The sequence below is a fragment of the Rhinopithecus roxellana genome, chromosome 3 (assembly GCF_007565055.1).
Source record: "Rhinopithecus roxellana isolate Shanxi Qingling chromosome 3, ASM756505v1, whole genome shotgun sequence".
NCBI lineage: Eukaryota > Metazoa > Chordata > Mammalia > Primates > Cercopithecidae > Rhinopithecus > Rhinopithecus roxellana.
The window spans coordinates 41,154,668-41,267,666 of NC_044551.1; the positions used below are offsets into that span (position 1 = coordinate 41,154,668).

The window sequence follows — 112,999 nt, forward strand, 5'->3', positions numbered from 1 at the left end:
CCAGATGGCAGCTGATCTGCCAGCTATAGGGGCCAGAGCCAGGGGGCAGCCTGTCCAAGCTGGGCCCTGCCAGTGGAGTCCTGGGCTCTGGTAACCCATTTCCCAAGGGCCAAGAGATAGCCCCACACCTGGATGGAGGGCCAGTGCTCTGGACTCCATCTTTCTCAGGAGGAAGTAGAGGTTCCACTGGGGAGACCTCCTGCAAGCTCTTCCAGGACTCGAACTCAGGTCCTCTAACTGCAGGGAGTGCTGTGCGGCCCTTGGCCCAGTAGCCATTGTCCTCTGTCCCATGGCTCTCTGCTTCACTCTCCCCTGCAAGGAGTGCCTCCTGTGCGGGAGAACTCATTGACAGTGCTGCTCCCTGATCCCTGACGTCCCCACTTCTTCATGTAGGCCCAGCCTTACTTACTGCAATGAATAAACCCAGTCCCCCTCCACCCAGACCCTCAGCAGAACCATTTCTCTCTTGGTCCACTTTCTACCAATTCTGCCCCCCACGCTCACTGCACTTAGTGGGACAGGCCCCGTGGGGATCCTTTGGATGGCACGCTTTCTGTGGTACCTGCCCAGGCCCTGCAGGACCTTGAGGCACTTGGGTATATGTGTGTGAGCACGTGTGTGGGCTGTGGAAGGTGGGATTTGAGTTGGCTGTCACAATGCCACTGGGGCTACAATCACCCATGGAGGAACCCAGCCCTGGTCGCTTTTCATCCCTTCTGTCTCCATGGGGCACTGCCTGTGTTCACATGCCAATCCCTATTCTGGCATGTCAGGGCTGCATTCAGCAACTTCCAGGGCTCCCACCCCTGGCCACCAGCCCATAGCATGCAGGCCTGCTCTCGAATGCCACACGCGTGTTGCAGATGGGGGCACACGTGCTGCCTCGTGTCTGCCTTGGCCCTGGGGAGTGGGGAGTTTGGCAGGAACAATCCCCCTGATGCAATCATCGGCTCATTCTCTCACCACCACAGAGGCATGGCTTGCTCCTCAGTGCCCGCCACCACCGGGCACAGCTGCTAGCCCGTCGGGCTCAGGGGAGGTGGTGAATTAGCAGTCATGCCTTCTCAGCAGAGTGGCTATTACCCTCAGGAAGGTGGGGGGTGCCTGTCCGAGGCAGTGCCCACACCGCTGAGCTGGGCTCTAGAAGGCTCAGAGGAGTATGTGTGTGCTCATGTGTAGGACTTTCAGAGGGAGCTTCTTCCTCTTCTCCCTCCTCTTCCTCTCTCTTCCACCTCTCCAGCCATCTCTCCACTATTGGGATCCTGCAGCCCTTGACTTGCTCATCCCCCAGGACCGCATGCACAGTGCAAGACAGCAGGGGAGGGAGAGAAGAGTGACAGAAAGAGAGGGAGATGGAAGCCAGAAAGGAAGTAAAAAGGATGAGAAAGAGAACTGAGAAGGAAGGATGCAAAGGAAGGAAGAGGAAAAATGAGGGAGAGGGGAAGGCAAGAGGAGAGAAGAAAGAAGAGTTGAAAGGAGCGATGGAAGTAGGGAAGAAAGAGGTGACGGGAGCGGGGCTGTGCTGGTCCTGCTCCCAGCAGCCACAGAGGCTGCCCCCATGGTCCACATCACAGACAGAGAGAGAGGTGGCCATCTTCCTGCCTCCATTCCTTCACGCCTTCCTCTGAGGGACCCGATGCCAGGGCCTTCCCCACGTGCTCTGCTCACTTCTAAGCATGCTCCATTTCATCAGTGGGAATGGGGAGAGGAAACGGGTCAGGCCAGCATCCAGCTACACAGGACTGCCCCAGTTCAGAACATTAGATTTCCATTAATACAGCCTCATAGTCTCACAGCATAGTTGCTTTTTGTTTTACTGTGAACTTTTAAAACAGTATCATCATTCCTTTGGCACCCGATGAGCTAGAGAGCCTTGTGGTTCCTCTCCTTCCAGCTCTAGTTCTTTGTTCTACAGAAATTGCTGCAAACTAGGCTTAGACAAGGTGATTTCCAAACCACGAGCTAAACTCTAGCGCAGACTAAGGGAACAGTGCCCTGAAGTACCGGGACTCAAGATGATGGTGTGTGCTTCTGTGATTCAGGGAGAGGTGTGTGAGGGGAGAGGACTTTTGAGTTTCTCGATAGTAATTTCCCATTTATTGAGCATTTATAGCGTCAGCCGCTGTGCTTGTCTCATTTAATGTACAGAACAGCCTGGAGGTAGGGAATATTATTGACCCAATTATGCAGATGAAGACACAGAGGCACAGAGAAGTTAGGATATTCATCCAAAATTACATAGCCTGTACGTCGTGGAGTCACCCTAACTACTAAGCAACACTGCCTCTCCTGTCCCTGTGCAATGGCAGGTGGCCTCAGTGGTCACTAAGGGCTCTTGCAGCACTTTCTTGTATGGAAGCCATCCCCTCCTGGGGGATCAGGCTAGAGGGTATGGGGCAGGAGGGTGGCAGTGCAGCCCTCCCTCACCTCCCCACATAGTCCTGTAGCTTGGCCACCATGTTCTGTGCCCTGCCTGCTGCCCACCGGCTGTGCGGCCCCCGGGCCCAGGCCTCTCTTCTCTGCCTCTGAATTGCAACGTTGGCGGCTGAAGTGGAAAGCATATTGTGTGCAGAAACAAAACTGAGTGGTTTTCCCTTTTTCCGAAGGTGGTAATGGTGCAATTAGTGGCTAAGCCATTACCCCCCTCCTCCCTTGCTCGCTTCCCCTCTTCCCCTCTTCTGCCCTCCCTTTCCTCTCCTGGGAATGGTGGCTGAATAGGAGAGCTCACCCTTCGTTCTCCCCCAAACCCCACTCCCAGCAAGAGGGGCAGAACTGGGGGGATTATCCGGATGTCTCCAGGGGGCCCCTGGAAGTAGGGTAGTGAGTCAGGGGCTTCGTGGGATTGGAGAATACCAACAAGCAGATAACATGTCCTACAAGTGAGAGGACTAGCAAGGCGATGTGGAGGTTCAGAAGGTGTGGGCTAGAGAATCCCTGAGGGTCTGGATGCCTGGATCCTTTTAGCCAACCCATGCTCACCGGGGGCAGGTGCTGGCACAAAGCCTCTGGCCATCAAGCTGCGAAATGGGCCAAGGACCCTTTTTCCTGAGTGGAGAGGGGAAGGGCTATGTAGGGTCTGAGATTCCAAGTCCAAGATAGAGTGATGGGGTGGTCACGGGCCTGCTTTAAACCTTCATTTTCCTCCCTGGAGCCTAGAAAGAGGCCTCCTGTTTACATGGTTCCCAAAGGCCTTCACAGCCCTTAGCCCACTCCATCTCCACAGCCTTCCTCTGCAGGGCATCTTCGTTCCCCTGTTGTGTAGAAAAGGAGCTGGAGACTCAGAGAGGGTGAGTGACTTGCCCATGATCACTCAGCTAATAAATGTCCAAAGTCCGGGCACGGTGCCTCACACCTGTAATCCTAGTACTTTGAGAGGCTGAGGCGGGTGGATTGCCTGAGCTCAGGAGTTTGAGACCAGCCTGGACAACATGGTGAAACCCCATCTGTACTAAAATACAAAAAATTAGCCAGGCGTGGTGGTGTGCGCCTGTTGTCCTAGCTACTCGGGAGGCTGAGGCAGGAGAATTGCTTGAACCCAGGAAATGGAGGTTTCAGTGAGCCGAGATTGTGCCACTGCACTCCAGCCTGGGCGATAGAGCAAGACTCTGCCTCCAAAATAAATAAATAAAGAATAACTAAAATAAAATAAAATAAAATAAAAATAAATGTCCAAGAATGAGAGCTCAAACTTACATCCTTAATCTTAAACTCCAGTCCCTTTTCTTCTTAACTCCAAGACCTCGGAGTAAGATCTTGTGACTGTAGGTATGGCTGATGCCCTGAAGAGTTGAAGTTGGCAGGGAAGGTGCCCACAAAATTTTGGAATGAAGATTTCACGGCAGGTCTCTGGCCAGTGGCCTATCCCAGGTAAGCCATACCATGCTTACCTCCACACAGTCCCCTCTTGCCTTTTTTTTTTTTTTTTTTTTACCTTGACTGGAAGCACAAGCAGAAACTGGGACATGAGCCCAGGAGACCAGATTACCATGGTCCCCTTGGGGGCATGGGGTTGGGGAGAGGTTGCAGAGGAGGGCTCTGGAGGGGAGCATACTGTCACAGCTGTGAGAGGTGGGGATGAGCAGGCAGTCAGGGCTGTTCCTTCCAGAATCCTGGGGTGTCCTCTGCACTTCTCCGCCAAACTAGAGCACTAGTGTAATGGACAAGGTGGTAAAAGAGCTGAAAGAGCAGGAGCATAACAAGAAAGACAGAGTCAGAAGGAAAAAAAAAAAAAAATACAGAGAGCAACAGAGAGACAGTTGCAGACACTACAGTGATCCACAGAGGGAGAGCCATCCCTGTGAATTAGCCATCGTTTCCCTGTAAACCTTAGAACCCAGCTGTTGCCAGGGCAACCGGGCAATACCTGTCTCTCTAGAGATGAAGTTGCCAGGGTAACTGCATCCTGTCATTCTTTCCTGGGGACCATCCGGAATGCGGCACCCACTGGCTGTTACCATGGCAACTGCCTTTTTGCCCCACTTAATCCCATCCCGTCTGCTACAAGGGCCCCACAGTTGGAGGTGGGGGAGGTGGGAAGAGAAAATATCACTTGTGGACAAAGTTTGTTCTATTCTACCTCCTTCAGCCCCTTCTTGGGTCCATCACCCCAGGGGTGCTGGGTCCATCCCACCCCCAAGCCCACACAGGCTTGCAGTATTGTGTACGGTATGGTCAGGGCGTCCGAGAGCAGGTTTCGCAGTGGAAGGCAGGCAGGTGTTGGGGAGGCAGTTACCGGGGCAACGGGAACAGGGCGTTTAGGAGGTGGTTGCCATGGGGACCTGGATGCTGACGAAGGCTCGCGAGGCTGTGAGCAGCCACAGTGCCCTGCTCAGAAGCCCCGGGCTCATCAGTCAAGCCAGTTCTCTGTTTGCACTCGGCAGCACGGGCAGGCAAGTGGCCCCTAGGTTCGGGAGCAGAGCCGCAGCGCCCCAGTCCTGGTCCCCCAGTCCCAAGCCTCACCTGCCTGCCCAGTGCCAGGATGGCCACCATCACCTGCACCCGCTTCACGGAAGAGTACCAGCTCTTCGAGGAATTGGGCAAGTGAGTTGTGCCTCAGGGAGTCCTGGAGGGCATGGGGGGCAGGGAGGTCAGGGTCTCGAGCCGTGTGTGTGCCTGCAGTGCTTGGGGAGCATTCCTGTGTACACAGATGAAGGCAGGCTGCATGGGTTTGGGGGCACCTGCCTGTGCACAGAGCATCCAGAGTCGGGCGTGGGCATGTTTGTGGGTGCACAGACGTGCCAAGCTAGCCAGGTGAGTGTGTATGTAGGGATGAAGGGTTAACAGTGTATGCCAGTGTACACGCATACACATACGCACACACATGCACACAAGTACACACAACTTGGATACACACAGATTCTTAGAGACTTAGGGTTAAAAAGGGATTTTCCTAGTCAGCTGGGTCCAAAACTGGAATTCCTTCTCTAGTTTTGCCTGAGGTGGCCATCTGCCCTCCACTTAGATACCTCCAGTGACAGAGAATTCACCAGCTCCCGGTAGTTCTTCCTGACTTTAGACACCTACAGCGACTGTACAGAGTGGCCAACTTCTCCCTCCCCACCTTCCCCTTCTCAGCTCCTGCCAGGAGTGAGGGCATCAGTACAGTAGGGGTTAATATTTGAGCATGGCAGGCTTCCTGGGTGTTGGGAGGTGGGGAGGGGCAATCAGGAAAGCTGCAGCGGGGGCACCACTGTTTCAGGGGCTGGGGTATGAAGGGCGCAGTGGCTCTGCACAAGCAAAGTTGCCCAGCCCAGAGCTCATTTTCTGCCCTGATGACTGCTGTGTAGAGAAGGATGGGAGGGTGAGGAAAGAGGGGAGCCCCTTGTGGGTGACCCAGTAGGGTGTGGAGTGTCAGGGAGGGATTCCTGGATGTCCCCAGCTGGGTTTCTGGAGGATCCTGGGATGGGTCAAGATGCCTCTTTGGAGGCAGAGTTTGCCTTGTGGGCAAAGGAGCACTGATGCCCTGGTTGGTTTCTGCTGTGGCAGCAGGAGCACGGGGCAGGGGCCCTGGAGGGAGGTGTGTGCTGGTGTGAGTTCTGAATGTGTGTGTACTAGTGTGCATTTTAAGGAGGAGTGATGTGTGTGGCTGTAAAAGGGCTTTTGAGGGGAATTGATTGTGACACTGGAGTACGCTGGTGTGCCCTGCAAGAGCATGCAAGCATTCATGCATGTGCACTAGGAAAAGGTGCTTCATGTGTAAGGCCTGAAAATGCAAGTGTGCCTGGCAAGGGTGCATGGGTGTGAGTATCACAGGAGTGCCATTGGCTGGGTTGAATGAGAACAAGGGTGTGGACATGACTCATTATATGTGCACATGTATGGCAGGTTAGAACTGTGTACACATAGGAAGGCATGTGTGTGAGGTCTAGGGGTGTGTGAGGAGGCTCATGTGAGATGTGGACACAATGGTGTTCCTGGGAGGTCATGATATGCACATCTATGTGAAGGCTGGGGTCATGCACACAGGATGATGTACGTGTGTGTGCACACGCACGTGTGTGCGTGTGTGAGGCCTGGGCTCACAGGCCTATGTGGGAGTATGGGTGTTATAGGCATGTGTGAGCTCATGCTGGTGTCTGCATATGTGTGGGAGGTGGCCCTGTGACTGTATACAGGAAGGCTGCTTGCACACACACACACACACACACACAGACAAACACACGCTATCCTACAGGCATGCACCGCCTCCCTTGAGCACACACACACCCATGTGTACGTGTGTTCACTCTTATCTGCAGACTTTCGGCTTTTCTGAATGTGCTTTTGTTGCGGGTAGGGGCAGGAACATAATGTTTGGGACTGCTCTGGAGGACTGAGGCTATCTACAAACTTGTGCAGGGACCCCTCTCCAGGTGTTTTCCAGTGCTCGCCTAGAACCCAAGAATTCCCTGATTAGCCGTGAAGCTGCCTTTCAGGGAGTGACCAAGACTGGGTTCTGGCAGGACTGCGTCATGAGTACAGTGAGATGGAGTTGAGATGTGACTCAAGTGCTCAAAGTGAAAATAAAAGTGATGTTTTGCCCCAAGAGGAGATGGATATCATTAAGACTGGGTTTTGTGGGGGCGACTTGGCAGAGAGACCCTTTGTGAGCCTTCACAGAGAATTTCAGGGACAAGGGAGCCATGGTGTGGCCATGGCAGGAAAACTGAGGGGAGCAGGCATGGCTAGGCCTTGTTTAATCAATTTCAGACTTCTTCCTTCCAGAACCATCAGACTGCTCTTAACCTTTTTTAGGTCACATATTCCTCCAGGAATCTGATGAAAGTCTAAATCTACATTCCCCGGAAAAACGCACAAACGTACGAAATGTTGCATGCAATGTCAGGAGCTTGCAGGACATCGGGAAGACTGTGTATGAGCCTAAGTTTGCAGAAGCTTGTATCAGAGACAAGGGGATAAAGTGGACTGATTCCGCACCCATGATGTCTGTGTTAAAAAGGCCAGAGCACATCACTGAGGAGCCTGGGGCTCCTGCTCTGCACGGCAGCGTCAGTCTGAGCATCCAGTGGTGCAGGGAGGGGCAGTGCCCTGCATGGCCATTAGGGACATAGGCTCTGTCCCTCACCACCCATAGCTCTGTGACACCAGGCAGGCAATGCTACCTCTTTACCCCCACCTGTAGTCTGGAGATAAAAAGGGCTGCGAGGATTCAGTAAGATGGTGCATGTAGAGATGCAGCCTTGAGCCTGGTGCACGATGGGCCCCCAGTGCCAATTGCTACCGGGGAGACTGTTGTTCTGAAAGGCTGGGCAAGGCTGAAAGTGAGGAACGGAATCTGCTTGTACCTTTTGTCTGGAGTTGGCCCATCCGGGGCTGGGAGGAGGTTGACCAAACCGTGCTTCCTCTGTGGCTGGCCTCTTCTGTGGGAGGAAGCCATGAGGGTACCTGCAGGGCCCATCCTTCAACTGATGACCCACAGTTCCTGCCAGCTGGGACACTGCAGTCACCACCCAAAAGCTAAGCCCCCGTTCCAGAACCCACTTCAGATCACTAGCAGGGTGGCTGGAAGAGGCAGCCAGGTTGGCCCTAAAAGGGCACGTGGGAGCCTTTGGGTCTCCTTCTTCAAGGCGTTGGGCTGCCCAACTGGAGAGGAGGGCAAGTCCCTCCAGAGAGCTTCTGGCATCCTGCCCAGTGAGGTCTTGCTCAGGACTGCAGGCCTTTGAGGAGTCCGGGTAGGGCTGGCTATGGATGTGAGAGGAGCTGCTCTTCTCCAGCCCTGGTGGGCAGCCCTCTGGGAACCCGTGACCGGGGCCAGGGCCCTGGGCAAGGCTTCTGGAGCCTCTTGATGCTACTCGACTGCAGGTTCCACTGAAGCATATGAATTCAGATGAGTCAAGAACTTGATTCCGGTCTCCTAGAAGGTTGGGGTGGGGCTGTCTCTTGGGATCCAGAGATGAGCTCATCCCTCTTCCTTTGACCCAATCCTCTTCTCTCCTGAGGATGGGAGAAATAAAAGCCCAGACCCTAGCGGCACCAAAGCTTGCAGGACGCATGCTGCACCAGCTCCAGGGTTCAGTGTGGACTGAAGTGGGCAGGCCAGAGCTCCCAGCATACACAGCCTTCTCCAAAGACCTCTCTGAGAAAGGGAAGAATTCTGGTTATTGGGCAAAGGGGTTGCTACGGATGCACCAGAGGGCCCAGGGAAGGGGTCACGTTCAAGGAAGTAGAAAACGAGCCTTTTCCAGCTATTGGCATTCTCCAGGCTTCTGATCCTACCCCCAGGAGAGGTTAGAAAGGCAGGAAGTTGCCCTGCAGCCTGTGTCATCATTGGGCTGTATAGGAAGAGTCTCCAAAGGAGATTTCACTTGAGAGAGGGAGAGAGATGGAGGAAGAGAGACTGGAGAGAGAGCTTAGCCTACTCTCTTCTCTCTAGAAACAGAGATCTGAAATTGACCCAAGGCAGAGCTGGGGTCAGAGAAGGAGTTGCAAAGGCTGCAGTTGGCCAGCATGGTTGACAGGGAGGAGAGGGCAGCTTCCTTGACCTAAGCTCCTTCTCACCTGGGTTGCTCCACGGGTGGCAGTGTGGCCCAGAGGCAACTCCCTACACTGAGGTCCTGGGGCCTGGGTGCTCAAGTCCTCTCATGGGACCCAGGCTCTAACATCTGTAGAATGTGCTTAGCAATCCTGCCTTTCCCAGGCAGAGCTGTTGGATGGACAATGTCATGCTGGAGAGAGGACACTGGGCATCCATGCACCCAAAGACTGGGGGCCGTGCTTTTCTTCCACCTTTTACGCCCTCTCCTATCCACAGCACTTCGGGGCCAGCAAGGCTCTTTATCCATGAGCTCATCTCTGAAGGAGGCAGGCAGGGCTTACTCATCCAACTTACAGATGAGGAGACCACAGCTTGAGGAGGTGGAGAGACTGGCTCAGGGGATTGTGTCCAGGTCTCCAGCACCCAGCATATGGGGGGAAGACTGCTGAGAGGGATCATGACTGGTGCCGTATCTGGGGATCATCCTCCGTCTTGTCCACTAACAAGGGAAGAGAAGTGGCCCTGTGGGCAGGGGAACTCTGATGTTGCTGATTTTCCAATCATGATTCTGCCTCTAATTTACTGGGCCATCCTGGGTGAATCACTTGCCGTCTGTGTGCCTCGGCTTTACCATCTGTAAAATGGGGATCATAATACCTCTGGAGATGCCTGCAGTGCCCCATTAGAGATGCCACTCTCTGTAACCTCCCTCTGTGGAGGGCACTCATGGGAAATTGCAGACCTCCAGAACATCAGAATTGTAAGGACCATGGAGATGCTCTGCTCATTGCATAGATGGTGCTTGGCTTGGTCTCTGGGAGTCAACATTCAGAGAGAAGTGGTTTGTCCAAGGCCACAGGAAAGACAGGGCCCAGGCTAGGGGACTAGATGATGTGCAGGGACCAGAGGCCAAAGGACAGGAAATTGAGGGTCAAGACCTCAAGGAAAGGGTGGCAGGAACAGGGAAGGGACGAGCTTTCCTCCCTGTCCTCCAAGCCATCAGAGCGGCAGGCACGCACATGTTCTGGTGCACGCCGCAGCCCTCCGCCCCCGCGCAGCCGCCCCCACACAGGCTGAGACACACTGACACTCTGCTGAGCCTCCCTCCCTCCCTCCCTTCCTCCCCACCTCCCTCCACAAGCACACAGTGACACCACTGCCAGCATACCCTGCAGTCTGGGCCGTGACCCTCTCTGTGGGGTGAGGGCAGAGCTTTGGAGTGCAACACTCGCATCCTGTTGCCGATGCATGCGTGCTCACACACACATGTGCGTCTTCACACAGCTCATGGGAGCACACACATGCACATGGACACACACACACACACTGGCTGTGATAGGGCATAGAGCACGAGTCCGTCTCCCAGTGCAGGGATAGCAAGATGGTGCTAGCTGGGCTTCTGGGCTTTCTCTGACTTTGTCTGTCTGCTTGTCTTTTTCTGTGTTCTTCTCTCCATCTCTCTGGTTTCACTCTGTCTCTGTCTCTCTGCCTCTGCCTCTGTCTCTGTCTCTGCCCTCTTTGCTGCAGTCCCCTTTCCGCATGTGAACCACCTGTGGCGCTCTCTTGGAGCTTCTCTCTGGCACTGTAGGAAGCCTCCCACCCCAGGCAACCTGCTGAGTGCAGGTATAGCCCGACCGGCTGAGACCAAGCCGAGGTCCTCCAGGTCCTCGTGCGGCATGGCTGTCTACCACGGTGTCAGGTGGGACTGTAAGGCCAGTGAGACGTTTTGTGCTGGAGAAGGTTGAGAGCCTTGGTGTCTTGGGGTCATATAAAAAGAGGAACACATCTGGGATCCTTGCATCCTTTCAACAGGTATTTCCTGAGCACGTACTCTGTTCCCAGTCCTAGGTTGAGCCCAGCATGCACCACATGCAAGACTTAGGTAGTCTCTGCCCTCGCGGGGCTCACAATCCAGTGCAAAGCCAACATTAATTAAATCACTTCAGAAATCATTATTTAAATGCAACTGGGTAAGGGCTTTGGCCACATACATGGAATTGTGAGCTGCAAAGAGACTTCAATTAGTTGGGATGAGGGAGGTATCAGGGAAAGTTCCCTGAAGCGATGACATTAGGGAGCTAGAGGCTAAATAAGAGTTACCCAGAGGTTAGCTGGATGCAGTGGTGCATGCCTGTAGTTCCAGCTACTCGGGAGGCTGAGGTGGGAGGATTGCTTGAGCCCAGGAGTCTGAGGATGCAATGAGCTATGGTCATGCCACTGCACTCCAGCCTGGGTGATAGAGACCTTGTCTCTATAAAAGAGAGAGAAAGTAAGAGAGAGGAAGAAGAGTTACCAGAGGGAAGAGGGTGAAAGAGTGTTCCTGAGAGAGGGAACAACTCAGACAGAAGCTCTGAGGTATGTATTTCAGTGGAGCATGTCAGCCCTAGGGGGATCTGGGGTCCCACTCTTCTCTGGCCCATTCAGCCTGACCCCAATTTCCAGATGTTGGGTCCTAGCAGGACTATTAAAAACCTGTAGATTGTCTGGAAGGGGGGCCAGGCAGGGTGGTGAAGGTCTGGAGGCTGAATCAAGTGAGAGAACGCCAAGGAACTGAGGGACTTTGGCAGACAGAAGAGACCCCTCAGGGACTATGTCTCTCCCTTCCCCAACCCCCGTGTCTGCAGAGATGTCCTGGGGCCTGAGAGGCCCTAGAGGCAGAGCTGCCGACTATGTAGAGTAAGGGAGGTAGCTTTTAGCTCCACAGAAGGAAGACATTCCAATGGTCAGAACTGCTCCTGCATCCCACAGCTGGCTGCGGCCTCAGGAGCTAGTGCTCTGGCAGCAGAGATGTGAAAATTCCCACTCTCATCCACGGCCTTACCTTCCTTGCAGGCCTCCTGCCCTAGGTCCCTGCCCTCGTCTGGGGAGATGCTTTGCTGAAAGAATGAAGTGGGAGATGGTTTAGAGCCAGGGTACCCTCAATTCAATTCAGTATATCGGAGGGAAGAGGGCTCCGTTGTCTTACAGATGGCAAGCTAAGGCCCAGAGAGGACGAGGCCCTTGCCCATGGTCACACAAGCTAGTGACACATGAGAACTGGACACTCCAGTGTCTGTCCACTCCAGTGCTTGGCCGTCCTATCCCTGGAGGCCTCTCTCTCTCTCTGATGCTTGGGCCTCTGAAAACCTTCATGGTATATACTCTGGACAGGGCCAGGCCATCAAAGACTGAGGAGAAAGTCACCCTTTGGCATATCCCCTGCTTTGCTGGGCTCTGGCCCTGCCTTTAAGCACTGTAAAGAGAAAATAGAATATTTTTCTATTTTTCTTTTTGTGACCCATTCGAAAAAACCCTTGCGCAGCCAAAACAAGGAATATGTTGGAACTTCTGTTGGTTCAATGTTCCCTGCAGCAAACAGATTCTTCCGGATCCCAGCCCTTCTGTGTCCCCCACAAGACTTCTGCTGGTTTGGTGTTTGGGGGCGGGGGGCAGTGCGGGACAGCTCAAGCACACTGCGTCCCTGCAGCATGTTTTAGAGTCTGGGAGTGGGTGGCTGCAGCCGCAGGCGGTTGAGAGGATGGGAGAGGTGTGGTTTCAGTAATAGGTCCTAGGATTTTCTGGCTGTATAATGCTTTGTTCTGTGGAGTTCTGCTCACAGAGCTGGGAAGAAGTGGGGAGAGTCAAGCAAAGGGGATAGTGATCTAGTCACCATTTGAGAAGCTGCATAGCTGTGTTTTGTTTGCTTATTATTAAGAAAAGGTACTAATGCCCAAATGGGAAAGAAAGAAAAAGAAAGAAAGAGAAGGCTTAAAAATTACTTATCAACAGTTGATTTCACAGATGGGTAAGCTGAGGCCTAAAAGCTTCTTATTGTTTCTGAATAAAACTGACCCCAGCTTTTTAACTGTTTTAGGAATCCAGAGTCCTCAGAGAATCTCAAATAAGCTGTGGGTACTCTCCCCCTCCCAAAATGCCCACTCACTGCAACATGTAGAATGCTGTTATTTTCCACAGTTCCTCCTACTCCAAAGTCCGACTGTGGGCCTCAAGGTCGGACCCCCTCTAATCTGAGAGTACCGGGTATTGGAAAAAGCAATGGACTATGAATCAGCAGTCCTGGGTTCAAGGTCTTGGCCCCAGTTTCTTCAGCTTTGGAATAGGAGGGGGTGGACTTCAAAAGTAAGACATTGTGGGCTATACAAAGTTCTGATGGAGCCACATGTGGCCCACACTCTAGCCCAGTGCATGGTGCTGCCTCTGTGGCCCACCCCAGCTCTTTCCCTTCCCCCAGGCATTCTAACCTGTCTATTCTGGGTTCCACATCCTGGGTGATCAAATCAGCCAGCCTGGGCTATGTGTTACTGACCACCAAAGGGTTTTGGATGCAGATTCTCTCACAGATAACAGATCTATCTGCATTTGACCAGGAATTTTCTGAAATCACCCCCAGCTCATCTCAGAGAAGTGAAATGCTTAAGTATCTTAACCAAGAGTGGGGAAATTTTGGGGAAGAGGCTGGGCTTTGATTATGAGGTGCCTGCCATGTAGCATCTAGGCAAGATAATGAGTAGCTAAAAATACGGGGCTAGAGTTCCGAAGACGGGGGGGACTCTGGATGTGGATTTCAGTTTTGGGTGATGGTCAATGGCTTTAATTATTTGGGAAGTCATGGACTCCTTTGCAGAGCTGATGACTATGCATCCTTTGCCCAGAACAATGCACAGACACAGAATCATTTTAATACAGTTTTAAGTGGGTTCACAAATGTCCAGAGCCTCCCCAGAGATCACAGTTAATGGCCCCCGGTAGAAGGGATGGGCGGGAGTGGTAAGAGGGTGGGTGGAAAGAGGCCGGGAGCAGCAATACTGAGGGAAGGTGGGGCAGCGAAGGCATTTTCAGTGATTGGGGAGACCAGGAGAGCACGGCGACCCAGAAACAAAAGGAAGGGTGAGCTCAAAGCTATTTTCAGTGAGGCCAAATGCTACCTGGGGTGGGGTAGGCAAGGTGCATTAGGCTCCAGTGGGGACTGCAAGGGGTAGTGGTGAGGGTGGGAGGAGGCATGGGTGGGCGAACCTGGCGCAGGCATTTCTTTCATGGAGCCCCGGGGGCGGCAGCCAGATTGTGGTGGGTTCATGGAGTGTGGGAGGTGGGAAGAGGAGGCGGCGGATGTCGGACATTTGTTCTGGAAGTTTGGCAGCAAAGAAGAAGGGAGGAAGGAAACAGCCCAGGCTGCTGGGTCGAGAGAAGGGTTCCTGGTTGTTTTGTTTTATTTGAGGAGGTTGTTTTATTTTTCTGGAAGGAGGGAGACCTCAGCATATTTGAGGAAACAGTCAATGAAGAGCAGACACTAAAGACTACCATAAGGGGCCCAGACAATCAGACCCCCATGGAGCCCAGAGTGGAGGGAAGTGTTTGGTGAGTGCTGTCCCCAGAAGGCCGCAATAGATAATAAGTGTTCCTGTTTGCTGAGACTCACAGGTGTAACGTGGCTCTGAGTGGTTTGGGGTGAAGGTGAAGAGGCTTCCTTTAGAGAAAGTGGCAGCAACCAGTCGTGGGCAGCAGAGACCCCTCACAAACGTCCCCAGGAAGAAGCGGGGCTGGTCCCATCTTTCGAATGAGGAAACTGAGGCCCAGAAGAGTAAGCAAGCTGGTAGCCAAGCTGAGTGAGGGCTCAGGTCTTCTGGCTCCCCATCTAGTGCTCCTGGAGCTGCACTTGACTGCCATGTCAACTCTTCCTGCTGTTTCAGGCCAGAGAGGGCGGTGGGCCCCTGTGGGCTGGCAGCCAGCTACGCCCAGGACACCTTGCCTGCCAGGCAGCTGGAAAGCAATTTCCCAGCGTGAATCTTCCTTTTCACAGCCCATTAGCACGTTCCCACATTCTCAGCCACGCGCACCGGACTCACTGTCACTGTGCCCTCTCTGTCTGTCTGCCGGAGGGGGGCCTCCCTGCCTGCCCACACTCCTTCTCGTCCACTCTCGGGGCAGGCTATTCAGCCCTGGTGAGCTGCCCCTTCCCCACCTCGCTATGGCTCCCACACACCTCCACCTTGGCTTGCTTCTTCCCCGAGTTTGGCAAACAATGTCCATTTTGTTTCTGATGATGCCAGCTGTCCTCCTCCCTTTGTGGATAATGATGCCTACACAAGGCATTGTTCCTTGAGCATTTACTATACCCCAGGGACTCTGCCAAACTCATTGCCTGCCTTATTATCTCATTGAATCCTTGAAACAACTGCATAGGGTTGGTACTGTTGCTGTCCATATTTTGCAGTAGAGAGGAAACAGGCTTACTGAGGTGAAGTAGCTTGCTAGGAAGTAGCTGACCCACTATGTGAACTCTGCTTGGTCTGATTCAGGAGTGCCTGCTCTTCTCTATGTAGAACCGTGCTCTCCAATGTGGCAGTCATTAGCCACATATAGTTATTTAGATTAAATAAAATAAGAAATTTGGTGCTCAGTTCCGCTGGTCCCATTTCAAGTGCTCTGTAGAATCTGTGGCTGGTGGCTGCTGCAGTGGACAGCTCAGAGTGTGTGCATCATCACAGGAAGTTCTATTGGATGGCACTGGTATGAGCTGAAAAGCTACTGCGTTCCTGAGCCTCATCCCTACCCTAGCCTCCACATTGCAGATGAAGAGACTGTGGCCCTCACTGGGGCCGGTTCTTGCCTAAGTCCTCCCAGCAGGGCTGAGGGCTGAGATTTGGTTCCTCCAGTGTCTGCCTGTCTGTCTGTCCCCCACACACCCTTCCCTGCCTACATTCTGTGACCCTCTGGCTCACATGGATACACGCTTCATACCTAGGGTGATATACATGTGCTTTGTCACACCTACAGCCTCACAGCATCACACTCTTAGGGGCTAGACCAGGTTGCCCATACATGCCTATGGCCAGACACCCACCCCTTGCACCCAGGAACACTTCCCCCACCCCTCCTCCTTTGCACCCAGGGGCATTCCCCTACACCTCTCGAGGAATTCAGAAACACTTTCACAGGCACTTCCAGGACTGCCCATGGCCATCTGCCACAGCCCTCACACCCAGGCCTCATCTCTTCCTCTTGGGACTCTTGGCCATCGCCTCCCACCCCGCCCTCCCAACCTTGGCCTCCTTGCCTCTCCTGCCCTGTCCTGTTCCCAAGTTCCTGCCCACCTGCCCATCTGCTGGCTGCCTGCTCAGCTCAGGGCCACAAGAGGAGTGGGCTGGCTCTTCTGTTTGCCAGGGTTTCTGGGCTGTGGCCACTTGTTCATGCAGGACAAGAATACAGAAACATGTTTTTTTTTTTTTTTTTTTTCTTTTTTAAACAGAAGATAAAAAAGGGAGGAGGTTAGGGCTGCCGACTCACTGCCCTCATTCTCATTTTGGCTATGACTTTCCTCTGATCCCTACCGCCATGGCAGGTAGGGTTGGAGCCTGGGGGTGCCTAGGTAGCAGCCCAGCCCCTTTTCTCGCCTCATTTGCCCCCCTTCTCCCCAAACCATGTCCCATGTGCTTGGTACTGTGTCAAGTGTTTTGCACCAGTTACCTCACTTAATCTCCCCGACAGACCCAGGAGGTAGAGGCTGTTATTACCCTCTAACAGGAAGACGCAGAAAGGTGATGTGTCAAGTTCAGCATCACACAGTTGGGGGTGAGCTAGGATTGGACTACGAGTCTTTGTGACCCCAGAGCCTCTGCTCTTGAGGACCACATTCTCCTGTCGTGGTTGAGTCAGAAGAAAAAGTGCAAGGGACCTGGATTCTCCTCACAGCCTCAATTAGGAACATGCCTGCTCACTTGAGGCCTCGGTTTCCTGATCTGTTAAATGGGAGAGCAGAATTCCAACTCCACAGGATTGCTGTGAGGGTCAAAACGGTGCTTAGTGGTGAATGTACATTTGAAGGAAAGAAGACTTCTGGGCTTGTGAGGGGCTGTTGCCTTCCGGATCACCAGCTCTAAGCTTGTTTTGAGAAACTCCTCCCTCTGAGCATCTGATAAAAGCTATGCACCCTTACCTCCCTCCAAAAAATGCACTTGCTTACACTTGGATGTACAGGTGTCCTTCAAGGGGCTCAGGGTCCCCGCACTACCCCATCTATGGCATGGACTCCTGGTGAGGAGCCTCTAATTTACACAAAAGCTTGGTGCTGTTCGGAAGAGGAACTTCAGCAAGTATGGCTTCTCTTGTTTTATAGACATAGCTCTTACGGCCTTGGCTCACTGAGCCAGAGCCCAGTCTCATGGGGCCTGTCAGGCCTCCCTGAGCAGAGCCCTCGCTGGCCCCTATCAGTGCAGATTTCCAAGGGAGACAGGATACCCAGCAGGACTTCCCCGGAAGGCGCTGGGCAGTGCTGGGCTGCCTGAGAAAAAATCACCCACAGACAGAGTTAAAATGAAATTACAAATTCCCTGGGCCTACACCCAGAGGTGCTGATTTAGGAGGTCTGGGTGGGACCTCGGAATCTGCTTATTTTTTCTTTTGAGACAGAGTCTTGCTGTGTCACCCAGGCTGGAGTGCAGCGATGCTATCTCAGCTCACTACAATCTCCAACTCCGGCACTTAAGTGATCCTCCTACATCAGCCTCCTGAGTAGCTGGGAACACAGACATGCACCACCATGCCCAGCAGTAGAGACGGAGTTTCGCCATGTTGCCCAGGCTGGTCTCAAACTCCTGGGCTCAAGTGATTCTCCCGCTTTGGCCTCCCAAAGTGCCGGGATTGCAGGCATGAGCCACCATGCCCGGCCAGAATCTGTTTTTTCAAAGATCCTTCAGGGAATTCTCAGGCAGCCAGTTTGATAATCATTGATCTAAGGTCTTTACCTAGAATGGAGTTTTGCCTCTCTAATAGAGAAATTACACTCATCCCTCCCTCCTGCTGTACAACCATCCCTTCCTCAATTCCTCCATCCACCCACACATATTAATTGAGCTATAGCTCTGGACCAAGCTTTGTCAGGTGCTGATGAGCAGGACGAGACCCAGCTCCTGCACCCTGGAGTTCACAGCCTTCCCTGCTTCCTGCCCTTCTCTTCCTGGAGTTCTCAGAACCTTGCCCAGATGTGGCTACTTTAAGCTTTTTTCTCATAGGGCTTTTGAGAATCATGGCCCCCAGCTAGAGGGGGACCTAAAGGTCTTTGAGGTCCATCCCCATCCCTGGGTAGGGCGGGCATGTTTGAGAGACCAGTTGTCCCCCATCTTCCTTAGATGCCTGTTCCTATTCCTAACACCCCATCTGAAAATTTCCTCTCCTGTCTCACTCCATTTTCTCTCACTCTTGCTGAAATCCACCTCCTTCTCCTGCAAGTCATACTCATGGAGGCTCTATTGGCATTAGACACTGGGTATTAAAGCACTGGGGACAGAGGAAGAAAGTGAAAGTCCTGGCCCTCAGGAACTCACTGTCAGGGTGGGAGAAATAAGCTGGTGGAGGAGCCACCACCAGTCTGAGTTAGATGGGGGTGTAGAGTTGTGATATTATGATATCATAAGAAATCTAGAAATATGTAGTTGGTCATTATCCCTGGTTCTTGGCGCAGAGCTCCCCAAACCCTTGTAATTTTCTAAGCGATAGAGGTACTAACAGCATCTTTTGTTCTAGTATTTGGTCTTAGAACCCAGTTCCTGACTCAAAGCTCCCAACTGCCTTGGAATTTCCTGGGTGATGAGAGCATCTTTTGTTCTAATGAGGCAGCTTTGGGTGGGTACCTGTGTGGGAACTGGTCACAGAAAAACCAAACCATGGCCAGAAGCTTAGAGCTTTCAGCCCCTCCCTGCATTCTCAGGGAGGGGAGAGGGGTTGGGGATTGAGTTAATAAACGATCATGCGTAGTGATGAGACCTCCATAAAGGTCTCTTAAGTACAGAGCTTGGAGACCTTCCGGGTTGGTGAACACATCCACATGCCCCGAGGGTGACACACCCCAACTCCATGGGGACAAAAGTTCCTGTGTTCAAGATCCTTCCAGACCTTGCTCTGTGCCCCTCTTCATCTAGCTGTTTATCTGTACCCTTTATCATAACCTCTGTTGTAAACACACACACACACATGCACAACTGGTAAATGTAAGTAAGCATTTTCCTGAGTTTTGTGAGCCATGATAGAAAATTCTAAAAGGAGGAGGTTGTGGGATCCCCTGGTCACCAGCCAGGTTGGACAGAATTGTGGGTAACCTGAGGACCCACTATTTGTGATTGGTATCTGAAGCAAGGCGATCGTCTTGTAGGTTTTAGCCCTTAGCTTGTGGGGTCTGCACTAACTCTAGGTAGTTTCATAACTGAATTATAGGATACCCAACTGGTGTCCAGAGAATAAGTTGCTGTGAAAAAAAAAAAAAAAAAAAAAAAAAACCCTTTATAGCTGGTGGCCAGAAGTGTTGTGGGAATGATGGAAGAAAAATGAATTTTTTCTAAGCAGGGGTGCTCTGGAAGCATGGAATAGGGGCCGCACAGCAGGGGAGAGTCTCAGGGAGGGGACTGTGGTCTTGCTGCTTTCTTCCTGGTACCATATGGACAGGCTGCGTGCCCCAAGGAGGAGCCACAGCTGTGCGAGGCCCTCTGCATGCCCATGAATTCTGGCCCCCTTTAGCTTTCCTACAAGGTTATATTTCTTGGTCTCTAGTCCGTATCCTGGCTCCTTCCTCCTCATCCTTCTTTACAGTTTCCCAGCCACTCATTTCCTGCTGCCTAGACATGAAGCCAGTGATACCATGCTCAGGGCTGTGTGCAGAGCAGGCATCTGTGCTAGCCTGCAGGCTTCTTCAGTGCCTGCCAGCATCTTCCTCTGCCTTGTCAGCCTCATCTTTTTGTGGGCTTGGAGCTGCCCATAAGCTTGGGATGGGGCATCCAAGTTTGGAGGATGTGATGTGTGCAGCCATGTCAAAAACCTGGGCATGGCCCAGCCTGCCAGGAAGTGGAAGGCTTACTTGGTGTGGAAGTCACACACCCAAGAGTGCTAACATCTGAGTTCTAGACACAGCTCTGCCTATTATGAACCATTTGACCTTGAGCAATCTACACTGGAACTCAAAGTCTTGAGGAATCATAATCTGCATTTTAACAAGGTACCTGGGTGACTTCCCTGGACATTTAGATTTGGGAAGCCTGCCCAGGAGACTCTCTTCTTCCATTAGCATGGGGTTAGGGTGCTATAGTGGTGACCACGGTCAGTATCGGGCCCTTTAGGAGTCTCCTCTGTATATGAAGGGATTGGAGAGCATGGCCTTTGTGGCAAAGAGAGCAAAATGGCATCTAGACTCCAGATCTAGCCCTTAGACAAGTTTTGTTTGGCCTAATACCATCCTCAAATTCTTTTGGAATAGGTGCCAGTATTTAAAAATTGGGAAATTTCTCATCAATATCTAGTTTTGTAGCTTTTCCTGAAAAATCAAATGAGGTAGGAAATGGGCCACATTCTACGTGGTGACAATGTTTTCCCCTGTGAGGTGGAAAACTCACAGACCTTGCCCCAAGTTCTCTTATAATTACTAATAGTTTGAGGATAAAATCCCAAGAGTCTCTTAAAACATGAAAAGATGCTCAGCTTCACTCTTAATATGACAATTACAAATTGAATTACAGCAAATTGCCATTTTCCACCTGTCTCTTTAGCAGACATAAAAAGTTTGATAATACACTGTGTTGACAAGGGCAAAGAAAACTGGCACCCTTGCATTCTAGTGGGAAGGTGAGTTGGTACAATCTTTAATATGGACAATCTCTTATTATCCATTGAAATCAGCAAACAACACCTACCCCTTGACCAGATAACATAAGTTCTGGAAATGTATCCCACACAGACACATGCATACATAGGATATATAATTCTAATGCACACACGCACGGCTAGTCATTGTAGCATTGTTTGTAATGGCTATAGATTGAAACTAATCTGAGTGCCCATCGGTAGGGGACTGGCTGAATAAAGGATCAGATAGCCATACAATTACATACTAAGTAACAAGGAACTCTTATGTTATGATACGGAAGGAGGATCTCTAAAAATATATTATTCACTGAAAAAAGGAAGGTGGAGAACAGTATACAATGTCCAGTACCATTAGTGTGTGGGACACCGTCTGTGGAAAGAGACTCAAGGACATAGTAACAGTGGTAATCTCTGGGAAGGGGACCTCAGACGCTGTAGTACAGGGGCGAGAGGGAGTCATTTTACTACCTATACCTTTATATCTTTTGAACTTTGAACCATGTCCATGTTTACCTACTGAAAGAATAAAACACTAAAAACTTTCAGAGACCTGGATTCTGCAGTTCTAACACTACATGATTCTAATGTTTTACAGCGTGGTGAGCCCAACTTTGATGACGTTGGCAGGCTCCTCTCACTTGAGGCCAAGCTTCTCATCTTCTGCTTCTGGGTCCATCTTCTGGGTCTCTCTGGCCTCGCTCTGTCCCTGAGTTGGGCCACAGAAGCCCCTGTGAGCTTGAGCAGCGCTGATGAAGGGCTTTCTTCTAGCGTAGGGCAGCGACGTGAACTCCAACATCTCCTAGGGACACAGCCCTTGGGTGTTCCCTCACTCTCTCCACCTTCTCTGTCCTCCTAGGGGAGCTTTCTCCGTGGTGCGAAGGTGTGTGAAGGTGCTGGCTGGCCAGGAGTATGCTGCCAAGATCATCAACACCAAGAAGCTGTCAGCCAGAGGTAGGTGCCTGATCTCTACCCTGCCCACCCTCCAGGGCTCTCCTCTCTCCCCTTACCTGTACTGCTTGGTTTAGACCAGGACCCAGGGCCGAGCCCATGGGTGATACTTATGGCAGGGGTGGGGGCTGCTCTTCCTGGGGGTGTCATGAGAACAGACCTTCCCTTTTTCCTTCTTTTCATTTTTTCGAGGCTGGAGACAACAGCCTCACCCAGACAGGCCAAGCTCTGTGCCTCACAGGTGAGGACTGAGACACCAGATGGGCCCTCCTTTCCCTGCTCTTCTGCCACTCACTGTCACTTCTCCCCTCCAGACCTCTACCCTTGCCATTCCCTCTGCCTGAACGCCATCTCCTGGCTCCTTTCATGAATGGCTGTTTCTCAGCCTTCAGGTCTCAGCTTAAGGTCACATCCTTTGAGAGGTTTTCCTGACCCCCCAATCTAACGAGGCCTCCTCCATTTTCTCTCTCTCTCTCTTTTTTTTTTTCTTTCTGAGATGGAGTTTCACTCTTGTCACCCAGGCTGGAGTGCAGTGGTGCGATCTTGGCTCACTGCAACCTCCTCCTCCTGGGTTCAAGCGATTCTCCTGCCTCAGCCTCCCGACTAGCTGGGATTACAAGCGCCCAGCACCACGCCTGGCTAATTTTTTTTCTTTGTATTTTTAGTAGCGATGGGGTTTCACCATGTTGGCCAGGCTGGTCTCGAACTCTTGACCTCAGATGATCTGTCCACCTTGGCCTCCCAAAGTGCTGGGATTACATGCGTGAGCCATCACGCCCGACCTATTTTCTCTCTCTTATTACTGTTTATTTCCTTTATGGCTTTCCCTGACCTAGACTCATCCTGTTTACTGATAAGGCCCCTTGTTTAATACCCACCTCCCTTTTTGGGCTGTAGACTTCAAGAGTGTGGGCTACTCTGCACCCAGCACCTAGGACAGCACCTGCCACTCAGAGAGGGGCCAGTGAACTCCAAGTGCGCTTGGCTTCAGCTATGCCACTCTTGGGTCCTCCAGAGAGTGGGTCTGGGATATTATCTGAGTTTTGGAAAAGATGCCCAGATAACTCTAATTTGCAGATGAGTTTGAGAACCATGGCCCTAAGACCTTAGAAGCAGGCCTGGGCCAGTGACATCAGCATCCCCAGCAGCTTGTTAGAAAAGCAAAGCCTAGAGCCCCACACCAGACTTGAAGAATCTGAATCTGCATTTTAACAAGATACCTGGGTGATTGTGGACATTAAAATTTGGGAAGCCTGCCCAGGAGATGAGCTTCTTGCCATTACTGTGTGTTTGAGACAGTGATGGTGGTAACCACGGTTCGTGTGTTGGAAAGGGTTATCTTCAAAGATGCCAGTCCCCACCCTGAATGAAATGGTGTATATGCTTTCCTTGGGACCGCCTGGTGGTGGAGAGAATTCTGTTGGGTGAGGTGGGGGCAGGTGTGAGCTGTACAATCCATGGTTTGTGCAGTGCGGGAGATGTTGTGTGAGAGGCTGGCAGAGTGTCCAGGTGTTTGACAGGCACAGCTGTGTGGGGCCAGGGGCCAGCAGGTGCAGGTTCGTGGCCGTCCTCACAGTGGCTGGTACAGGAGGCTCATGCTGCTCCCAGCAGGCCTCCCAGCAGGCCTCATGTTGGACTGTGTGTTGCTGCCTTTCTTCCCTGGCTTAGTGTTGCTGGGAGCTCAGCACTTTCTTCCAGTTACCGACCTCCCCCCATGTCTTGCAGGTCAAAGAGGATCAGCAGAGGGGGTGGCTGGGGGTAGAGTGAGGGTCTCTGAAGGGCCAGAAGCCCCACGTGGTACACAGTCAGTGTGAAAAGTCCAAGCTTGTGAAAGGCTGGGAGCTAGAGACAGGGCAGGCAGGAATGCCGGCAGGAGTGTTGCCTCATGGCCAGAAGCCTGGATTGGCCTTGTCATTGCTGTGTGACTAGCAGCAGTCTGGTGTCCTCTCTGTGCATTGGGTGTTGAGGAACCAAGGGAGATGTCCCAATCCCTGAGATACAACAGGGACGGGGGTGACGGGTTGAGGTTGCCCCAACGGGAGAGAGGGTCAGGCACCAAGGTCGTCCCTGGATGCTGGGATCTCAGGTTAGTTCACCACACTCTCGGGGCACATCCACACACACACTTGCATGTTGACCAAAAGAGACAGATGTGTATGGGTGAGTGGAAGGGTCATGGCTCCTGTTTTGGAAAGTGACTAAGCACTCCTGGGACAGTGCAGACCCTGGGCTATGCCAGACAGCCACTTCCCAAGCCGCCTCTCTTTGGCAACTTGTTGAGTCCTTGACCTCTTCGAAGGAAGGTGGCTGGGCCTAGGTGAGTGTAGAGGGTGGGGGTGGGGAGGTTATCAGGAAACCTTCCGGAAAAGTCTGCCAACTGCCAGCTGCTTTCCTTCCCAGCGGGAGAGGAGGAGCAGAGCTTCTTTTAGCATGATTCTTTGTTTGCCACTCATGGTGCCTCGGGGGCGGGGAGGGGGGGTTAATGCTGAATATTTGGCAACACACTCTAAGCATCTCCTGCTGGTGCTCCTGGGTGACTTCCGGCAGCACCCAGCAGGGGCTGTGCCCACCCTCCCAGGAGCTGTGGCTTTCTTTTTGCCCACCCCGCCCAGCCTCTTCTAGCAAGTGGTTCCCAAACCCACGATATATTTGTGTATGTATTTTTAATCTAGTCGTTTAAAACATGTTCATAGTATAAACAAACCAAAGAAACCATGAAGAAATGAAGTGAAAAGTAAAAATTTTGCCTGTTCCAATCCCTGCCAAATACCTTTGGTAGTTTTTTAAAAAACACAGCTGCCTGAGTTCCACCCATGAGTGGTGGATTCAGTAGGTGGGGCCCAAGCCCCCGCATTAAAAAAATCCTGTCATCAGTAACAGTAGCTATTAACACCGACCTAATACAATAACATAGGCTCAGTGCTAACCCCCACTAGGTGCTGTATAGCCTCCTAGCTCATCCTCCCCACGGCACACACAGAGGTAGCATTCTAAGGGCACATTGGGCACATGCATGAGGCTGGTACAGCCGGAGGTGACTGGCCTGGGCACTGTGACCTCCACAGGCCCTACTCTCTAGCTCGAGCATGAGGGGGTCACTTCCTCGGCTCCTCCGTGACCAGTCTCGGAGCACCAGGTGGGGAGCATGACGAGCTCATCCAGCCTGCACTATAGTGTCATTCAGGTCCCTGCAAGGAAGCCTCTGAGGGGACGGCAAGACGTGCTTCCCATCTCTCCTGTCCTTCTCCCCACCCCTTGCCTGGCACTCTTAGTCCTTGGGATGATTGCTCTAGCTCCCAGGATCGGGCTGTCCTATGCAGGGAGCAGGTACTTCCTGTTCCCAGACTTGAGGTCTCTTTTCTCTCCTGGCTTGTGTGCCTCTTGCTGGAATCTCAGGCCACCTGCCTGCTGGAGTCCACTCCCCTCTGGAGGCAGAGCCCTGCCCATTTGTATGATTGCAGGTCCTTCCAGGCCTGCTCTGTCCTGCCCCACCCTGCTGGGTCTGTCTGGCCCCAGGGACCTCACTCCAGAATGTCCATCCACCTCTGCCTGCTGGGCTCTGCTGAGCCTTGCTGTGCTCTTAGCCCCCGCACCTTGGAGGTGACCCAACCATCTGGGGAGGAAGTAAAAAGGTTCCCAAGATATTATTATGGGCATTGGGGAAGCTCCCCAGGTCCGCAGGCAGGAGGCTGAAGATTTCTAGCTTCCCTCAGAGCTCTCACCATCATGGGACTCTGCTGAGATGATGGATCGATTCATCAATTAATTAATTATTAGAATGGGGCTGGGTTCAGTGGCTCACGTCTTTAATCCCAGCACTTTGGGAGGCCAAGGTGGGAGGATCACTTGAGGCCAGGAGTTCAAGACTAGCCTGGGCAATATGGTGAGACCCCCGTCTCTTTTAAAAATATAAAAAATTAGCCAGGCGTGGTGGCAGGCGCCTGTAGTCCCAGCTACTCAAGAGGGAAGCTGAGGAGTGAGAATCATCTGAGCCCAGGAAGTGGAGGCTGCAGTGAGCCGTGATCCTGCCACTGTGCTCTAACCTGGGTGATGAGAGTGAAACTGTGTCTCAAAAAAAATTATTAGAATGGGAAGCAATATAGTATAAGTAGCTATGTACATGGATTGAAATCTCAGCTCTGCCGCTTGTTTGCTATGGGATCTTGGACAGGCTGCTTAGCAGCTCTACACTACGCCCTGGGAACGTGGCAGTGACCAACAGAAAAGGTCTTGCTCTCATTGTGCCCGTTTTCTAGGGAGTGAGACTGAAAATAACATTAAACACATACGTCAGCTGGGTAGCTTCAGGTAGTGACAAGTGTTAACCAAGAAAATAAGACAGTGTATGGGGAGGTGATGCAGCAGGAGGGACACACTTAGAAAAGGCAGCCAGGGAATCTCTCCAAGGAGGTGATATTGTGCCGGGGCCTGCCTGATGAGAAGACCCAGGGAAGAGCTTTCTAGGCAGAAGGCACAGCAGGTGCAGAGGCCCTGAGGTGGGAAGGAGCTTGGTGTGTCAGGGCAGAGAGGAGGCCAGTGTGGCTGGAGCTTCCTGGCCAAGGTTAGGCCAGACCCAGGGAGGAGTTTGGATTGTGCTCTAAGTACATTGGGAAGCTGTTGGAGAGTTGGAAGCCAAGAAGTGACAGGATTTAATTGATGTTTTAAAAAGAGCTCCTTGGCGGGGCCGGGTATGGTAATCCCAGCACTTTGGGAGGGTGAGGCAGGCAGATCACAAGGTCAGGAGTTCAAGACCAGCTTGGCCAGGCCAGCATGGTGAAACCCCGTCTCTACTAAAAATACAAAAAATTAGCCTGGCATGGTGGCATGCGCCTGTACTCCCTGCTACTTGGCAGGCAGAGATTGCAGTGAGCCAAGATCGAGCCACTGCACTCCAGTCTGGGCGACAGAGTGAGACCCTGTTTCAAAAAAAAAAAGAAAAAAAAAAGAGCTCCTTGGCTGAGGGGAGGAGTGGTGGGGAAGGTGCAGGGGTAGAGGCCTCAGAGCTCTGAGTTTTCAGGTGATTTTGGTGAGTGATTTTGATAAAGGGACTATTCCTTTGTCAACAGGCCTCAGTTTCTCCATCTATATAACAGAGCACGGCCTCGGAGGTCAAAAGAAACATGGTCCCCACATGTCACATGTCCTGAGGTTCTCTGTATATTAGAAAATGAAAACACTGCAAACAGAGTTACCAGAACTATTGTATAATGTGTATGTTTACACTCAGTAGGATGAACACTTTCAACAGTGACAATGCAGGTTAATTGTACTATGCATATGATGATGATAAGACTTATAAAATCAGTTCCTAGCATTTCCATCAGTGAGGTCTGGTAACCAGACACAAGTTTAAAGTTGCATGGCCAGCGTTTTCTTCTTTCTTTTTTTTTTTTTTTGAGATGGAGTCTCGTTCTGTCGCCCAGGCTGGAGTGCAGTGGCGAGATCTCGGCTCACTGCAAGCTCTGCCTCCCGGGCTCACACCATTCTCCTGCCTCAGCCTCCCGAGTAGCTGGGACTACAGGTGCCCGCCTCCTCGCCCGGCTAGTTTTTTTTTTTTTGTAGTTTTTAGTAGAGACAGGGTTTCACCGTGTTACCCAGGATGGTCTTGATCTCCTGACCTCGTGATCTGCCCGTCTCGGCCTCCCAAAGTGCTGGGATTACAGGCTTGAGCCACTGCGCCCGGCCACGTTTTCTTCTTTCAATCTTGTCAATGTTCTCTGCTCCTGGGTAACCTCACAGGGAGAAACAGCAAAATTCCAGATTTGGGGCTCCTGCTTCCTGAATGTATAGCCTAGGCCAGAAGCCTCCTTCCCCCTCTGACAGGCCTGATCGTGACCTGCCTGAGTTCTGGTTCTGCTGCGGGTAGGATATGGGGGTAGGGCATGGGATGTGGAGCAGGGGGAGGGCCCTGCCTGGTCAGCTCTGGATGGGCATCCCCTCCTGTGCCCAGGAGTCAGCCTCCCCTCCCCTGGAGGATATGAAAGGAGCCCATGGAGGGAGGGGGAATCAAGGGATGCCCCCCAACCTGGCCCCACCTCCTCGTCCCTAGCTTGCAGCCAGTCTTCAGCTGGGGAGTTGAGCCATGGAAACGGAATTGGACTTAATTGCTTTGCTGGTGGAAAAGCCACCTTTCAGTATTGATTTTGGCTTCTGCAGCCCTTGGAGAACAGCCAGTGATTGCTCTCGTGAAGGGGGCAGGGGAAAGGGGAGCAGGATTCCTGGGGACAAGGGCTGGAACTTTCTCCATTCTCACCACGCCCCCATCCACATACCTGCCCACTCTGAGAGGGCCATGCAGGGCCAAGGTTCTAGTGTTGGCTTGGCGTCTGAGTGTTGGCATGAGTTTCTTTCTGTGGGTCTTCATTTTTCTATTTGAGAATTGGGGGCAAGTGAAGGTAGTGGTTATGAGCTGGGGCATGGAGAATAGTATAGCCCAGGATTGAAAGCCCAGCTCTGGAGTCTGACTGTCTGGGTACAAATCATGGCTCCACCGCTCACTGCAGGATTGACTTTGGGCAGGTACTTAACCTCTCTGAAGCTCTATCTCCTCTGGAAAGGCAGAAAAATGATAGTAACTTCCTCAAGGATTGTATGAGGACTTGAAAGGCATATAAAGCCCTCTGCACAGTGCTGGGCACAGAGTTTTTAAAAAGGGGTTTCTTTGCATTGGGAGTTATACCTGATATAAATGATGAATTGATGGGTGCTGACGAGTTGATGGGTGCAGCACACCAACATGGCACAAGTATACGTGTGTAACAAACCTGCACGTTATGCACATGTACCCTAGAACTTAAAGTATAATAAAAAAAAAAAAGAATTTTTTTTTAAAAAAGGGGGGTTTCTTTTTACGGTTTTGTTTGTTAAATTAAGGCGTTAACTACCAAATTGTGAAAAAAGCACCAAAATGGAAAATAGGAAATGCATTTTCAGTTCTAGCTCTGCCACCACAGAGGCTTCAGCTTGTTCAGGCTGCAGTTTCCTTGTCTATAAAATGGGGAGAGTGATGTCTCCAGCCCAGGATTGTTTAGGGGCATGGAGTAGGGTCATGTGTCCCACTGTTCCCAGCAGCTGGAGAATCAGAAGCCACAGTGGCAGATCCCGAGCAAGGCCTTTCTCCTGGGTGTGTGGAGAGTCCCAGGAGACTCGCACAGCAGTCCAGAAGGCAGGTGGGAGAGCTCTGGGTGGGCCCCCGCAGATTATTTGGGGCTCTTTGTGTCCCTGGTCCCAGAGTCTCCTGAAAGGGAGGTGGCTTCTGGGAATTAACACAGCCCTCTGGAAGAATAGTCAGTCACTCCCTTAGAAAGACATTCATTCAATCATTTATTCTTTCATTTGGTTATTTCTTTTCTCTTCTTTTTTTTTTATTTTTTTGAGACAAAGTCTCGCTCTGTCGCCTAGGCTGGAGTACAGTGGCATGATCTCAGCTCACTCCAAACTCCACCTTCAAGCAATTCTCCTGCCTCAGCCTCCTGAGCAGCTGGGATTACAGGCACCTGCCATCACACCCAGCTAATTTTTGTATTTTTAGTAGAGACGGGGTTTCACCATGTTGCCCAGGCTGGTCTCGAACTCCTGAGCTCAAGTGAGCCACCTGCCTCGGCCTCTCAACGTGTTGGGATTATAGGCGTGAGCCACCGCACCCAGCTTCATTCAGTTATTTCTTGAGGACCTAGTACGTGCCAGGTATTTGGGTAGATGTCAGGGGTACAACAGAGACCAAGTCCCTGCCCTCAAGGAACTAGATATCCATGAGACTGAGTGCGTCATGCTGTTCAGGGGCTCTGAAAGCACAGAGGATGGGCCCCTGCCTGCTGCCAGGGGCCTGAGACTAAGGATTGGTAGGAGTGAGTGATGGCCAATGAACGGCAGGTGGGAGGTAGAGGAAGTGTTTCAAGCTGAGAGGACTGCATGTGCAATTCTCTCCTGAAGTGAGAGGGCCCAGCAGGGCCTGCTTGTAGAGGTGAAGTCAGCCATTTAGTCTGGCCAGAGTATAGGGCCTGAGGAACAGGCCTGGAGGAGTCTTAGAGAAACCTCACATTTTAGAGCCGTGAAAAGGGAGGCCAGAGAGGGTGAGGGATGTGCTTTAGTCACTGCAACCCAGGCCTCTTCCTCTTTCCACTGCACCCCATGGTCTTCCTGGAGAACTCAGAGGCCCTGGCCAGAAGGTGAGCTTTCCCAGCCCCCAGGGGCTGCCCTGGGAGGTGGAGATAGTACGAGGCTTTGAGGAGCGGGAGATGGAGGGTGGTGGTTCCTCCTTCACCCGGGACTCACCTGAGTCTCTGTGTTTCAGACCATCAGAAGCTGGAGCGTGAAGCCCGCATATGCCGCCTGCTGAAGCACCCCAACATTGGTGAGCCTTGCGGGATGAGAGGGGCGCGGGGGGCCAGGCCCTGCTCCCCTGCCCACTCTGGCATGTGGGTGTTTGCGGGCTGGGTGGAGAGCAGCTGCTCTCTTCTCTGGGGATGGAGGCAGCAGAGATGGGAAAGGGGGCGTCTTTAATGGTTTCCACATTCCTCAGAGCCAGCTTGTTTCGGGGGAAGGTGAAGAAAGGCCCTTCCTCCCATCCCACACTGCCGGCAGCCTCCTTCAGAAAAGCTGTTTCAGGAAAACTTCTAAAGCTCTGGGAGAGATGAAAATAGGCCAGGGGGAAACGCTTGGCCTTGACCGCTGTGGCCCTTTCCCCAAACCCACCCTCATGCTGATTCAGCCTGGCACAGTGGCCCTGCCCTCCTCCCTCAACCTGGCACCTGCCTGCCTACAGGGGCAAGCTCCAACTCAGGCCCTGGCCCGCAGGCCGGGCACGGGCTGTGTGGAGAGGCTGGGCCATGGCAGGCTGGGACAGAGCCAGGGTAGCAGAACCCGTGGGGATGGGCTCTGAAACAACACCTCACTGCCTGGCCCCCTTCTTCAGCCCTTGTGCAATTGGGGGCTGATCCCTGCCTATCAGGGTCCTGAGTCATGAGGGCAGGAAGTGTGGCTTTGAGAGCTAATTCTGTCAGGGAATTGCTCTGGGACCTTGGGCAGGAGCACTGTCCTCTCTGAATCACTTTCCCCCATCCTCATGAAGGAAGGGCTGTCTGGACCAGCGTCTTGGGCACCTTGTGAAAAGGTAGACTCAGATTCACTGGGCCTGGTGTAGGGCCGGGATTTTGCAGTTCTAACATGCTCTGAGGAGGTGCCAAGCCTGCTGACTCATAGACCACACTGAGGAGCAGGGCCTAGGTGATCGCTAAGGACTCTTCTGACTCTGACAGCCACCACGCCTTCTCACAAGGCAGGGAAGCCTCTCTCCGTGCCCAGGGCCCCAAGGGTTAACTCTCCTGCCAGGGAGAAGCATCTCCATCTGCTATTTATACCCGGAAGGCACCTCCCCTTCCCTGAACAAACAGCAGCCAGAGGCTCCAGGACCAGCATCAGAGAGACAGCCTGCGGCTGGCAGGGAGCAGCCCTGGTTCAACCCTGGTCCCTGACCTACTAATGTCCTGTGGCAGCCCCTGCCCATTCCAGGCCCCCAGCCCCCGAGCCGTGTGATGGAGCGGGTTAGGAGTGATCTCTGACTGTAAGATCTTATGATCCTTACAGAGGCTACCAGCTCCGGTGGAAGGAGGGGAGTGTGTGTGTGTGACAGTGTGTGGAGTGTGTGAGTGAATGTGTGTGTGCATGAGTGTGTGAGTGAATGTGTGCATGTGAGTGTATGTGTGTATGTGACTGTGTGTGAGTGTGTGTATGTGACAGTGTTGGAGTGTGTGTGAATGTGTGTGAAGGCGTGTGAGTGTGTGTATGTGACAGTGTTGGATTGTGTGTGAATGCCGTGTACGTGTGTGTGAATGTAAGTGTGTGAAGGTGTGTATGTCTGTGTAAGTGTGTGTGCGTGAATGTGTGTATGTGAGTGTGAGTGTATGTGAGTGTGTGGAGTGTGTGCACGTGGGTGTGTGTGTGAATGTGTGTATGTGAGTCTGTGTAAATGTGTGTGTGAATGTGTGTGTGAATTCATGTGTGTGAATTCATGTATGTGAGTGTGAATGTGTGTGTGAGTGTGTGAATGTGTGTGCGTGTGTTGCTGCACAACTGCAGCTGTCTCAGGTCAACACTGCCTCCTCATGTTTGCACCTCCCTCTCCCTCTCATTCCCAGCTATAAAATGGGAAGCAGTAGGTTATGGCTTTGGAGAGTGTGTGTGAATGTGTGCATGTGAGTGTATGTGTGTATGTGACTGCGTGTGACTGCCAGCAGTAGGTTATGGCTTTGGAGATGACGGACTACAGTTGAAATCCTGGGTTTGCTGCTTCATTGCTGTGTGACCCTGGACATGTTGCTCAACCACTTTGAAGCTCAGTTTTGTCTGGAAAATGGAACTGATACCTATCTCATAGGATTGTGATGATTAAATAGACCATAGCATGATAACAGTCATTATCATTAAGCTGCCCCCCTTTTCCCCAGTCAACCCTTCCCTCAGAACAACCTTGCCTGAAGATATCCTCTTGCCTGAAACTCCATATGATTGTCTTTCCTCGGGGCCATCAGGATTTTTAGTGGTCACTGGAGGCACTATATATAACATGGTGGTTAGGAGAATGGGGTTTGCAGTCAGACACCAAGTTTCAATCTCAGCTCTGCCGTTAACTAAGTGTTTGAGCTTGGGCAGACTGTGAAGCTCTTAGCCTCAGTATCCTCCTCTGTGAAGTGGGGATAATCACAGCACCCACCTTATAGGACTATTGGGAGGGTAAAATGAGATAGTGCAAGTAAAACACTTGGCACAAAACCTAGCATGTGGTAAATGCTCAGAAATGGTAGCTATCATTATCATCATCATTACTGAGTCATTTACTCCTTCCTTCATTCACCTGATGTCAGGTGCATCGTAGACCCACCCCATGCCAAGGTCTCTGCTAGGCACTCAGAATGTGCAGGAGAAGTGAGGATGGGGGATGGGAGTGGGGGTGGTGGCTGATGCACAGGCAGGGCTGGAAAGCAGAGCTGAGCAGCCAGCACAGGAAGACCCCAGAGGAGCTTTGAGCTGCTATCAGGGCTGGAAGGTTCCTTGGGGGGTGCACTTTCCTGATCCTCCAAGCATCTTCCTTCAAAATTGTAATCTTCCCAAAGACGTGCAAAGGGGTACAGATGTGGCCTCAAAACCCGAAAGGTGAGTTTGTCCCTAGAGAAGCTGGACTGAGTCCTGTTCAGCCTGCTTGGCCAATCTGGACAAGGTTACTACTGGTCACTGCTTCTGTGTGGCCACTGCCCAGTCCCCAGGGGACCAAGTCAGTGAGGTCCCTGGCTCAGCACAGGTCAGTCCAACTGTGTTGCGCACAAAGCCTCCCAGATCCTTCTTGGGAGAGGTCAGTAACCTGCTGTTTGTGCCATCACCACCTGCAGATGAGGGAGACGCCAGAAGGCCACCCCAAGGCACAGGGGACTTGGACTGTGCTAGGCACAACCTGAAAGTTTAGTAGGTGATTTGTGGTGGGGAAGGGAAGCATGGTAGGTCAGTGATGAAGATGACAATATCTCCATTTATTGAACTCTTCCTAGTGCCAGGTACTGTGCTAAGTGGTTTACATTAATGACCACAGCAGTCCAATGGTATTAGCACTACTGTTTGGAAGGGAGGCTCAGAGAGGTTAAGTCATTTGCCCATAGCTACATAGCTTGTAAGAAGTGGATCTGGGAGACGAACTCAGCAAGTCTGACTCCAGAGCCCTTGTTCCTAGTCCTTCTATTTAGCTTCCCAAGTGGATATCACAAATGTGGTGTCAGGGGGACACAAAAATAAGGGAACAAGTACTGTTCTTCAACCTCCAAGAAAAAAATGCACTGTTGGAAAATCACAGGCATGCCAGAAGTGCATGAATCAAGCTTCACAAATAAAAAGCTAGGTTACAGATTTGTTTGTTCTATGACAATATTTTAAACAGTCAAAAGTGACAGAATGACTCAATGGGTGCAGACACGTCAGTCACTCCACCGGGAGGCAGGACCGTGATGATAGCCTATGGCCCTTGAATTTTGGGTTCTGGCTGAGTCGTTCCTCAGGCAGCCTCCACTGATGGGAAGGGAGGCTTTGTGTGTGAAAACAGCCCTGAAACAAGAAATCCTGTCTCCTGGCCTCTGAGGTGTGCCTCGACCTCAGGGACTGAAGCCAACTCTAGTGTCATCACGTGTGTGGTGCACTGCAAAAGTAGGGGCTGAATTCCAACCATTGTGCCCCTTACCATCAACACAAAGGCACCATCTGAGTGAGAGTCAGGTCTGGAGAAAACCTCCCTCAATTCTGTCAATTTCCCTGAGACCCGAGGACATTCTCTAAAGGGGCTGAGGCCCCGGGTCAGAGGGTAGATCTGGGACCCCAGTCTTTTTGGGCTCCTTCCAAAGCCTATTGCCGTGATTCTAAAAGCCCTTTCTGAGATGATTCTGGCTGTAGCTTGGCTTCTCAGAGCTTCTTACACTCAGGAAAGGGAAGTTAGAGACCATGGCCCACCAGAAAGAATAGGAGAGGGTTCACTTCCCAGAGGGCATGTGGAGGAAGACAGGGAGAGGGAAGAGTCTTTTGCAAAACTTTACCTTGATACACTAACAATACAAGTTTATTGCAGATAAATGAGAAGACAAATACTTTTTAAAGTATCTCCAATAACCTCACATCTAGAATTAACATTTAATGATATGTGCTACCATATGATATATGATATATGTGCCTTCTCAAATACTGTATACTTACATATATCATCTTAGGTCAGGTTCCCTGGAAGCAGAGCCTGAGTCAGGGATTCAGGTGCTGTTAGCATCCCACACTCCAGCACGTGGGGTTTGGATGCACCAACTTACCAAAGGGGTTCTGGGCAGGGCCCGGGTATAGAATTGCCAGATTCTACACACCAAAAATACAGTTAAATACACATTTATGCTTTTGTTTTGTTTTGTTTTGAGACGGAGTCTCACCCTGTCACCTAGGCTGGAGTGCAGTGGCATGATCCCGACTCACTGCAAGCTCCACCTCCTGGGTTCATGCCATTCTCCTGCCTCAGCCTCCTGAGCCTGCCCACCACCATGCCCAGCTAATTTTGTTTTGTATTTTTAGTAGAGACAGAGTTTCACTGTGTTAGCCAGGATGGTCTCGATCTCCTGACCTCATGATCCGCCCGCCTCAGCCTCCCAAAGTGCTGGGATTACAGTCGTGAACCACCACGCCTGGCCAATACACATGTATACTTTAAAAATTAAGCCTGTGTTTACTTTGAAATGTACTAAAAATTAAATAAATCAATGGACAGAGGAGTGGATAGAAACGTAGTAACAAGTATAGGAAAACATTAATGATAGAACCTAGGTAGTAGGCATCTAGGCGTTCACTTACTTGTATGTTTGAATTTTATTTATTTATTTATTTATCTATTTATTTATTTATTTATTTATTTATTTTTTGAGATGGTGCCTTACTCTGACGCCCAGGCTGGAGTGCAGTGGCGTGATCTCAGCTTACTGCAACCTCCATCTCCCAGGTTCAAGCAATTCTCCTGCCTCAGCCTCCCAAGTAGCTGGGACTACAGGCGTCTGCCACCACACCCAGCTAATTTTTGTATTTTTAATAGAGACAATGTTTTGCCATGTTGGCCATGCTGGTCTCAAACTCCTGACCTCAGGTGATCTGCCTGCCTTGGCCTCCCAAAGTGCTGGGATTACAGGCGTGAGCCACTGCGCCTGCCTGAATTTTTTATAATAAAATGTTGAAAGGAATTAAAGCAGAATTACATGTGCCTTTAAGATTTAAGATTTTGCTTTAGAATATATTTAAAACATCTTTTAGTTATTATTTATAAATATGTGTCATCATTAAAGAATGTTTTAAATTTTCATTTTATTATTATTATATATTATTATTATTATTATTATTATTATTATTATTATTTTGAGACATTCTCACTCTATTACCCAGGCTGGAATGCAGTGGGGCAATCTTGGCTCACTGCAACCTCCGCCTCCTGGGCTCAAACAACCCTCCCACCTTAGCTTCCCAAGTAGTTGGGACGACAAGTGCCTGCCACCATGCCCAACTAATTTTTGTATTGTTTGTAGAGATGTTTCTAGAGGTGTTTCGTCATGTTGCCCAGATTGGTCTTGAATTCCTGAGCTCAAGTGATCCACCCGCCTCGGCCTCCCATAGTGCTGGGATTACAGGGTGAGCCACTGCACCTGGCCTAAATTTTTATTTTTTTTATTTTATCTTATTTTATTTTAGTTTTTATTTTTTTGAGACAGAGTCTTGCTTTGTTGCTCAGGCTGGAGTGCAGTGGCACGATCTCGGCTCTCTGCAACCTCCGCCTCCTGGGCTCAAGCAATTCTTCTGCCTCAGCGTCTGGCGTAGCTGGGATTATAAGTGTGCGCCACCACGCCCAGCTAATTTTTTTATTGTATTTTTAGTAGAGACGGCGTTTCACCATGTTGCCCAGGCTGGTCTCAAACTCCTGACCTCAGGTGATCCACCTGCTTCGGCCTCCCAAAGTGCTGGGATTACAGGTGTGAGCCACTGCTCCCAGCCTAAATTTTCATTTTAATCTGTGCCCCTTCCCTCTCCATCTCTGGAGCCCATCCACCTCTCCCTACAGGCACCAGCTCTGGGGTATCTGATGCCTGCCTCTCTCCAAACTTCATGTGCAATTATGAGAGCCATAAACAATTCAGGGGACTCAATGTTGAGTCAGAAATATATGCACCTGGCAAACATTCAGATGGCACTAGGATTCATAGTGAAAAGTGAGTCTCCTCTCATGACCCAGCTCCCCCAATTCCCCTCCCCAGAGGTGCCCCCAGTGCCTGCTTCTCTGTATTCTTCCAGAGAGACGTATGCCATATATAAACTTAAATACATCCTTTAAAAAAGTACTACGCATACTGTTTTGCACTTGGCTTTTTCACCAAGCAACATAATTTGGAGATGACTCTGAACGAATAGATACATAACTGCCGCATTATTTTAGCAGCTGTGCCATTTTCCATTGTGCGGATGAATCGTCATTCACCGAGCCAGCACGCCCCTGCATGGACATTTTTAGGCTGCGGTGCGGGGAAGGATGTGAGCCCTGTCTTGTGAGAACTTGCTCTTGACTGACAGGATGCGGTCCCAGAGTCAGCTCCAGGACTCAGGCCCTTCCTTCTAATAGCTCAGGGGTGCATGCTGGGAGCCCTGGGCTCCTGGGAGCTTTGCCTCTGTTCTGGGTAAATGGGGTGTGAAGAGATGACAGCTCCTCAGCATGCCAGAACACAGGGACCCTGTCACTCCTGCCTCTGGCCTCCGTGCTCCATTATCTCCTCAGACTTGGGAGCAGAGCAGGATATTAGCTCAGGCAGCACTGAGTGAGCACCAACTGCATGCCTCCTGGAACTCTCATAACAAACCTGCAAGTCCAGGGGTTTCATTTTCATTGTCCAGGCAAGGAAAGAGAGGCTCAGAAAGGCCTAGCAACTTGCCTGAAGTCACACTGGCTAGTAAGTGGCAGACATTGGAGCCACAGGCTTTCCATGACTTAGGCCTGCCCAGCAACTAAAGAGGGTTTCGGAGAGGGGAGGGCACTAAATTCTGACCTAAACAGGCATTTTTCGTGTTTAAGCCCAGCTCCCTTTCAGTAATGCCCGAGGTCTATTCGGACTCAATGCAGTGAGCCCTTGTTCGATGGCACTTGTCAAAGCACCTGGCACCTGGTGTGTACTCAGTGACTGTCTGGGAGTGTGGGGTGTTGGATATACAGGGGAGGGGAGAGAGGGAGGGCGGGCCTGGGCAGCAGTGTGTCCCGCTGTAACCAACTGCCTCGCACCGCCCACAGTCCGACTCCATGACAGCATCTCAGAGGAAGGACACCACTACCTGATCTTCGACCTGTGAGTTTGGCCCCGCCCTGGGATGTGCCAAGGATGTCGGGGCAGCCTAATCAGGGATGGCCTCACTGGCCCTCTTGGGATGAATTCCCTCTTGTGGTCCAGAGTTTCCCCAAATGTGGTGGGCCTGCCACCCAAGCAGTGCAAGCTGACTTTCCTAAAACACCAACAAACACTTTTAGCTTTCATCCCATGTTTATTTTTGCTTCTCTTCTATTTGTGGCCAGTGATGCTGGTTTTCCATTTTCAGTGGCAATATAAAGTTTCCTTCTGGAATATGCTTAATTTTTTTTTTTGAAGAGTGTTGATTCAAAGAGAAGCGATAATGAAATGTTAGGCCACAGTAGTTCCTGGTATGGCAATGAAAATTAGTGATGGGGCCAGTCTCATCGATAAAAAATAGCCCTTGAGATATTAATCATGGGGGAGGCCATAGGCTTCCTAATGAGCCTAGTGATGTGCTCTGAGTGTCCCTAACCTCTGGACTCCAACCTGGGTTAGGTGGGGAAGAAGGGCCAGGGATGGAGGAGGAGAGAGGACTGGAGTCAATGGAAGGGTGCTCTGGAAGACTGGAAGGGGATTGCAGCAGGGGACACCCCAGTGACCCTGGGGCCCCCCCTTTTGTGGCTGAGGTCCTGAGGTCCCTGGTCCCCATCCTTAGCTTCCTGGAGACTCCTCCACCTGTTGCCTCTATTGGAGAGTGATTCCGTGCCTGTCTCCCCAGGGTCACTGGTGGGGAACTGTTTGAAGATATCGTGGCCCGGGAGTATTACAGTGAGGCGGATGCCAGGTGAGTATCAGCTGCTGCCTGGCAATGGCACCTGGGGACAGGGCACTCTTGCCTGCTGTCAGCTTCCCAGGGGAGGCCTGTGCTCACACCACCGTGACCCCTTCCTCTCTCTCTCCCTAGTCACTGTATCCAGCAGATCCTGGAGGCTGTGCTGCACTGCCACCAGATGGGGGTGGTGCACCGGGACCTGAAGGTGAGCAACCCAGCGTGGGTGTGGCTCACCCTGGGAGCCCCTCTCTCCTCTGCATGTCCCTATTCCTGCAGAGCCGGACATGATCAGAATCCCTTTAATTTCTCTGTGTTAGGCTGGAAGATGGGGTGGGCGAGATTATTTTTGCTACTGTTCAGATGAGGAAACTGAGCTCAGGAAGGTAGAGCATCTGTGTTTGGCCCCCTGCTCTTCCAACTCCCAGCCCACGTGCTTTGTGCCAGGATGGGTGAGCTGCAGTTACGCTGTCATGATTGGCTATAGTGGGTGAGGAGGAAGGCAGGCTGGGTCCAAATCTCAACCAGGCCACCTTCTAGCCATGCAGCCTTTAGTAGCATGACCTTCCTGAACCTCAGATTCTTTACAATGGGGGTTGCCATAGCAACCTCTGCAAAGGGTTGGTGAGGATGTGAAATGAGATAGCACAGGGCCTGGTATACAGATACATTATTAGTCTTGTTCCTGCATCTCTGGCAGGCCAGGGGAGAAGAAAACCCAGACTCTAGTCCCATGCAGTTCTCCTTCCTTTTACCTGAAGGAGGTTGCAGAGTCTAGGACTGGCACCAGCTGCATGGTCTTGCCCCTTCAGCAGGGATTTCATGGATCTCCGCTACTGAGCTTCATGGTATCAGTGGCTGGTAGTTCATATTGTCTCCATTTTGCAGAGCAGGAAACTAAGGCCTAAAGAGTTCAAGCAATTTGCCCAAGAACATGCAGTTCAATTGTCCTGAGCTAGGGTGGGGGATCTCTGGCCTTCTAACCCCAGATCCTGTGACCTTGGGAGTCTGGTGCCAAAAGACCACTCTATCCAGCTCCTACTTCCTCAGCAACCCCTTCTAGGGTGACCCTGCCAGAGGTCCATCAAACCTCTGCTTTTTGTTCTTCAGTGACGGCAAGCTCACTTCCCATGGGGTATCCCCTTGCACCACTAGGGGACGCTGTTCCCTGCTGGAGAGGCTTTGCCCTGAACCTCAGTTCTCAGTTTAGAACCACACAGAGACCAAACCTCCAGCTTGGAAGAGCCCTAGAGGAATTCCAGCAGCTTTGTTGTAGCTGCTAAGTCCTCTGCAGGGTGTACCCACCCCTGCCACAGTCCCCCTGGAATGTGATTTCCAGGCCATCCTCATCCTGGGCACCCTCCCTGGGCATGCTTCCACTGGTCTGGGTCCCTCTTTGGGGCACAGTGCTCTGAAGAGAGCCCCTGCCCCTCTCTGACTGTCTTGGGCAGGCCATGGCTTCTCTCCTGAGCCCTAGGCAAGCTCCCTGTGGCTCAGTCTAGATGAGACACGTGTGCATTCGAAGAGGGTCTCCAGCCAGACTGCAGGGCGGCTCTCCCAGAGGGCCTGTTCCCATTATAGCTGCAGCCCCTGCACTGGAGGAGGAAGGAGGAGAGGCAGCCCAAATTTAGGCCACTCTGGATACAATAATTAGTGACACATTCATCAAATCAGGGCAGGACAGCTACGGAGACCCAGGACATGTTAGGAACATTGTCCCCAGAGGACAAAGGAGGCCTTTGAGCCAGGCGGAGGGAGCTATATTTGTTTGGGTCCAGCCTAGCTTTAGACAGGGAAAGGTCAGAGGTGGGGCCCTTCAGAAGTCCCACTGGGAAGGGGATCAGAGGAGGACTCAAAACCAACAGTCTTCAGAGACTCTGAGCCCCTCCGCAAGCAGAAAATAGGAGTACTAACATTTACCAAACACTTACCGCAGGCCACAGCGAAGTGCTTACACAGATTATCTCAGTTAATCCATGCACCACCTCATAAGGTAGGCATTTTTCTCAGAGGAAACTAAAGCTCAGAGAAGTGAAATAATTTGTCCACATGTCATGGCATAGAGGTGGGCAGCACTGGGATAAGAAACTGGGACTATCTAAATCAGCCCACAGTGTTAGCGCCCCCTCCATCCTGAGTCCCACGGTGAAGGGACCAGCAGGAAGTGGAAGAATTCTGGAGGCTGAGCCAGTGCAAAGTGGCAGCCTCAATGCCCCAGAGGCCAGGTGTGGGAACTTCCCAAGTCAGCCGCTGCCCCCATGTATAAGCCTTATCATCTTTCAGCCTAGAGCAGTTAAGTTAGAGTCAGACTTTGCCTCGATTCTGGCTCTATCCCTTCCCAGCTGCATGATCTTGGCCAAGTCACATAACCTCTCTGAGCTTCAGTTTTCTCATCTTCGTATACATGACAAATACTGATTAAGTGCCTGCTGTGTGGCCCCCCAACCTAGGTGCTGGTGATACAGTGGTGAGCAGGACAGATAAGGAACTCACATTCCCCAGGGCTGACAGATGATGAACAAGCACATAGACAGATGGGGAAAATCATTGCAAATAGTGATGAGATCTATGAAGGTAACAACAGGAGCAAAGACAGAGGATGCCTGAGGCCTTCCCCTCTAGATAGAGTAACCGTTGGAGGGCCTCCTCCATGGGGTGACATGAGACTAAGGGCTGGACAAAGCAGAGGGGCCAGCCTTGTGAAGCTTGGGGGAAAAATTAGAGGAGGAAAACAGGGAACGCAAAGGCCCTGAGGTGGAAACAAGATGGACTGTTTCACGGGGCGTAAGAAGGCCACTGTGGAAAATGTAGGTAATAATACCTACCTGAAAGGGTCATTGAGATGATACATAAGATGATACATGCAGAACATTTAACCAGAGGCTGGCATATAGTAGGGGCACAATCAATGCTGCTGCTGCTACTGCTTCCTTATTGTGGTGGTGACAGTACTACCCCGCTCTCACCTCAGCCCGGCCCCAGACCCTGAAGTGGGGAGGGAAGAGTGGCCGATGGAGAAAGAGCCTTTCTGTTGTAGCGGATGGAGGTCTTGCCATAGGGTAGTCCCCTCTCGTGGACTGAGACTCAGGAACCCGAGGCGGGGCTGGAGATGAGAGCAGGGGCCCCGGAGGGCCGGGCTGTTCTTCCTGTGAGCCCAGGCCCCCAGAAGTGAGGCTCTGAATCTGCTGACTGTCTCTTGGCGCTTTCCTCCCCTTCCTCCCTCTTCTCTGGTCCTGACAAGCCTGAGAATCTGTTGCTGGCCTCCAAGCTCAAGGGTGCCGCAGTGAAGCTGGCAGACTTTGGCCTGGCCATAGAGGTGGAGGGGGAGCAGCAGGCATGGTTTGGTAAGTGGGGTGGGCTGGCAGGAGTGTTGGGGGTCAGCACCCATTTGTGTTGACACATCAGCCTCTGGGAACCCCCTGCCTGAGTGGGTATGGCTGGAGATGCTGTTGGGCCAGCCAGGGCTGGTAGAGCAGAGGCCCTGCCCCACCTAGCCTCTGAGCCAGTGGGCAGCACCCATCTGTGTCCCCAGGGCCCAGGCATGGGAACCTACGGGCTTCCACAGGGCTCCCTGGGGCCCCCTCTCTCCTTTCCTGTCACTCCCCTCTGCCATCTCTCCTCCCCAAAGGGCTCCCTGTGGTTGAAGGCCTTAGGGAACTTTCCACAGAGCTGCCCTAATAGTCTAGGTGCTTAAGATTATTATCCTGATTTTAAAGATGAGGAAAAAAGCAGCAGGAAACTTGCAGAAGGTCAAGAAAGTTTAAAAGGGATAGACCAGGACTTAACTCAGACGATCCAGCCTGCTTTGTGATTTTGGTATAACTGGGCCTCTTTCAGCTACCTGGGAGTACTTTTTAGTGGACAATATTGAGACACGGTTAAGAACCAGAGTTCTGGGTTCAAATCCAGACTGTGCTACTTATAAGGTATGTGACTTTGGCTAAGTCACTTCACCTCTCTGTGCCTTCATTCCTCATCTGTAAAATGGGGATAATAATTGTATGTTTCTCAGGAGTCATGTCAGGATTAAATGTGATCAGGCATATGACGAGCTCAGCCCAATGCTTAGCATATACACTCAGTAACTTGTAACTATTCTTAAAATTACTTGTTAGAATACCTTGGGTGTCCATTATTTCAATTGACCCTCTCAACAACACTGGGAGGCACTTAAGAGAGAAATCTCTAATCCTTCATTTGACAGATGAGGAAATAAGGACTAGAAGATAAAGAGACTTACCCAAGGGGCAAAGTCAGTTAGGACAGGCCTCCCGATGTCCCATGACCAACTTCAACAAGGGTTGCAGAGTGGGCCAGGGTTTAGCTCTCAGCCTGGGGCTGACATGGCAGGTGCATTTCATCTTGAAGCCACCAGCAATGGATCGCTAGTGGCTCCTGGAAGAGTGGTGCTGAGAAGCTTATGATCCTGAGTCAGGACTCAGTAGGAAGAAGCTCTGTGACTGATTACCACTGGCTCTGAAGTAGGAAGTGGTGACAGGTGTGCTAGGTAGTTGTCGGTCTGATCTAGAGGCTTTGCTGGCTCATCAGGCTTATGTCTTGGGCCGACTGGGGTTGCACAATACAAGCCCAAGTGTACCTGAGGGACAGGGGCTGTTTTCCCCAGCTCCAGAACAACCCTCATCCCCTCTTCCAGCAGGATCTTGCTCTAGGTTACTTACGAGACAACCTCTGTGTATGTGTCTGCCTGTCTGTGTGTCTGGGAGCAGGGTTTGCAGGGACTCCTGGATACCTCTCCCCAGAAGTGCTGCGGAAGGACCCATACGGGAAGCCTGTGGACCTGTGGGCTTGTGGTGAGTTCATCCTAAGGCCCTTTAGTGCCCCTGGCTGCACCCTGGCCTCTGGGGCCCCCTCTCTCCTTTCCCATCACTCCCCTCCCCCTATGTCTCCTCCCCATCGCGGGCTGAAGGTTCTCTGGTCCTCTCTCCAGGGGTCATCCTGTACATCCTGCTGGTTGGGTACCCCCCATTCTGGGATGAGGACCAGCACCGCCTGTACCAGCAGATCAAAGCTGGCGCCTATGATGTGAGTGTCGCTCCTCTCTTTAGCCCCCATCATCCTCTGGTGCCCTTCCAGTGAAAGCCAGCGCCAAGCCACTCTCTAGTTCTGGTGCAGGGGTGAACCCCAGGGGAGCGTGAAGACTGAGCAGGGCCAGGTGGTTACCATGCTGTGCCTAGTGATTGGAGATTTATCCTGTGGGGCCCCAGAAGGCAAGAAGCAGCACCAAATGGAGTGAGGAGTGGGGGAGAGGCAGCCTCCCAAGCCAGGGTTTCTCTCTTTCTCTCTCATATATACAAGTAATAATAGCTAACAATTCTATAGCACTCTTCTGAATGTTTTACACATATTATTACGTTTAATCCTCACACCAATCTATGCCATAGGTACTGTTACTATTCCCATTTTACATATAGAGAAGCTGAGCTACAGAGAGGTCAAGTAACTGCCCAAATCACATAGCTAAGAAATGGTAGAGGTGGGATTTGAACCTAGGCAGTCTGGCTCTACCATCCATGCTTCTAACTACCAAGCTATATTGCTTTTATGCAGATAGCTGTTAAGCTCTGTGCTGTATGTTTTATATTGTATTTAGTTCTCATAACATCTCTAGAGATAGCTCAAGGGGTCCTGTGACTTACCCGGGTGACACAACCCAGGAGGCAGAGCCAGGACTTGAACCCAGGCCTTTTGATTCTGAAGTCTGGGCTAAAGCCACTGGCCGGCTGCTCTCCAAATAAGGCACAGTCTCAGAATGATGGATGGACGGAGGCCTCCTTTCCCTCCGCTGTGCTCTGATTGGTACGGGGCCAGGGGGCCCTGCCCCTCCCCTGTAGTGAGGAGCCCCAACTCCTCCTGGTGTGGATGTCCGAGTGGATGGGCAGTAGGACCCCTGCCTGCTCCCCTGCCAGTCAGGGGCTGGGGGATCGCAGGGGTGGCCTGGGGCAGGCTGGGCAAACCTGGCCTCTCTGCCCCTTCCAGTTCCCATCACCAGAATGGGACACCGTCACCCCGGAAGCCAAGGATCTGATCAATAAGATGCTGACCATTAACCCATCCAAACGCATCACAGCTGCCGAAGCCCTTAAGCACCCCTGGATCTCGGTGAGCCTCCCTCAGCAGGACCTCTCCCAGGAGCCCCTCCAGACCTCATGGTCCAGGCCCCTACAGAGTTCTGGCCCTGCCCCTGGCCCATGGGGCCGAGAGGGCTTAATCCAAGAGACTGCCCCTACTGTGGTTCTCAGGGGTAATGTGGAAACGAGGAGTGAATATTCTGGGTTGACATACAACTGACTGTGCTACTGGCATTGTATGTCTGGTGCCAGGATGCTAAACACCCTGAAACATCGCCTAGAGCAATGAATTGTTCTCCCCAAGATGTCAACCACACCTCCATTAAGACGCCCTGCTGAGTGGTATCCTTGGGTGGGCCTGTCTTCCAGCCTGCCTTCCACTCACAGCCCTCTCCCCTACTTCCTCCAGCACCGCTCCACCGTGGCATCCTGCATGCACAGACAGGAGACCGTGGACTGCCTGAAGAAGTTCAATGCCAGGAGGAAACTGAAGGTAACAGGTCCTTACCCTCCACAGTCCTGGCCATGGGACTAACTCTGCCTGGGTCTCCACAGAGGCCAGGAGACTCGCTCACTAGTTCTTTCTTTCACTGATTCAATAAGCATTTATTGAACACCTGCTGCATGCTGGACAGCAGGCTGGGCTTGGGGAGTGAGCGGTAAGTGACTGAGCCCTTGCTCTAGTGGAGAGGACAGACAAGTTCCTGGGGCGTTACGGGGCAGTGGTGAGTTCTGTGCCTGGGTAAGCCTCAAGGTGGTGGGAGAATGCAGCAGGACAATGGTATTCTGGGTCTGGAGCCAGGGGCGATTAAGCTGAGACCTTGGAGGAAAAGCAGGTATTAGCCAAGTTAGAGTCAGAATGGGAACGTGTGGCCAGTTGCGGTGGCTCACGCCTGTAATCCCAACACTTTGGGAGGCCGAGGTGGACAGATCATCTGAGGTCAGGAGTTCGAGACCAGACTGGCCAATGTGGTGAAACCCCGTCTCTGCTTAAAATACAAAAATTAGCCAGGTATGGTGGTGCATGCCTGTAATCCTAGCTACTCAGGAGGCTGAGGAAGGAGAATCACTTGAACCTGGGAGGCGGAGGTTGCAGTGAGCGAGATCGTGCCACGGCACTCCAGCCTGGGTAACAGAGCGAGACTCCATCTCAAAAAAAAAAAAAAAAAGAAAAAGAAAAAAAAGAAAGGGAACATGTTCCAGACAGAGGGAACAGCCTGTGCAGAAGTTTGGAAGTGCGGCTGACCCCTTAGGGGCACCACAAGTGGTTCAGAGTGGCTGGGGAGAGCTTCGGGGGTGAGACGAGACTGAACATGAGACCCTCATGGGGGAGGGGCCCCAGCTGCCAAGTATTGTGGAGGAATGGCTGAGGCACTCAGATAGGTGGCCCTGATGAAGCTCAGTGGGACCCAGGTGGGCCCAGAGCTTCACATTCTTGCAGGTTCTGTGTGTTCTCAGGGTGGTGACAGCTCCTGGCCTGGCCTTTGCCAGGCACTGAGGGGCCCCTGGCCAGGGGAACAGAGGAGTCATCAGCACACTGGGGATGATGAGGGAAGAGGTGGAGGCCCCAGCTCTTGTGGAATGTCCTTACCTGCCGCTCCCAGGCCTGGAGTGGAGGTTCAGGATGGGGACACAGACCAAGGGGTGGTGGCCAGCATGATGCCAGGAGAACTGAGTCCCATCCCCATCCTGCAGTGGAAGCTGTGTCACAGAGGAAGTCTCAAAATATCAGAATCAGGGAATCTTAACATCAAGCAGTGGGATTCAGATGGTGTCAAGTCAGGTCTGAATCAGATGGCTCTGGAACCAAAGGGGCCATTGGCCCCCAGGCTGCTTATTGATGGAAGAGGCTTTCTCCACATTGAGGGTCCTCCTGGGATTCTCTGAGCTCAGGGGACATGGAGGGATGAGCTAGTCCTGGAGCAAGATGCTCTCAGCATGGGGCAGAGGGCCAAGAGGTGGGGACACGAGGTCTACTGTTGTTGCCCAAGCAAGAAAAGTCCATCGTCTTTAGCAGCCTCTGCTGGTAGGTGTCCCTCAAGTTAAGTACATCAGCTTGGGCTGGGCCAAGGGGTCCATTAATATCTGCCCCTAGGGCAGCCTTGTCCTAGGAGCTGTACTGGCTAAAGCCTAGCTCACCCCGACTTCTCCAGGGGGCGAGGGATGGGCTCTGGGCTGGGTTTGGGGTTGGGACAAATGGAGGGGCTGGGCAGAGGCTTTGGCTTGCTCTCTGAATGCAGTACCTGCCTCTCCTTCCCCATGGCCCTCCCGTCTCTCTGTCCCTCCTTCACTCCAGCCTCCTCTCCTACTGCCTTCTTCTTATCTCTTGCAGGGAGCCATTCTCACCACGATGCTGGCCACCAGGAACTTCTCTGGTAGGTGGCAGGACCTTGGGGTCCCCAGTAAGCCCTGCACCAGTTCGTTGGGGGCACTGTCCAGTCAGATATTTGGGTGCCCCCAGGTCACTGGGCCTGGGGAGAGGGAGTTGCAGAGGACTCTGTGACTAAGGGCTTAGCTCATCTGCCCTGGCCTGTGCCCAGAAGTGAAGAGAGGTCAAACGTTAGCAAGCCCAGGGCCTACCAGGGCTGGTTAGAGATTTAGTCTGGCTCCCCACTCCTACAGCAGTGCTGGGGTTCTCAGGCCGGACTGCCTAGAGGGGAAGGCTTCCGATTGCAGGGGGCTGAGGTCTAGGTGGGATGGAGCCAGGTCCAGGGAGTAACAATATTGCCCACCATGATTGGAGCCCTGTGCTACGCAGTCCCGTGCTTCCACTCAGGTGGCCTGCATGACAAGGTAGCAGAGGGGATGCTTGGGGTGTTGCCATCCCTATTTTTGGGATGAGGAAGCAGAAGCTCAGGAAGGTGAGCTCTGACTTGTCCCAGGTCGCACGGCTAGAGAGGCAGAGCCTGCATTCAGCACAGGTTTGACCAACCCCAGAGCAAGTGCCCTTAACTGGGCTGGGTCACCAGGGAGTCGAGGGCAGGAGCGTCCCAGGCCCTTGGCCAAACGGGGCTGGTTAAGGCAGGGAGTGCCCAATCACCTGAGGCATGTGGCTTCACAGAGAGAAGGGGAAGGGATTATTGTCAGGGTTTAGCAAGAAGCTCCTCTTGGCACATCAGAGAGAGCTGGGGCCAGTGCCCGCCAGAGGCTTCCTTCTGGGGGAGCGCAGGCCGCTGGCAGGCAGCAGAGCAGATATAGATAGCAGATAGAGTAAAGCTCACCCGAGGGGCCCTCTGACTGGGGCTGGGGCCAGCCGAGAAAGCTGCTGCAGATTTGTGGCCAGCACCACAGCAAGAGGGCCGCTCTGAGAAGGGGGCAACCGACTGCATTGAGTGGGTCCACCTGCCCATGTAACCAGTTGGGAGAAGTGAGACCCAGAGGTGGGCAGATACTAGAACTTCTGACTGGGCTTTTCCCACCTCATTAAACTGCCTTCCCACCCTCTCCCTGGACAAGGATCCTGCCATGCCGTAAACTGAAAGATGAGCTACCTAGACAGAGTCTTTTTTTAACAACTGAAGCACCCTAGAGAACTCTAGTCCTGAGCTCACAAAATGGCGGCCTGTGAGCTGGATTGAATCTCTTAATATGCTTTGTGGAAGTAGAGGTGTTTTTAAAAATTTTTCAAATGAGTTTCTAACACTTAAAAATTAGGAAATTTCATAGAAAACCCCAGATTGCTCTCGTCTCTTGAAAAGTAGATGCTGTGGCCTCACTGGACCCACAATCCTGTGACAGTAGGCTGGAGCTGAGAGGGGCGTCCACCTTGAGGCTCGAGGAGAAAGCACTCCCCCTGCCCCACTGCACATCCTAGTCCAACCCCCCAAAGCCTGTGGCGAATGGACAACCATTCCTGTCAGCTTCGGGATCCAGAGGTGGCCCCTGCCTTGGTTTGCAAGTAGGGAGCTTGGAATGAGAACCTTGACGGGATCAGAGGTGGAAATGTGGGGGTAACTGGGAAGGTAACCTGCCATGAGCCCCATGCCTCAGAGCCCCTGAGGCATCAGTGGCTCGTGTGACTGTCCTCCTAACTCCCCGTCTCAAGGCCACCAGGAGAAGTCTTATCATGGCTACCATTTCCTGAGCATGTACGGCATATGTGCCAAGTGCTGTGCTAAGTACTTCGCAGATACCTTGTTGCATTTAAGGTATTTGCTTAAGTCTGAAGCAGCTGGATGCCTGTGGGCAGGGCTGGACATTCAGGCCATTTCCTGGCTGATGCCTACTTCCAGGGCTCTGGCCAGGAAGTGAGGAGGGAGGTAAGGGGAAATGACAGCAGGGGAGGCCCCCAGAGAGCTGTTGCTCTGCTTGTCCCGGCCACCCGGGCCATAGCCAGAGCCAGCATGGGGCTCTGGAGTCTGAGGCTGGGGAGGTCTATATGGCCGGAGGAGAGAGGCAGGGGATAGGTGCTTTAGCAGGGTGGGCCCCAGTGGGGGCATCTGCTTCTTGTCACCCGTAAGACGCAGCCTGCAGCTGTCCAGAGTGAGTAGGCAGGGCTGACACATGACCTCCGCAGCAGCATGGGGCTAAAATTAGAGAGGGCCAGGGCCGGGAGGGCGTGTCCAGCCTGGGGCCAGGCAGCCAGGCCTGGGGTTGGCCACCGTCAGCACGGTGGTGACGGGAATTCAGAGGGAATCCCCGGGCTGAAACAGCAGCCCACAGTCCTGGGACGTGTTGGACACCTCCCTCAACCCATGAAGCCAGAGGGTTACGCTTGAGATTGCTGAGAAGGCGGGGAACCCAGGCCCACCCAGCGGGCGACTGGCAGTCCCTGGGCTGCCAAGGAGGAAGGAGGAGAAAGAGGAGGAGGCCTCCCCCAGTATCACTGGGCCGGCTCTGCTCCCTGCGGTCTGCCCTCCGGCTGCCTGTGGATGCTGCTCTTCCTCGCCCTGTGGGCCCTGGTGCCCTGCCTGGTGTTGTTAACCCTCTACTTTTTCTCCTCCACAGGAGGGAAGAGTGGGGGAAACAAGAAGAGTGATGGTGTGAAGGTAAGCCCCTCCAGGAGCCTGGCAGGGCTTGGCTCTGGCAGCGTTTCTGCCAACAGAGACCGGCTTTCAGGCCTGGAGAAAGACCTGGGCCTTGCTGATGGTGTCCTGGGCAGACGTGGGCCACGTTCATGGCCAGGCTGTCTCCAGACCCAAAAGCTGGGCTTCAGTGCCCACCGTCACGCCGTGACTGTTGGGGGCAGATGGGAGAAGGGGGACTGGAGGAGGGTGGAAGTGACAGTTGTGCTGGGCTGGAGCATACACAAGGAAAGGGGCAGGTCAGAAGGAGATTTCTGTGGTTCTCCAGGGCTGGAGAGCTGGTGTGCAAGAGAGGGTGCAAGGAGATGACAGAAATGGTCATGAGGGGTGACCTCCGTCCTGCCTATGTGTGGGCTGGATCGGGCCCCTGCCCCCCGTACAGCTTAGTCCCACCCAGAAAGCTCGTGGAGGATGGACAGTCATTCCTCCAGGCTTTGGGTTCCAAGGTGCCCCCTCCCGCCAAGGCCTACTGGTGCTGGTTCAGTGCCAGAATCCCCTCCCGGCTCCAAGGGCCTGCCCTGTCCCACCCCTAGAGCCCGAGTTACCCTGCGGTCCCTCCACAACCTGCGGTCCTCCTTCCCGTCTCTTCTCTCTTCTCCCTCTGCTCTCTGGGGCCTGGTCCCCTGCTCTCTGCAGTTCCCTCCTCCTCTGCCACTCAATCTTATCCTCTCTTGAGACCCTGCCTTTTTCTGGGCTTAGAGCCCTACCTGGCTAGGGCCCCAGGGCTGGGGTATGCCCGGGACATTGGAAGGTGTGGGATGCTGTATGAATACAGCCAGGTGTGCTGGTGGCTTGATGGCTTTGTTTAAAGAAGCATTTATGGTCTCTGGCCGCTGGTTTTGGTCTGTCAAGGTTGCATGGGAGGGAGTCTGGGCTAGATGTCCGAGGCCAGGATTGGGTCTCCCCTCTGCCCTTAGCCTTCTCCTCCCAGTTTGAGTTTTCCCATAAGTACAATGAGTGGGGTGTGAATTTGATGATCATTTCCAAGATTGCAGCTTTAAAAACAAACAAAAGAGGCAAGGAAATCCTATCCAATTATTCTCCCTTCTCATCTTGGGTGCTAGAGAAATGCATAATTATTTGGTTATTAGTCCAAGACAGTGGTTTTCAAATTGAACTCTTTAGATCCCATAGGTACTGACTGGGGAGGCACCTCTGGCAGTACATGGAGTGCAGTGGGATGTGGAAGGTGCCAGGTTTACATGGTTCTGGGCTTCTCATACCCACTTCAACCAGAACTTGACCATGGTGAAAAGAGCCCTTGGGCTTGCCTGCAGCTAGACCTTGACTGGGTATTTACATTTCCTGAGCCTGTGCTTCTTCATTCATGCAATGAGGTTAAAAGAGGTCTCCACCTCCTAAGGCTATTGGTGAGGATTAACTAATACAATGCGCGTTGAGAGCTTAGCATGGTGCTGGTGTGCAATACACACTCGTGAGATGCTAGGCACTATTATCTTTCCTCTATTTTATGTATTAGACTTTTGGGTAAGATTTCTCTTGAAAACAAAGTTTTCTCAAGAATATTTGAAAACCACAGATCTAAAGTCAACTTAATTTATAAAGTTAATAGGCACTCATTCCAAATCCTGTAATGGAATCTGGCATTGAATTTTGGCTTGCCTGCTGTTTTGGGTTAACCCTGAGCCAACTCCCCACCCCTCCGTGTGTAGGGGTAACGGAGGGATGTGCAGTGTGGGAGCTGCCAGCTTTGGAACAGCTGCGGCCCTCTCTGACCCCTGTGTGGAGATACTGAGCTAGGGGTGCTGGGTCCCCTGGGGAAAGCAGACTCCCTGGCCCTGATTTGGGGGATGTGGGGACAGAGAACACAGACACTGGTGGGTTAAGGAGGTAGAGCGAGAAGCTGCCCTGGTCTACTTGGCTCTTGGATGTGGCCTTGGTAGAGGCTGGGCAAGGGGTCAGGAGAGGCCTCCATCAGGCTGGTTCTTGGGAAGAAATGCTAATTAGCTCTTTTAGGGCAAGGCCAGGAAGCAGAAGCTGTCAGATGGCAAGGACAGCTCATAGCATGGTGGGGCTCTGCAGGCCACTGCAGGCTTTCCAGTGGGCACAGCTGGACAAAGCATCACTGCTTCCTGTAGTGCAGGACAGACTTCTCAGGGTGGCCTGGGTGTGGAAGAAGAGGAGCTCGAAGGCCACTCCTGGCCCAACCATCTCTTTGTACTTCAGCCTCCTTCACTCCCTTGGATGGAGGAGGGAAGAAGTCCTATTGGAAGATGAGAATAACCTGGGGGCCTGGCCCAGGATTTGGGGAACCTGGCCTGCCATGTCTTGCTCCTGGAAGGAGTGTGGGGAGAACAGCAGAGCTGGGGGTCCAGGTGCATTTTCAGTATGATTGAAACTGGATGGCAAGTCAAGAAGCCATGGGTTTGAGTCTGGGCCCTACCGTTCTCCCCCTAGGGGACCCAGGCCAGCAATTCTGTTGCCTGTTCCAGGGGAGCACAGCAGTTCTTTGCAGGGGGCTGGTGAGAGGGTCACAGCAGAAGGGCCTGGTGGAGCCACATCACAGGCTCCTTTAACTGTCTCACCTTCAGCCCAGTGGGGAGGCACACGTTCCTCCTACCGCTGGGTGGCTGGAGACAAACCCCATTTCATCCAGGGCTTAACTGAAGAGGCAGTGATTGGCTCCAGCACTGCAGGAATGGCAGAGATATGATGCTATATTGTACTTTATGGGCCTTGAAGGGCTTTTCAAGGCGAATTTTGACTGTACTGTTTCTATCATCCTTGCTAACCTTGGAACCATGCTTCCACATGTGGTTCTAAGAGATGTGATTTCTACTTTTGGTGAAAGAAGGAGATTTCTACTTTCAGTGAAAGTCCCTTTAAATCGAACTAAAGTGCTGATCAATGCGAGATTATTAGCATCATCGTTTGTGATTCAGGGAAGTAAAGCCTTTCTATCACCAAGAAGCAACGTCCCCCTCCTGGCCACCCCTAGGCCTGGACTTCTAGGAGGAGGGCCGACTGCTCACTCCCCTCAGCCCCACTCACTGCCCCTGTTGGTGTCCCATTGTGCATCGTGACTTCTCTCCCCATGTCCCATCCTGTCACTGTGCGTCCGATTCTGATGCAGTCTCTGCTCTGTGTTTCCTCCTCGTGTCCCGCCTGGAAAATCCTGGCCCCTGCGCGGCTCCTCAGGTTTCTGCTGACAGCTGAGCTGTGTGGGACCTGGCCTCTTCCCCATTCTGTGCCTGGCCTGGCTCCAGCCAGGGAAGGAGGACAACCAGGAGAGAGGGGAGGGGAGTAGAGGAAAGAGGGGAAGAAGGAAGAGAGAGAGGAGGAGGAGAGGAGAAGGAAGAGGAAGGGAGAGGAGAAGACAGAAAGAAGAGAGAGGGGAAGGGAGGGGAGGAGAGGAGAGGAGAGAAAAGAGGAAAAGAAGGAAGAGAGGAAGAAGGAGGAGTTGAGGAGAGGGAAGAGGAAGGGAGAGGAGAAGAGAGGAAGAAAAGAGGAAGGAGGAGAGGGGAGGGGAGTAGAGGAGAGGACAGGAGAAGAGAGGAGAGGAAGAGGAGAAGAAGGAAGAGAGGAAGGAGGCGGAGGAGAGGAGAGGGAAGAGGAGGGGAAAGAAGAGAGGAGAAAAGAGGGAGGAGGAGAGGAGATGAGAGGAGAGGAAGGAAGAGAAGAAGGAGGAGAGGGGAGAGTCAGGGAGCAGAGTAAAAGAGAGAGGAGTGGAGAAGAAGAGAAGAGAGGAAGAAAAGAGGAAGGAGGAGAGAGGGAAGGAGAGAGGGGAAGAGAGGAAGAAAAGAGGAAGGAGGAGAGGAAAGAGAGGAGGGAGGAGAGGGGAAGGGAGGGGAAGAGATGAGGGGCTGACTGTAGGCTGCTGACTGTGGAAACCACACCATCCAGCCCAGCTGGGGAAAATGCAGGGTCTGTGAGCATTTATGCCCCTGTGAGCACATGGGCATTGGAAGTGCCCAGTGAGCCACCCTGTCCCCTCTGTGGAGGCCCCGGATGGAAGGCACAGGGCCTTGAGTTCCTGGCAGGCAGAGGCTCACTGGATCTTAGAGTCAGAAACCCAGAATTAGACCTGAGACCCTCAAGGCATATCCAGCTCCTCCCATGGCAAAGGCCTACCCTGTGGGCTCCTCGAGTCCCTTTGCAGCAGGCAGAGGGGCCTCCTGACCTCTCCAGTGTAAGGGCATCTAGGATAGGATGAGCCTTTGGAGAGGGGTCTGACTATGGGTGCCTGGAGATCTGGACAGAAGAAAGAGTCTGAATGCAGGGCCTGGGTTCTAGCCTCAGCTCTGCTAGTGGGTTGCCACGAGGCCTTGGGCAGGCCACTGCACCTCTCTGGGCCTCAGTGTCTCATCTGTGCAATGCAAGGGTCAGTCTTCACCTACCACCTTCTGTGAATGGGAGTCTTTAAGACTCCTGGCTTGGAGAGCTGAGGGAAGGAGAAGGTAATTTACATTTGTTCCCCTCTCCCTCTCTTGGTTCCACAGCCAATATAGGGGGTGCTACAAATCCCCAAAATGCTAGTGTAGGCTGAATGGCAGGGTCAAAAGACTCAAGTTCTAGACCCAGCTCCACTTCTGGCTGAGCCTCAGTTTCTCCATCAGCATAAAGGTATGGAATAGGCCAGCCACTGGGAGGTTGTGAATGCAAGCTGGATTTCAAAGGCTACTTAGAGGACTGGCTCCCATGCTTGGCCCTGCACGCTTTGGCATCACCTGCAGATATTGTTTCAAATGGAGATGCTCAGGCCGCACCCCAAACATAGTTATCAAACTCCTCAGAGGGGACCTGGTTCTGTTTATTGTAACAAGTTTCCCAAGTGACTGTGACGGTCAATTGGGAATGAGGTCCTCCTAGCCGAGATGCACGGGGAGCCTAGGAGAAGACATTGGGCCTCACCTCCAGGCCTGAGCACCCTTTGTCTTTCAAGAGCACTGGAATCTGGAGGCCTCCAGTGACTGGCATCCAGAGCCAGGATTGGCTTTTGCCATCAGAGTTAGGCAGGGTGGGTAGCCCTGGTCCCAGGGAGGCTTGGCCATGAGCTTGGCTGTTAGATTGCTAGACCCAGACAGTGTGCATGAGGACCCAGAGCTTCAGGCTGAGGACTGGCCCTGCCAGGTCAACTGTTGCTGGTGGCCTTGACTCCTTGACTCCTTGTCCCGATGCCAAGCCGACAAAGGACTACAGAGGATGACCCCGAGGCCCATCCTCCTCCCAAACCTCACCTGTCGTTCCTCTGCTCCCTGCCGTTTTCACGCTGTGTCTTTTCCTGTCCCATCTCTTCTCCTTGTTTTTCCAGAAAAGAAAGTCCAGTTCCAGCGTTCAGTTAATGGTGAGTGTCTGCCGTCTCCTAACGCCGGTAAATGCTGGGCCTCGAACCCTTTGCTCCTGCCTCCCTCCTGCAGGCTGCACTGGGAACCTGGGGCGGGGAGAGGGTGCTCAGGGCGTGCTTGGTACGTGTGCCTTGTGTGACAATATGTGTGTTGTGTGTGTGTGTTGTTTGCGTGTTTCTGTTGACACCTCCAACTCCACGGCCCAGACCAGCAGGCTGACAGCAGACCTGAGACCCTCCTCGGGTAGGAAGGTGGATCTGAACCCAATCCTATGTCCAGCCCTTGGCTTCTCGCTTCTCCCTGCCCCTCTGCTCTAGACTCATCTCAGGCTTGGTTTGTGCCAATCGCGGCGAGGGTGGGGCTTGGTTTGGCCAAAGTAGTAGGTGCCACGGAGGCCCCTCTTGAGCTGGTGTAAGGCTACCAGGCCCGCCGGTGGTAGGGGAGCCACCAGCCCTGCCTCTGTCTAGGGTCCAGTGGTGGAATGGTGGCCCACCTCCCTCTTCTGGTTCCATTGCTGTCTCACTCAGTCGTGTGGTTTTTCTCCCCTCTGAAGAGCCCACTCTCTCACACTGGGCCTCCCTCTCTCTCTCTTCCTCCCCTGCCAGTGTGTGTTCCTCCCCACTCTGCGGCCGCCATGGTGTCTCTCTGCTCCTCCACACCCCTTCTTCACCTCCTCGAGCAGAAAGGACCCAGCATTCCCCTCAGCTCTTCCAGAAAGGCCAGGGTTCTCCTTGCAGCCATCCCTTTCCCCCACCCCAGCCCCCGGCCACCTGCTCAGCTGGGCCCTCCCCGTATTGAGGCTGAAGAATCTGACAGGGTTTTCAGGACAGCATCTGGAAGGCAGAGCCTGTGAGGCTCACAGAAACCAGCCGCGTCACCAGGCAGCCAGGGCCTGGCCGTGCCTCGTCCCGCTGCCAGGCAGGCCTCACCATCTCCTGTATTCTCTTTGGCAGGAATCCTCAGAGAGCACCAACACCACCATCGAGGATGAAGACACCAAAGGTAGGGAGGGGCCTTCAGTGTGGGGACCCCTTAGACTTCCTGGAACCAGCTGGACAGACCCCCTTTTCCTGACAGCTCCCATGTGCCAACCTCGTTTCTTGCTCGTCTACAGAGAGCTTCACTCTGGTGCCTTATAAACTGGGCACACCGGGAGGCACCATTCCCATGGGGTGTACTAGAACTACTGCTGGTGCGTAGATAGGTTTTCTTATTTTATCTATTTATTTTTTTATTTTTTGAGATGGCGTCTTGCTCTGTCGCCCAGGCTGGCGTGCAGTGGCGCGATCTCAGCTCACTGCAACCTCTGCCTCCTGGGTTCAAGCGATCCTCCTGCCTCAGCTTTCCAAGTAGCTGGATGACAGATGCCCACCACCACACCTGGCTAATTTTTTGTATTTTTAGTACAGATGGGGTTTCACCATGTTGGCCAGACTGGTCTCAAACTCCTGACCCCAGGTGATCTGCCCACCTTGACCTCCCAAAGTGCTAGGATTACAGGCATGAGCCGCTGCACCCGGCGGGTTTTCTTATTTTAGAGGATATATATTATATGTGTATTAGAGAAAAATTTAACATATTCAAGTCATAAGTGTTTGGTAATGGTATACATGTTCCTTTTGCAATAAGTGTTTTTGAGTTTCCTTTACTATTATTACTATTATTACTTCATTATTATATATTACCATTATTATTACTATTATTACTTCATTATTATATATTACCATTATTATTACTATTATTACTTCATTATTATATATTACCATTATTATTACTATTATTACTTCATTATTATATATTACCATTATTATTACTATTATTACTAGCATTATTATATATTACCATTATTATTACTATTATTACTTCATATTATTATTACCATTTATACTATCTTACTTCATTATTATATATTACCATAGTATTACTATTTACTTACTTCATTAGTATATATTACCATGATATTACTATTATTACTACTTCATATTATATAGTACCATTATTATTACGATTATTACTTCATATTATATATTACCATTATTATTACTATTATTACTTCATTATTATATATTACCATTATTATTACTATTATTACTTCATTATTATTGCTATTAATAACAATAAAATTATTATTATTATTTTAAAACATGAAGTAATAATAATAAAGGAAAGGAGAGCAAAAATCCAGAAAGCTCCAGTGGCTGCAGTATGGGAAACACTGCATAAGACCCACCAAAGATGCCAGCGCCACTGAAGCTAGTGGTCGGCAGTCCTCAAAAGCTCTCAGGTGGGGGAAGTAAAGTGTCAGGTAACTGACTGGATTGTGAGCAAGAACAAAACAAAAATAGTAATAAGTGCTGCCATTTATGGAATGCTTGCCGTGCACTAACCCCGGTCTCAGCACCTTATCTGGACTGACTTCCTGGAGCGTCACAATAGCCCATGAAGTAGGTGTTGCCATGAACTTCATTCTACAGCTGAGGAAACAGAGGACAGAGAGGCCGGGTACGTTGGCCTGTACTCTGTTGTCCTGTGGCTCGCAAAGGATGGGGCTAGGATTTGAACTCAGGCAGTCGGATTCTAGAGCTTGGCTGGTAACCACCACTCTGAAGGCCTTGGTGCTGGAAAGTGCCCTTGGAGCTTGGAGGAAGGGGCAGGGATTGCTGACTTCTGCCCTGGGGACACCAAATCCTCCAGGTGTTAGCAGCCAGCCCTCCTCCTTCCCCAGGACAGGGAGCTCAGTGGTTCACACACTCAGGTGTGTAGCAGAGAGGCCTGGTGGTGTTGGTAGTGGGGGAGTCTCTGAAATATGAAAAAAGGCCATTGACCTGGAGGGAACTCAGCAGTACCAGTTTAGATATTTTGCCTTAGAATTCAGAGATGGGAAAAAGAGCACTGTATTATGTAGGAAACATTTTTGTATAATTGTGATTCAGGCTTTAAGGCAGTTTTGACACACCACATACCACGGCTGCCTCCTGACACTGCCAGGATGCCTGGAAGATGAGCCCCGCCCTGTGTGTGTCCCTTGCTGGTCATTCCCAACTTGGGGGGTTGTGGATACTCTGTCACCACAACCTGGCCCTAGAGCAAATTCATCTTCTGTGATTGCACCAGGGACAACTTGTAAAAATACATTATCTTGAACTACTCAGGAGGCTGAGGCAGGAGGATCGCTTGAGGCCAGGAGTTTAAGGCTGCAGTGACCTATGATGGTGTCTGTGAATAGCCACTATACTCCAGCCTGGGCAACATAGCAAGACCCTGTCTCTTTAAAAAAATGAATGAATGAATGAGAAAATACACTGTCTTGAAGAATTCCCTGGTAGGGTCAAGTCAGCCTTCTAGTTTCACAAAAGTCCAGTGTTCTAACCACATTCCCAGCCCTGCCCCTGTGAATTTTGACTCCAGGGGTGTGTGGCAGGCCAAGAAATGGTGCTTCTAAGCCGTTCCCCTTATTTAAGGCTAGCTGTCCAATGATAAGAGTTGAGCCCTGGGATGTTGAGGAGACTGGATAGATATAGCCACATAATCCTGGCCTCAGCAATAGGCAGGGACTGTGGAGGTAGTCTGGCTCTGTCTTCTCCACTGGAGTCCATTCGCTGAATGACCTCAGACAACTTGCTCAACCTCTCTGAGCTTCAGTTTCCTTAACAGTAAAGAGGTGATGAAAATAGTACCCACCTTCATTGCTGTGCAGATGAAATGAGAAGATGCATATGAGGTGCACATATGTGTCTGGCCCAGAGAAACTGTTTAATAAATCTCAATTTCTTTTTTCAAACTGTAGTTCGTGGTTGAATGATAGGAAGCCAGGTGACATTTTCTTGGAGCACCAATTTTACTCAAAGATTATTTTAAGACAAATTTACATGTTAGAGAAATATTTGGAATAGAATACAACATTTGTATGTAATATTAATGTAAATTAGGAGCCATCAAAGATGTTTTTCTCTTGGGGTAATGGCTTTGGGCTGCATCCCTGAGGTCTCACATTTGCAGTCATTATCCTCTGCTTTGGAGGATCGGGATGGGGCAATTTGCAAATCTGAATTTTGGCTCACTTTCCAGATTTCCCCCTTTTCCAGAGTGAAATCTGAGGCCTAGCGAGGAGAAAGGGCACATATGGTTTATTAATGGGAGGACTGAGACCCTGTTTCCTGCCTCAGTTTTCCCACATGTAAAAAACCCCAGAAGCCATGTCTGATGGAAGAAATGCTCAACCAGGAGCTTCTCCCTGTGTTTGACAGGAAAGAGGAGTCCGTGTGCCTCCCCCAGCCTCTCCCGGCCTCAGAGAAAGTTTCCAGAGAACCGTTTTCTGGTGTTAATTTGTTAAGTCTTCTTACTAAGTGAGAATAACAGCTGGTGGGGTGGACTCTGACCTGACATTAAAGTTAATTAGAAATGTCATCCTCCAGGGAACATAGTCCCCTGAGGAGAGAAAGAGACATTAATATTTCAAAGCCCCTCTGGCTCACTGCACAGGCCTCTTGCCCTCTGAGCTGCATGGGGCTCTGCTTCCTCCCCATTCCCCCATCCCTCCAGATTCGCTCCATGAAAAATTAATTTCCTCTCCAACTAAAGAGCTACCTCTGCCTCGGGCAGAGGCATTCTGGGAAATATCAGTCAGGAATGCTGATCCCATCTCAGTCTTAGCATGCTGTATGATCTTGAGAGAGTGTCTTAACCTATCTGGGGTCTGGGCTTTCCCATCTGTAGGGGAGCATTCCCAGATTGTCTGGGTGAACAGCTGGCAGAGGAGAAAGGCCAGTGGTTGCTACTAAGTAGCTGCTGAATGAACACAGCAGTGGGGCTGCTGAGGGCATGGTAGAGGCCCAGAATCAGAGTGGACTTCTCCAGATGTAAGAAACACCAGGCCCCCAGATCTTCTGTCCCACAGAACAAAGCTAGGGAGATTCCTGCCCACTAGGCTTTATTGTTGGTAACTTGGTGTCCTGAGTAGCTGGAGACACAGCCAAGTCAGGCACTGTCTCAGGCTACATTAATAGAGGTATAATATACGGAACGGGGGGAGGGGATAGAGAGTGCTACCCCGGACCTGAGAGTCTGCATTATTCAGGCCACACCTGAGATTGTGTGCGCATACTCAGAGAGGTATCTAGACAGCTCCAGGACTCTCAAGGATTAAATGGCCAGCTTGAGTTAGTACCACATCCTGGAGGCCTTCAGCTCTGAGAAGACTGGGCATAGAGGCTAGGGAAGCATGTGTTCACTTCAGGGTCCCAGAAGGCGGAAAGAAGACAAGAACTGTATCTAGGGGGTTTTAGAAGGACAGATTTCAACTTGAAAGGAGAAGGAAGTGAAAATAGCCAGATCTGTCCAACAGTGTGGCCAGCTTCCTGGCAGGCCACAAGCCCTGGGTTCCAACCAGAGCCACACCCCCTCATGCCAGGCTGCTGGGAAACATCCCTGCCCCAGCTAGAGACTCCAGGATGTCCTCAGGAGGAAGTTCCAATTCAGAGATTCCCAGATGATAATAACCACACTCATTTCCCAAGGGCCGGGCACTGCGCTAACTTCTTTACATAATGCAGCATCCTTTACATAAGTGCTTGATCTAAAGGACTCGGAGCAGCAGCTGGCTGTCTGTGAGGACCAGGTACATGTTAGCTATTTCTATTGACATATTCTTAACTCAATCCTTAGAACAACTCTACAAGGTAAGTACTATTAGTATCTTCATTATACGTATAGAGAAACTGAGGTACTGGATGGTCCCTTGCCCAAGGGAACAGCTATTAAGTAAGTGGCAGAGCCAGAATCCAAACCCAGGGAGTCTGGCTCCAGAATCCATGCCCTCAGCCACTGTGCTAGATTCTCTGAGATGGCAGTGAGAAGCAACCCTCAGGAAACAGGCATTGAGCACAAGCTTGTGGAACGGTGAGCCAGAAGTGTCTTAAAGTCCATGCAGAGAAGGCAAGGAGAGTGACTCAGGTCCCATGTTGGGAGCACGTGGGTTTGCTCTGGTTGTCACCCCTGATTCCATGTGGGAATGGCAAGAAAGAGGTAGCTCTGGACCACGCCCAGTGACTCACACCTGTAATCCCAGCACTTTGAGGGCGAGGCGGGCGGATCACCTGAGGTCAGGAGTTCGTGACCAGGCTGGCCAACATGATGAAACCTCATCTCCACTACAAATACAAAAATTAGCTGGGCGTGGTGGTGCATGCCTGTAATCCCAGCCACTCGGGAGGCTGAGGCAGGAGAATCGCTTGAACCCACGAGGGGGAGGTTGCAGTGAGCTGTGACTGCACCACTGCATTCCTGCCTGGGTAATGCAGAGAGACCCTGTCTCAAAAAAAAAAAAAAAAAAAAAAAAAAAAAAAAAAAAGAGGTGGCTCTGGCTGGGCTAGGCTTCTTCCCATCCTCAATCTCCAGCTTCTGGGAAGGAGGGCACAGGTGATCAGGAAGCCAGGTTCTGGATGTCCTAGGGACAGTGGCTACCAGGCAACTTGGGCAAGTCCAAGAGGCAGGACGAAGATAGCAGTCCAGACTCTGATTTGGTCCCATTCACTCCATTCATTCACTCAACACGTATGTATTGAGTGCTGCCTCTGCCCTGGCCCCAGGCAAGTCCCCAGAGAGAGAGGTGCAGCAACACCCGTGTGACCCAGTGGCACTCATGGTCTAAAAATGGACTCATTCCCAGCCCAGGTGATTCTGACTGGAGCCAGGAGAGAAAAGGGAATTAGCTGTTCACGGTGGTGACTGACATGGAATGATCACTGCTACATCTACCATGTGCCAAGGACGGTGCTGGGTGTGGTGTGGGAGAATGTGATGGGCTTTGGAGCTGCAAACTCTAATTAGGGTCCCAGTCCCACCGAAGCTAATTATTTAGCTTCTTTCACCTTCAGATTGCTCATCTGTGATGTGGAAGTGAAGTTGTGCTGTGAGGCTCTGGAACGTGGTAGACTAAGCACATAGCACATGGCCTGGTACACTCATTCATTCATTCAGTGATAAAGACCTGTGGAGGCCAAGCCTGTTCCAGGCTCCAGGACGCAGTGAGCAAGGGATGTCACAGCCCAGCCCCCTTGAGCTCATCTATGAGTTGGGGCATAGATAAGCATTGGAGCAAAACAATTGCATGAGGTTGGTGTTATGACAGGCAGTGAGCTGGGGCCTCAGGGGCCTGTGGAAAAGGCCCTGGGCCAGGAGTCAGGCTCTCCACCTGGTATGTGCTATGTCCTTGAGCAAATGACACCCCCCTCACTGGGCCTCAGTTTCCCTAAAGTTTGATAAGGAGGCTCTGCCCTCCAAGGGTTCTTCTAGCCTGGATGTTCTATGATTCTGTGTCCTCTGGGCCTGAGGTGAGCTCCTGTGTGGGGTGGCGTGGCATGAGCAACTGGTGAGGACAGGGCTGGTGAGGGCCTCTGCTAGACTTGGGCTCCCTCCCAGGCTCCCAGATTGAGAAATGCTGAGGCCAGACCTGAGCTTGCATCCAGGCAATGTGTTCATCTATTTGCCTGAGACAGCTCCAGTGGTCCAAAGAGCTGGCCAGGTTTAAAGCCAAGCTTAAGCCTGTGGAAGGAGGGAAAGGGGCCTGCCTCTGGGAGACTGAGCAAGGCTTCTGTTAGGCTCTGCCGGAAGCCAGGACATCTGGCTTCAAATTCTTCTATCACTGAGGCTCAGTTACCTCATATGTGAAGTGGGGGAAAGCTGACCTTGCCTACCTCCCAGGGTATTAGTGAAGAGCAGAGAGGCAACCCCTGGCAGGGGCCTAGGGAGACAGGACATGGTCGCACTTATGAGGTGCACCCACTATGTGCCAGGCTTTGGCCAATGCTTCATGTACATCACATCACCCCACCCTCATAACAACCCTCGGAGAAGACTATCATCTCCATTTGACAGACCAGCAAACCACCTTGTGGCCCACAGTTGCACAGCTTGAGGACCTGGACAGTCATTTAGATGAACATCTGTCTAAGCTGAAGCCTGCATTCTGTCCACTATGTATTTGGCTCTGAATGAATGAGAGGTGGTGGCATCCTCATTTTACAGATGGGAAAACTGAGGCTCAGAAAATCACACACCTAATAAGACTGCCATCTAACTCCACCAGAAAGACCAGCTGTTTGTGGTGTTTCTGTGGCGGACAGGGGAGGGCCAGGTCTCAGCAAATGGGATTCATTATGCCTAGAAAGTTCTGGGCAGCTCAGTGCCTAACTCCTGTCGGCACCCAAATATAGCAAGAAGCTCATTGAGGCTCAAGAGATGCGTATACCCTAAGATTTTTCTTAGAGGTCCTGGTTTTGGCCATAAGAAAGCCCCTGGCTCATGGCTATCAGTGACAGTGCCACAGATGATCCTGTTTTGATTTACATGGCAAAGCAAAGGTGGTAGGAATAAGTATTTGGGAGCCAAGACCTGGATTTACATCAGGCGTAGAGTCAGCATGTCCACCATGTATTAGAGGCAAAGACCACCAACAGAGACACTGGCTCTGGCCTTTCACACCTTTTTTTTTTTTGCCTTTCTGGGCCTCAGTTTCTTCTGTGGAATGGGGGTGATGATGCCTATCCCCCAGCAGCAATGTGAGGATAAATGAGATCATCTGCATGAGGTCTTCAGGTCCCAGCACAGGGTCTGGCACATGATAAGGACTCAAGAAATGGTAGTTGGTGCTTCATTACCATCACTATTATTATTACTATTTCTGTGTCCCCTTCTGCCTTACAGTGCGGAAACAGGAAATTATAAAAGTGACAGAGCAGCTGATTGAAGCCATAAGCAATGGAGATTTTGAGTCCTACACGTGAGTCAGCTGGGCTCATTCTGCATGTCCTGCCTGGATCGTTGTTCAGGGGGTACCAATGGCTAACTTTGGGGGTCCTCGTCTCCGATCCTCATCCACTCACTTTGCATGTGCTGAGAATCAGGCTGAACTCATATTTCTATTTTGCATCTGGACTTGATGCTTATACTGAGCTTTCTGTTCACAACACTTCCCTATATGTCAGTCCTCCTCCTCCTATCCTTCCTCCTCCTCACATCTTGTTCCCTGGGAGGAACTCCAACAAAACTCCTTTGCTTCCCCAAGGAAAGAGGGGGTGGACAGCATCACAGCATGGGCTTCCTCAGGAGATGAGCTGGGAAGGTGGAAAGGGAGGCACATTCCCCTCATTCCTGCCCAGTAGATCTGAGTGCTTACCCGAGACTCCCTTGGACCTCTGACCTCAGATGGGCAGGAGCAGGCAGGATCCACAGGGCGTGTTCCTTCAGTGAGCAGGCGTGATCAGAAGTAATTCTAAGCAGAATATGAGCTCCTCTGAGAAATAAGGCAGCTTGCACAAAAATAACATAAAATGAGGCATCCCAAACACACCTGGACTCGCCTTTGGAAGGGCAGCTGTGTGTGCAGGGGCTGAGCTGGAGCACCCTGTGCTGCTCACTCACACCTTTCCTGGCCTGGCCCGGCCCGGAAACAAACTTCACTTGGGCCCTCAGCTGGCCCCAGGGAGAGTAAATATTTTGGGCTTAGTCCTTAATATTTTGGCCAATGCTGACAAGGCCTGGGCCTGGAGACCAGACATAAGCTTTTTGGAGGACAAAGACTGCCAACCAAGGCAGAGTTATTTTTGCCTGTTGGGTTAAAGTGAGTTGGGCATAACCTGGCTGGGGTTTGCTCTTTGGGTAGCCTGTTCCTGGTTTCCAGTGTGCCCAGAGCTGAAGTTTGCCTCTCAAAGGCTTGGCAGACCAGGTGCATTCTTTTTTTTTTTTTTTTTTTTTTTTTTTTTGAGATGGAGTCTCGCTGTGTCACCCAGGCTATAGTGCAGTGGTGTGATCTCAGCTCACTGCAACCTCCGTCTCCCGGGTTCAAGCGATTCTCCTGCCGCAGCCTCCTGAGTAGCTGGGATTACAGGTGCATGCCACCACGCCCAGCTAATTTTTGTATTTTTAGTAGAGATGGGGTTTCACCATGTTGGTCAGGCTGGTCTCAAACTCCTGACCTCATGTACCACCCACCTCAGCCTCCCAAAGTGCTGGGATTACAGGCGTGAGCCACCACGGCGGCCTGCCAGGTGCATTCTAACTGTGGGAGAGTTTTCAGTGGCAGCAGGTGGCAAAGCCCCCTAGAAGGTCACTGGCTCCCTCTGGAAGAACAAGTGGCTTAGAAGATGCATGTGTGGAACTGAGGGTGATGTGTACATATGTGTATGCATGCACTTGTACACATGTGTACACATTTGAGGCTGTGCACAAGGAGGGTGCGCAGGTGCGTGTGGATGTATATACCTGAGTGTTGCATAAAAGCATGGAAATAGGCTGTTAAGCTGGTCTTGCAGCCAGTTCTAGAAAGAATGGACTTGGAATGTATCATGCCAGTGGCTCTGAAAGCACATAGCCAGGGAGTGAAGGAAAGACAGGTGGCCCCTGTGGTCCCCAAGCTCCTCAGTGGCACTTCTGGGCATCCTGGGGAACCCCTCCCACCTATGTGATGTCACTTCCTCTGACATCTGCAGCCTGCTCTAGGTTCTGACCCCTTGCCATGACCTCTGGGGTCCAGGATGCCCTGCGTAACCTTGAACATGTTCCTTCATCTCTCTGAGCCTCAGTTTCCCCATATGTACAATGGAGTTGGGGCAGATGACCTCCAAGTCCCTTCACTCTAGGAGGCAGGAACATCCAGGTGCCTCCAGAGTTGGGGCTTCTTCAGTGGGGGCGCTCAGTCTCCCACATGTCCAGACCCCCACTCTTGGGGAATTCTGGAGCTGAAAGGGTCCTGAGCATCCTGTTTGGTCCAAGCACAGTCCCCCAGCCCCTGGCTTAGGCCATCTAGAGAATTTGGGGTAATGAGTAGAGAAGCAAGTTGTCTGGGGTCACCCAAACAGGACAGAGCAGGGACAGTGCACCCTGCAAATGCTTTCTCCAGCTCAGACGGTGCTGGGCCTGACACCTTCTCCTGGGTGTCTCCAATTCTACCCTGGGTTGGGAGCTTTGCTTGTCCTGGGACATTTCCTGTCCCTGACTTCATTGCTATTGTCACAGGGGTCCATGTTATACCACAAAAGATCCCACAGACCTGGAGATGGGAAAGACAGCTTGTTCCCTTCCCCTGCCTAGCTGTCAGGGTCTCCCAGAAGACTAGGACCTGGAAGGGAACAACAGCTGAAAATACACAGCCTCTGTCATGCCCTGTGCTTCTCCTCCGAGATATTACCTCATCTAATGCTATTTTTCTCATCTTACAGAAGAGGAAACTGAGGCTCACAGCCAAGGCTGCTGTTAACAATAGGGTACCTTTGTTCAAATGAGCAAAACTCGCCCCTTCCAGGTATATACCTGGCTTGATGAGCAGAAGTCACTTTTATGGGAAGGAAAAGGCAGTGTCCCCCATCCCGACCCCACAGGAAGACAAATGAGAAAAAGCCCCCTCTGGATCCACTGTCCTGAACCAGGGAGTGCAATTTGGAGAGTAGAGAGCAAGCTGAATTTCCTCCCCACCAGCACCTTTAGTGCACCACACAGCCCTGCACACCATCCATGGTGCTCTTGCTTAAAGGGGCTAAGCCACTTGCTTGGGGTCGCATAGCCATTGGCAGAGCCAGGGCCTGAACCCAGGCTTCTGGGATCTAGATGGCACCAACCCGTCAGTGATATCACATACTTTATAGCTTGCAAGCCCCTTCCCATCCACTAACTTCAATGATCCTGTGAGGTGGGTGCAATCATTCCTATTTCACAGGCTCACCCTCCAAGGGTCCAGTGAGAAGCCGCCCCAGCCCCTCTTTCCTCTGGCTTCTTTCCCCCAGGAAGATGTGCGACCCTGGCATGACAGCCTTCGAACCTGAGGCCCTGGGGAACCTGGTTGAGGGCCTGGACTTCCATCGATTCTATTTTGAAAACCGTGAGCAATTCCTTCTCTCTGTGGTGCCTGTTGTCTGCTCTCGTTCCGTGTCCTGCCGGATGGCACAGCAGGGTGACGGGCAGGGCCCCAGGGGCGGCTCAGGAGCCAGCGAAGAGGAAGCTCCCGTGTGGACTGGGGTTGGTACCCTCTTGGTTCCCTCTCCTAACCCTGGCCCATTGACTACCAGCTGCCCCTCCTGTGGTTGAAGATGGGGCAGGCGAGGTCCCAGAGACCAGGGACATACAGGACAAGCCCTCCCAGACCTCTCCTGCCCATGACCCTGGGAGGAGCCTGGGGAGGGCTTTGATTCCCATATTATAGATAAGGAAGCCTTCCCACTGGCACACACACCCGAGTTACAGTTATCTTGATGCCTGGGGCCATCCCAGCTGCCCAGCTGGTCACAAGCTGGCTGGTGGGTTGTTATACAAGTACCCTCTGTGGGTGGGCAGTTTGGGAAAGAGGTGAGGACAGAGAGCTCACACTGCTGTGCACCTGCCTGTTTGTCTAGGTCTCTGTCCTGCATGTCTGTCCTTCCTGGGCCTCTCCTTTGCAGGAGAGACCTTGGCAGCTTTGCAACCAGGAGCATCAGAGGGTTGAGGCTGGGCCTGACCCAGGGTGCTTTCTGCCTGTGTCTGTGTTCCCCTAGGCCAGGGATCAGAAGTCAAAAGGCACACAGGTTAGAATCATGCAGCTTAGGACAGGGAGGAAGGACCTAAGAAGTGGTATATCTAGGGTGCCCCAAAGTCAAGGGCATGTACCACTGAGGCTACACAGTGATTTCAGGTATATGTGGGCACCACTTAAAACAGCATTAGTTTACACAGTGAGAGAACTCTTCCCTTCTTAATTCTCTTTCAATACTCTGGCTCCATCGGGGGAAAGGCTCTGCTGGGTGCCAGCCTGTCTTCAACACCTCTCTGCCACTTTGTAATTTCCCTCTTTATCAAAGAGAAAGCAAATCTCAGGCTCAGATCTCTTTCAGGCAGGAGAATGGTACAAGGATTATGTAACTTTCTTTCATTTTCACAGGCCTTCTTATTAGAACTTTATTCATTGTACTGATTGTTCATTAATGATTATGTCAATAAGTTTTATTTTAAAATACATCTATAGCTGGGTGCAGTGGCTCACGCATGTAATCCCAGCATGGTGGGAGGCTGAGGCGGGCAGATCACTTGAGGTCAGGAGTTCGAGACCAGCCTGGCCAATGTGATGAAACCCCGTCTCTACTAAAAATACAAAAATTAGTTGACCGTGGTGGTGGGTGCCTGTAATCCTTGCTACTAGGGAGGCTGAGGCTGCAGTGAGCCAACATTGCACCACTGCACTCCAGCCTGGGCGACAGAACAAGATTCAGTCTCCACAAAAAAACAAAAAAACAAAAAACCTATAGAAATTAGTAAAGTGAATCAATTCAGGAAAATCCTTTTTTTTTTTTTTTTTTTTTTTTTTTTTTTTTTTTGACTGAGACTCACTCTATTGCCCAGGCTGAAGTGCAGTGGCACAATCTTGGCTCACTGCAACCTCCACCTCCCAGGTTCAAGCAATTCTCCTGCCTCAGCCTCCTGAGTAGCTGGGATCACAGGTGCCCGCCACCACACCCAGCTAATTTTTGTATTTTTAGTAGAGACGGGGTTTCACCATGTTGGCCAGGCTGGTCTCAAGCTCCTGACCTCAGGTGATCCGCCTGCCTCAGCCTCCCAAACTGCTGGGATTACAGGCGTGAGCCGCCAAGCCCGCCCCAGGAAATACTTTAGTGAAGTGCGTACAGTGGCACTTGTGAATGGTAAAAATAACAAAGAAGCTACTTCAGCGACTGAAGTAGGACCTGGTCCAGCTCTTCATCATACAGAGGGGAAACTGAGGCTCAGAGAGGAGAAGTGACTTGTCTAAAGGAATCCAGGAAGCCGGTGGCAGAACCTAGACCTGACTCACCCCAGTGCCCTTTCCCATCCCTGTAGCACCTGCTGTATCTGCACGTTAGCAAACCCCCACTGGGACTGACACTCCTCTCCTGGCTTGCACCCTCTGTCACTGAACTTTATAGAGTACAGAGGCCAAGGACACCCTCCAAAAAGCTGTGAAGAAGAAAGCAACATCTTCCTTTAATAAATCAAATGAATTCTCCAAGGCTAGCAAGGAAGATTGAATTCTCGGCCAGGTGTAGTGGCTCATGTCTGTAATCCCAGCACTTTGGGAGGTCGAGGTGGGAGGATCACCTGAGGTCAGGAGTTCAAGACCAAGTCTGGCCAACATGGTGAAACCCCATCTCTACTAAAAATACAAAAATCAGCCAGGTGTGGTGGTGCACACCTGTAATCTCAGCTACTCGGGAGGCTGAAGCACAAGAATCACTTGAACCTGGGAGGCAGAGGTTTCAGTGAGCCGAGATCATGCCACTGCACTCCAGCCGGGGAGACAGAACAAGACTCCATCTAAAAAAAGAAAAAAAAAATTGAATTTTCATGCAAGGAGAGGTGGCTGGACCCCATACGTCCCTGTCACCCTGGAGCTCCCTCACTGATCACGGTAGCTATCATCCTACAGTCTGTCTTCTGGGGGCACTGGTCCCCCAGTGTGAACTTACAATCCCCACAAAGCGGGGACCAGGTTAAGGCCCAACTGTAAAGGCTCAGAGATGGCAAAATGGAAATAATCACAGAGAGGAAGCGATGCAGCCCTTGGCCTGCCTCTATGCAGCGGGCCCCATCTTAGTGCTGGCCCCCAGACTCCAGGCTTAAACATCTGCTCACCTCCAAGGCAGAACCCACAAGGGCAGACCCAGAGTAACTGCTCACTCCCAGCCAAGTTCCACCTCCTAGAGCCCTATTTTTTCCTGTTGAGGACTTGATTCTGTCTCCCACAAGGGTAAATATTGGAAGCTGCCTATCTTTTCAAAAGACACCACATCAGGTGGCATTTCTTTACAAATACCTCTAGGACTCCAGTCCTTGCTGACTGCAGCAAGGCCCAGTGCCCCCAGCAACGCTAAGCTCTGTTTGTCCCTCCTGGGATTGTTCTAGATTGTTCTAACCCAGTCTCACTTGGAAACTGACTTCTTCTTCTTCTTTTTTTTTTAATTTTATCAATCTATTGTCTATCTGTCTATCTATCTATCTATCTATCTATCTATCTATCTATCTATCTACCTACCTACCTACCAACCAGGTTATGAGACTGGCTATTTTTCATATTTTTTGTAGAGACAGGGTTTCACCTTGTTGCCCAGGCTGGTCTTGAACTCCTGGGCTCACGCAATCCACCTGCTTCGGTCTCCTAAACTGTTGGAATTACAGGAGTGAGCCTCAGCTCCCAGCCGAAACTGACTTCTTTTAGATTCCACTGCATTTTTTCAGGAATTAGCCCAGCTTGGGACAAGTCAGATTGCTTCTCTGGACCTGAGTTTGCATATCTGTGGAATGGATAAATTGGTCTTGTATGCCTCCAGCCCTGAATGCTGTCAGGGACACTTACAGAGTCCTCCTCAGATTCTACAGTTGGGCTGCTGGGTGACCTCTGACCTCTGAGGTCACTCCCAAGTCTATGATGCTGAAACTCTACATTCTGTATGTCTGAGAGCCCAGATTCTAAGTCTGTTATTCTGTGGTGCCTAAGACTTGGTGATTTTAAATCCTTTATCCAAAGCCTGGGTGTAGCGTGCTTCTGATATTAGGGGATGGGTGCTATTGGATATTTTCTGCAATCCTGAAAAAAAAAATACATTTTACATTTTTCAGGAAATAAGTGGCTCACAAACCTGGCTTGGTACCAGGATCAAGGGGTAGGGAAGGAGAAGGGATATTTTTAATATTAGAGGTTCTTGAACTGGGCTCTCTAAGGGTGGGGTTGAGGAAGCTGTTTTAAGTCAGCGCCTCCCATGATTCAGACCTATATTCGGGCTACACAAAGGGAAGGGCTCCTCTCAGGCCTGAGATATAGATCACCACTGTCCGACCCCTCCCTGGGTCATTGTCTTTCTATGCTTTCATTTTCTATCTTGAGGAAAACATCGAGTTTCTAGAATTAATATAGTAATACTAATGGTGATGCCCCATGTTTCAAGCGGTGGAAGCTGGTGTCAGGGACTTTGTCGGCCCTATCATGATTCCAAGAGCTATGCATCTCTCCCTAACATTGGAAAGCCCCATGACCTCACCCCATGACTATCAATACCGTTCTTATCATTTCAAGGTTCTAAGATTCTACAGTTCTCATATTCCCCCAAGTTTCCGCAATTCTGTATATCTATAGTAGAAGTGGCTAACAGGCCCACGGGCCGTGTCTGAACTGTAGATATGTTTCACTTGGCTTGCATGATGTTTTAAATTTGAATTAGATGCCAATAATAAAAAATGAAGAGTTTTCATATAAAAATTCAGATTTCCAGATGCTCTTGAATGTCAACACCGGTCTCACTCACATAGCAACCACCAGGGAAGCTGTGTGCAGGATACCCGCTTTAGGTGGGACAAGACATTCTATTCGCCACAGTCCCCATCACTCACTATCACCTCCCTGACCCAGAGGCAAAGGGTCAGTTGTCATTTAGCATCTTATACCCAGCTCAGCCCCCGTTGTTTATGTGCCTGCCTGGTACCTGGGGAGATCCGGATTTGAGACTCTGCTCAGAGCTTATCTGGTTCTGTAATCCTCTAGGCTTATTCCATGTGGCTAATAGTCATGATTCTAACATTCCATTTTCCCTTGTTTGATGAATTCTGCATGTCTGAACTCCACTGTATCTAAGCTGGGATGTGATGTCCCCATCATCTAGAAGTTCTACCTCGATGCCAGGTAGCTGAGCCCTGCCACAGAGGCCCCCTCCCTACAAATGGGGCAGACAGGGTGCGTCCATTGAGAGGGCCGCTGGGAGTGGAGGAAGTGAAGAAAGTGAGACAGGAGGCCCCCGGTTGCATCTCCTCTGCCCCTCCCATCCCCGTCTCCAGTGTGGTCCCGGAACAGCAAGCCCGTGCACACCACCATCCTGAATCCCCACATCCACCTGATGGGCGACGAGTCAGCCTGCATCGCCTACATCCGCATCACGCAGTACCTGGACGCCGGCGGCATCCCACGCACCGCCCAGTCGGAGGAGACCCGTGTCTGGCACCGCCGGGACGGCAAATGGCAGATCGTCCACTTCCACAGATCTGGGGCGCCCTCCGTCCTGCCCCAGTAAGAATCCTTCCTTCCCACCTCCCAGGGTAATGTAAAGGATGGGAGTGTTGCCCTGGAGGGGGTTATGTCAGGGAAGCTGCTGCCTTCAGCTCTGAAAGGCTGCAGAATGGAGTGGGAAGACCCCAAGAAGCAGGGGCAAGGCCTGCAGGTCTGAGGGAAGAGCTGGGCAGGAGCCACCGGGGACCGCTTGGACTCCAACTAAAGAGGCAGGGTGGGTGGGTTGCCCAAGCAGGAAACACCATGCCCTGAGAAGCACCCCGTGTGTGTCTTACAGCTGAGGGACCAGGCCAGGGTCACTGCGTTGCTGTGCCGCAGAGATCCACTCTGTCTGTGGAATGGAGCTGCTGGTTCTCCCAGGTGGATTTTGCTGGAATTCTCCCATCTCATCACCCCACCACTGTCACTTCTGTACCTGCATCAAGAAAACTTGCTTGTTCACAAAAGTCATTGCAACTTCAGAGCGAATGGCCACATCTCCCCACCTCTCACCCCCACCCTCTCTCCTGCCAGGGTGGGGCTTCCTCAGGCATGGGTGCCCACGGCACTGGCCCCCTCTCCCCAGCCTCGGCTGCTGTCTGCCTGGCCTGTCTTGGGCTGTAGGCTAGAATGCCCGGGCTGTGTGCCCACTAGTGGCTGGGGAGAAGGAGGGGTGGCATGGTGAGGAAGGCAGCATCTGCCCATCCCTCTCCCAGACCTCTCCTATTCCAGTGTCCCCGTGGAAGGGCAGATGACACTCCCTTCCCCCTAAGCCAACCGCCCTGAAGGAGTGGGGAGAAGAGCATATGCCAGGAGCCTCCTGCCTCAAAGTGCTCCCCTAAGTCTTCTCTCTCCTGTGCTGACCTCAGGGTGGTCTGACCCTTCCCTCAGTGTGGGGGACGTGGCCCTCTCAGGTGCCCCTACTTGCTTTCTGCTTCCTTCTGGTGAAGTCCACCTCCAACATTAACCCGCCCACCCCACCCCACCGTTAACCCTGGAGAATTCCAGCTTCGTCATATCTCAGAGAGGGAATCTAATTGTTTTTGGGGGGCAAAAGAAAGCAACGTTTAGGTATCACTTCTACTTGGACCGCATGCCTTTTTATAGCCAAATTTCTGTGTATTTCGTAAATGGATTTCGCGTTAATGGATATTTATGTAATAACTAAACTTCTCAGATTATTGTGAGAAGGGTCAGGTTGGAAGGGGTTGTAGGAAGAGGGGTGAGGGGTAGTTTTTTTTCTGTTCTAGCTTTTTTTTTTTTTTTTTTTTGTCATCTCTGAGGTGGACCTTGTCACCTGTGGTTATTGGGGCCGAGGCAGACTCAGCTCCAGGGAGAAGGGCCTCTCTGCCATTTTGGTCCCAAGGTGTACTGACACAGGCGTTCCTTTTGGGACTGTGGAAGCATCAGATGCCAGCACTGACTCAGAAACAGCAAGTCAGGGCAGAGAGGAGGAGGGAGGCTGTCAGGATGGAAATATCTGGACTTTTCTTTGCTTCCCTCCCAAACTGGGGTCTCCACTACTGAACTTCCCAGGATTTCATCTCACCATATCAGTGCGCCACCCCCAGTGCCCCCACCCACCTCTGGGGGGCCCGTGAGCATGTGTCTCCATTGCCTCTCTCCCCTTGACGTCTGATGACCACAGCAGAGCACTGGGAATTTCTACTCTTCATGCCTCATCCTGCAGCCTCGGGTTCGCATTCTCCCTTTTTTTTCCTCTTTCCCTCTTTCCCTGGGATTGACTCTGAGTGGAATACCTTGGCACATCCACTAGGATCTACTGTCTGCACTGTTTTCTTTGCATGACTTTATATGCAGTAAGTATGTTGAAAACAAACGAAAAGAAGAAAACACTCAACAAAACCAATCTACATGTTTTGGACTTAAAAAAAAATAGAGGTTGTATTCTCAGTGTCCGACTCGGAATTATGTTGCTGCCTCTCTGTGCTTTTGGCCTCTGTGTGGCCGTGTTTTGCCAGCATGAGATACCGTCCCCTCTGGAGGATTTTAGGGGAGGAAGAGCCACGTCCCCAGGGATTGGAGGAGGCTCCGGTACCCTCAACCCTCCTGGGTGTTGGTTGGAGCAGAACTGGTGAGGATGTTTGATCCAATACTTTCTGAGCTCTCCCCGATCAGCAGCTGTCTGCTGGATTCTTTTCTCAAGTCCTGCTGCCCAGGTCCAGGTGAGACAGGCAGCGCCAGGTCTGCAGGCCAGGAGAGATGCTGCCCAGGCCTCCTGGTTTCCAAGCTGGCCCATCACTGGCCTCTGTCCTTGGCAGAGACCTTGCTGCCCAGGCTCAGGTCGGGCTGTTGGCCTGCCCCGGGCCCAGAGGGCTTCCCAGTAAGGCCCAGTGATCCCATTATCCCAGGGGCAAAACCACCTGTCCCCCTTGTGAGCTGCCGGTTCTCTACAGCCATCCCCAGTCAAGGGTGAGGGTGTGGCCTTCACCAGGGGCTGCTGCAATTACAGAGCAAGGTCTGAGCTCTTCTTCGGCCTCAGTTTCCTCATTGGTTAAAGGGGTTCTTTGTTCCCATCCAACCGATGAAGGAGCAAACGTCTGGCAATGTGAAGTCTAATTTACCTGCAGGAACTGGCAGGGATAGTCACTGGCTGGACTCCTGTTTACTTCTAGACCTGGTCAGGCTCCATCCCCTCCCCCACCTGCCCCTGATTCCCCTCTTCAGTGCCTGTCAACTGCTTTTCAGCAGTGGACTGCAGGGGAAAGAGCAGTTATTTGGGGTGAGTAGGCTTCAATTCCCAGCTCTGACCAGACTTGCTGTGTGACCTTGGGCAAGTTTCTTCCCCTCTCTGGAGCTTGGTTTCCCCACCAGAGGAAACTGAGCTGGAGGAGCCCGAGGTCCTGCCTTTTATTGTCGGACACACCTCCTGTCCACTGTGTCCCTCTCCAATGCCAGAGAAGTGGAGGCACGTCGCTACCCCAGGCTGAGATGGCCCCACTGTGAAGGCCACACCTGTGGGTGGGTAGCCACCTGGTGCCACCACAGGGCACCAGGGATAATCCTGATGCGGCAGGCAGGGGAGACTCGCAGAAAAATCTGCCCAGAGCCCACCCTCACCAGACAAACTCTGTGCTCCTCCAAAACTTCCTTTAGATGCAAAAAAAAAAAAAAAAAAAAAAAAAAAAAAAAAAAAAAAAAAAAAAATCCAAACCCAAGTCAAAACCTTGGCTCCAGCATGCAAACACGTTTACAGGAAAGTATTCTCCTGGGTTTGTGCCGACCATGGTGCGAATCCTGACCCAGGGCCTCCTGTCTCCCTTCAAAGGGAGACCCTTTTGGGGGATGAGTTTGCCAGACTCCCCGTGCTGGTTTCTTTGTTACTATTTGTTTGGGGTTTTGTTTTAGTTCTTTTTTTTTTTTTTTTTCTTTTCTTTTTTAAAAATATGTGGCTGTGAACTTGAATGACCACTGCTCAAACTTTCTGCTATTGGCGGGGGTGGGATGGGAAGAAGGGGCGTCTGTTTTATTCTTGGTGTTTTCAGTGCAATAAATAGCTACAAACTTCTGTGCACTCTGTGTGTCCCTGTCTTGGTCAAGCCCCTGAGCTGGGAGGTTTTTGTTCGTTTCCAGTTCTAGATCTGCCCCGTGGCAAAATAAAAGTCCCGGTCTTCATTCTGATTGGACCAATTCTGGTCACATGCTCAAGGCTGAACCAGTCACTGTGGGATTATGCCTGGACCACGTGCCCCACCTGTAGAGCCAGGGATGGAGTTAGCTTTCTCCCAGGTACATGGGGTACCCTCAACAAGAGCAAAGGGGTGGTTATGGGTTGCTGAGCAGCCAAGAGTTAAAGTCTCCCTCGGGCCTTGGGGCAAGGTTCTTCTCCTCTGGCCCTCAGTTTCCCTGTACAATGTGGAGGTTATTCCACAAGTCCCCCACCCATTCTCCTCCCTCAGCCCAGCCTCACAGACAAGTGCCCAGGACTCACCACACCAGAGAGTGCTTTAAAGAATGGGGAAGGGGAGGAAGGGTTTTTTTTTTTTTTCTGAGACAGAGTCTCACTCTTGCTCTGTTGCCCAGGCTGTAGTACAAAGGCGTGATCTCAGCTCACTGCAACCTCTGTCTCCCAGCTCCAAGCAATTCTCCTGCCTCAGCCTCCTGAGTAGCTGGGATTAAACGCATGCACCACCACACCTGGCTAACTTTTGTATTTTTAGTAAAGACGGGGTTTCATCATATTGGTTAGGCTGGTCTTGAACTCCTGACCTCGTGATCCACCCACCTCAGCCTCCCAAAGTGCTGGGATTACAGGTGTGAGCCACTGCGCCTGGCAGAGGAAGGGTCTCTTTACCCATAAACATATGTCTGGACCTAGTGCCTGGGACACTTTGGTCCTTGGAGCCTGAGCTGCTGGCCTCTGGCAGGGCAGAGTGGATGCAGAGGCTTTGGCCACCTTCAGGCCACGGAAGAGTGACCAACCTTCCCAGCTACCTGTGTGAGATTTTCAGTGCTCAAACCAGGACAGCACCAGGCCAACCAGACAAGCTGGTCACTCATCCATTGCCCAGAGACCTGGATGCCACGGAACCAAGGAAAGGTGCCCATCAGAGCCCACAGTTCCCTCTAGACCATACCCCAGGTGCCTGGGACTCCAGAATCCCTGCACCAGCTGCTTTCCAGGTCTGTTCTCACTGCTGGTGTGTGGAATGGCCAGGGGCAGTGTGTGTGGAGAGTGTGCATCTTGCACACAGGGGAGGACCTTCACAGTGGTAGCACAGGCCAAGGCTAAGAAAAGCAAGAGAGGCTTGGGGGCTTCCATTTGCCACCTTTGCCTCGGTGTCCTCAAGGGTTAGTGCCAGTCGTCCTCCTAGCCCTGCCTTCACTTGCCCCAGTGGCTCCTGGGCCCTGCAGAAAGCCTTAAGGGCTTGGGTGGCCATTGTGTCCCTTTACCAGCAGATGGCAGCACAAGAGCAGATTTCAGGCGGTCCTTGGCCCCGCCCCCAGCATGTCTATCGTGCCCTGTGAGATATCCTTTACCTCTCAAAAAGTACCGACTCCACTTAAAACACTATTATTTTCTCACAGGAGAATGATGCTCTACAGTTCACAAAGTGCTTTCACAACACCTCTTGTCCTAGTTACAGCAGTCCTATTTTGAAGATGTAAATATTGAGACTCAAAGGCAAAGAGATTTCTTGCAAGACTCTGACCAGTACTCACCCCAGCCTTCGAACTCAGAGCACGGCGCTCTGCTCCCTCCAGGAGCCTCCCCTGCCCTGGTCTGTGCTGCCCTGTCCCTGGTCTCTGGACAGCCAGCAAGGAGTGACTGGAGTTCTTAGGACCTCCTCCCCTTTTGACATTCTGTCCCCTTCCAGCTACTGCCTTCTCTCTCGGTTGTCTACACCCACAGTCTTCATACTCCAAAAGGCACTGCAGAGGGCTGTTTCCCCCGCATTTTCCCACTGAGGGCACTGCAACACCTTCTCACCCTTCAGGACATGGTTCCAGCATCTTCTCTGGGAAGTTCCCCCACCCTCCCCAGCCTCCCTCATACCATGGGCTAGGTCCCTCCATGGACTTCCACAATCTGCTCCACCTTCCTCACCACAGATCTCTGGTTTGAAGTCACCTAAGCAAGTTTCTGCAGAACTGCGTGCTCCTTGGAGGCAGGACAGCATCTTGTCCGTGCTCCGGATGCACACAGCAGATACTGTCATTCTTGCATAGGGGAGACCCCCGGCAGATGTGCCCCTGGAATGGAGGAGTGGAGGCTGTGCGGGCATGAGTATTCTACCCAGCCAGAAGTAACAACGGTTAACACTGGGAACTGACCGAGTGCCAGGCATGCCCCACCTCTTTTATAGGTACTCTCTCAATCCTTAGCACACCCCTCCACTGAGGGCACTACTATTCTCTTTATTCCATGAATAAGAAGACTGTGTGCCCAGAGGGAAGGAACCCACCCAAGATGGCCCAGGACACGAGGGAGGTGAGATTGAGGCTCTCAGCTGAGGTGAACACCGCCTTCCACACCTGCTTCCCTGGGGCATATCATGGCTGGGCTGGGCTCCAAGGAGGGCTCAGAGATGAGCTAGACCTGTCTCATGACTCCTGTCCCCCAGGAATCTCTGATGCCATTCCAGACAGCAAGAGACATGCAGAGAGCAAGAACTCAAGGAAGGCTGGGATGGGGCCTGGATCTGGAGGTGCAAAGTGCACAGAGCCCAGCGGAAGGAGAAAGAGAGATGGTGACCGAGCTGGAGAAAGCTTCATGGGGTGCTTGATGGGATGGAAGCAGGGAAGAGTGTGGAGGCCAGAGCAAAGGCTGGAAGCCCAGAACTGTGGCGGCAGGGTGAGCAGAACAGACTTGGGAGGAGGCCGTGGGGGCCAGAGGTGTCTAAGGGCCAAGTAAGCCCCAAATCTGCCATGATGTGGTGCCTTCTCAGGGCATGGGTAGGCCCCAGCAGTGGAAATGGCCTTCCCCAGCCCTGGGTTGTGGTAAATCTTTCAGGAAACATCCCCTAGCAGGTGCTGGGGGGTGTGCATAAGGCAAGGTGGGGCAGGTCCAGTCCTGTGGAAATGCCCTCTGCTTGTCCTTCCTCCTGGGACCGGCCTCGCCCTCCCTTCTCCACCCAAGGCTACCAACGTCTCACAGGCTGCTTCCCTCAGGACACTCTGGCCCAGTCATTCCTTCTCAGACCCAGGGCCTCAACTGGAGGTGGAGGGAGCTGGAGGGGGACGATTCCTTCCTTCCAGGAGAAAAGGGAGGACTGTCATCACCCTCTCCCAAAGTGACCTTGGAGGAGTCACATCCCCTCTCTGGGCCTCAGTTTCCTCATATTGCAATGACACTGAACCTGTGGACCCCATATGTGAGAACTGAGCTGGCTGCCGCAGATTCACCAGGGAGTTTGCTAAACATACAGAGGTTTTGGGCCCCACCCTCAGAGAATAAGAGCCATTCTTCTGGGCAGGGGTCCAGGCAGCTGTAGTTTTAGTAAACGCCCAGGTTTGGGAATTTGCATGGAGCATCCCCTCCCCCTCCCCCCATTGTCCCCACCCCATTTCCACAGTCACGATGGCAGCCTGAAGATGCAGTTATCAGGGAGCCCCACCCCAGGCTTCCCACTTCCCTGTCCTCCCCTGACTCAGCTAGATCAATATTGACCATAGGCCCCTCCCCTGCCTCTAAGTCCTGCCACCCTAAGCCCCGAAGCTCTCTGAGACCCTGACCTCGGATCAGTAGAGTCAAGGTCAAGCCAGGCTTGGGACTGTGATGATTTTATTGCTGTGCCCACGCTCACCCTGTATCCCCCTACTCCTCGTGATCGGGCAGGGCATTTGGCTCACTGGAGGAAACTTCAGGGCTCTGAATCCTTAAACTCATCCTGCAGGAGAAATGAGACTTCCTTCCCACCAGGCAGAGCCAATCCCAATCCATCTCTGAAGGGGGTGCTGCTCCCCGCCCTAGCTCCCGTGGCGTGGTCCCTAGCAGAAGGCTGCATGGAGTGGGTGGGTGCAGATAGCTCCCCTTTGCTCACCTCCTTCCACCGAGGCACCTCTGCAGAGCCCTCTGCCCTTGTTCAACCCATTTGCTTTACAAATGGGGACACTGAGGCCGGATCCTCAGGGGACACAGATGGTGCTGGCAAGCCTGGGCCTCCAGCTTAGCCTGTCCCTGGCTCCAGGCACGCCATCTCCCAGCCTCCTTCTCCCCAAGCTGGTTGGAGGTGGGAGCTGAGCCTCAGTTTCCTTATCTGTACAAGGGAGAGCTGGCTAATGAGATGCATCCCATCTAGAGTGTTCCTGCAGGCCACATTTTGTGCTAAGCACTTTGATCACGTTTTAAAAATATGTATTGAGCATCTAATTTATCTCATTTAATCCCCCACGAAGGGAAAGCTATTCTCCCCTTTTCACATCTGAGAACACTGCGGTTCAGAGAGGTGAAGCAGCAGATTCGGAGGGACCATGGAGCCAGGGTTCCACTCTGACCAGCAGATAACTAAGGCCTCCCTGGCTTCTACTGCCCATGGTTTTCTTTTCTTTTTAGAGAAGACTTCTTACCCTGTCACTCAAGAGATCCTCCCAGCTGGGTAAGGTGGCTTAAACCTGTAATCTTAACACTTTGGAGGCTGAGACAGGAAGATTGCTTGAGCCTAGGAGTTCCAGACCAGCCTGGACAACAAAGTGAAACCCTGTCTCTACAAAAAAATTAAAAAAATAGCTGGGCATGGTGGCGTACACCTGTGATCCTAGCTACTAGGGAGACTGAGGTGGGAGGATTGCTTGAGCCTGGGAGGTCAAGGCTGCAGTGAGCTGTGATTGTGCCATTGTACTCCAGTCTGGGTGACAGGAGAGCCTGTCTCAAAAAAAACTCCACAAAACAACAACAACAACAAAAAAATCCTCCTGCCTCAGCCTCCTGAGTAGCTGAGACTACAGGCACAAACCACTAAGCCTGGCTTCTAAAAAATATAGAGATGAGGTCTTGGTACATTGCCCAAGCTAGTCTCAAACTCTTGGCCTCAAGTAGTCCTATGGCCTTAGCCTCCTAAGCAGCTGAGATTACAGGCACCAGCCACCGAACCTGGCTCCCTGGCTGCAATTTTCTGGGGTTGCTGCTCACAGAGCCTATGGACTTCAGCAGGAAAAGGCTTTCTTTCCCAAAACAAAAAGTGATTCTGAATGGAGGTGCTGAAAAAAGCCTCCCTGTGGCCAGAGGGGGCGGGCTGCGGCTCTGTCCTTGGGGAGAAGGCCAGGGCAGCAGGAAGTCAGGCGGAGACAGAGCAGGCGGAACTATTGGCCAAGGATCTGCAGACGGGCAGCCAGCCCCGGATGCCCTTCCAGGGCAGGACCAGCTTCAGCGAGGACTCAGGCCCCAGAGGGAGTGGCCTGGAGCTCAAAGAACCAAACTTTCCATGAGCCACCAGCAAAAAATGAGTCTGGAGGAGCCTGTCTACGTCAGACCCCGAGGTTCAGCAACCAAGGGTCACGTGGGATCCTGAGGGGCCTGCGACTGTCTTAACTCTTTGCTGGATATCCCCAGAGCCACCCAAGAACTGTGTTCAGTTTGATGCTTCATGGTACAAAGCTGTGAACCAGCCTTGTGGAGTCATTGGGGCGACTGAGAGATGAGGAGAGTCCAATCTCTGTCCTGAAGGAGTTGGTAGCGGGACGGAGGTGGTAGGCACGAGTGTGTTCCTCCAATCAATAAATGTGTATCACACGCCCACCAAGCCCAAGGGTGATGCTGCTACGAGGTAGGAGTTGTCATTACCCATATTTTACAGGTAAAAGAATGAGAGCTTAGAGAGGTTAAGTGACTTCCCCAAGACCACACAGCCAGGGAGGAGCAGGGCTGGGAAAAAATCCAGGTCAGTGTGGCTGAGCAGCCTGAGGCCTCTGCACCATGCCCTTCTGTGGCCCCAAAGCACTCTGGGGTCCAAGGAGAGTCTTCACTACATGGAAACAAAATGCATTGTCTCAAAAGGACGTGAGTGCTCTGGGCAGGCAGGGCTGGGCTGTCAGGACTCACCAGATGTAGGACTGAGTCAGACCCCTTGAAGATTCTAGGCGTCCACATCTGGTTGGGGAATTGAGGAAGGCTTACAGGGGAGGGCATATTTAGGAGGGACTTAAAGGACGGCCAGGATCCCAACGGGTGGGCGAGAAGACACTGGATCAAGGCGGAAGGCCCTGCCTAAGCCAAGGATGGAAGGCAGGACAGCCTTGGCCTGCTCAGAAGCATGAGCTGGGCTGGGGTGATGGACAGGAGCACAGAGCTCAGGGCCCACTGAGGACCGAACTCTCAGGTAACCAGTGTGACCCCTGGAGACTGTTGACCCTTACTTGGCCTCGGGAATAGGGCTGACCTAATGGTGTGGATAGGAGCCCCTGCCCCTCCACTGCCTTCCCTCCTTCCCTGCCACAGAGACCACACGTTGGCAGGCTTCTCATCTCAGCATTTCCTGGTGCCCAAGGGCACCCTCTAACAAGCCCCAGAACAAGAATGAAGGGCCCCGGGGCACCCTACCCCACACTCCAGCCAGGCACATACAATGCCTCCCAAGGCTCCACACCAGCCTCCCAAGTTCAGATGGACACACAGATCAGATGAGACAGGACATTAGAGGACTGAGTGAGGGTGGAGTGCCCTGGGGCCTGGCCTCAGCTCCAGAACATTCTCCCCATGGGACCTGGGTAACCCCTCTGGGCTGCTCATCCCCTGAGACTGCAGAACAGTCAGCCTGCAGAGAGGCTGACAGGAGGCCCTAACTGAGCTGTGCTTACAACTCTTTTTGTTTTTTTTGAGACGGAGTCTCTCTCTGTCCCCCAGGCTGGAGTGCAGTGGCACGATCTCAGTTCACTGCAACCTCTGCCTCCCGGGTTCAAGTGATTCTCCTGCCTCAGCCTCCCAAGTAGCTGGCACTACAGGCGCGTGCCACCAAGCCTGGCTAATGTTTTGTGTTTTTAGTAGAGACGAGGTTTCACCGTGTTAGCCAGGATGGTCTCGATCTTCTGACTTCGTGATACCCCCACCTTGGCCTCCCAAAGTGCTGGGATTACAGGCGTGAGCCACCCCACCCGGCCCCATGATTACAACTTTTAAATCAGTCATCCACATTGCACATTGGGAAATTTCTCATAAAAATCCAGCTTTCCAGCTGCCTTTAAAAAGCCCGGAGATCTGGTAGCCCGGGCCCACACTTCTGAGAGGTGGCCTCCCTCTTAAGATAAGTGTGCTTTCTTTAGTTCACCACAGTCCCCACCACTCCCTCTTGCCTCTCCAGCACTCACAGAGGGTCAGTTGCCTCATATTCTCTCGCTCATACCAACAGCTTTGCTCACCCAGGTCCCTGGCTGGCCCTGTAGGCATGTGGGTTTGCCGCCGGGTAGGACATTCGCGGGTTGCAGTGTGGGATCCTACTCCAGACAGGGCTGATGTTTCCTCTGAGCTGCCCGCTAAGCTGTTGTGGGTTCCCCCAGCTGGGGCTCCCTGTTCCCCAGTCAGCTCCCACTGTAATCAGGGCCAGGCTGGGGGCTGTTCTGAGCCCCAGGAAGACCTAAAGTCAATACAGGGATCAGGACCAGGGCAGTTGGGAGATGTTGCTGGCGACGGAGGGAGGAGAAGGTGGCACGGCAGGGAAAGTTGTCTGAGAGCAGAGGAAACGGAAAAAGCAGGAGAAACTGAAAGACTGGGCCAGGGAGGGCAGGACAGGGACCACAGGCCCAGTGGCAGGAGTGGGGCAGGGGTTGGGGAGGCAGGAGGAAGTGAAGCTGGTGAGACCCATGGACTCCTAAAACCCTCCAATCTCACACTTGGAATCTGAGGAGAAGGGAAGCCTAGACTCCCAAGATGCTCCGTTCCTGACTCCCAGGACACCTGGCTGCAGCCGAGAGGCTGGTGAGGAATATTCAAAAGTCCATGGCCCCATGCCCGGGCAGACAGCACCTCTTGCCCAGAAAGGGCACGCTGAGAAGGCTCAGTACCAGGGCGCTGCCCGCAGGGCTGGAGCCTGCCTCGTGGGAAGAAGCACCTGAATTCTGAAGGCCATTCTCACACGCTTTGCAAATTAGCAAATTCATCTCTTTCCCCTCACCCAGAGCCCCAAACAAAGAGGAGTGGGAGGGGGGCCTGGCCCTTTGTTAGGGGGAATTTATTAATATCTGAAAAATGCAGCCGCCCTTCCTTTCCACCCCCAATCAAAGCCTTTGCAAACACCTGGGCCTCGCATTTGAAAGGCCCTGGGGCTCTTTTATATGACAAGGCCCTGCCAGGAGGTGGTGGGTGGAACCCGGAGATTCTTCCGGACTGGGAAACTCTTGGCTCCTCCTAGCCCTGGTCTTCAGCTCCAGCCTTCACCTGCAGGCAGGGCTGAGGAGGAGTGGGAGAGGGAAGAAGGCAGCAGGCTCATGGGCTCTGCTTTGCCGGCCCCCACCACCCCAGGCTCTGCCCGGCTTGGCTGGGTCACCTTGAGCAAGCTTCCTTCCCTCCGTGGGCCTCGGTTTGTTTGTCTGTGTAACAGGGAACTAAGCAGTCTCTAAGGGCCTGGAGTTGTCTTCCTTTCTGAGCCCTTCCCACCCCCCACTGCCATAGGGAAATGTCAGACCCAGGGCAGAAGCCAGGAGAGCCGGGGGAAGGAGGGAGCAGAGCCTGTTTCCTCCCCTGTCCAGTGGGAGCTGGGGAGCCCTGTGCTGCCCACCTCATGGCTCTCAGCAGTAAGGAGACAGGGTAAGGAGCATGACCTCATTTGATATTTATTAACAATAAACCAACAGAACACAAGGAGATGGGGAGACACAGCGAGAGACAGGCATAGAGGCTGGCCACAGTTGCACGAGGGAGCCCTGCCCCACGGGAGAATGCTGTGTGCATAAGCCATGCTGAGGCATTTCTGCACCCCACCCTCCTCTCTGAGGGACCCACAGTACCAAGGGCTACCCTCTGCCCTCTGCCTCTACCCCTACACTGGGCCCAGGGCCCATGTCCTGGAGCAGAGTGGGTGACCTCGGGACCAGCCAGCCATGTGTGTGGGCCACCTCCTAGTCTCATGGTTGCCCTGTCACCAGCAACCAAGGCCAGCTTCCTAGCAGCTCCTGAACTGGAGGAGACACTGCAGGCCACCAGGACAAGAGAGATGGGAAGAGAGGGGCCCTGGGCCCTCACAGTGACCCTTCCTACCTCCCCAGCTTGTGCGGCTTGGGGTCCAGTGGGTGAAGGGGTGGCCTTTCTCTGAAGTGCTGGGGCCTCCTGTCCCCACCCGCAGCCCCAGCGCCCTGGCTCAGGCCACTGGCACCCCTTTCCCACTTTGCACAGACCTCCCCACTCCACCCTGTCCCCTCCAATCCACCCTGCACAGACCCAGATTGATATTCTTCATGCAAATCCCCTGCCCACCCCATCATCCCTGACTCCCCTCTGTTAGTTTTCCTTCTGTCTTGAACCCTCCTGTAACCTGGTAAAATCAATGTCTCCAACCCTCTTGGTCTCTGCCCAGGCAGCTCAGCATCCTCTGGCCCAGAGCTCCTCCCGACCTTGCCCTCTTCTTCCTCTCTCTGCAAACTTCCCCATCCTCCAGGGCCCTCAGCTCCCACCTCCTTCAGGAGTCCTGCACACAGGAGCCCCCAGGGATCTTTCTTCCCAAGGAGCTAATTGACCCTTGATCCCCAGGGCCTCGGAGCCTCAAGAGCCTCTGTGGCCCTGACCCTCCCTGCCCAGCTCCAGATTCTGGTTGTGCTGAGGTGCATGGGGACAGGCTCCCCCTAAACAGGGAGGGGTGTAGGCCCTGAATAGAGATGAGAAGGTGGTGCCGGCTGCCCCATGGGAAAGGGAGCTGACTGGTCAGGAGGTTTGAGGTCAAGTCCCCTCTGCCATGAGACCTAGGGCAAGTCCCTCCCCTCCTGGCCTCAATATGTCCATCTGCAAAATAGGGCTGAGTTGGATCATTCTCAGCTTTGAGTGGGTCTGAGTATGCCTGTGTGCGTAGGGGTTGTCAGAGGTTTCAGGAGAGGCAGAGGCTGCAAGAGGGACCCCCACTGGGGGACTGGCATCTTTATGGCAGCCCCCCATAGCCTCTCAGAATCCCAGAGAGCACAGCTGACCTTTGCAGGCTTCTAAGAAGGGACTGTGAGGCCCACCTGCCTCCTGCCTCACATCATCGACTCCTCCTCCTCTGCAATCTCACGGTCCACCTCAATGGCCGTGTTCTCGAAGCTGGTGATGCCCCCGTACTTGCGCATGTGCACCATCAGTGGCTTTGGTGATTGGCTCCCAGCCAGCGTGGCCACATACATGCCCGTCCGGTTCTCCTCCAGGGATGGTCCCCAGTCCATGGCCGGCCGGCTGGCCTGTTGGAGCCGCTGCAGCAAAGCAATGAGAGCAGTGAAAACAGGAAACAGGCAGCACTGGTGGAGTGTTCAGTGTGGCCAGGCACCCAGCAAAGACCTGACCACATCACTGGGTGAGTCCTGGCCACAGCCCCCTGGCGGGGAAGGTGGGGGCACTATGACTTCCCCAGGGGAGGGATCCACCTGCTTCGGTGAGAATCCTGTTCTACCACTTGCAAGTTGGATGGCTCCTGGCAATGCCGCCCGGCTCTGGGTGCTCTGCTTCCTGGTCTGTAATTCGGGAATCCCAGTCCTGTCATAGGATTGTTGTGAAGGCACTGAGATGACGCACTCAGCAGGGTGCTGGGAACAGGGTAAGGCCTGGGAAGTGGCAGCTGTTGCTATAATTATGTGGCAGGCCCCTCCTTAGAGCGTCTGAATGACGATCTAGCAGCCTTCCCCTAAATGCTGAGTCTTAAGGAGCTGGGGGCTTTTGGAAAAGAGCGGGAGAACTGAGGTGGACTTGCAGCTGGCTTTCCCGGTTTCTTCCAGCCCCGACCTGCCTCCTTCTGCCTCTGACCTTTCCCTCATGGAGCCCCAGTTTTCATGACTAAGATGATGACTAAGCCTGGAGAGTCCAGAGTTCCTTCTTCCTCAACCACATTCCCAAAGCCCTCTGCCTGTCCTGCAAGGGAGAAGAGAGAGCCCCTGTGTCCTTAAAGAAAGGAAGCAATTAACATTTGGGCAGCCCACTGGGCAGGTTCCAAGGGAGAAACCGTGTGTAATGCCTTTACCCGGGGTCTCCCAAAGCTTCGTACTCACAGCACAGTGACACTTAGGAAGATGTGTTGAGAGCACGCTACCCCACTGCTCAGAAGCCTGCCAATGACTGCACATCTCACTGGAAATGAAATCCAAAGTGCGCACCAGCGCCTCCAGCTCCCGGCCCCTGTCTACCTCCCTGATATCAGCTCTGCCGGTTCTCTCCACCCCCCTCTGCTCCAGCCACAGCACTGGCCTCCATGCTATTCTCAAACATGCCAGCCCCCTGCCTCAGGGCCTTTGCACATGTTGCCTTTCTGCCTGGAATGCTCTCACCCTAGATACCTACATGGATCACCCTGTCCAGTTAGTCAGGTCTGTCATCTCCTCAGAGAGGTCTTCTCTGACGATCCTGGCCAAAGTGCCATTCTCCCTTTATTCCTGTATTCCTTTTCTTTTAAGTGCAGAACTTACCTTTACGTATTTGTTTATTGCCTGTCCCCCACAATAAAATACAAGCTCCCTGAGAACAAGGACTTAGATTTGTTTACAGCTGAAAATGGGGGGTGCTCAGACCAAAGTTTCTTAACCTGAGTACTCCTGACATTTTGGTCTAGAGAATTCTCTGTTATGGGGGCTGTCCTGTGCATGGAAGGTTGTTTAGCAGCATCCCTGAACTATGCCCACTAGATGACAGGAGCATTCCTCCTTGTACCCCTCTCCCCTCCATGACAGCCAACAATGTCTCCAGACCTTGCCAAATGTCCCCCAACAGCAAAATCACCCCCTGTGGGAACCCCTGGCCTAAAATTGTGCACCCACTGCACTCCAGCTCTGTGCTAAGCAGTGGCTAATTTAATCTTTACAGTGTCCTGATGAGAGTGGTATTACTACTTTTACCATCTGCCCGCACTGATATTATCTGAGTGTTAAAGCTCAGAAAGATCGGTTAAGTTGGCCAAGGTCACACAGGTGGGAAGTGGTGACGCTGGGATTTGAACCCATCCTGACCCCATCCTGAACCTTTAAAATACTTTGCTTTTCTGCCTTTCACAATGGAGACTATATTGATAAGCTTCTTTTCTTCTCGTAGCAGGCCTAAAAGTAGGTATCACCCTCTCCATTTTAAAGACAGAGACACTTAATCCCAGCACTTTGGGAGGCCGAAGTGCCCGGATCACTTGGGGCCAGGAGTTTAAGACCAGCCTGGCCCCGTCTCTATTAAAAATACATAAATTAACTGGACGTGGTGGTAGGTGCCTGTTATCCCAGCTACTTGAGAGGCTGTGGCAGGAGAATCACTTGAACCCAGGAGATGGAGGTTGCAGTGAGCCAAGATGGTGCCACTGCACTCCAGCCTGGGTGACAGAGCGAAACTGTCTGAAAAAACAAACAAAAAAAGACCAAAAAAAAAAACCTGCCTATTGGATACTATGCTTATTGTCTCCACTGCACTGCACTCCAGCCTGGGTGACAGAGCAAGACTCTGTCTCAAAAAAAAAAATTAAATTAAAATAAAATAAAAATAAAGACAGAGAAGCTGAGGTTCAGGGAAGTGCAGTTCAGGGAACTTGCTTAGGGCCACAAGGCTGGCAAATGGCAGGGCAGGATTCCGATCCTAGGGTCTGTGCTGGAAGCCCTGGCCTCTGAAGCTGGCACTCCTGAGCTGGGGAATGCCTCCTCCGCAGTGCACACCACTCCTCTCAGGCCCCCAAAAACATGCCCCTTCCCCCTGGCTGTGGGGCAGGGCAGCAGGGCAGCAGGGCGGTGGTGACTGCTGGGGAGCCCAGCATTCCTAGTGGCTCATTAGCAAGGCTTGGGGACCATGAGCTTCCTGGGAGCCGGAGCCTCCACCCTGAGCAATTCCCCTCTCTTACTTCCCTTTGCAGGTACCCTGGCTCTCAAGCAAGGAGCAGAGGTGGAGCTCCTGAGGTTCAGAGAAGGGAAGGAGTTTGCCCCAAGTCACCCAGCAATTGGAGGCAGTGCAGAGGCTAGACTCCAGGCTGCCCCCTGTGGTCTGGCAGCAGGATGGGGGAGGCATAAACCACTTCTGGCCCCTGAGCAACCCCTGCAGGTGGAGACTTGTGGTGGGGGCAGCTGAGGGGCAGGAGCTACATGGGGGAAGTAGAGGAGAGGCAGCAGTGTGCTGGTAAGCAGACTGTGGGGTGGGGTGCAGGGGAGGCCTGCTTTATAGCCATTTTCTGTGGTGTAAATATCTCCACCATTGCCAATTCCTAGCTACCAATGGTTTAACACCTAGCTCACACATTCCTGAATATTTAAGGATTAGCTCTCATGAACCAGTGCTAGCTGGCTCCAGCACACTTCTGGTGGGATGTGTGTGTTGTGGGTGCCTCCAGGCTCTCTCTGGATGCCATCCATTGGGCTCACTAAAGCTGCATTCATGATGATGGCCTCTTGCCACCAGAGGACTCCACACCAGCGGTGGCAGAAGTGCAGGCCTCAGTGTTCAGAGGGTACGGTGAGGCTCAGACCACACCACTTCTGCTGGCCCACAAAGGGTCACTACTCCCCTCTTCCAACGCCTCAGACCCTGTGGCAAACAGAGTGTACTCTCCATGTTTGTCTGAGTCCCTCCCCAAAACTCTAGGCATGGGCAGGGCTCACACCATCATTCTATCCCCGGCCACCAGTGGGACACAGCAGGACTCCTGGGCATAGGAGTAGGGTGACAGCCTGCCCTCTGAGGTCCCTCACTGTCACCATTTGACCCTGAGTTCCAGAAGCAAGCTCTGGGCTGGTGACCTGAGTTCAAGACCCGATCCACCCCCAACCCATGGTGGGACCTGGGGCCACTCCCTGGTTAACAGTGGTCTTTAGATTGTGCCACTCCCTCCCCCAAGGTTTCATGTGGTACAAAGTGCCACAGGTCAGGACTCCAGCCCCTGAATCTGCCTCAGCCCAGGCAGATCTCCTCAGGCTAAAAGAAGCTGGATAAGGGGTGGGTGCATATATCTTCTGTTCTAGCAGGGGGACCCAGGGTCAGGCCACAGGTCAGGAAGGCTGAGAGTGGACAGGGTGGGCAGACTCACCTCCCAGAATGAGCCCTCTTCTCGAAGCACAGCCACCAGCATGCCAGCTGGGATCATGAGGCAGGACAGCAGGCCCATCAGGATGCCCAGCAGCTCAGCCCAGGGTGGGAAGCGGTAGCTGCCATACTCTGAGGGCTGGTACTTGACAATGCTATACACCAGCAGGGCCTGCAGAGTGGGGACTCCCAGCATTACTGCGGGCTTTTGTCTAAACTGCCTTAAGGCCCGAGGTAGCCCAGCCTAGTGCCAGCCCAAGGCCTGAGACAGTCCAGCCCAGAGCTACCCAGGATCCTAAGCTGTACCGGAACCTGAAGTGGTCCATCTCTGGAGCCTTTGCAAGGCTTGAGCCAGCCCAGCTCGAAGCTGACCCAACACCAAGGCCTGCAGCAGCCCAGTTCTGAAGCACCCCAATCCCTTAGCTGCTCCAACCTCAAGACAGAAATCACAGCCTAAAGGCTCCAATCCTGAGGTCCTTGGGCCTGGGAAAGACCCACCCATTTAACCAACTGAACTAGGGCCAGGCCCAGCACAGCTACAAAAGCTGGGAACATCAGGGGAGGGGATGGACTAGGATTCTGGTGCCCACCCCAGAGCCCTCCACTGTGGACCAGGGTGGCCCTACCAGACTGAATGTGCAGAGGGGACTCCCGCTCTCAGTTCTGGGGCCCCAGCCAGCAACCCTCCCTCCCTCCCCAGTTACCAAGAGCGTGGCTGGGGACAGGAACAGCCAGCAGGCCCTGAAGTAGAGGCCCGGCTTGAAGCCCAGCATCATGTGGATGTCTCGGCAGAACCTTTGAATGCCTGCATAGGGGAGGGGAGGAGGAATGGCCCCACCCGCCGGCCCCACAAGTGCCAGCAGCCCCTCCCCTCCCCCAGCTGCCCCCACTGGAAACCCTGGCCCTTGGGACCAGGGACCCAGGTACTGGGGGGCCCTAGGGTAGACTCCCGTTCTCCCACTGCAGAGAGCTCGACTCTGCCTCCCACGGCTCTTCTCACCATACACCCGTGTCACGGCAAGGCATGTGGTGATCACCACCACCATCAGCCCAAAGCTGGCGCTGTAGTCATCCAGAAGGACCAGCCAGTACATGCCCCCCTAAAACACAAGCACAGTTCTGGTGTCCCCTCCCCAAGCCTCACTCTCTGCTGCAGCCCCTTCTCCTGGCAAGAAGTGAGTAGGAAGCAGACATGCTGACGGGGAGCACAAGATGACAGGGCGACAGCTGGCTGCCAGCCCAGCCCTTCCAGGCCTCGTCTTATCTGAGTTCCATGACAGTCGTCTATTATAGAACCCTCCTGAAAAACAGGCTCAGGGAGGGGAAATCATATCCTGAAGCCCCCTCAGCAAGTGCAAGAGTAAGGTTTGAACCCAGATCTTGCAGACTAAATCTCCAGAGCCAGGACTCTGAATCACAGGGCCAAATTGCCTCCTTGGGAGATAGGGACGGAGAGGGACTGGGTTCCTTGCAAAGAGGAAGATGGAGGGGGCCCAGCAACTGCTCAGCCGGGCCAGAGATCTCGTTGCAGGTGTCTGTCCTTGTCCCGCCCACCTGCCATCCTCCCTGCAGCACCACTCACATCGGTGGTGAGGATCAGCCCCATCAGGTACATGGCCACGCAGATGAGCCCTGAGAACACCACCTTCTTGGGCCGCAGGTAGTATGGGAACTCATCCGTCACAGCTGTCACAATGGTCTCCAGAAAAGCAAACTGGGAGAGAGGAGGGGCTGGGGTCAGAGTTCTATCCCCACCACACACACACACACACACACACACACACACACACATACACACACACACGGTGCCTGCTGCCACAGATGAGGCTCACCTGGCTGTCCAGGCCGAGAGTCAGAAGCATGAAGAAGAAGAGAAAGGACCAGAAGGGCGACAGAGGCAGCATGGTCATGGCCTGTGGGTAGACGACAAAGGCCAGGCCAGGGCCTGGGCCAAAGGCACAGGGAGTCAGCAGCTTGGGGCAGGCAGTGGGCTCCCATATGCACACGCAGACACGCATGGCCACTTACACTCATTTGGGCCACTTGTTTCGTCTAACTCAGAGATGCCCACTTAAATGCACCCTCTGACACTTCCTTAACTCCCAGGACCTAGGCAAGCACATTGCAGGTACTCGATGAACATAGGTTGATAAACAAACACAAGACCCCAGTATAAAACCTCATTGAAATATACTTATGTACACAGTTATCGGTACAAACAATGCCACTAACACACATTTACATGCATCCACTGGCAAAAGACACAGTGATTCACATGATCATTCTCACCCTTTTCACTTGCACATAGACACCTACACACACAAGACGACTTATTTGTGTAACCAAAGCACAGAACATGACAATCTTGCACAGAAACTCATTTACCTCCAGACATGGGTTAATGCACACTCCTTTGCTCACCCATCCCCTTGCACATGGACCACCAGAAACCAGCTAGGACGTGTTCCTTTGCATGCACATGTGTGCACATGCACACACGTGACATACCCATCTACAATTTTTTTTTTTTTTTTTTTGAGACAGAGTCTCACTCTGTTGCCCAGGCTGGAGTGCAGTGGCACGATCTCTGCTCACTGCAAGCTCCGCCACCTGGGTTCACTCCATTCTCCTGTCTCAGCCTCCAGAGGAGCTGGGACTACAGGCACCCGCCACCATGTCTGGCTAATATTTTTTGTATTTTAGTAGAGACGGGGTTTCACTGCATTAACTAGGATGGTCTCAATCTCCTGACCTCACGATTCGCCCACCTCAGCCTCCCAAAGTCCTGGGATTATAGGCGTGAGCCGCCATGCCCGGCCCCTTTTCTTGAGGCAGGGTCTTGCTCTGTTGCCCAGGCTAGAGTGCAGTGATCCAATCTTGGCTCATTGCAACCTCCACCTCCAGGGTTCAAGCGATTCTCCTGACTCAGCCTCCTGAGTACTGGGATTACAGGCATGTGCCACCATGCCCGGCTAATTTTTGTATTTTTAGTAGAGACTGGACGCACCATGTTGATCAGGCTGGTCTCAAACTCCTGACCTCAAGTGATCCACCCACCTTGGCCTCCCAAAGTGCTGGGATCACAGGCGTGAGCCACCACGCCTGGCCCCCATCCATAATCTTGCTGGTCCACCAGCCCAGCCCCATCTCTACCCAACACACATGCTCACCCCTCTGAGGCCAGGCAGCCTGCCCACCTGCTTTGGCTACTTGGTCCACAGGCACGCCCAGCTCCTGAGACATGTAGCCCAGCACGGAGAAGATGGCAAAGCCAGCCAGGATGCTGGTGATGGCGTTGCCCAGAGTGACGATGAAAGTGTCTCTACCAGAAGAAGTCCAGGTGCGGGCCAGGGTGAGTGGGCCTTCCTTTCAGCCTCTGAGGCCCTCCCTGGTCAGCCACTCTCCTCCCTGCTTTGGACCCCAGGGTTTGGGGTCTGGGAGGTTGTGGGACACTGACCTATAGATGTTCTGGTGAAATGTGTTGTAGGAGGCAAAGGTGAGGAGCCCTCCGAAGCCCACACCCAGGGAATAGAAGATCTGAAGAGCAGCTTCAATCCACACCTGTGCCAGGAAGGATGGAAAGGGAGGGTGTGTGGAGGGTCAAGGACAGAGAAGGAAGGCAGTGAATGAAGATGGTGTGACAGCACCAGGGATGGCGTGGTCACCAGCCTGGCTCACAAGTGACATGGACCAGGAGCAAAACCTGCCCCAACACTTACACAGTGGGACATGGGCAAGTGCCTTCGCCTCTGCAGGCCTCAGTTTCCCACCCAGGATCTAGAAGATGGTCTCTAAGCTTGGTCCAGTTCTGAAGGACATAGAGCCTAATGTAAAGTATTCAGGAGATTTGTATTGGCAATAAGCCTGCATAACCCCTTTACTTCCTTTCTGGAAGCCTGGCATCTGGATTTGGACCCCAGGTTCACCACTGTCTAGCTGTGCAGCCTGAGCAAGCCAGGTCACCCCTCTGGACCGCAGGATCCCCATCTGTAATGAGGGGATAGGAATAGTGCCTAGTTCATGGGAGGAGTGCGGATTAAATCACTACACACATGCATGTAAAACACTAGCGCAAGGTCAGGCACAGTCACCAGTCAATAAATACTAACGTTAGCTGTCAGTACCATTGTTATTACCATCGTCACTAATGCCCTCCTTGGGGTTTACAGTCACACAGATCTGGGCTGGGATCCCCGTTCTGCGATCCCCTAGCTGTATCACCTTAAGCTTATTAAAAACCCCTTTGAGCCTCAGTTCATTCCTCTGTAAAACAAGGAGGATAGTGTTTACAGGATTGTTAAGAATAATAAATGAAGTATAATATGCAGTTAGTGACAATATATTGTATTCTTGGAGAATGCTAAGAGAGTGGATGTTGTGTTCTCACCACAAAAATGATAATTATGTGAGATAATGCATATGCTAATTAGCTAGATTTAACAGTTCCCCCACGTACATATGCTTCAAAATATCACGTTGTATATGATAAATACATAAAATTTTACCTATCAATTTAAAAATTAAAAAAAAAATTAAAAAGACACAAGGAAGGCTGAGCAGAATGCCTGGTACTGGGGTGTCCCAGGGAGCCCTCTTTCCACTCTCCAGCTTAGGCGTGGCCCCTCCCTCTGCACCCCACCCTGAGGGGCTCACCTTGGAAGACAACAGGTGGTGGAACTGGGGGGTGAGATAGAACTGGATGCCCTTCCAGGCCCCTGGGAGGGTGACTCCGCGGACCAGCAGCATGAGCAGGATGAGGTAGGGGAACGTGGCCGTGAAATACACCACCTGAGAGATGGTAAGTGAGGAGCTGATGGCATTGGGGACCTTCCCTCAGTGCCACTCCTTATAAACTCATCTGTGTCACTTGCCTCCCAGCCTTTTGGTAGCCCAAGCTAGGAGCCAGCCTTCATCCATGAGGCTTCCCTCCTCCCTTCACACACCCAGCATCGGCAAAGCACCACCACCTTGCTTTCCCAAGGCCATGAGACCATGTCCACTGCAGCCCCTGCTCCAGACAGTCATTGTTGCTTACAAAAGCCTCCTCCTCCCTGTGTCCACTCCCTGCCCTGGCAAACCCACTCTGCATCATCCTCAGACATTCAACATTCCCAAACTCACTCCTCCCTCTCTCCTTCTTTTCCCAAACCTCCAGTCACCCCTTCAGCAAACACCATCAAGTCTCAACGTCCTCACTGCCTTGGCTTTGACCATAACCTCTCCTCTCTTTCTATATGGTTTCTACCCTGTCTTTTTTGTCTTAAATGTCTCTGTTCTCACTTCTGCTATCGGCTGCACCATGCAGAGGAAACAGTTCTGATTTATCAATGATTGGGCAAACCATCCTGAAGGTTTCTGAGTTTTTTCTTTTCTTTTCTTTTCTTTTCTTTTTTTTTTTTTTTGAGACGGAGTGTCACTTAGCCTCCCAGTCTGGAGTGCAGTGGCGCGATCTCTCTGCTCACTGCAACCACCATCTCCCGGGTTCAAGCAATTCTCCCATCTCAGCCTCCTGAGTAGTTGGGATTACAGGCACCTGCCATCATGCCTGGCTAATTTTTGTATTTTTAGTAGAGACAGGGTTTCACCGTGTTGGCCAGGCTGGTCTTGAATTCCTGACCTCAGGTGATCCACCCACCTCGGCCTCCCAAAGTGCTGGGATTAAAGGCTTGAGCCACCACCTCCTGCCCTGAGTTTTTTCAAAACGGCTTTATCATCCTTTCCACCCCTTCATCACCTAAAGTAGACATCCGTGGCTTTGTCTTCCAGTCTCTAGTTTGCCTTTTTCATGTAACAGTACCTGACTTTCCCACCATGGAGTTGACTCCATTCCCAGCTCCAGGGGTGGATATATGACCCACGCCCAGCCAAGCAGAGCATTCCATCCTCCTGGCCACAGGGATTAATTTAGGGATGGATGCACATCCCTGCTCATCCAATGAGACTCAATTCTAAAATATTTGCGAACTGGCGAAAACAACCCTTTACCAAGCTTAGATGTACGCCTAGAGCTGCTAGGGCGACCTCATGAACAATGAAGCCTCAGACGGAAGCCAGCCTGAAAGGAAGCACTACTGAGAGACCCAGAGAACCAGTTTACTGACAACACTGATTGACCCCCTAGACCCAGCTGTGCCTGAAGCACACCCTCTGGACTTTCCAACTGAGTGTGGTAACTGGGTTCTGGTCACCTGCATCTCAAAGAGCCCTAACTCATGTACTCACACTCCAAGTGTTCAACAAACTCTTGCTGAGCTCATTCAAAGTGCCAAGCACTGGGTCAGGATACAGCTGAATGCAGACCCTGCCTTGGTGAGCTTCCAGTCTAGTAAAGCAGCCTTGCCCCTATGTGTTCTCACCTCCATATCTCTTTTCAAGCAGCCCTCATCCCCCAGTCTCAAGGCTCTCTCCCTTCCCCTCTTCCCAGCTGAAGTCTCTTAATCTTCTCATGCTCAGTCCATGCCCTGCCTTCTCCAGGAAACCTTCACCCCATCCAGCCCCTCAGGCCTCCGGGGCCTCCCGAACTTCACCTTGCCAGAAGACTTCACACCCTTGAGAATACAGAGGAACACGATGACCCAGGCCAGCAGCAGGCAGAGGCAGAGGTTCCAGCGGATCTCCCCAGGGCTGCCGATGCCCTGGCTGCCTTGGATGTGGAGGACGTAGCGGCTGTGGGAGACAAAGGTCTCAGTGTCCCCTGGTCACCCCGCCAGGCTCCACAGACATGGAGTCAACCCATGTCCAGCTTACAAGGCTCTACTGCTGGTCTCCACTTGACACCCTCTTGGTCCCTCTCCATCCTTCTCCAACCAACTCTGACCCAGGAGGCTGGCCTCACCAGACCTTACCCCTTCCTCAGCTTTGGGAGGCTGAGGAAGCAAGATTGCTTGAGGATAGGAGTGTGAGACCACCCTTCCTCTTCAGCTTCCATGTGCGTTTGGCTAATGGGAGGCAACAGCGGGAGACTGGAGTTGGGGGAGGAATGAGGGGTCTGGGTATTTGCATATACATGTGTACACCACACACACACACACACACACACACACACACACACACACACCATCCAGGGCCTGGCCATGACTGTGTTTTTTAGGCAGCCCCTCTTCCAAGGCTCTGATTCTCCCCTGGTTCCCTCCCATTGCCTCCTAGGTTCAGGGGTGGTGACAGCTCTCCTGGTTGCTAGTCACTGATGCTTCACTCTTCACTGTGGCTTCCATGACCCTCTGAAAAGTCTCTTCACTAAACTCCCTTCAGTGAAACCCTCTGACAATCCATCTGCCTCCTGCCTGCATCCAGACTGATGCAGTGGGCTGTGGCATGGCCATGGAGACCACCCTGGCAGCTGCCAGTGACTGCATCAAATCCTTTGGCTTTAAGCTGCAAACTCAGGCCGATTCTTTCCCACTGGTCAGATAAACTCTTCAGCAGGTGTGGACACTTCAGATGGACTTGAAGTGGACAAATGAGTGAACTATGTACTGCATGCAGGTTAAATACCAAAACATTTCAAGACATGGAGCCTATCTGGGAAAAATCTCCTAACAGCAGTCCTTTGTAGGTGAGCGGGTGGGGTTATAGGGTCTGTGTTCTCTGGCCAGCCAACAGTACCACCTAGGGACCAGGCTATTTTAGAATGATCCAGAGCAGGATCAGGACTCAGGAGTCCTTAGTGTCAGTATTATCTCTATCACTAACTACTGAGCAATACTGAGCAAGCCTCCAGGCTTTTCTTTCTTTCTTTCTTTCTTTCTTTCTTTCTTTCTTTCTTTCTTTCTTTCTTTCTTTCTTTCTTTCTTTCTTTCTTTCTTTCTTTCTTTCTTTCTTTCTTTCTTTCTTTCTTTCTTTCTTTCTTTTTCTTTCTTTCCTTCCTTCCTTCCTTCCTTCCTTCCTTCCTTCCTTCCTTCCCTTCTCTCTCTCTCTCTCTTTCTTTCTTTCTCTTTCTTTCTTTCTTCTCTCTCTCTCTTTCTTTCTTTCTCTCTCTTTTTTTAAAGGCAGAATGCAGTGACAAGGCTTTGTTTTACTGACCATAAAATGGGGCATTGGGATAGGCTGATGAGTGCAACATCCTTCTAACACCCACCATTCCCAGGACCTACCATGTGCCTGGCACTGTGATAATGGTTTCACCTGCATTATGTTGTTTAATTCTGATGACGATCCCTTACTCTATCATAGTCCTATCTCTATTAGAGAAGTCTGAGATGGTCCTTACTATGTACAGTCCTGGCCTTATGCTAAGTGTTTTACCTATGATATAGCAGTTGCTCAATAAATATTTATTAAAAGAATGAATGAGTGGGTTAAACGACTAACTGGATAACATCTTATGAAGCAGGTACTGTTACCAACCCCTGTTACAGAGGAGGAAACTGAGACTCCATAATGTTACTATTACTAGTATCATCATCATCATCATTCTCAGCTGGTATTTATTGAGCACTTACTATCCACCAGATTGGACTGCACAATTTATTAATATATGCTTTCTCTCCTTTAATCTTCACTACAACCTTTCTGACATACCTAGTATTATTGCCCTCATGCTACAGATAAAGCAACAGAAGCCAAATAAATTGTTCAAGGGCACACAACTGGTCAGGTGAAGAGCTGGGATTAGAAGCCAGAGTCCACCTGCCACCAGCACCTGAGCTCATCTTGGTGGTTCATGCTGAGCCCCTTGGGAATGCCCTCTGGCCACCCTCAGTGGTGCAAGGTCCCCTCAGATGCTGCGGGGCCAGCAGCTGCCTGACCTCCAGTACTCCTCGCTGGGGCTGACGGTGCAGGTGAGGTTGAGGGGCAGGGCCCCGTTGCCGTCCTTGGAGCCTCTGTGCTCCAGGCAGAGTTCTGTGTTCCACCAATTGCCACAGTGCTCCCAGGGTAGGTCGCTGGTGAGGGAGGCGAAGAGGTAGAAGAGCACGTAGGCGATGATCATGTTGTAGTAGATGGCCACCAGGCCCACGATGAGCAGCATGGCTGCGCCGGCGCCTGGTGTGGGGAGAGGCTGCTGGGCTGCCCAGGCCAAGCCCTCTGCCAGCTGGGTGGGGTGGCCTCCGGGGAGCTGGTGGCTTTCTGGGCTTCACTTCCATCTCTGCCTGGAGCTTGTGGGGGTTCTGGGGGCAACCTCCCTGCCTCCCCCAGGCCCTGAGCCCTTTCCTCCCTGGGGACCACTGGGGCCTCACCTTTGAAGAGGGGGCTGATTTTCCAGACAGCCAGCGGCCCTAGGCTGGAGAACTGGCCCAGGGAGAGCTCCAGGAAGAAGAGGGGGATGCCACAGATGGCCAGCATGAGGAAGTAGGGCACGAGGAAGGCGCCTGCCGGGAGCGGGGTGGTCAGCAAGGGCCTTGGGGGCAGCTCCCCCAAAAGCCCAGCTCTAGCCCTGCCCCTCCCCTGGCCTGCAGATGTCCCCTCAGACCTGATGGAACACTGTAGGTTTCTTCTCTTCTACACCAGACTGCTGAGGGCCAGAGTGGCCAGCAGGGATTTACTCACCTCTGGAGCCCCAGTGCCCAGAACAGTGCTGGGCTCAGCGCAGACGCTGAGAAACGCCTGCTGAGGGAGTGAATGAATGAATGAGGGAGAGAACGTGTGAATTTCCTACTGAAGAAAGTGCAGACTCCTCAGTACAGAAACCAGCACCCTTCAGAATCTGGCTCCACTCTATCTGCCTGCCCCTCCCCACCACGTCGCCTCAGATACTTGTGACTGCCACCTGTGGTTCCGTGGGCCCACAGCCCTTCCCCTTTGATTCTCATATTGGCAGTCACTTCTTTAGAGAACTGCCCACCACCATATGGCTCTGGAAGGGCTGCCAGTCACATCAACCAACCCCCTCCTGGGCGACCTTGGGCAGAATTATTTGAAAGTGGTTTATCATAACCTGGGGCTGAGAGGAAGGAGTTCATCACCCTCTCCACCTTCCTCAGTGAGCACCTGTCCAAAGCCAGGCTTATCAGAGACCTTCCCTGCCATTCTGTATAGATTCATTCAGACAGAGCAGTTCTGCAAAGCTCTTGGGTTGCTAAACCTATTTGAGGATGAAGTCATTGCAGAGTTGTCTGTGGCCACCTCCCCCTGAGGCCTGCCCCCCACCAACTGCGGGGAGGAAGCCTGTCTCAGGACAAAATGAGGCCAGCACACAGAGAGGAAGAGTAGGGACATGGGGAGAGTGCTTGCGGAGAGACACCATGGGTATCTTCAAGGTCCTGGAGCTTCAGAGGCCAGCTCCAGTCCCACACATCCTAGTCATGTAAATTTATCCTTTCTTTGCTTCATCTCTGGCTTTATTTGGATTTCTCTCACTTTCTCAATATATGCTTCCTTCAAGAGTTTGCTAGAGACAGGAGGAGATATAGAGTACTGGTGAGAGCACACTGGCCAGGGAGGAGATAGTTCTGGATTGGAATGTTGGGTCTGCCACCCTGTGACCTTGGGCAAGGACGCTGGTCTCTTCAAGTTTCAGCTACCTCATCGTATCCATGGTGCCTACCCAATAGGGTCATCACCAGGGTTAAATGAGATGGGCACAGAAAGCACCAAACCCAGGGCCTGACAGACACCAAACTCAGCCCTAGCTTTTGCTAATGAGACTTGGAACAGTCACTTGATGGAGAAGCAGGGACGAAAGGAAATTTGTTTAAGATGGGAGACTTTGTGTTTGCAGCCTGAATGGAAGGAACCAAGAGAGGAGGAAAGATTGGAGATGCAAGAGAGGGAATGATTGATGGAGCACAGCTCAGGAGGAGGTGGGGAAAGGAGGGGGTGGGGAGAACACTGAAAGAGCAGTGATCATCGGCAGGCAGATACGGCTCTTTATCACGAAGCAGAGGCAGCTGCCTCTGCCCACCGTGCAGGGCGTGGCCAGCCTTAGAGAGGGAACCATGTGGGTATCCTTCCTGGGGATGAGAGGAAGGAAGGAAGGGCTTGGGTGATGAGAAGGACAAAACAGGGTGAACTCCCTCCTCCCAGCCCCAAGTAACTATAAACCACTTTCAATGAATTCTGCCCAAGGTCACCTAGGAGATAGTGGCTGAGGCCACCGAAAAGCTCACTCTACCCCAGGGCCTTGGCCCATCACCCCAGACACCCTCTAACAGGACCTCAGGCCCATACCTCCTCCGTTGGTGTAGGCTCGATAGGGGAAACGCCAGACATTCCCCAGGCCTACACAGTAGCCAATGCAGGACAGCAGGAAGTCCAGCTTTCCTGTCCAGTTGCCCCTGTCTGCAGCAAAGTCCACATCCAGGTCAACATCGCCCTGGTCACTGGGGGTCATCAGCAGGTCTGGGGTGATAGGCTGCCAATGAGAAAGACCAAAGAGGTCAGAGAGAAGACTGAGGCCAGGCCAGAAATGCAACCTCAAGACAAGACTCTGGAATTGAACGGGGCTAAATGAAAAGACACTATCAGTCCAGATAATCAAATGCTCTCAGCTGGACTAACCTGGTCATATACAGGAGAGCCTCAGGATTTTCGGCGACCAAAACTTACTGGGCCAGCAGGGTAGGTTAGGCACTAACAAAGCTACCCTGACCTTAGCTTGGTTAAGACAGAGGTCAAATTAAGGAATGGTCCTTTTTTTTTTTTTTTTGAGACAGAGTCTTGCTCTGCCTAAAAGAGGTGATAGGAGGACAACAGGAAGGAGTTGGGAGCCCTCAGCATAGAAAGGAGAGGACTTGGAGGGACCTAGGGTTCCCCTGAGGGAGGGAGTCCACTTATGCTCCGTGGCTCAAATGGGGCCTACTGAGAACAAAGGAGATCTTACTCCTTGTTTAGGACTGGTACTTTTCAGTCATAAGCCAGAAAACTTTCCCCAATACTTCCCCTCCCCACATGCTGACAGCTTGGCTGGGGGGGTCCAACCCCACCAGGCAAGGTAGGGAGAGCCTGAGGTCTGGGTGAATTTTGTGAATTTTGGCTCATGAGCAGGAAGAAGGTACTTAAGCTGTGATCTGTCTCAGAAAGTCATAATCTTGCTGTCCCTGGAGGGGAGATGCATGCCCAGAGGGGAGCGGAGGCCAGCTGTTTCTAAGGTCCCCGTTCATGCTTCAAAGTGGGTGGGGCCCATGGGGCATTCTCCCTTCGGAGACCCTCAGTGATGGTGACCACAGTGTTGATTTTGCCAGAAACTGGCTATTAGCCACAGGGGCCGTGGTGACAGGAAGAGCCAGGCATTATTATGGGTGACGATGACAATGACAGAGCATGAAGAGCTGTTTTTAAAGTAACTAGGCTGCAAGGGATGAAACAAACACCTGCCTGGCAGTTCTTTAGCTGTGATCGTGGACATGCTGAGGTGACAGGAGTAGCAGATCCCAGACTTATGTGAAACCCGCCCCTCCCCTCCAATGCCCCTTTCCCTAAGGCTGCCTCTCCGGCTGGGTGAGCATCAGCCTTCAGGAACCTCTCACTCCCAGGTGAGCTCTGGGAGGAATGGAGTGGCAGCCAGTTGACACTGTTCCTGGAGTTCGGTGGTGAGCAGGCCTGTCACCCTGAGACACGCCCCCGTCCAGCCCAGCACCATTCAGGCCAGTTCGCAGGAGGTCCCAGTAATGAGGCTCCTCTGATCCCTCCAGAGAAGCTGCCCTTTCCATGCTCACGGAGCGGTCCTGGTTCTCTGTTTCCATGGTGACAAGAGTTCCAGGAGCAGGATGCTGCCAGCTCGTTCCCCTCCTCCCCCAATCAGAGGGAAGCCTGCTTCTGCTCCAGGGGCAGGACATGGGGTCCTCCAAAGCTAAGCCAATCAGGAGCCCAACTGGAGTCCCCAACCCCACCACGGGGTGAATCCCAGGAGGCTGGCACAGTGAGGATGGGGCTGGGTGGGAGACAGAAGAAAGCAATCAAATAGCTGGGGCAGGGTTGGAAGCTGAATGAGTTGCTTCATACTTCTTCCTGGGTATAAGGCTCCCACTCCTGAATCTCCCACTCCCTACCCCAGGGGCATGCAGGCACACACAGCTGAGTTTGTCAGACCTGCATGCTCGCCTTTAGGGACCCACAGCAGGAGCTGGGAGACTCAAGACTGCCCAAGCCAAGGCTCTTCAGGACAGAGAGAGACAATAGGAATCTGGAGTCCAACTTAATCATTGTGCAGATTAGGAGACCGAATTTCAGGAAGAAGGGATGAGCCCAAGGTCAAACAGCAAGTTAAAGGCACAGCAAGACTTGGACCTAGATGCCCTGACTCTAAGTCCAGTGCTCATCTCTGAGCAATTCTGCTCCTTTGCGGAAACCTGGCATTTTCTCATTCCCGCCCAATTTTGCTTGAGAAAAGGGAAAGCACCCTGAGAGGAGGTAGCAACCTAGAACCAACCCCCTCCCCTGTTGGCTCTAGGTTGCTTAGCCTGTCAGCAGGTAAGCAGTAAGTCTCACCCCTCTGTGCCTCAGTTGCCTTATTTATAAAGTGAGGCTACTAAGACATAGCCCCCAAAAGTGTCAAAGGATTAAATGAGATAAAGCTTGCTAACCCTCCAGCCCAGCACCCAGCAAGCGCTTCACAAAACATGGCTGTTTACATAATGTGCAGCCCTATAGCAGAGAGGAACAGGGCCTTTTGTGGGGAGAGAAGGCAGAGAGGGAAGAGAAGGAGAGTGGAAAAGAATGGAAACAGGACCCTAGAGACTCACAAATGGTCCCAAGAAGTACACTTATGACAGTGAATAAAAAAGACACACCGGCTGGGCACAGTGGCTCATGCCTGTAATCCCAGCACTTTGGGAGACCGAGGCGGGCGGATCACAAGGTCAGGAGATCGAGACCATCCTGGCTAACATGGTGAAATCCCGTCCCTACTAAAAATACAAAAATTAACCAGGCATGGTGGCGGGTGCCTGTAGTCCCAACTACTCGGGAGGCTGAGGCAGGAGAATGGCGTGAACCTGGGAGGCAGAGCTTGCAGTGAGCTGAGATGGCGCCACTACATTCCAGCCTGGGCAACAAAACGAGATTCCTTCTCAAAAAAAAAAAAAAAAAGACATACCACAGTGGTTCCAAGCCCAGCTGCCCGAGAGCAGAGAACTTGAATGAATGAGTGTGTGTGAGTGAGTGTGTGACAGTGTGTGCGTGTGTAGGGAGGTTGGTAACACCAGCCCCTGAGAACAGTCTTCTCACGTCTACCAGTCCCTTCACATTCTTCCCCACACCTCACACACCCAGTGGGTCCTGCTTTGGTGCCTCCAGGCTGGGGCTGAGCCAGAGGAGGTTCAGGTTAGAGAATGAACTTGCCCAAAGTCACCAGGCAAGTGGCACCTGCAGAATTAGTACTCAGGTGATCTGACTCCTTATTTAGGACTGGTACAAGCCAGAAAACTTCCCCCAATATTCCCCCTCCCCATATGCTGACAGCTTGACTGAGAGGTCCAATCCCACCAAGCAAGGTGGGGAGAGCCTGAGGTCTGGGCCAAGGGCCAATCTCCGATACCAGCTTCCATCTTCATTGCCCATATCCTCGAGCCTCCTGTAGCTCCCTCCCTGTCTTTGTCTCCTTTCAGACCTGCTGAGGGGCAGCCTGGGGTCTCAGCAGGGAAGTAAAGGGGCGGGGAGGGAGCAGGCAGGAAAGAAGAGAGTCCTTCTGCAGGCTCAGGGAGCCGGCTTCAGTATGGACGACCGCCTCCCACTCCCCACCTCCCAGATGAGTCCAGCTCAACGCTCAGGTATCCCAATACGCCCCACATCCAGCAATCAGCGCCTGGCGGGGAGCAGCAGGGTGGAATTGGGGACTAGGGAGAGGTGGGTGCCTGGCCCCGGCCGCCCCTACCCCGCGCCTCCCAGGACTGCAGACACCTGTTTATAGCCCTGGCCCAGTGAACCAGGGCTCCCTTCATACTACATCCCGAACCCCAGATGGCAGGGGCTGAGGTGGGGGCGCAGACCGTGACCCCGACCCTCCCTGTAATCCAGCTGAGCTGGGCCTTCCCCAGAGCCCGAAGCTGGTCTGGGTGCGCCCTCAGACCTTCCCCAGGGGCCTCGATGGGGGCGGGTCTCTCCAACCCTCCTCCAGGTTCCCCCCGGCGCCCCCGCCCTCGTGCCCTACCTTGCGGAGGTGAGCTCCCTGGAGCTTCTTCATCTTCGAAGGCGGGTGGCCGGGGCTCAGCTGCTCCGGAGCGCAGAGATCGAGGGCACGAGAGATGGTCCGCTGCGCCTTTGCCCCCGCGGCTCCCGCTCACCGGCTGGGGCGGGCACGGACGCAAGCGATGCCGTCTGGCGGCTGCGGGCGTGGAGCGCGGTCAGGACGCTGTGAACGCCTTGTCTGTCCCTGCGCAGCGCCTGAGGCTGGGGAAAGGTGCACGGCTGCGCCCGCGTAACACCCAGACAGACAACTGACGGACGGACGGCGGGGGGATGCGCGCGCCCCCGCACGCAGAGCTGCGGATTGGAGGGCCCTGAGCAAGTGGGGAGGGGAGTTAGCGACGGAAACCCTCAGCTTCCTGCGTGACCTTGGGCAAGCGACCTGCCCTCTCTGGGACTCCCTTTCCACAGTTGGGCCAGGAGGGAGGCCAGCCAGTAACAGCCCACCCCCCTGCATCTTCTTTGCTGTGCGACCTTAGGGGATAAGAATCTCACCTCCCTCATAGGAGTGTGAGCAATTCAGGAAGATGGAGCATAGAAAACATCTAGCACAAAGGGCCTAACTTAGTAGGTGCTCAGTTAGCATTTATTCACTGACTGTGGGATGCCCACGCCACCGTTAGTCCAATTATTCAATCTATCAATTTTTATCGAGCACCTAAAATGTGCTAAGTCCTGAACTAAGTGTGCTATTTTCTCAGCCTGGAGAGGTAGGTGTTGTTACTCCTGTTCTACAGATGAGGAAGCTGAGGGACAGGGAAGTTAAGTTACTCAAAGTCACGGAGCTAATGAGTGACACCAGGGACAGAGTCAGGCTTCATGGACCTTTGGACTAGTAATGGTCTTCAACTCTCCTCCTTTCCTTAAGATGAAAGCAAAATGGAGAGGTTTGGGTGAGCAGAAGGGACAGCAAGTGCCACAGTGATCTGGGACTTAGATCATCAATAACTGGTTTCCTGTCCAGCAGCAGTGTGGCTTCTGGAAAGTTCTAATTTCACATCTGTAAAATGGGCCATGAGCCAGCCCATGCATGGCTGCCTCAGAATGTCCTGAGGGTCCAGTGAGCCTGTGGCTAGGATGGGAAATGATGAGCTGGAGTGATGGCACACATTGGTTTGTTGCTACTGATTGATATACGTTAGTGGACCAGTATATACATTACAAATTGTGCCATTTTCACCCTCGCAAGTGTGCCAGTTCAGACATTAATCATACATCTGTTTGGCTTCCTATCAGTTGACATGGTGGGGGAGACCTTTGGGGAGAGATGTGAATAAGGGTCTGCTCTCTCCCACCTCTGGGGCTTGAAAAAAGGTTGGAGGGGTTTAAGTCAAAGCATGGACTTGGGTAAAGGCCTGGCTAGGTTCCAATCCACTTCTCCCCCTGCTCAGGTCCTATCAAACTGCTCTCCCCTTTGAGCCTGGCCACAAAGGGCAGACCAGGGACTCTCCAGACCCAAGAGGAAGGAGTCTCCTCTGCCCCCTGCCTACTGACCCATATGGGACCGAGAGTGGCTGTGAGTGTGAAAAGAAGGAGTATTTATGGAGCCCTACTGTGTGCATTGTGAAGGACTTTTGCATCCAACATCTAATTTTTAATTATTTCCGACTGTCTGGGAAGACAAGTTTGTGTATCTGATTTTACACCTGAGGCAACTGTCCCATAGGAGTGAAGTCATGCACCCGGTATTGGGAATGAATCCAGGAAGACTGTGGGTCATGGTTAGGAGAGGCAGAAGCCAAGGGCTCCTGAATCCAAGGAGGCCCAGGCAGGACCCTTCCCCATCCCTTGTCCTGGGCTTGTTAATGCATCTTGTACAAAAGAGGCAGCAGCCTTGCTCAACCACTCTCTCCCATTGGCACTTGGGTTTCATGAGGCCCTTTGGAAGGCACAGAGAGTCACAGGGACAGCGAGCAGGGGTGAGGCAGTTGGCTCAGGAGCTGAGAAGCCTGGCCTCTTTATGACCCTTTCTAGCAGCACCTGCTCCTCCCACTTCACGGACCCAGCTCTGGGGGAGAAGAAGGGAGCAGGCCAGGATTTTAGCCTCCCTTGAGCAGACATAAGAGGGGGTGAACACTGAGCCACCGTGGCAGTCACTGGGGTTGTGAGATGCAAATGGATCTAGGCTCATGCCTTTCAGATGGGGAAACTGAGGCCCAGAGGGGCAGGATTTGCAAAATCACTCAGTGATTCAGTAAAGACAGAGTCATGTCTATAACCTAGGAGTCTGACCTCACCCAGGCTCTGCCCTTTAGCTCGTACCTCTCTGCCATCGTCTTCTCCATCCCCACAGCCCTGGTGGGGAAAGTCAGCCCTTTCATAAAACAAACAAAACAACAAAACTCAAAGATTTTCTTTTCTTTTCTTTTCTTTTTCTTTCTTTCTTTTTTTTTTTTTTTGAGACAGAATCTTGCTCTGTCGCCCAGGCTGGAGTGCAGTGGCCGGATCTCAGCTCACTGCAAGCTCCGCCCCCCGGGTTCACGCCATTCTCCTGCCTCAGCCTCCCAAGTAGCTGGGACTACAGGCACCCGCCACCTCGTCCAGCTAGTTTTTTGTATTTTTTTTTAGTAGAGATGGGGTTTCACCATGTTAGCCAGGATGGTCTCGATCTCCTGACCTCGTGATCCGCCTGTCTCGGCCTCCCAAAGTGCTGGGATTACAGGCTGGTGAAAGCACCCCGCAGCGCCCAGGCCTTTCCTTTCCCTCCTTCCTTCTCCCCTCCCTCTTTCCTTCCTCCCTTCCTTACTTCCTTCTTCCTTACTTTCCTTCCTTCCCCATTCCCTTCCCTTTCCCTTCCCTTCCCGTTCCCCCCCCACCTTCCCTTTCCCTTCTCCCCCTTCCTTCCCCTTCCCTTTCCTTCCCTTCCCTTCCCTTTCCCTCCCTTCCTTCCCTTCCCTTCCCTTTCCTTCCTTCCCTTCCTTCCTTCCTTCCTTCCTTCCCTTCCCCTCCCTCCCCTCCCTCCCTCCCTTTCCTCTTTCTTTTCTTTCCTTTCTTTCTTTCTTTCTTCTTTTCTTTCTTTCTTTCTTTCTTTCTTTCTTTCTTTCTTTCTTTTTCTTTTTCTTTCTTTCTTTCTTTTTCCCTTCCTCCTTCCTTCCTTCCTTCTTCCTTTCCTTCTTTCCTCCTTCCTCCTTCCTTCCTTCCTTCCTTCCTTCCTTCCTCCCTTCCTTCCTTCCTTCCTTCCTTCCTTCTTTCTTTCTTTCTTTTTCTTTCTTTCTTTCTTTCTTTTCTTCTTTCTTTCTCTTTCTGACGGAGTCTTGGTCTGCCGCCGGGGGTGGAGTGCAGTGGCCGGATCTCAGCTCACTGCGAGCTCCGCCTCCCGGGTTTCCGCCATTCTCCTGCCTCAGCCTCCGGAGTACCTGGGACTACAGGCGCCCGCCACCCTCGCCCGGCTAGTCGGGCTGGCTTGCTTTTCTTCTTTCTTTTTCTTTTCTTTCTTCCTTTCTTTCTTTCTTTCTTCTTTCTTTTCTTTCTCCCTTTCTTTCTTTCTTTCTTCTCTTTCTTTTTTCTTTCCTTTCTTCTTCTTTCCCTTTCTTCTTTTTCTTCCCTTTCTTTCTCTTTCTTTCTTTTTCTTTTTTTCTTTCCTTCCTTTTCTTTCTTTCTTCTTCCTTCCTCTTCCTTCCTTCCCTCCTTCCTTCCTTCCCCTTCCTTTCCTTCCTTTCCTTCCTTCCTTCCTTCCTTCCTTTCTTTCTCTTTTATTTTCCTTCCGTTTCTTTCCCTTCTTTTTCCCTCCTCCTTTCTTCTTTCTTTCTCCCTCTCCCGTCCCTTTTCCTCTTTCTGTCTTTCTTTCCCTTTCTTTTCTTTCTTTCTTTCTTTCTTTCTTTCTTTCTTTCTTTCTTTCTTTCTTCTTCTTTCCCTTCCTTCCTTCCTTCCTTCCTTCCTTCCTTCCTTCCTTCCTTCCTTCCTTCCTTCCTTCCTTCCTTTTCTTTTTTATTGAGATACAGTCTTGCTCTATTACCCAGGCTGAGGTGCAGTGCCTCCATCTTGCCTCACCACAACCTTCGCTTCCTGAACTCAAGAGACCCTCCCACCTCAGCCTCCCAAGTAACTGGGACTACAGGTGTGTGCCATCATGACTGGCTAATTTGTGTATTTTTTTGTAGAGACGGGGTCTTGCTATATTACCCAGGCTGATCTTGAACTCCTGAGCTCAAGGGATCTGCCTGCCTCCACCTCCCAAAGTGCTGGGATTACAGGCGTGAGCCACTGTGCCCAGCCAAAACTCCAAGATTTTCTAAAAGACATTATCCACATAAATCAATCTACCCACTGAAGCTCCAATTTTATGATCGTACAATTGGCCAGGAGTCTGGCAACCAAGCACATTTGACAATTGCTGTCACCACCGTCTCCTCTCCCCAATTCCAGAGGGGTTTTGAATGATTCTTGGCCAAATGACTGCTTAGGAATCCAAATGGTAAATATTCACTCTCCCTTTCCCTCTTCTCTCCCTCTGTTCTGGTCTCATATCAAACCAGAAGTGCAGTGGAGATGTGTGTGTGTGGCTTAAGGAAAGTGTCAGATGAAATGTACTTCCTTTTATTATATAGGGAGATATTTTTAAATGTATATAAATAAACATTTTTAATTTGCTTAAATGTTCAGATTTTATCACTGTAGAGCATGTGTTTTGTCACACCAGGGAGTGATGACTGAAAAACAAGGTTCCAGGCTGCTAGTCCATCTGGAGTGGTTCAGAAGAAGTGATCCCAGAGCTGCCTGGCTGGGATGGGATTGCCCTCCAAAGTCGCCCTGGCCGAGGCCAGCTGTGCTCCCCAGCTCTGCATCCCCCTGGCAGATCTTCTCAAACACTCAGGGCCAGGCTGATTTCCTCAGAGCTCCACTGTCCTCCTGTTCTAACCCCTGTATCTCTATCACAGTCCATTACACACACACACACACACACACACACACACACACACACACACACACACACTCTTGGCTGCTGGAACCCTCCTCTCTCAGAATACTCCATTCCCAACCCGGAGTCCCTCCCTAGAGTAGCGCTGCAACTGTTCTGCTCAGTCCACATCAATCTCTTGGCAATCAATGATGGGACTGGCAAACAAGACAGGTTCTCAGCATAGGGTTAGGAGTCTATGGACTCCCTGAAATTGTATGTAAACAGTGTTGACATGCACAATTCTGATTTGCTAGAGGACATAAGCAGTCTGTGGGCCTTGGAGGGCCAGCACAAAGTCACTGGAAGCAAAGCAGCACGGGCCATTCCTGATAGGAGAGCTGAGCACCTCTTACCCCGGGGTGGCTTAAGATCTGACTAGACTTGAAGGGTCTCTTTCCTGAGCCATTACAGCCCCCCAATCTCTGGTGGAACTCTGGGTGATGGGGAATCACTAGGTACAAGGCAGCAAGTTGCACCACTTGGAAGTTGTCTTAGATGAGTTTCCTTTTTCATGGGGCTAAACACCCATTGGTAGGTGATCACCAACCCAACCTGTGGGTCGCATCCAACCTCCTGATCTCCCATGTGGGCGACTGCTGCAGCTCACCCTTTGATGTGGTAATGCGCCGCTGTGACTCTATCAGAGGAGTGACCACTGACCTCCTGCCAGGCAGAGGTCTTCCTAATGCGGAGACGGGCTTGTCCTCCTTCAGGTGGGTAGGACATCAGCCGAGCCTGCCAGCCTCTCACACTGGGATGCAGCAGCCCCGTGAGAGGTGGCTCAAAAACAAGCACTTATTATGTGCTGGGCCCTGAGCGAAAAACAATTCTAAGCTCAGTTAGACTATTTTATTTCCATTTGACACATGAGGAGGCCGACGCTCCAAGAAGCTGAGTAACTTGCCTGAAGTCTCGCAGCTTGGAAGTAGTCACGCTGAAATCCAGGCCATCTGATGGCAAAACCTGCTGCTAAATACTGAGTCACAGAGGTGTGGCCCTCCAGCCTGAACATCCCAGCACTGCAGAGTGTGTGGAGTTCAGTGGGATGCTGGGAGGTGTGAGTAGGGGCCTCCTAGGTAGCAATGTGCAGGCAGGGGGCAGGGTGGGGGAATGCCGGATGAAAGAAAATTCAAGGGGTTTCTTTGCTGTGGGGCTTGTCAGAGACTTTGATGTGCTAATGACCCACTGTGACTCTATCAGAGGAGTGGCTTCTGCCGGATTTCCCGAACTTACTTGACCAGAGTTATTTCTTTTTGGTAGACAACTTCCCCAATTTTACAGATGGTGAAATGCAGGCCCAAAGAGGGTAAGCAGTTACCCTAGGGTCACAGAGCATATTTTTTTGAAGATCAGAAAACTCTATTCACTCCATGCCAGCCGCTTTTCAACAGCCCCTCTCCCTCTGCTCTTGGAACCCTGGTTCTCTCCCAAGCCTCAGGTGTCCACCATTACTAATGAAGGCCCACTGTCTCCCAGGCCCCTGGTAGGAGGAGAGAGAGAAGTGCCTGCTGCACTTCAGGGGCCTGTGCCAGGCCAGGATCCACCTTGTGCACTGTTATCATGGGAGCAAAGGGCGATGGCAGGCAGGCTGTACACAGTTTTTATGGCCTGGCCACCTCCCAGAACAGTAAACAGAGGGGTAAGCAGCTGGCACCGGAGCCCCCGGGGAGAGAAGGCCCCAGGTAGGAGACTCCCAAGAGTTCAAAAAAAAAGTATACTTTCAGTTCATATTGCTCAAGTTCCTTTTCTCCTTTATTCCCTTCTTGGCCTGATCCACACTTGCTAGTCCTTTTCAGTCTCAGTTCAAACATTACCTCCTCCAGGAAGCCTTCCAGGATAAGGTAGGTGTGTGCTCTGCTCTCGCTGGATGCTCTGGCTCCCTTGATGCTCAGAGCACAGCTCTGATTGGCCCTTATCCTGTTATATTAGTGTCGTCTGTGTGCATGGCAGTCTTCCCCACTGAACTGGGGACTTCTGAAGAGCAATTCAGGATCCCTGAAGTGAGACCCTGAGGGGGGCTTTGTAGCTTCTCTCCTGCTCCAGCTGCCCAGACCACATATACCCTGAATGCATTCTCCCCTCTAGATCTTGCTCCCCTACCCTGGAGATGCCCTTCTCCGTAACCTTCCCCCTCCACATCTTCCCAGGCCATGCCCTCACATCCCTCCTCCAGTCTAGGGGACAAGGACTGTGTGCTTTCCAGGCCCAGCCATGCGTGGCACATGGGGGTGAGCAATGAATGTCATCTATTGAAAGAAAAACCTGAACATACCTGAAAAATTCAGAAGACTGGTATGTTGAGTCTGACGATCCGCTTACATTTTTACATAGTCTCATAGACCTACTCGAATAGTGTTCTGTTTTGATCTTTCAAATGTATTTTAAAGGTGACCTTGTTGTGGGCCTAAACAAACGGGAAAGGAATACACAATTGCTGGGGAAGGTGAGGATGATTTGTACTTCTCAAAAATGTTTCTTTAATGCTATGTATAATGATTTTTATGCATTTTTGAAAAGAGAAGAAAAATTTATTCTTGAAGCTGCATCCAAGAGATTCCACTCTATATACAACACCTGTCCAGCTGTGAGCTCTGCTTGGTCTGGAAAAAGTCCTCTGGGGGCTCCCTGGGCCCTGATGGACAGCCTGGTGGGGGTGTAGAAACCAGGTAGGGTAGACTCTGCCCCCTTCTTTTCTCCCAGGGCCTCCCTCTCAATCCAGAGGCCTCAATGAGAATGATCATGAGGGTTGTGATTCTGCAACCCAGTGGAGCAGTCATCAGAGCCCAGTGCTATGGGTTTTGTGCTTAGCATCCAGCCTGGGGAGGGCTCAGCGCCCTTATGATGGGGGCAGGTAGAGGTGAGGCTGCAGGAAGAGGCAATTGTGAGGTGACCACATTCCTCCCTCCTCAGGTCATGCTCTGCAAGCATTCGTCTTTTTTAGCTCCATCCCTTTTCTCCAGGATCAGTCTGGTCCCCACAGGAGCCTCCAGCTGCACCTCTGAACGTATGGAGGAGGAGGTAGGGCCTGAAGCCTTGTCTAGGCCCCTCCCCCAACAATTTGGGGCTTGAGATGCCCATGGGCGGTTGAGATCATCCACCCTGGACTCTCTTATCCCTCAGAGGTCTAGAACACAGGAGCTGGAAGGTCTTTATCCAACAGGCTTACTGCACAGATGGGCCAAGGGGATGCAGAGGGTGGATAGGTGACTGTCCACCATGTCCCAGAAGGTCAGGGCTGAGACTCGGCCCAGACCTCCTGGGCCCACAGGAACCACACTCCCAGCCCCCAAGTCCCCAGGTCTCCTGGCACACAGGCTGGGCATGGGGCTATGGCAGAAACTCCTCTTTGACAGGCATTGGGGAGGAGGTGGCCAGGAGGCTAGTGTTGCTGGGGCACAGGCCCCCCAGGGACGGCCCGCCTGGGGTGGCCGTGATGTCGTGGGCCGTCGGTGGCTGTGGGGGCTGTTGCTGCTGCTGTTTCTTCTTGTTCACTTTGCGCTCCTTTGCCCGCCGGTTTTGGAACCAGATCTTCACCTGTGGGGTTGGAAGACAGAGATGCAGTGGGCAGCGGGGAGAGAGTGAAGGAGAGAGCACAAGAAGGAGAGATGAGGACAGTGAGCCCCTATTTCTCCATGTGGCTTTGTGGCTTATCTCCTTTCCAGTCTCCCAGACCACATGGACCCTGAATTCATTCTCCCCTTCTAGACCCTGCACCCCTACCCTGGAGATGCCCTTCTCTGTAACCTTCCCCCTTTCCATCTTCCCAGGCCATGCTTCTTCCAGGAA

General features: G+C 52.3%; 3 protein-coding genes across 4 annotated transcripts in view; 1 reads left to right on the forward strand and 2 right to left on the reverse strand.

Moving 5' to 3' along the window:
* Positions 1 to 4,473: 4,473 nt before the first annotated feature.
* On the forward strand, positions 4,474 to 75,183 carry CAMK2A (calcium/calmodulin dependent protein kinase II alpha). Of its 2 annotated transcripts, XM_010373630.2 has the most exons (20): positions 4,474 to 4,709; positions 4,881 to 5,040; positions 21,456 to 21,550; positions 29,841 to 29,900; positions 37,374 to 37,428; positions 38,150 to 38,215; positions 38,336 to 38,408; positions 41,442 to 41,544; positions 42,928 to 43,011; positions 43,149 to 43,243; positions 44,198 to 44,320; positions 44,699 to 44,782; positions 46,622 to 46,664; positions 49,237 to 49,277; positions 54,586 to 54,618; positions 55,573 to 55,621; positions 63,323 to 63,398; positions 66,397 to 66,491; positions 71,441 to 71,669; positions 71,947 to 75,183. In XM_010373630.2, exons 2-20 carry the CDS (start codon positions 4,979 to 4,981, stop codon positions 71,948 to 71,950), a joined length of 1,470 nt encoding a protein of 489 aa, XP_010371932.1. In that variant the 5' UTR covers positions 4,474 to 4,709; positions 4,881 to 4,978; the 3' UTR covers positions 71,951 to 75,183. The 2 variants fall into 2 exon arrangements, with proteins under 2 accessions (XP_010371932.1, XP_010371933.1); XM_010373631.2 differs by lacking the exon at positions 54,586 to 54,618.
* An 8,665-nt stretch (positions 75,184 to 83,848) lies between these two features.
* Positions 83,849 to 104,674, reverse strand: SLC6A7 (solute carrier family 6 member 7). The gene is made up of 14 exons (XM_010373633.2): positions 104,279 to 104,674; positions 100,360 to 100,543; positions 98,430 to 98,561; positions 98,001 to 98,235; positions 95,781 to 95,919; positions 93,907 to 94,041; positions 92,711 to 92,814; positions 92,451 to 92,575; positions 91,086 to 91,198; positions 90,836 to 90,967; positions 90,254 to 90,353; positions 89,958 to 90,058; positions 89,258 to 89,425; positions 83,849 to 85,475 (listed from the first exon to the last, which is right to left on the reverse strand). The coding sequence occupies exons 1-14, from the start codon at positions 104,309 to 104,311 to the stop codon at positions 85,266 to 85,268; spliced, it is 1,911 nt and encodes a 636-aa protein (XP_010371935.1). The 5' UTR covers positions 104,312 to 104,674; the 3' UTR covers positions 83,849 to 85,265.
* A 6,989-nt stretch (positions 104,675 to 111,663) lies between these two features.
* The window catches only part of CDX1 (caudal type homeobox 1), an 18,101-nt gene continuing 16,765 nt past the window's right edge, over positions 111,664 to 112,999 (reverse strand). The window contains exon 3 of the mRNA XM_010373629.2: positions 111,664 to 112,747. Within this exon, the coding sequence (XP_010371931.2) occupies positions 112,541 to 112,747 (207 nt within the window). The 3' untranslated portion in view covers positions 111,664 to 112,540. The remainder of the gene's footprint in view (positions 112,748 to 112,999) is intronic.

Coding starts and splice junctions, on each gene's coding strand:
- SLC6A7 (XM_010373633.2), bottom strand. CDS start 104,311: ATGAAGAAGCTCCAGGGAGCTCACCTCCGCAAG. Junction 98,562..100,359: donor AGCCTACACCAACGGAGGAG/GTATGGGCCTGA, acceptor CGCTCCCGGCAG/GCGCCTTCCTCGTGCCCTAC. Junction 98,236..98,429: donor AATCAGCCCCCTCTTCAAAG/GTGAGGCCCCAG, acceptor TCCCCACACCAG/GCGCCGGCGCAGCCATGCTG.
- CAMK2A (XM_010373630.2), top strand. CDS start 4,979: ATGGCCACCATCACCTGCACCCGCTTCACGGAAGAGTACCAGCTCTTC. Junction 43,012..43,148: donor TGTGGACCTGTGGGCTTGTG/GTGAGTTCATCC, acceptor TCCTCTCTCCAG/GGGTCATCCTGTACATCCTG. Junction 46,665..49,236: donor GGCCACCAGGAACTTCTCTG/GTAGGTGGCAGG, acceptor TCTCCTCCACAG/GAGGGAAGAGTGGGGGAAAC.